Source organism: Carassius gibelio, chromosome A9 (genome assembly GCF_023724105.1).
Source record: "Carassius gibelio isolate Cgi1373 ecotype wild population from Czech Republic chromosome A9, carGib1.2-hapl.c, whole genome shotgun sequence".
NCBI lineage: Eukaryota > Metazoa > Chordata > Actinopteri > Cypriniformes > Cyprinidae > Carassius > Carassius gibelio.
Window position 1 is genome coordinate 7,875,946 of NC_068379.1, and position 113,570 is coordinate 7,989,515.

Consider the following 113,570-nt stretch of genomic DNA (forward strand, 5'->3'; position numbering starts at 1 on the left):
GTTTTGGGCCTGGCATCTGCCTTAACCAGGTACCTGACGAGGGCTTGGGCCTCCTTGCTCTGGTCCTCATAAACATCCTTCATAGACCGGCCCTGGAAGTCACCAAGTTCCACCATCAAGCAGCCCTGGTCTCCAGTTGCCCGGGCTTCTGCCTGCATTTCCTGATTCCTATGATACTTCTCCACTTCTTCTGCCATCTCTCTAATTTGAGAAGTGTACTGTAGGAACAGTTGTTTATTTTCTGACAGGGGGGTTGTCTGCGCTGTGTCATTGGAAATGCTGAGCACCAAATACAAAGCATACCCCAGAGAGTTTTCCAGGAGCCATCTAAATCTCTGGCCCTGGTACTTCCCAAACTGAAGTTTGCAGTGAGCAAGTACTAAAAACTGGTCACTGGGGTCTCCACCGTTTGTGCTGACAAAAGTACTGACCTCTGAAAGCACCTCCTCCTTAGGTGCCATGAGGAGTCCGCTTGATGTTGCCGATTGGCGTTGAAAAGAGGGGTATGCATACATTTTCTGAAATGAAAATAAGAAAAGACTACTACCTTTTGCAATCTGAAAGACACCTGTATGTTAAGTGTGTAACAATAATTTAACAAGCTACGCATAAACTATATTACTGTCGTAATAAACATGGCCATGACATAAACGTTAGCACTTTATTTTACAGTCTGTTCCCCATGTTCATACTATGTACTTATTAAAGTAATTAAAATAACTATGTAATAACTAAGTACCTATCCTGAACCTACCCCTAAACCTAACCCTACCCTATGTAGTAACCTTGTATTATCATATACATTTGTCCATCTACCTCCCCTGCTGCTACGAATTTCTTCTTTGTGGAGTAGAAGGATGGAGATTTGAGACCATGTATCGATTATCGGGCTCTCAACAACATAACCGTCAAATTCAGATACCCACTTCCCCTCGTCCCAGCTGCCTTGGAACATCTCCGTGGTGCCACTGTCTTCAACAAGTTGGACCTCCGCAGTGCCTATAACCTCATCCGGATACGAGAGGGCGATGAGTGGAAAACTAACTTCATAACCCCTACTGCCCACTATGAATATTGCGTGATGCTGTATGGAGAACATCAAAGGCACGTTGCGTAGGTCCTGCAACGCCTGAGGGCCTTTCAGCTCTACCTCAAGGCCGAGAAGTGCTCTTTCCATCAGCCCTTAGTGCAGTTCCTTGGGTACAACATCAGCAGCAGTGGCATCCGGATTGACGAGGGGAAGGTAAATGCCATCAGAGATTGGCCCACTCCTACCACCATCAAAGAACTACAACGATTCCTTGGCTTTGCCAATTTCTATAGACGGTTCATTCAAAACTTCAGTACCATCACCAGCCCTCTCACCAGTCTCCTCCGTAACAAACCCAAATCTCTCTCCTGGACTCCTGCCGCCACTGAGGCCTTCCACAACCTCAAAGAGGCCTTTAAGACCGCCCCACTCCTGGTCCATCCTGACCCCGACCGACCCTTCATCGTGGAAGTCGACCCCTCAACTACCAGAGTGGGAGCGGTCCAATCTCAGCAGCATGGGAATCCCAGTCGCTTCCACCCATGCGCCTTCTTTTCCCGGAAGCTCAACCCAGCAGAGGTCAACTATGACATCGGCAACCGGGAGCTGTTGGCCATCAAGTTGGCCTTGGAAGAATGGATGCATTGGCTGGAGGGAGCCAAACACCCCTTTCTGGTTCTCACGGATCACAAAAACCTGGAGTATCTTCGAGTTGCCAAGAGGTTAAACCCACGACGAGCCTGCTGGGCATTATTCTTCAACTGCTTCCACTTTACCATCTCATATCACCCAGGGGTAAAAAATGTAAAGGCTGACGCCCTGTCCCAGTGTCACGACCCCGAAGAGAATCTCGAAGAACCCGAAATCATTCTCCCTGAAAAGGTCATCGTCTCCCCTATTACCTGGTCTGCCGAGATCCTTCCTCCTACCGATCCTGCCACTAACACCCCGCCGGGTTGCCCACCGGGACATCAATATATTCCCAGGACACGGCGCACTCCACTCATTCACTCCCCTCACACATCTCTTGGCACTGGTCACCCGGGGGTCAATGAAACCCTCTCGTTGCTTAAACCCTCTCATAGGCTTTCCACTCACTCCTAGGTGTGGCCATTAGCCGGTCCTCCGGATACCATCCCCAGTCGAACGGGCAGACGGAGAGGAAGGTCCAGGAGATTGGACGCTTCATCCGTACCTTCTGTCACGGCCACCAGAACTCCTGGAACCAGTTCTTTGGGTGGGCCGATTACGCACAAAACTCCCCTACCACCCTACCACCGGACTTACTCCATTCCAGTGCTTCCTCGGCTACCAACCTCCTCTATTTCCCTGGTCAGGTGAACCCTCGGATGTCCCCGCCATCGACTACTGGTTCCGGGAGAGCGAGGGGGTCTGGGACGCGGCACACCACCAACTCCAGCGGGCCTTACGCAGACGCAGAACGACAGCCGACTTCCCCAATCTGAGGCCCCAACTTACCAACAAGGTCAGAAGGTCTGGCTGTCCACCGGAACATCTGCCTGCGCCTGCCCTGCCGCAAGCCAAGTCCCAGGTTCATTGGCCCATTCACCATCCTTCAGCAGATCAATCCTATCATGTATAAACTCCAATTACCCCCTGAGTACCGGATTCTCCCCAATTTCCATGTGTCTCTCCTAAAACCTCACCATCCCTCTGTCTCTCCATCCAATGGACAAATATATAATTGCATTAAAATGGCTCCTACAAAGTACATTGTACTTATTTTTTTATGTAAGTACATAGTAGTTAAGGCCACCTAATATAAAGTGGGACCAATTTATTAATAGGTGCTCAATATCAAAAGCAGCAAGCTTCCCTTGAGCAGCTTTAAGAACTACACTGCATTTCATCCTCAGGTTCTGAAGCACATCTGGGTCTTCATATGGTCACAGGCATTGGCTAATCGGGAGCACTGGGAAAATTCCCGGTGGGCCGGTATGTTTTTTTTGGCTGCGAGGGCCATAGTTGTCATGGCACTGGGTTGAAATAATAATAATAATAATAATAATAATTATTATTATTATTATTATTATTAATATTATTTTACCGCAGCCCAACTCTTTTTATTTATTATTTTACCTCCGTCCCACTATTTTTTATTTAATATTTTATCGCAGAGTGCAGCTTCCAAGAGAATGATGACGTGATTATCTGTTGACTCCCTGGCCCCGCCCCCAACACATCACCTTGCAAGTTGCTAAAAAGAAAAAAGTGAGATAAAAAATGGATAACAGAAAGCACAAATGTGGTGCTGAAAAGTCCAGAATAAATAAGAAGAAAGCTTTGGAAACTGACGCGGCCAAATGTTCTAAGCTGAGCACATTCTTCCTCAAAAAAACCAATAGAAACGACGAGGCCGGTAAGTAAGCTAACATTAGGTAGTCAGGAGCAGTTCAAGATGCTAGCGACATTGCAAAACAACGTTGTTTGCAAACCACCGCTCATGTATCAAACTTTTTCTTGTAGCTCTTCAGCGGCAGCTGCCTCTAGTTCAGTTTCCTGCCAACAGTGAAGAGCAAGGCCCAGTAACGTTACCAAGTCTCAGTCATGAGCCCAACACACCAGAATGGGCAGGTAGGATTGTCATTCAGAAGAACTAAAGTGGGCCGGTCTAAGGCATGAAACTCTGCTGAAAAGGAGTCCTGTATGGCCCTGTGTGGTCACATGTGGTTTATCACTTCAGGATGATCAGCTGTCCTCCCTGTAGCACTCACTGTCTTAGGTATCTTAAGTTACAGATGATGGGTTTCCTAAAGCCAAAAGCAGAAACATTTTAATGCACAATATTCATAAATAACACTATTATAGTTTAATACATCAGTAAATGTTGGAATTAACATTAGATAAGCATAATGAGTGATGAAAAATGTTTACCGTTAGCTTTTGTAAACTAACTTACTGCGGTTAACCGTTTCACTATTCAAGTTTTTCTATAACGTGTTGCTCGCTGCATTTATCTGCTGACAGGATAGCTAGACAACTAATGTGAACTCATATTTAATTACAGCCCACATAACGCTTGGCAATAAAACTGAAATAAAAACCTGGCCTTTTTCACTAAACAAGAATCAAACACCTACGTGAATGTTTAAACATTGATGAAAGCACAAGACGGTTTCATCAGGTGCACGCACGCACCTGGCCCTAAGTTAAAGGGTAACTAAACCCCAGGTCAGAGCCTGACTTCACCCACTGGCAATATTTGAAAAATGCTGAAAAGTGGGCAGAGCACAGCGGAGATAGAGGGGAAGAACTGAGGGCGGGGCTGAGGGAGTGGGGCATGGACCTCAGATCCGCAGTGGCGGATTGATTGACAGCTTCGAGCCTGCAAGGCTTAGGTCTCTGCAGAGCAAAAGTGGGCATTTTTGGCCTTGTGGGTGTTTTCTAACTGCTGGGTGTTTCTAAATCATGCAATCAAAATGATCCCCCTTACCTAACTCCATCCCTAAACCTACCATCACTATGACGTTATCCAATCAGGTATCATGGTCTAAAAACACCTTGATCTGGTAACTCAATGCTAGCGAAGCAGCCGCACAAGAGAGAATGGGGCCAGTCTCTGAGTAAGGCACTTACTCAGCTCGCGGTCTTCCAGGCCAAGTGCATGCAACCACTGGCGCCTAATTTTCAAGTCTGCTGGAAAACTATGCAGTTCAGCAGTGCTGTTGCAACCAGCAACACTACACCTAGGTACCATCCTGACCACTGTAAATAAATCTACGCTAACTTGAAGCTATCCTAACTGATGCAATACTATGCTACTATCTTTCTAACAATACTAGCGTTACACTCACAACTATGCTAATTAACTACATAGGCTATGCTAGATAATCTAAATAACTATATAAATGCTATGCTATCGTTTTCAATACTGTGACGAGTCAGCTGCCTCCTCCCTGATTGTCACCGGCACCCCGCCCTAAATTGCCACCCTTCACCAGGCTCCCGACTAGAGTGGGTGTGTGAGAGGAGGGGCATTGGACGAGTCAGGGCTGGCGGTGTGTGATGGGGCACACCTGAAGGAAATGGAGCCTCATCACCGCCGCTGTTTAAAAGCCCAATGTGCCTCTCCTCGGGAGACGGGTCTCTTCCCCGTGCATGCACGCTGGTGTCCTCATGGGTCCAGGAAGGGTGGGTTGAGGGATTCCCACACCACTGGAGACGTGAGCTGCCGGACCCGCGATCCGGATGGGAACCGCACCCATTTGCACGGCCGATGGGCCAGGATGCCGGGCCATCCATCCCCTACCAGCACCGCGGCCAACGAGAGAGATGCGGCCGCTAGAGGAAGCCGCCGCCCCTCGCACCCCGGACCGAAGAGGGGAGCGCGTGCGGCCACCGGACTCCGCCCCTTACCTGGACCCTTCCTCCATGAACACTGCCCGACCCACACGAACCCTGCAGCACAACGAGGACACCAGATTCCCTGTTATTTTGGACACTCCTCCCCTTAGACCACCTTTTATCCCCTGCTTTATTTGATTTCTGTTAATAAAAGCCTCTTCGAGGCCTGACGCCATGGTAAAATTGGTAAAAACTGTTCCTCACAACAGAATTAATTTGTTTGGACAAACATAATTCTGAGTGTATGATAATGCCCAGGTTTCTAGCCTGTGCGGAAATGGAGGGGAAGTAATTGCCCAGCTCCTTAATAATATCCTTTCTTATTTTTGGGAGCCAAAAACATTAATTTCTGTTTTGTTCTCATTGAGTTGGAGAAAGTTATTTGATAACCGATTTTTAATATCAGAGATACATTAAAGCAATGGTTAAATGGAATGACCAGCTTTTAGCGGGAGGTACAATTGTGTATCATCAGCATATAAATGAAAAGAAACATTGTGCTGCCTAATAATATCCCCCAAAGGGCGCATATATAAGTTAAAAAGAAGCGGTCCCAGGATAGAGCCCTGAGTTACTCCACTAATAATTGGGGCAGATGATGAGGAAATCTTGCCTAGCTTTGAGATATGAGCTTAACCATCGTAAGGCTGTGCCCCTATATAAATACAAATAAATAAATACAAAGTATCAAATGAAAAAACAACAACATTTCCTTGTTGGTTCCGAAGTTGATTTTATATTTGCACATTCGGACTTCTGCATTCAATAACTTTATTAATCTGCATTTAAAAAAGCCACTTTCGGTCAATTGTCATTACCGACTACTAGACTATTATGAGCACAAATCAGAACACATTTTTCTGTCAAACTCGACGTTTTAAAGATGATGATAAACACCCTTACCTCTATGGAGTGTCGTGGCATCATTATTTATCTGAGGGAAAAATTACGTTTCTATTTTTAAAAAAAATTTAGACCATTTGTTTAGACCATATAGAAAATACTACAGCCCATTTCTTGCTGTTTTATTCACCTCTGTTTTTCTGATTTTAAGTATGATAAAGACTGTTGAATGAAAGGAATGACAAAACTATCTTTTACGTTTTCCTGTTTTTGACATCTTTGTTTAACATTAAACCCACAATTCATGTGCATTGATTGATGTTTACAGTCCTACAGAAATGTAATTTTGCATAGTACTAAATCCATCAGATTATTGACAAGTACTCAGAAGTCATGACAGCAAACACGATGTTGATTTTGGGTGAACATTCCTAAAACTAGTGGCAAAACTTTCTTCAAGATGGTTTATAATGAATTTGTGATTCACATAATTATTAAATTTGTACCATCACTGATTTTATGGCTTTCCACAATTACTTCCACAATCCACTTCAACAGCTTTTGAAAGAAGGGACCTAGAGCTAAGTTGCAAAATATTTACTTGACATACATCAAGTCTTTAATGTACAAGTATTTAGTGTAGATTTTCAAAAAGTACAGTTTAAATCACTGTATTCAATTTCTCTACTGACACACCTTCAGTTCAACAACTTTTTAAAAGAGGCTCAAAACAAAACAAGTTGCTAAATAATTATCTGACCCTCTTCATCATATCAGGAGTCCTGAAAGTACAAGTATTTGATCTAAAATATATATTTGTAGCATCTCTGTTTTATGTTTTTCTTCATAGAGACACCTTCCAGTTCAATAACTTTTTAAAAGAGGCTCACACTGTTATAAAACAAGTTTCTAAATAATTATCTGATCCTCTATAACATATCAGAAGTCTTGAAAGTAAAAGTATTTGCTCTAAAAGATCATTTACATAATATCTGTATTATACAGGTGCAACTCAATTAATTAGAATTTCATGGAAAAGTTCGATTATTTTAATAATTCAACTCAAATTGTGAAACTTGTGTATTAAATAAATCCAATGCACACAGACTGTAGTTTAAGTCTTTGTTTTTTTTTCATTGTGATGATTTTGACTCACATTTAACAAAAAATCCACCAATTCACTATCTCAACAAATTCGAACACTTCATAAAACCAATAAAAAAAATGTTTAGTGAATTGTAGGCCTTCTGGAAAGCATGTTCATTTACTGTACATGTACTCAATACTTGGTAGGGGCTCCTTTTGCTTTAATTACTGCTTCAATTCAGCGTGGCATGGAGGTGATCTGTTTGTGGCACTGCTAAGGGGGTATGGAAGCCCAGGTTTCTTTGACAGTGGCATTCAGTGTTACAGTACCGACTGGTCGGAGACAGGAGATCACAGGTAAGGTTGTTTATTGACACAAGAAGATGGAATTGCGAACACAGGTGAGACAAACTGAAGTGGCAATTGTGAATGATAAGTGGAAGAGCAATGATCCTTTGTGTTTTGGCAGAGTGAAGGTCCAAGTGGCCGTAGAAGAGTTGAGATACTGGAGGATGACGACACACCCACATGATGAACACAGGAGGTAATTTGGGATCGCTGGAGACAGGTAACTATAACACAGGAAGTCCTTGAAATAAGCATGAAAGTCCTTGTTGTGAACGAGACCGGACAGTGACTATGTGTGTGTGTGAGTGTCTTTTATGTGCCAGTTGATTAGGGTGCTGATGAGGTGAGGGTGTGTGTTCAGTATTCAGGTGAGGGAGTGCACTGTGATTGGATAGTCTTGGAGTCTGGCGTGTCTGTGACAGTACCCCCACTCCTCCACGGCCCACTCCTGAAGGCCGAGGACTACGACTTTGTGTTGGTCGTCTTTTTCCACGAGGGGCAGGTCTGTTGGGATGAGCAGCGTGGAAGGTGTCCAGCAGGTTCTGGTTGAGTATGTCGTTGCGTGGGACCCATGAGCGTTCCTCGGGACCATAACCTTCCCAGTCCACAAGGTACTCGAGCTGACCACCCCACCCGGGAATCCCCGGGAATCCAGGATTTCATGAACCTCATAGGCAGCACCGTTATCCAGGATGAGTGGAAGGAGGGTTTCGGCTGTGGCTACGACAGGCTCCGTGGAGAGAGGAACAGAAGGGTGGTGAGGTTTCAGGAGTGACACATGGAATGTAGGGTGAATGCGATTCTCAGGATGGAGTTGAAGCTTGTAAGATTGTACTTTTATTTAATTTAATTTATACATTTATTTAATACAAGGTGCTTGTATAGGTTGCTAAATAATTATCTGACCCTCTATAACATATCAGATGTCTTGAAAGTACAAATATTTGCTCTAAAAGATACATTTACAACATGTCTGTATTTTATGGGTGTAAGGACGCGGAGGCAGCGTTAGAATCCATGTGCAGTTTATTAACATCCACAGCAGACATATCCAAACAGGCAGAGAATCGTAATCGTAGAAGGCAGAGAATCATACACAGATAGGCAGTCCAATCCAAACAACAAGACAGTGGGCAAATCCAAAGACAGAGACGGGTAAACCAGGCAAATATCATACACAAGAAGGCAAGCTATGGCAATGGGAAAAACGCTCGGTATGGCAGACAGGCTGGCATTACTTCGCAACGTGACAGTGGTGGTGGCCATGCTTAAATATAGCACAAACAGGAAGTACAGGTGAAGCAGAGGGAGCGGATCACAGTCAGTACTCAGGAGAGGGCTCCCTCTGCTGGCGTGGCATTACAGAATCTCCCCCCCCAATTGATAATTGGTCAATGGGTGGTCATGCCTTCTGGACAGGGCATCAGCCTTACTATTCTTACTGCCAGGGCGGTAAGTCACTGCGAATTGGAACCTGGTATAAAACAAGTACCAGCGAGCCTGGCGAGGATTTAATCTTTTGGCAATCTTGATGTATTCGAGGTTCTTATGATCAGTGATTACCTGGAAGGGGTGAGCGGAACCCTCCAACCAGTGCCTCCATTCTTCAATGGCTGCCTTCATAGCCAGTAGCTCCTTGTTTCCGACATCATAGTTTCGTTCAGCATCCATGGGTTTTCTGGAAAAGTAACCACAAGGGAAGAGCTTGCCTGGTTGTCCGTGGCGTTGAGAGAGCACTGCACCGATCCCACAATCGGAGGCATCAACTTCCAGAATAAATGGTAATTCGGGGTCAGGGTGCTTCAGGATAGGCGCCGTGGAAAAGCTGTTCTTGAGGTTAGCGAATGCCTGTGTAGCTTGATCATTCCATTTTAACTTGGATGGCTTCCCCTTCAATAATGATGTCATAGGTGCGGCTGTAATACTGTAGTTCCTTATGAAACGTCGGTAGAAGTTTGCGAATCCTAGAAAGCGTTGCAGTTCCTTCACGGTGGTGGGTTGTGGCCATTCAGTGACTGCCTTGATCTTAGACTGATCCACCTTCACACCCTGATGGTTGACGTTATAGCCTAAGAAGGAGGTTCTTGGCACATGGAATTCACATTTCTCTGCCTTGACATAGAGCTGATTCTCTAATAATCTGGTAAGTACTGTTCTGACAAGAACTTTGTGTTCTTCTTCAGACTTGGAGTAGATTAGGATATCGTCAATGTAGACAATCACAAATTTATTCAAGAGGTCCCTGAAAATTTCATTCATGAAAGACTGGAATACCACTGGTGCATTTGCTAGTCCATACGGCATAACCTGATATTCATAGTGCCCCCCAGTGGTCAGAAATGCAGTCTTCCATTCATCACCCTCCCGGATCCTGATAAGGTTATAGGCACTTCTTAGATCTAATTTAGTGTAGATCTTGGCTTCTCTGAGTTGCTCTAGTGCTGCAGGAACTAATGGCAGTGGATAGCGAAACTTGACGGTAACATTGTTCAAACCTCTATAATCAATGCAGGGGCGTAGTCCTCCATCCTTTTTCTCCACGAAGAAGAATCCAGCTGCAGCTGGGGAAGTGGATGGACGGATGAACCCAGAGCTGAGAGCTTCCTCAATATATGCGTCTATGGCTTGATTTTCCGGAAGTGACAGTGGATAGACCTTACTTTTGGGTGGCATGGCGTTGGGTAACAATTCTATGGCGCAGTCCCAATGACGATGAGGTGGTAGTTGAGTGGCCCTGGTTTTGCTGAAGACCTCTTGAAGATCCTGATAATGGGGTGGTATGGTGACATGTTTACTCTCTGGACTTTCAACACTGGTAGTGAGACAAGGGTTTAGAGAGGACATTATTTAGACATGTAGAATAGCAGAATTGTGACCAACGTTTGATCTCGCCACTCTGCCAGGAGATGGCTGGGTCATGAACAGATATCCAGGGGTAACCAAGTATGATTTCGTGGCATGGTGAATCGATGACGTAGAATGTAATAGTCTCCTGGTGAAATAGGCCTATCTGCATCTTCACAGGGTGTGTTTGTTGGGTGATACCGCTTCCAATGGGTTTATTGTTCACTGCTTTTACTTCAATAGGTGGGTCACATGGTAGGACGGGGATGTGGTATGTATTAACAAGGTCCCGATGAATGAGGTTTAGTGCCGAGCCAGAGTCAATCAGCACCGAGAACTCAAACGAGTTGTTTCCAGGAGTTATCTTAACCATGGTAGTGAGATTTTTAATATTGTGCTTGGAAACACTCACCCACCCGACCGTTCTCTGTGTAGTCCCTCCGGGCTTTGAGTGGACACATGCGTTGTGGTGAGTTGCACTACCGCAGCAGAAACATAATTTCTGGGTGAATCGTCTGGATCTCTCTTCAGATGACAGCCTGGTAACTCATAGTTGCATGGGCTCAGATTTGACAGGATCATTAACAGGACATGATTCAAACATCTGTGTAGTTAGCGAGATAGGCATGACATTCGTAGACTTGGATTGAGGGCGGTGAGTGCGGATGAGGTTATCAATCCTGAAAGCCAACGTGACGTACTCAGAAAAGGAATAGTCCTCACCTTTGCAAGCGAGCTCTGCCTGTAGCTCCAGACTTAAGCTGCGACGAAACATGGCCTTAAGTGCAACGTCATTCCATCCACTCTGAGCAGCGATTGTTCTGAACTCAATAGCGTGGTCGGCGGCCGATTTGTGGCCTTGAGTGAGTTGTATCAGCCTAGTGGAAACATCCTTGCCCCCCGCTGGGTATTCAAACACATCCCTAAGTTGTTTTATGAAATAGAGAAAAGATGTTTGTAACATATGGTCGGTTTCCCAAACTGCTGCGGCCCACTCGATCGCTTTGCCCGTTAGCAATGACATGAGGAATGCACACTTCTTCTCATCTGAGTCAAAGCTATCCTCTTGATACATGAAAAAGATTTCAACTTGCCGAATAAAACCCTTGCATTGTTCTGCAGAACCATTGAATTTATCAGGAAGAGCAAAAAGTACCTTTGCGGGCTTGGGTGGTGGTAGCGATCGTAGATACTGTGTGAGATAGTCGTTAGCCACTTGAGCTTTAGCCAGTTGGTCACGGTACTCCATGAGAACGTTGCTCTGATAAGCCAACGCGGCCTGTAAATCTGTTACCTCTGCTGGATTCTTCGGTGGCGAAGTATTATGTAAGGACGCGGAGGCGGCATTAGAATCCATGTGCAGTTTATTAACATCCACAGCAGACATATCCAAACAGTAGGCAGAGAATCGTAATCGTAGAAGGCAGAGAATCATACACAGATAGGCAGTCCAATCCAAACAACAAGACAGTGGGCAAATCCAAACACAGAGACGGGTAAACCAGGCAAATATCAAACACAAGAAGGCAAGCTATGGCAATGGGAAAAACGCTCATTAAGGCAGACAGGCTGGCATTACTTCGCAACGTGACAGTGGTGGTGGCCATGCTTAAATATAGCACAAACAGGAAGTACAGGTGAAGCAGAGCGAGCGGATCACAGTCAGTACTCGGGAGAGGGCTCCCTCTGCTGGCGTGGCGTTACAATGGGTTTCTTTATAGAGACACCTTCCAGTTCCAGACTTCCAAAGAAGGCTCACAACTTTACAAAACAACTTGGTAAATGAGTGTACATCTACTGTAATTTAATAACAATTCAGACAAGTGGAAAATCATGTGTAATCACCTGAACATATTTAATGGCATAATGGCAAGTTTTATTTGCCTCAAAATGAACATGATGTGTTGATGTGTTGGTTTTAACAATGACATTGATTTATTTCAATAGGTTTTGAAAGCATCGGTCAACTTCTCTGAAGCAAGTTGGAACATCTTTGCTGGACCCTACAGAACATACTACAGAGCCCAGAACATAAGGCCCATCAGTGAGGCGGGGAGTCCTTGTGGGCACCTTTCACTGTTCAAGCTATCCAGCAGCACGCACTCAGCTGCCTTTTCAGCTTTCCTTTCTGGGGGGTTCAAACACTGGTCTCGCCCTTCTGGATTCGGGGGCTGGGGGGAATTTCCTCAGTTCTGCATCTGCATACAGATGGAACATTCCGATTATTCCCTTGGCTAAACTCATTACGGCATGGTCATATGCGGGCAGTCCCTTACCACCATCACTCATGTAACACCCAGTGTGAGCCTTTAAATTTCTGGTAAGCAGATAGAACTGTTTATTATTGACTCCCCGAAGGCCCCACTTTTACTGGGACATCCGTGGTTGCATAAGCACAACCCACACATTGAGGGGTCAGTAATTCTGTTTTAGCCTGTAGTCAGTCTTGTCACGTGTTATGTTTGGGTGCTGCTTTTCCTCCGGTCTCTGTGTCTTGTATTTCACAAGTGGATTCCTCTGACCTGACTGGTGTCCCGGCGGAGTACTATGATCTTCGAGAGTAGGTTCTTCAGTAAGACCCGGGCCACCTCGCTACCTAAGCATCGTCCTTACGACTGTGCCACTGACCTTCTCCCGTGCACTCCTCTGCCTAAGGGTCCTTTATATTCCCTTTCGCATCCTGAAAGAGAGGCCATAGACAAGTATATACGTGACTCACTTCAGGCTGGACTCATTCGCCATTCCTCCTCTCCTGCAGGTGCAGGGTTTTTATTTGTTCAGAAGGAAGACTGCTCCCTATGCCCTTGTATTGATTACCAAGGTTTGAATGACATTACGATAAAGAATATGGACCCCCTACCTTTAATTTCTTCTGCTGTTGAATTGTTGCAGAGAGCTCAGGTCTTCACCAAGTTAAGACCTCTGTAACGTCTACCATCTGGTGTGCATTTGGGAGGGGGATGAGTGGAAGACACCATTTAACATCCCTTCGGGACACTACGAGTATTTGGTACTTCCGTTTGGTCTTACCAATGCTCTGGCCATTTTCCAGGGACTCGTCAATAGCATGTTGGGTGACATGATTAATCAATTTGCCTTTGTATATTTGGATGATATCCTGATTTTTCTCCCCCTTTCTCCAATTACACACCTAGCACATCAGGCGGGTCCTCCAGCGTTTGTTAGAGAACCACTTGTTTGTCAAGGTGGAGATGTGTGAATTCCATGCTGAGTCTATTACATTCCTTGGCCACTTCATCTGTACCAGGGTGATTAGACCAGATCCTGCTAAAATAGAAGCAGACGCCCAGTGGCCAGTCCATGATTCTCGTAAGGCTCTGCAGCGTTTCCTGGGTTTTATCAACTTCTACCAGCAATAAATCAAGAATTTTGGGCAGATCGCTGCACCTCTCACGGCTTTAACCTCCACCAAGGTGTTCTTTAGACAGGCTCAGGTAGCCTTTGACATTTTAAAGTCCCATTTTGTCTCTGCACCTGTTCTGTTGGGTCCAGATCCTGAGGCTCAGTTCATTGTTGAGGTTGATGCTTCGGATGTTGGGGCTGGCACAGTTCTATCTCAGCATTCCCTCCGTGACGGGAAGGTGCACCCGTGTGCATTCTTCTCTCATCATCTCAGTCCTGCAGAATGTAACTATGACGTTGGCAACAGAGAACTGTTGGCGGTGAGATTGGCCTTGAGTGAGTAGCGTCACTGGTTGGAGGGGTACAAGTAGTGGGAGGGAGCCAGTGGTTGCCGAGAGCAGGCCGCATCACCGGCGCTCGATTCAGGTTACCGGTGCTGCCTGCGCTGTACTCTGAGGTCCTTCAGTGGGGTCACATGTCAAGGTTGGTCTGTCACCCAGGGTTTCAGAGAACGTTGTTTGCCATTCGTCAGCACTTCTGGTGGCCTGCTATGGCTGCGGATGTTAGACAGTTCATGTTGGCCTGCCCCACATGTGCCCAATGTAAGCCTGTGAATCGTAAGGCTAATCGTAGTTCCGTGTAGCTGTTTTTATTTTTTTCTCTAGAATCCTTGTCTTACTATCACTCTCTGTTTTTTAAAGTGATAAAATATAACTTAATTCACACCATATTTCTGATATTTTTGATCAATCTTATCAGATTAATTTTGATCGTTCACTTTTATTTTATATCCGTGTATCATGTTTATCCGTATTATATCATGTTTATGAATCCGTGCACTACATTTTTTTTCGATTCCGGCAACAGAGCCCCTGCAGCAGGGCAACTGGGTGACAGTGAGGAAGCGTAGTCGTGGGTCAAAACACCGCTCTCCTGTTACAATCAAAACATTAAACAGGTTCTCCCGACTCAGTGATGCACCCACTGAGAAACCTGATGAAAGTGCTCTAGTTATTGGTGATTCTATTGTACGGAACATGAATATAGAAACACCAGCCACCATAGTCAAATGTTTACCGGGAGCCAGAGCGCCTGACATCTTGGCAAATTTAAAAGTGCTCGTTAATGTTAAATGTAAATACAGTAAAATTGTTATTCATGCCGGCGCTAATGATGTTCGACTTTGCCAGTCTGAGATCACTAAAAAGAACTTGCAAGCATGATGTCAGACACTGTAATATGCTCTGGTCCCCTCCATGCTTACCGTGGTGACGAGATGCATAGCAGATTGACTTCACTCAATGGCTGGATATCTAAGTGGTGCCCACAGAATAACATACATTTCATAGACAATTGGACGAGCTTTTGGGGCAGACCTGACCTGTTGAAAAGAGATGGTCTTCATCCCTCCTGGGGTGGCGCCATTCTTCTCTCTAGAAATATGGCAAATAGTCTTAGTGTTTATATTTGACTAACTGGGGCCCAGGTCAGGAAGCAGACAGACTGGCTAAACCGATCATTTGCTAGCTGTCTCACGTCGCAGAGGTCAGCTAATCCTCAGCACATAGAGACTCTTTCACCTAGATATCACACTATAGAGGCTGTGTCTGTTCCCCGAACTAGAAAATACAAAAAACGTCCAAACCAAGTTAAGATTAACAATTTAATTGAGGTTCAACAAATAAAAAACAGATGCAATATGGATAAACAAATGATAAAGCTTGGCTTATTGAATATCAGATCCCTTTCTACGAAAACACTTTTTGTAAATAATATGATCACTGATTATAATCTAGATGTGCTCTGTTTGACAGAAACCTGGCTAAAACCTGATGATTACATTATCTTAAATGAGTCCACCCACCAAGATTACTGTTTAGACATCAGCCGCGTCTAAAAGGCAAAGGGGGAGGTGTTGCTTCAATTTATAACGTTTTCAGGATTTCTCAGAGGGCAGGCTTCAAGTATAACTCGTTTGAAGTAATGGTGCTTCATTTAACATTATCCAGAGAAACAAATGGTAATGATAAATCCCCTGTTATGCTTGTACTGGCTACTGTATACAGGCCACTAGGGCGCCATACAGACTTTATTAAAGAGTTTGGTGATTTTACATCCGAGTTAGTTCTGGCTGTAGATAAAGTTTTAATAGTTGGTGATTTTAATATCCATGTTGATAATGAAAAAGATGCATTGGAATCAGCATTTATAGACATTATGAACTCTATTGGGGTTAGACAACACGTTTCAGGACCTACTCATTGTCGAAATCATACTCTAGATTTAATACTGTCACATGGAATAGATGTTGATAGTGTTGAAATTCTTCAGCCAAGTGATAATATCTCAGATCATTATTTAGTTTTGTGCAAACTTCATATGGCCAAAATTGTAAATTCTACTTCTTGTTACAAGTATGGAAGAACCATCACTTCTACCACAAAATACTGCTTTTTAAGTTATCTTCCTGATGTATCCGAATTCCTTAGCATATCCAAAACCTCAGAACAACTTGATGATGTAACAGAAACTACATACTCTCTTTTCTAGCATTTTAAATACAGTTGCTCCTTTACACTTAAGGAAGGTTAAAGAAAGCGGTATGACACCATGGTATAATGAGCATACTCGCACCCTAAAGAGAGCAGCCCAAAAAATGGAGCGCATCTGGAGGAAAACAAAACTAGAGGTATTTCGTATTGCTTGGCGGGAAAGTAACCTATCCTACAGAAAAGCATTAAAGATCCGATTACTTTTCTTCTCTTTTAGAAGAAAAAAAACATAACCCCAGGTATTTGTTCAATACAGTGGCTAAATTAACGAAAAATAAAGCCTCAACAAGTGTTGACATTTCCCAACATCACAGCAGTAATGACTTTATGAACTACTTTACTTGTAAAATCGATACTACTAGAGATAAAATTGCAACCATTCAGCCGTCAGCTACAGTATTGCATCAGACAGTGCGCTATAGACCCCCTGAGGAACAGTTCCACTCATTCTCTTCTAAAAAAAACTGAAGTCATTGCATTTTGGAAACAAAGATGAAGTGTTCAAGGTGAATGCACACCTTGACTCTAGAGGTCAAACAACTAAAAATCAAGTAAGGAATCTTGTTGTGATTCTGGAGACAGACCTTAGTTTCAGTAGTCAAAGCAGTAACTAAATCAGCATACTATCATTTAAAAAACATTGCAAGAATTAGATGTTTTGTTTCCAGTCAAGACTTGGAGAAACTTGTTCATGCCTTTATCACCAGCAGGGTGGACTATTGTAATGGGCTCCTCACTGGCCTTCCCAAAAACACCATTAGACAGCTGCAGCTCATCCAGAACGCTGCTGGCAGGATTCTGACTAGAACCAGAAAATCTAAGCATATCACACCAATCCTCAGGTCCTTACACTGGCTTCCAATTACATTTAGGATTTATTTTAAAGTACTTTTGCTCGTTTATAAGTCACTAAATGACCTAGGACCAAAATATATTGCAGATATGTTCACTGAATATAAACCTAACAGAGGACTCTGATCACTAGGATCAAGTCAGTTAGAAATACCAAGGGTTCACACAAAACAAGGGGAGTCCGCCTTTAGTTACTATGCTGCCCGCAGTTGGAATCAGCTTCCAGAAGAGATCAGATGTGCCAAAACACTAGTAACATTTAAATCTAGACTCAAAACGCATCTTTTTGGCTGTGCATTTATTGAATGAGCACTGTTCAATGTCCGAACTGATTGCACTATATTTTCACTGTTTTATTTTATTATTATTTTTTTATATGTAAAATCATTTTCTAACTGTTTTTTTAAAAAAAAATATCATTCTAAAAGTTTTAAAATTGCTTGTTTTGTTTTTTTTGTTATTATTTTTCTTCATGATTATTTTGCTTTCTTTTATGTAAAGCACTTTGAATTACCATTGTGTACGAAATGTGCTATAAAAAAACTTGCCTTACCTTGCCTTACTATAGGAGAGGAAGAATTGTATAAACTTGTTAAATCATCTAAACCAATAACATGTATGTTAGACCCTATACCATCTAAGCTCCTAAAAGAGGTGCTTCCAGAAGTCATAGATCCTCTTCTTACTATTATTAATTCCTCATTGTCATTAGAGAGAGAGGGAGAGAGGGAGAGTTTGTTTCTCTCAGTTGCTGGTGCTGTCAGCTAAACGCCTCTCACAGCTTGTCAAAGGTGTTGACCAGAACCTGCACGAGGCTTTTTTCTCTCTAACAACTGCACAACACACACACACACACACAGCTCCATAGGTGCCCACTCCTCTGACAGGATGTGCTGCTGGCACAAATTGTAATTCATAAAGGTTAAGGGGGTCAATGCCTTTTATCAGCCGCCCGTGTGTGTGAGAGTATGTGCTGTCTGATGAGGGCCGCATGCAAATACACCCTCTCAAGATGTTCAGCTCACTGAAGGGGGAAGGGATGTGTAGTAAAGAAGAAAACAGACAGTTGAGCATGAGAATGAGCTGCAGGAGTGCTGAGAGGACCATAAAGAACTGGAATAAAGACTAGAGAAAGTGATCAAAAGGGTAAACAGAGGATAAACCTGATCGTACTGACTTTGAGAGAGAGTGACTAACTGCAAGTCTGACCATTAAACATCCATAGATTGCTCCCTGGAGAATAATCTGTTTTAAAGGTGTCCTCATAAAAGCACTTTTCTGCTCATTTTGGCTGTATTCCTTGTTTAATATGTTTATTTGAAAAAACATATATTTAAAAATATTAAATACATTAAATAATGAAAATAAAATGTAGAAGGCACACACATGAAACCAAATCACTGTGTATAAAAAAATAGTATAATATATATATATATATATATATATATATATATATATATATATATATATATATATATATATATATATATATATATATATATAAAGATTATTTCGGCCATTGTCCTATTTTTTTTAAATGCTCATGTTTATGAATGTATTTATGTGCATGTTACAATTTTGGATGTTACATTTTTTTTCAAATGTAGTAATTATATATACATATACATATACATATATATATATATATATATATATATATATATATATATATATATATATATATATATAAGCATTTATTTTGCATTTGGTTTTTTTAGGTAACACTTTTGTGTCCTTGTTACATGTTACATGTACTTACTATTATAATAACAATGAATGATGGACAATAATTACATGTAAGTAACCCTAAGTCAAACCCTAACCATATAAGCACATGTAGCTAATTAATATAACTATGCTTATATGCATAATTACACTGTAACAAGGACACCTTAAAATAAAATGTAACTAGTTTTTATCTTGTCTAATAAAAAATATCTTAACCCTTGGCAGTTTGATGAACTACTGAGTCAACAATCTTAGAAAACAAAAGGTGTGAAGCTGTCACAGGATACAAAAGCTGAAAGGTACATCTCCTTTAAGTACCTTAAAAATACATACCTTTTGAAAGGGCATTGCCCCTTGCATATTTTTTTCTTTGAGAGAGAGAGTGAAAAAGATAGATTAAACCACGTTTAATGGTTCAGGGGAGATATAAGGTCAGATTGAGAGCATTGCTTGTGGCACACATCAGTGTACTCTGGTGTTTACTGCTTGTTCTGGTAAATGTCTGTTATCCTGGTATTCTACAGATACAGATTCACTGTGGAGCAGCGGGGTTCAGGACACATGGGAGGCTCTCTGACCCCCTCTGCTGGACAGGGAACCTTTTCTGGACAATCATCCCATTCTACACAACAACAATACATAATATAGTGCCATTTTAATGCTCTGTCATTTGCTAGTATGTTTCGAACATGAGATATTAAATAGTTTGTCAAGCTATTTTACTAACAGAATTAACATCCTAATTTAGATTTCTTTTTTTCTTTTTTTGCGCTTTAACCCTAGAACAGAAGTTTCAAACTTTCATAATAATAATAATTATATATATATATATATATATATATATATATATATATATATATATATATATATATATATATATATATTAATTATAAATTATTATTACTGTCAACATTTACTACATTATAAAAAAGTTATATCTGAATATTGTTTCATTGATTTAACATGAACTAACAATAAATAGTTACCATAGCAACACAAAATACTAATATTGGTGTGACCTGTCAGCTGTCAAAATCTGATTATCTTTTAAAGGCTGATTTTTTTTTTTTCTTTTTCTTTTTTTTTTTCATAATTATGGCTTATTATAATGTGGTATATGTCTTAGTTATCATTTTGAGTATATATTTTTTTCTTTTATATCATAATTATTAATATAATTAATAATAGGTCTATATAACAATTAGGATTTACAGAAGCATGTTTTTTTTGTCTTATGGCAAAAATGGACTTTCATAAAAGGGAGCAGTTGTTTTATCAGGCAGTCAAGTTCTGTATAGTTTTTGTAATGCAATCCAGATTTACATGCAGCACAAACATTTTTTGATGATCTTCAAAAACAACACTTATTTTTTTATTTGTTTTTATTTATTTTTTATTTTGCGTGCCAACTTGTAATTTAATATGTTTTATGTCGTGTATTTAAATTCCAGCAATAATTAATAAATAAATTTAAGCTAGATACGTTTTAAAAGTAAATAAACAAATAAAAAAATATTTCATCTTTAAATCTGAAAAGCTCTAAGGCAGCTGTCCATTTTTATACAAAAACAATTATAGTTCATACATTAATATAATACTGGCGTGTTTAAATAGTATTGGGGATGTCTGTGGCTTTTTTGAATTCATTCTGTCTCTGAGGTCTTTCCAATAAAGCACTAAAGCAGCGGCCTTGCTTCGACGTCACGCATTTATCCGGGTCCTTGCGCAGCGTGGGTTGTGCGCAGGCGCAGAACAGCCGGCGCTTCGACCTCTGTCTTCGGTGAGTAGAGTATCCTTCTCATTAAACAAATCATCTACAATCATCCTCGCTGTGCATTGACTCAGAGCCGCGGGGTTCATCGGGATAACATTAGGAGACTCATCCGCTGCCTACCACAGCCGTATTTCTAAAAGTTTTCTCTGACCTAATATTTTGTATTTGCAGAAACCTAAAGTCCCTCGGCTCTGAAGATGCTCAGCTGTGCGAAGTTCTCCTCCACGCGCGCCCTGGTGAGTGAAGCGCGCTTCAGAGGACACAGTAACTCACTCATTCATTCATTCATTCATTCGTAGACGCGTTTGAACGGGTTAACGTCATGTGTCACACACTTGACCTTTGACCTTGTGCTTCGCTTTGGAAGTTGTGAGTTGGCAGGACGGCTAGCAGGCTTAGATCAAGCGCTGTGCTGGTTAATAACGCTCATATTCTCCGCAGCATGTGTAACCATCCTACTCTTTCTTTATCGGAAGGGCATAAAACCACTTCCTGTCCTGCTGTGTGTCAGCCGCCTCACATAGATTGGCTTTAGTTTTCGAGTTAGTCTTAATCAAGGATCTGAACCTGCCACATTTACGTTATCAGCTTAGTTTAACAGGCAGTGTGTTGGTGTTGACATCTGTGTAGTATGCACTTGTTGGTTAACACTATCATGTTGATGAGCTCTAAAGCAGCTGAAGACTTTTATAAAAATGTTGTCTTAAATCAGCGTTGCATGCATTAGTCCTGTGGCAGACCTTGAGCCGTAACTTAAGCACATACTGCTTTTTCCAGAACTCATGTTTTTCATAAGACTGTTATCTACTGTTCCACACAGGAACTAGTGTTCATGTGGCTCTGTGCCTGAATGCACTGTAATTTGCTTTGGATAAAGGCGTCTGATAAATGTAAATGTATTTTCTACACTGTGTGTTTTAGGTGCGTGCGGCCTCCAGGTCCCTGTACAGGCCAGTTTCTTCCGCTGTGCTTTCCAGACCAGAGGTCAAACCAGAGGTGACCGCCAAACCCGCTGTATCTATCTCTCTCTCTCTCTCTCTCTGTTGAAACTCTTAAAGGATTAGTTCACTTCCATAATAAAAATGTCTTGATCATTTACTCGCCCTCATTTCATCAAGACGTTCATGTCTTTCTCGCTTCAGTCAAAAACAATGTGGGAAAATATTTCAGGATTTTTCTCCATATAATGGACTTTAATGAGATCAACAGGTTGAAGATCTGAATCTTCAGTTTCAGTGCAGCTTTAAAGGTCAATCCTTGTAGATGATGTTAACGTACAAATTATTGTACGTGTTACAAAAGATAAACCGTAACATGATTTACTTGATTCTTTGAAATAGTTTGTCTGATCCACGGCATGCATGTTAGGGGTAGTTCACTTAATGAAGACATTATTTGTCCACACTCATGTTATTCTAAGCCTGCAGACACTTTTGTTGAGACAAAATCAAACCTGTTCATCATATAAAGCGTTTGTATCTCTTCATAAGACTTCAATGAAATTGCACTATTAATATAAGTTAACTTTACAATGCCTTTATGACCCTTTTGAATTATCTGGATTTTCACTGGAGGGACAGATACTTCTCAGGTTTCATGAAAAATATTAGTTTCAAAGGTTAACCAGTCTTAAAGGTTTGTTATGACATGATGTCAGAACTCTCATTCCTGTCTCTTTAAGGTGTTTAAAGTAATTGCAGTACTTCTCTACTCCTGGTGAACTGTATTTAGTTCCTCTGATCAGAAGTGTCTGAGCTCTGGCTGTTGCTGTTGTGGGACAGCAGGTGTGGTGTAGAGGTTGAGTTAGTCCTCTCTTCCTGCTGTAGGTCAGTGCTGCTGTCCTGCCTCAGGTGACCCTCAGGAGTCTCCAGACCAGCGCTGTGAGCCGTGACATTGACACTGCTGCCAAGTTCATCGGAGCGGGAGCTGCCACTGTGGGAGTAGCTGGATCCGGTGCTGGGATCGGAACCGTGTTCGGGAGCCTTATCATTGGATATGCCAGGTAAAGCACAGCAACATTTCATATTATGATGTGTTATCTATTTATTTCACATCGTTATATATACACATCACATGATTTGTGACATTATACACTACCATGAAACATTTGGGTGTTTTTTTTTTTAAGAGAAGTCTCTTATGTTCACTCCATTTGATCAAAAATACAGTAAAAACTGTAATATATAGTGAAGAAATTTCATTTAAAATATTATTTAAAATGTATTCCTGTATTTTCAGCATCATTACTCCAGTCTTCATTGTCACATGATCCTTCAGAAATCATTCTGATATGTTGATGTACTGCTTAAGAAACCATAGATATTTAAAATTGTTGTGCTGGAAACTGATTTTTGTTTTTTCAGGATTCTGTTATGAATAGAAAGTTCAAAAGAACAGTAATTATTTGAAATAGAAATTTTCTGCAGCAGTGTGAAAGTATTTGCTGTTACGTTTGGTCAATTAAATGCATCTTAGTTGAATAAAAGTGTGTATTTTATATATACACACACACAAATATATTATTATTATTTTTTATTTATATATATATATATATATATATATATATATATATGAAAAATGTATATGTCAATTTACCTTTTTCCTTAAAAAAACTTACTAACCCAGACTCTTTGAACTGTATTGTATATCAGTTGCTACCTATTTCACCACTAGCTAGTTGGTTTATGAAAGCATTTATGCACTTCAAAGCAATTGTTTTTAATATTGTCAAGATGTTTGCAAACATCTGTTAATGTAAGCAAGATTTAGTAAGATGGTTGTGTGTTATTTTGCAGGAACCCATCTCTAAAGCAGCAGCTCTTCTCTTACGCCATCCTGGGCTTCGCTCTGTCTGAAGCCATGGGGCTCTTCTGTTTGATGGTTGCTTTCTTGATCTTGTTCGCCATGTGAAAATCTGCTGGTTATGGACACACATTTAGTACAGCTGTGACTACTAAACAGTGCTGTTGCTACCTAAATGTCTGCTGTTGGTCTCTGTGAGAGGAAAATATATGAATGTTAAATCCACTCTTTTAAAACGAATCATGCAACAATTAAAAATGGTTTAACTCTTTATATTAAGCTGAAGCTCACCATGGAGATCAAGAAGCTGACAGCACTGTCTGTTCATCAGATTAGAGATGTTATGAGGGTCTGTAGACTGTAAGGGTCCTTTCAGATGTCTTCAGGGGTTAAATCTTCTGGCCAATAGTATGACTGGACATTTTTATCAGTTGGTTTAAAGCCAATTAAAACCCCTATTGCTTTTGTAAATTGCATTAAATAAATTTAGATCACAGTTTAACATATTTTTGTGTTGTCTGTTTATTTTCTTCCACACAATATCACTTGCACTGTTTTCATGGTTTACTAACACGTAACAAAAGACGCTAAATATGTTTGCAGCCTTATGAAGAGAACTACAGTGAAACATATTTTGCTTATGCATAAGGATCATGAATTACATTAAAAAGCCAATTGTTAAATCGGATATAAACTAGGTTTCAATTTTCTGCAAAGCAGAACTCATCACTCGCGAGATGTCAGTGTGCTTTCACTCTAGGGGTCAGTAGAGAATTATTTTATCGCGAGATTAGAGTTTAAATGGCTTTGGCTCTGGGTCAAGTGGAGTGTCTGATTCTCGCGAGATTGTCAGCTATTAAGGATTAAGCAGTTCCCAACTCTCGCGAGAGGTGGTATAAGTGGGCTTTGGCTCTTCAGGGTTCAGCCTGCGGGTGAGTAAGCGCATCAGTGCACTGTCATTATAAGCAAACACGACTTTAGAAACGAGCTTTCGGGTGGCTAGCAGAATAGTCTGAATATGTAACCCAGTGAAATGCAGTTTTTTGTCACATTCAGAGCTCGTCGGTGTTTCTTTGTTGTTAATATGGCGACGCATGCTAACAGATAGCCGAGGTCCCATTGAAATGAATGGGAGATGAGGCTAAGCTTTGATTAGCCTCTGTGACCGATGTAAACAATGTGTTTATTGTTGATACAGTCTATGTACTGCTGGAAATACATTAAAGAAATGCAGGTCTGTGGTTAAAGACACAAACGCTTCGAGTTGAGCTCTGTGAGAATATAGAAAATATAAGTGTTATTTGAAGTATGTTAAGCAGGAGGTGACAATAGGTTGTGTTGTTATTATCAGTCAACATCAGCCTGATCATTACAGCACATTTCATTACTGTGTGTGAGTTATTGAGTGGTATAATAAACGCATAGAGGCCAATATCTAGGATTTAAGTTTATATTATACAGATAGTGATGCATAATCCCTGTTATTAATCTTATAAAATCCTTATCTATGTCCTGTCATACCTACTTTGATAACTACAGACACAGCACAAAACATTCAGCTTTTAGTAGTGCAGAATAATACTCATTATTGCACATGGTTACAGATATTAAATCATGCTGATTGATATACAGTGGCATGCGAAATTTTTGGGAACCCATTGCAGAATCTGTGAAAATGTGAATCATTTTCTAAAAATAAGAGAGATATTACTAAATGCATTTAATTTTTTTATTTAGTACTGTACTGAGTAAGATATTTTACATAAAAGATTGTTTGCATATAGTCCACAACACAAAGAAATTGCTGAAATTATTAAAATAACCCCCTCGAAAGTTTCTGTTTGAACAAGATGCATTAAGAGTTGGGGGGTGAAAACTTTTGGTATTTGAAGATCAAGGTAAAAAAATAAATATTTGTGTTCCGGGAAACAAACAAGTATATCTTCTGTTGCTTACGAAGGGCAGAACTAAATGGGAAAAATATATATATATATATTTCAACAAAATAAGAAAAATGTCGACATCTTGTTCAAAAGTTTTCACCCCCCAATTCTTAATGCATCTTGTTTCCTTCTGGAGCATCAGTGAACGTTTGAACCTTTTTTTTAATAGTTGTGTTTGAGTGTCTCAGTTGTCCTCAGTGTAAAAAGATGTATCTCAAAATCATACAGTCACTGCTGGAAAACGTTCAAAGATGCTATAAAACTGAAGAATCTGCAGGACATGGAGGATTTTTCTGAAGAACAGTTCTCAGTTTAACTTTTCAGAACAAACAAGGGACTCATGCACAACCATCACAAAACAGAAAGACAGTCGAGGATCATCGGGTGACCACACACAGTATTAAGAACCAAGGGTTCCCAACATTTTGAATGGGGTTATTTTAAAAATTTCAGCAATATTTTTGTCAACATCTTTTATATACAATATATTACTCAGGACAGTACTAAATAAAAAACAACATGCATTTAGTATGATCTCTCTTATTTTGTTAAAATGAACATTTTTACAGATTCTGCAAGGGGTTCCCAAACTTTTGCATCCCTCTGTATCACACTTGTGTTGTTAGCTGTGGTCTCAAGTCATTAAGTCGATGATTAATGACAGATTGCATGTTTGACTTGTGTCATGTTATCAGGTGGCAGACTGAAGCTGTGAATATGAGTGATGATAAACCGTTCCTCTGCACTGCTCCTGGCTGCGGACAGGCATGTGATCACTGCTACACACTTGAACAGATATTACCTGCTTGCTTTTTGTCCATTTACAGTTTTATATTGCTATTTATGGTTCATGCATCTACATAATGACTGTCTTGTCTGCAACAGCGATTCACAAATGAAGACCACCTGGCAGTGCATAAGCACAAGCATGAGATGACCCTGAGATTTGGTCCAGCACGCAATGAGAGTGTCATCATCGCCGGTGAGTCTGAAAAGTCAGCAGTTCGTAATAAAATCAAATGAACATGAATTATTATTGTTCATGGCTTTATGGGCTACTGTTGCAGACCAGACCCCGACACCGACCCGCTTCCTGAAAAACTGCGAGGAGGTCGGGTTGTTTAACGAGCTCACCAGCCCGTTTGAGCATGACTTTAAAAAGGCCACGGAGGATGACATTAAAAAGGTAAACATGTCAGTTTGTCCTGCAGTTTATAGTTCAGCTGTGTGATCATTTTGCACGTAAAGGTTTGGGGTCGGTACGATTTTTTTAATGTTTTGAGAGACGTCTCTTCTGTGAATCAAGGCTGCTTTAATTTAGATGAAAAATTTCAGTAAGAACAGTAATACTGTGAAATATTATTGCACTTTTATACATCAATATACTGGTATTTGAAAATGTAATTTATTCCTGTGATCAAAGCTGTATTTTCAGCATCATTACTCCAGTCTTCAGTGTCACATGATCTTCAGAAATCATCCTGATATACTGATTTACTGCTTAATTATTAGTTCTTGTTATTATTATTTTAAAAAATAGTTGTGCTGCTTAATATTTTGTGTTATTATGGTCACTTTTGAGCAAGTCCTTGGGGTCTTTTTCAAAATTTCTGCTTTAGTTCAGTGTTTTTTGCCGTTTCTGTTTTTTATTATTTGTGAAATGTACTAGCAATTTAGGAAATTATGTTGCAAAACAAAAACCTGAAACTAACATAACATTTAAAAAATCAGTTTAAACCTTGATAGATAAAATCCCATTTCAGCCTTGCTGGTTTTGTGATATAAATGCGTAATCAAACACTGATGTGTGTGTGGTGATTGCAGTTGCCTCTGGACTTGTCTCCTCTTGCGACTCCTGTTGTTCGAAACAAAATAGAGGAGCACACAGCCATTGAGTCCCAGCGAGACAGCCCCCTTCCCCACCCTGAGTCGACCACCACTGACGACAAGGTGAGACACAGGGCTCTGCCATACAGAAACACTTGCACTTAGCAAAGGCATTTAGGAAGGCATTTAGTAGGGATTTTTCATGCAAAGTAACTCAAATAATTTTAGGGAAAGTTCCCCCTGGAGGATCCTAGGCTCATATTGTGCTGTAATTCTTGTTTGCTGGTTCTACCCTCCCTGGACTGAACTTATAACCTTTGTGTTAGCAGTCCAGATTCATGAGGCTGTCTTCTCCCCTCATTCAACACATGAAAGGTGTTTGCTGCTTGATTTGGCTGCTGAGTTTCAGATGAAAATACATTTCTTCATAGATATACAAAAATAAAAAAATAAATCAGTGGTCAACATTGTGTTTTGTAGCTATTTGAAGAAATCTCTCTGTCAGCCAGATTGTGAGCGAAAGATGAGACTTCTCTCATAAGTCAGAAAATATGCCGATTCTGACTTTAAAATTGAAGCTGTAACCGCTTTAATAGATAAACATTCACTTTGAGCACTCTATGATCAATAGAAGTATGATTTTTTTTTTTACTCATCGTTTCTAATGTGAACTCTTAAAATGCTGAAAATTTAATATTTCTTAATTACAGTAGTTACTGTACTGTTCAAATTAGGGATGTCAACGATTAATCGATGATCGATTAATTGTCGATAAGAGATGCAATCGATTAAGGCTATCGATGGTCGGTTAACCGATTCAATGTTGGGCTGTGTGCGGCTCATGCGCACTCAACACGTGCGAGCGGCTGTGAGTGACGGTGACGATATATAAAAGCATCATCATTCATTCACAATGTACAAATTAAGCTTTTAATGTGATTTAACCCCTTTAAGTGCGAACATCGCCGACGGCCCCAGTTTATTATTGTTTCACTTTCACAGCACATTAAACATCACTGTCTTACTTCATCTGGACAAACTGTGCATCAATTGAAAGTTTAAAGACTCTAGTTTCGATATTTGACCAATATTTTGATAAAACATTGTTGCAGTGACAGATATTTAGTGATTTATGTCAGAAGTGCAAAATAATAAATCCGTATTATGCCACATTTTGAATAGAAATTAATCACTCACTCATATTCAGTCACGTCAAGAGCGGTTTATTTGTGTTCACATAGACTCACTGAACAGCGTCAATAAGGATTTTTAGACCAAAGATGCATATCTGCGGAGATATATGGATATATTTACTGATGTTTACTTCATATTTCTTCAGACAGAATCGTCATTTCTATTCATTTTCCTTGGATTTACGCGATCAGATGATAAACAGCCTCTCCCAGCGATCTGTGTGTGTGTTTGCTGTGCCGGCAACTCGTGCGGTGTGTGACTCAGACTCTGATTGGGCCTTGCAAGTGTCAATCTTACAGTGTCATAAATGGACACCGCCACATCGTGTCACATGCTTCCTGCACACTTCCTGGTAGTTATCTGGCCAAAACAACACTGAAACACCTCTGTACACACGAAATATCCAAATAATAAACCCGCGATTACGATAGTAAAGCTTGGTATGAGAATTTCTTGAGATCTGGGGCGTTTTTATAAAAAAAAATCGAAAATGTACATGGGAAATGCTAACTTGTGCAGCGATGAAAAAGGCTACATATAATATATTTTTACAACAGTAAACTACCAAATTCCATCCCTGATCGCTAAAGGAAGTTATTATAAACACTCGATCGGCGTTTAAAGTGAGTTTTGAGTAAAAGTGTATTAATAATTTCATAAATTGTCTGCTGTAGCTAGATGCTAACGTTAGCTACAATGCTACTAATAGCAGGTGCTTTTCTTCTTCATAATGCATTTTTGTCTCAATAATTCACGTAAGGTCGTAAGAAAATGTTTTGTTGTATTTTTATAGTAAGACTTTTGATAAATAAGGGCTAAATGCAAAGAGAGACTGAAGTGAGATTGCTGCTTTGTTGCTTTGTAAAGCCTGAAAAACCACAATCAAGGCTAATAAAGGTGGAATAAAAACAAAAGAATAATGATAAAAGAATAATGCGGATAATGTGTCATACTTGGCGGAGGTGTGAAAGACTCGTTTGGTGAGAACAATACAATCATGAAACGGGCAGTTTTCACAGCCAAACACACATATAAAACACACATCAGTGTTTACATGTGAGATCTTACAGAGATGACAAGGGCCATAAATCAATCTGATTAGCCTTCTCTAAAAACACACATGACATGGCCTTAGAAAATATTTCATAAAATTCACAGTTTTACAGATTCGATTATGACATTTTTTATGAAGTTTTGGAAGACTTGTGGCCTTAGCTACACTGTGTTTTCAAACTCATTTCCTACATCAACAATTTTTTAAATACATTTAAAACATATGTTTTTAATATTTTTATTTTTGTTTTTATGTTTGAGCTTATATATCTCTATTATCATAACAGTCTGAGTGATTCTGATTCCTGAACAGTAAACTTTAAAGTGTCAGCTTTGTGAACAAAGGTTGATTATGTATCTAGTCAGAAAGAATCATGAGCAGAAACCTTTTTATTTTGGGTATGTCATTTCTGTCTCCATGCCAAAAAAGGGGGGTTACTAGTAAGGGGTTAAACTTTAAAGTACATTAAAATAGAAACAACATAAAAGTTCTTCAACATTAAATGCAATAGAAATGTAGTTACTAATCATTTCATCAGATAACTGTTTTATATCGTGCGCTTTGCAGGGCTGGGGGACACAGTGACAGGACAGGTAGTCTATTCATTCCTACAACTTGTTAATTCATTCCTACGAATTATTAATGTGGCAATTGTCCATGTTTCATTAATTTTGTTCCCTAAATAACCCATGATTTAAGTGAAATAAGGGAACAAATTAATAAATCGAACGAATTCTTAATTCATGAAATCTTTAATTTCCCTTCCCATGTTTACCACAGTAAGAGATGCGAAAACAGTTATTAAAAGCGAAAGATAATAAAATAAACCTGGGAAATTAGAGGGTTAGACTATGAAGATTTAGGAAAAGAAACAATGCCTAAATATACTGAATTTGTGCAAATTCGTGACCAACCGGCAAACGAGAACAAATTCGCGTAAATGAAGACTATGGGGTCCAAAAGCATGGTCGCGATCTAACATTTTCCAGTTAACCTATTATTCCTCTAATAAACAAAGCTTTTATACCACACTTGTCATAATCAGATCTTATAATTTCTAAATAAATAATTGCTGGATTCAAAACGGCGATTAATAGGCGCTGTGACTGACACATTCCTGGAGCATTCACTGCTGTCACTAAACGGTGACGCCGAGCATCGTTCACAAGTTTCTGCATGGACCTGACTAGGGCACAGGTTCTAAGCCCTGGGACAAAATGGGATGCTTTAAGGAAAATTTATAGCCTACTAAGTAATAGGCCCAACATAAAAATAACAATTTGTTTTCATGTTTTTTTTTTTTTTTTTTTTTTTTTTAATAGGCTATGCGAAATATATCCGACTTAAATAATTAAGATTAACGGATTTAAAACCGGTCCACTCTGCTGTTATGCCAAGGACGTTTTTGCTCATATGAAGAGGATCATCTTTTCCGTCTATATGCGAATGCGTGTTAAGTACAAGCCTAGTTTACATTAGCTATAAATAATAGTTTAACATTCAAATACATTGCGAATATGGAAACATTTCGATTTGTGCCGAATGAGACATGAGCAATAACCTCCAAATAAATCTAGCCAAAGCCGCGCTCGCTCATCCTCGTCTGCACGCATGCACTGTCACGATCTAATGCGCTGTATGCTGGATTTTTAAAAATCTGCATTTTCTAGGACAGAATCCAGCAGGATCAAATTAATGTGAGCAACAGTGTGTTTTTGTGCAGCAGCGCCGATGTAGTTCACTTAATGTGCAGCGCAGTCACACGCGCTCCACATTTCGGCTAATTTTATACAATAATGTCAGTTGAAAACATTGCAATTGTGCTTTAAAATACAACAACGAGCACCACAAAACCATTTAAAGAGGCGCGTTCAGCGTTCTCCGTGCGGGATTGGAAACTGTCAACAAAGTAAAATGACCTCAAAAGTATGGCGCGCTCTCTTCATTTTATCAAATGATCATAATCGCATCTATTCATTTTATAATCCTGCTACTAGCATTTTATTCAGACTAAAACCTCTTTAATTCAAGTGAGAAAGCGTTTTGTGTGTGTGTGTGTGTGTGTGTGTGTGGCTTTTGCACATCCTGTCATACCGCTGACTGCGTGCCTGCAATAGACGCATTTTGCAGTATTATGGTTAACGATTAATCGATTAATTGATCGTTAATTTAAACGACGATCGATCATGGAAATAATCGAAATTTGACATCCCTAGTTCAAATGTTTGGGGTCAGTAAGTTTTTTTATTTTATTTGATAGATAAACTAAGTTTTGATCAATAAATTGATAAAGTTGTACTGTAATAAAAATAAGCATTCATCTATTCATCAAAGAATCACAGTTTCTATAAAAATATTAAGCAGCACAACTGTTTTCAACATCGATAATAATCAGAAATGTCTCTTAAGCAACAAATCATCATATTAGAATGATTTCCGAAGATCATGTGACACTGAAGACTGGAGGAATGATGCTGAATTTCAGCTGTGCATCACAGAAATAAATATAATATTAAAATAAATTAAAATATAAAAGTTATTATAAATTGTAATAATATTTCACTACATTACTGTTTTTTTAATAAATGCAAATAAATATTAAATAAATGCAGCCTTGGAAAGCACTTATCACTGAACACATTTGAGAAGACAGTGTCATCTGTCAACTGTAAGGCACTATAGTTTTCAGTCTCTTAACTCATTAATTAATTGGTGAACATTGTGTGTGCTCTCTGTGGCTACTAACACAGTCAGAAACAGTGTGAGATCAGTAATGGACAGTGTAGTTTTGTGTGAGCGCTTGATGCAGCTTGGCTCTCGTGTGGTGTTTTCAGGAGGTTTGTTTGCAGCCGACCTCTCTTCCTCCATCCACTATAGTCCGTCCTGCCTCCCTCCAAGTCCCCAGTGTACTACTGGCCAGCAATGAGGCTGGTGTTGTTATTCAGCAAGCTCTCCCATCTCCAACATCTAGCTCTGTTATAACCCAGGTCCCATCCTCTAGTAGACCGATAGTGTAAGTAACTTCTAAACGTTACTTATTCTGCTTCTCTCTTAGTTTGCCATTATTTTCTCCTTTTACGCCTCATTCAGTGTTTCGTTTGCGTCACTCATTTACTTTATGAATTTATGATTTAGTTTCAGTTGCTTGTGATTCATGTGCCTTTACTTTTACATCATACAATTGACAAGTGCTCGGCCATCAGACAGGTTTTGTTTGAGCTTTTTGTTGAACATTCTTGGTGTTGTTTTATGTTCATTTTATATCACTCAAAGTCAACATGAACCCAAAACGATTGACACCATTTTCTTTTTTTTAATACTAATTTTTTGCACGATTCATCACAAAGGAAAACTTGAATGTGATTGACTCTTATTCAGCGCTGATCTACTATATTTAATTATTTCCTGATGGATAAATTTATATTTTCCCTCATAAAAAAAGGCACATTATGAATGTAAAATTCTGTGCAATTGCTGTTTCATGTTGACTTTAAAGCATGATGCTGTATAGCTTGTTTTTGTAGCTTATTAATATTACAAGGCTTTGCATATACATTCTATACTATAATCATGTCTATTCCTATGTTTGGTATGAATTTTGTGTCTGTTTCCCCATCTCTCTGTCTGTCTTCAGTCCGGTGTCCGGCACGTTTCCGGTTCTGCTGCAGCTGCCTAACGGTCAGACGATGCCAGTCGCCATCCCAGCCACCATCGCCAGCTCCAGCGTACACATACCCACTGCCATCCCTGTGAGTGTCCCACACACACTCTTCTCTCTCTTCAGTGTGTAGAGAAAGCTCCTGGACAGTGATTTTACATTTTTAAATGCAGTAAGCGATTTCTGGAAAACACTGTTGATACCTGAAATCGCCAAAACAACCCCCCCCCCCCCAGCCAAAAAGATTACACCCCCTATATGTTTAAGGGTTTACAGCGATCACTAAAAGAGGAACCAAAGTAAAAAAAAAATTAAAAAAAAATTAAATGAAGAAGTAAAGCAACCTCTTTAAAGCCTCTCCAGCGCTGTAAGGCTTCTCCAATATTAACCCAGCTGTTGCCTGATCTTAAGGTATATTCCCCTGACCTTTTCCTCTTTTGTATTTTCTCTGCCATCTCTCTCTTTCTGTTATGGAAGCCGTTTCTGCTACTAAATAAATAAAACATGGTCATTTCTGTCTTTAGAACTTGCTATTCTGACTTTAGAACTCGCAATTCTGTCTTTAGAACTCGCAATTTTGTCTTTAGAACTCGCAATTTTATCTTAAGAACTCACAATTCTGTCTTTAGAACTCGCAATTCTGACATTAGAACTCGCAATTCTAGAACTCACAATTCTGACTTTAGAACTCTCAATTCTGTCTTTAGAACTCTCAATTCTGTCTTTAGAACTCTCAATTCTGTCTTTAGAACTCGCAGTTCTGTCTTAAATTCGCAATTCTGTCTTTAGAAATCGCAATTCTGACATTAGAAATCGCAATTCGGACATTAGAACTCGCAATTCTGTCTTAAACTCGCAATTCTGTCTTAAGAACTCGCAATTCTGTCTTTAGAACTCGCAATTCTGTCTTTAGAACTCAGAATTATGACTTTAGAACTCACAATTGTCTTTAGAACTCACAATTGTCTTTAGAACTCACAATTCTGACTTTAGAACTCACAATTCTGTCTTTAGAACTCGCAGTTCTGACATTAGAACTCACAATTCTGACTTTAGAACTCCAAATTCTGTCTTTAGAACTCGCAGTTCTGACATTAGAACTCCCAATTCTGTCTTTAAAACTCGCAGTTCTGACATTAGAACTAGCAATTCTGTCTTAAACTCGCAATTCTGTCTTAAACTCGCAATTCTGACATTAGAACTCGCAATTCTGTCTTTAGAACTCGCAATTCTGTCTTTAGAACTCGCAATTCTGTCTTTAGAACTCGCAATTCTGTCTTTAGAAATCACAATTCTGACTTTAGAACTCGCCATTGTCTTTAGAACTCACAATTCTGACTTAAGAACTCACAGTTCTGTCTTTAGAACTAATCATTTTGTCTTTAGAACTCGCAATTCTATCTTAAGAACTCACAATTCTGTCTTTAGAACTCGCAGTTCTGACATTAGAACTCGCAGTTCTGACATTAGAACTCGCAATTCTGTCTTTAAAACTCGCAATTCTGTCTTAAGAACTCGCAGTTCTGATATTAGAACTCGCAATTCTGTCTTAAACTCGCAATTCTGTCTTAAACTCCCAGTTCTGTCTTAAACTCCCAGTTCTGTCTTTAGAACTCCCAGTTCTGTCTTTAGAACTCGCAATTCTGACATTAGAACTCGCAATTCTGTCTTTAAAACTCGCAATTCTGTCTTAAGAACTCGCAATTCTGTCTTTAGAACTCGCAGTTCTGTCTTTAGAACTCGCAATTCTGACATTAGAACTCGCAATTCTGTCTTTAAAACTCGCAATTCTGTCTTTAGAACTCACAGTTCTGACATTAGAACTCACAGTTCTGACATTAGAACTCGCAGTTCTGAAATTAGAACTCGCAATTCTGTCTTTAGAATTCGCAATTATGTCTTTAGAACTCGCAATTCTGACTTGAGAACTCACAATTCTATCTTAAGAACTCACAATTCTGTCTTTAGAACTCGCAGTTCTGACATTAGAACTCGCAATTCTGTCTTTAGAATTTGCAGTTCTGACATTAGAACTCGCAGTTCTGACATTAGAACTCGCAATTCTGTCTTTAGAACTCGCAATTCTGCCTTTAGAACTCGCAATTCTGTCTTTTTTGAACTCGCAGTTCTGACATTAGAACTCGCAATTCTGTCTTTAGAAAACTCGCAATTGTGAATTTAGAACTCGCAATTGTGAATTTAGAACTCGCAATTGTGACTTTAGAACTCACAATTCTGATATTAGAACTCGCAATTCTGACTTTAGAACTCGCAATTCTGTCTTTAGAACTCACAATTCTGACTTTAGAACTCACAGTTGCGTCAAAAAAGTCAGAATTGTAATTCTGAGAAAAAAAGTCTGAAATGTAATTCTGAGAAAAGTCTGAATTGTGAGATAAAAAGTCGCAGTTACCTTGTTTTATTTTTTATTCAGTAGCGGAAACAGGCTTCCATATTCTATAGTCGTTTCTGTAGTGCCATTTCTCTTTACATAGTCTACATAGTTCTCATTACTATGTCTGTCTTGTGCACAGAGTTCTCTCTCCTCCCCATCATGAGTGTATTTGCCTCTTACTGCTGATTGGCTACAAGTATGTTTTGGTGCTCGGTCTGATCCCCTTTTTAATAGTGTTTTTCAAAAATTTGCTTGCTGCACCTTTGAATCTGTTATGACCAACAATGTGTTTATTTTACCATAACATGGTAAATATGATTATGAATATGATTGTTTTTTACAAAAATATTGATGTGCTATGTAGACAGCCTAACATTCACAACTCAAACTCTTTCCCCTGTCAACACAGACAGTTTGTGAAAACTCAGCGACAGATTTGGTTATTCCGAAATTTACCAGAAATTGGAGGCATAGCCTTGTGAGCTGCCCTTCAACACATGCCGCATAACGCTTTGGTATAGAGTTTGAGTCCCAACTTAAGGTTGTTTCCTGTTGCACTCTCTCCTCTCCCACAGTTTCTAGGTCTCTCCATATCTGTACTTTAAAAAAAAGTTCAGAACAGAATTTGACATGGGTTTGACATGACATAAAGTGTGTCAAGAGAAGGTGTGCTGTTAAGATCAGATCGCCTTGATATTTCAGAAAGATCTGAAGAGCTGCAGGTGCTACACAGCCAGAAACACCATAAAGCTTGGCACATTGTATCGTTGAGACCTAAGTTTCAGTAAATGCTCTTTTTGGACTGGACTGTGAAATTACAGTGTTTTCATAGTACCTTGAACTCTGTAATATCTTTGACTTTTGCCGTGGGATGATGTCTTTAAGTCTACGGGTCAGAGAGAGGGTGGAAAACCTTGATAGCAGAAGAATTTTCACCGAAAATAACTAGAATGCATTCTGGGATTGCCTTCTGTAATGCTGCCTTAGAATTTCTAAACGGAGATATATTTGAAAGCAGCCTGATATTGGAAAAAGTCCCTGGAATGCACCTGTGATGCCTTAAAATGCTGTCTTTAGGCAGCTCACTAGGTTTTTGTTTCACATCCAGAATGCCTGTAGAGGACATAAGGTCTTTTCTTTCTTTTTTTTGGACTGAATAGACATTTTAAGGTCATCTCCTTTGTGTTCTATTGCTGCAGAATTATGATATAGTAGATGGGTTTGTCCTGACCGCTATTTGTCAGACTTGTGCTTACAGACTTGTGAGGACAGATGTGATCCACAGCCGTTTATACAGTACCTGCTAATAGCATCCATTTGGATGGTCCACACACACACACACACACACACACACACACACACACACATCCAAAGTACAGTTAACACAGAAGCTTGATTAAAATAACAGAAAATGTTCAGCTTCAGAGGTTTTCCTTTCTTTAAAAACCCTCCTCTTCAAATCAAGTGGTCACAGGAGACACATTCGAGACGCATGTTACTACATGTGTAAAAAGCAATCTGTCCCCTAACCAGATGTAAACAAGCTCCACAAATCCATCACGGAGAAACACAATGTGCTGGGAAGTGATCAGAGCACTCTTAAACATGGCTCCAGTGGAGTACGTGTGTTTAAGTGTGTGTTGGTGGATGAAGGACACTGCGCTGCTTTCATGATGTCGGCCTGTGAGGGATGCAGTAATGTATGCAGAGACACATTATCACTCACACACACTTGTGTCTCAGGCAATTCAGACCTTGTGTGTTTGTGTGTGTGCTTGAATATCCTTGTGGAAGACTGAACAGAATATGATTATGTCCTGGAGGCTTTCAGATGGAGGAAAGGAGAGGGATGCGGAAAAAACAAACAAAAAAAGAAATCTATTTCCTAATACCTAGTGCAGTGTTTTCTATAAGACTGTGATTTTTATATATACCATGCTTTTTGGACCCCATGGAAATCTTAGAAGTACAGTACCATATTTAGTGTGTGCAAGGCTGATCATTTATTGATCTTTTTCATGTGTGTGTGTGTGTGTGTGTTTTCAGCTGGTCAGACCAGTCACCGTCGTGCCTAGTGTCCCTGGAATCCCCGGCCCCTCCTCTCCACAGCCTGTCCAATCAGAAGCCAAGATGGTAATTTCTGCACCTCTCATTTACATATGCATCCACATGCAGCTCATTTGCAGTCGTGTTTCAGTGTAAGCAGATTTCCCTTCAGCCCAGAGGGACCTGACAACACTGACACAACATCCAGCTTTGTGTAGCTGCTGTGCAAGAGCACAAGAGGGCATCTGGCTGGAGCGTGTTTATGTGTTCTACACAACCAGACCAGCACACACCGTTGAAATAGTGGCTGAGATGAACTTTGAAGTCTAGAGACCAGCTATTTGCACGTTTAAAGAGAAATTCGGTCATGCAGTACTGGCCAAAAGCTTGGAGAAATATTTATTCGTGTTTTTTTTTTTTGGTTTTGTTTTTTTGAAGTATTTTATGCTAGTCCAAGTCTTCATTATTAATATGCTTTATTAAATATTCGTACAATTTACTGTTTTGTAATTCTATAGATGTTAAACTGTAATTTATTCCTATGTTGTAAAGCTGTATTTTCAGCATCATTCCTCCAGTCTTCAGTGTCACATGCAAAAATCATAATAATATGCTGCTCAAGAAACACTTCTTCTTTGTTTCTGCTTAGATTTTTTTGTGAAAAGCTCTCGAAAGTTTGCGGTAAGTAAAATAATACTAATAATAATTATAAAAATTTGTTTAGCAAAGCCGCATTAAATTGATCAAATGTGACAGTAAAGAAATTTTTAGCATTACAGAAGATTTGCATTTCAAATAAGTGCTGTTATTTTGAACTTTCTATTCATAAGAGAATCATAAAACAATTGTATCTTCTTGGTTTCCACAAAAATATTCAGCAGCACACCATTGATTAAGATAAAAACCATTATTAATAATTGAGCATATCAGTGTGTAAGAATGTTTATTAGAAGAGATTTATTTCAAAACCATTAAAATAGTATTTATTCAAAACTTTTGACCAGTAGTGTCTGTAAACATTCAGAATTTAACTTTTTTTACCTTTATGCCAACTACATTCCTCGAGCTCAACATTTTAACCTTGTGACTGAAGTTAGTGTAGGACAAATTATCAAATGTTTTTTCCACCCTTTTTCCTTTAATATGGGAAATATATATTTATTAGTAATAAGTCTGAACTTTAGACCAAGTTTAATATGAGCCCCTGAAAATTACCTGATTTTACTAATTCATTTACTAAGAAATTAGACTTATTTTTTTCTCAAGTTTCAAGCCCTGTTTTGTACCCCTTTTTGTCTAAATGCATATAAATATATGTACATTCCCTTCTTCTTATGCACATGACCAAATCTTCATATCATGCACCACATCAGCATACGCAGACAAAACATATTCATACACATACACCCTTATAGCATATGCACCCACCCTCCAAATAACCTCCATCTACAGGAAGCACATGCACAAAACCTCAACTCATCAGAAAACATCTAATGAGCCCTCGTCAAGCAAACCCCTCTCTCTCTCTCTCTCTCTCTCTCTCTCTCGCTCCCCTTCCACAGAGACACGGCACTTTACAAGGACTGATGATGCTGCAAAGACCACAATAATGATAATTAACTTGCTGAATTTAGAAGATTATGCTGTTAATTAGTTGCAAAATAAAGATAAGTAATAAAGGAGCAGATGGTTGAATAAAGCCCTGGAGATGGAGGGCTACTGCTCTGATGGGGCTCCAATGGCAGATATGAAATATGAATCTGACTGGCCCCGCTCACATCGTTCACAGTCCCTCTGTTTCTCTCCCTCTCTCTCTCTCTCTTTCTCTTTCAGGCTTTCGCTCAGCCTTTGCGTGACTTGTTCCACGTGAATAATTTCTTTCTAGACATGTAGAAACGTGGAGTTCGGGAAGGGTGTTTCTTTATAAACTAATTTGCTAGATAGATTGGTCTGCCGAGGATGGTTGTTAAAATAATGTTCTTTTCTTGTTTTTTCATGAAAATTAATGTGTCCTCCGCCCCTGTGGCCATGGTTACACACCTCACCTGCTGTGGGGCGTTTGTTAACGCTCACACTCGACTGCTTTCAGGCCACATCATGGTTTCCTGCTAAGGGTCTAAAAATAGAAAAAAAGTCAGCTTAGAAAAAAATTATCTGTGGAGATATAAATAAAACTTCTCGGTGTCTGTCAGTCTGAAGACTGGATTTATGTTTGTGTTTCACATTAACTGAAATAAAATAGAACGTACAAAATTTATTTTAGCTAGTTGAAATAATAATTAAAAAATAACCAAAAAACAACTAAAAATGATCAAAACAAAATACTAAAACTTGAACTAAAATTAAAATGAAAATATAAATATATATTTAAAAATAAAATAAAAAAATTAATAAAAACTATAATCGTATCTCATAAAATAACACTGCATAAAATGTATTAGAGGGTTAGACATTCATTTATCGATTTATTTACATTTTTGTTCAAATATTTACCGAAGTCGCTGTGTTTTTTTAAACTGGTTTTTTAAATATATTTTAGTAAAAAATAATTGTAAAAAAATAAATGTTTTATTTGTATTTTATTTTAAAAATAGTGTAAATATTTTTGCATAATATAAAATATAAAAGCTTCCACCCAAGCAACATTTATTCTTAACAAACATATATATATATATATATATATATATATATATATATATATATATATATATATATATATATATGTATGTATATATGTATGTATGTATGTATGTATGATTTTATAAAAATATAAAATTTTATATAATTTTAATATAATAATAAAAAAAAACTTTTACAGTTCTTTAAACGTTAGAGTACTAGAGACTATTCAGAGCAAGTGTTTAAATATCGATATAAATAATTGAACGTCAAAGAAATGCTGAAAGAATATTGAGAGATTTGTAAACTTGGTCAAACTCTGCTGTTATTATCGGGGGGTTGCTCATCATGAGGAGAAAAGCTCTTGGCGCTGGGATCTCTGTGCTACAGTATACCAGGGAAAGGCAGATTTCCCTGACAAGAGAAAATCACAGGTGTCTCCAGGGAATAGGGAATTAGCTACGACAGCTCTTACTCCTGTGGAAAAGCTCTGAGGGAAGCATCTGTTTAAAGCTGTGATGAATATGTTGTTTTAATCCTTGCCTCTGGTTTTCCGCAGAAGTTAATTATTCTAATCTTCAGTTCTAGCCTCTCTCTAATGTAGTTTAGCCTCCTGATCCCAGAGAGAGAGAGATAGCACCATGTTTTTCCACATTTCACTGCAGTTATGCTGGAACTATAGACAAAAATCCTGAAGAGAGGGAGATTTTATGGTTAAACGCTATGTAAATAGGCAGATTTTTGACTGTCGGCATAAAGTCTGTTGCATATTGCAACATTGCAGCTTATTGTGGCCAGAACCGCCCACTTAATAAGGAAGGGCCCTCTGACTGACATTTAACATGGCCAACCACAGTTCAGTGTTTTGAATGTGACATTCACGGTGGGTGAATGTGAAATAGGACTCAAATAAGCAGATAAAACAGTCGTATTCTTAAGGTGACAGTGTTGTGACCTGTCTCTCACCTGCAGAAGCTGAAGGCGGCCCTCAGTCAGCAGCTCCCTCAGGTAACCAACGGTGATGCAAGTGACATCCAGAGCAGCTCGGCCAGTGAGACTCCGCCCCCGGCCCCACCTCCAGCTGAGGAGCCCCGCCCACAGTCACTACAGCAGCCGGCTACATCCACGACAGAAACGCCTGTATGTACTGAGTGTGAACAGTGTTCTCCTGTAATAAATGTCTCTTGCAAATAATCCCAGAAGTAGTTAGGTATTATATAACTAACACCGAAAAAAAGGTTAACAAGTTATGTTAATTTTTATGTACATTTACATACTTTTAACATTTTAAATCTAACAGAAGTTAATGTATTTTGAGTCGGTATAAATTAACAATGAAGAATAGTTGGAAAGAGTTTTTGGTGCTTTTTAAATGTTTTTTCTTCCTTTGATCAAAAATGTAATATTGTCATTGGTTTTGAAACAACGAAAGACTGTTTAGGAGCTCACAAGGTTTGTCATAATGAAAAAAAAAAGGCAGACACAAGTACAAATTCAAATAGATATTAAACAAGAAGAAAGGAAATCCAGAAGGTAATATTAACAATGCTGTGATATACAAGTGCAATATCGTACTATAAGATATATTAAATGGTTTGTTTCAGACAGAGTACTTTGTGCAAATATACAATGTAGTTCTGAAAACAAGTGTGTGTGTGTGTGTTTATGTATGTGTATACATACATACATGCATTCAGACAGCAAATATAGCAGTAATTTGTATAAACATGTATAAAGACATTTATGTATGTAAAATTATTTAGTGCAAATATGCAGTGTGAGGTATTGCACTTGTAGTTCCTGAGAGACAGGTTTGATGCGCACTAGTCATTTGGGAGAGACAGGAGGAGGGTTTATGCATTCGACTGCCTGAGGGAAGAAGCTGTCTTTCAATCTGTTAGTCTTTGTTTTGATTGTTCTGTATCTCTTCCCAGAGGGCAGAGGGGAGAACAGGTGATGTCCAGGGTGAGTGGTGTCCATTATAATACAGCAGGCTTTCTTTCTAAGACGACCAGTGTGATTCTGTCAGATGCTGAACCTCCTCCTTGTAGGCAGACTCATTATTGTCCATAATCAGTCCTAGTATGGTCGAAACTTGACGATGGTGTTGGTAGAATGCATGGGGGAACAGTTGTGTGTGAAGTGCGAGTAGAGGAGCGGGCTGAGGACACACCCCTGTGGTGTGCCAGTGTTCAGGATGAGAGTGGATGAGGCGTGACCTGATACTCTGGGGTGTGTAATATAATTTAGTAAAAACAGTACATTTTGAAATACAGTGGGGAACATATTTATTTGATTCCCTGCTGATTTTATTTTGGACACTTACAAAGAAATGCAGGGTCTGTAATTTTTATGGTAGGTTTATTTTAACGTATAAAGACAGAATTACGTCGATCTACATAAGAACTACCTACGTCTTGTATTAATTTTTCTACAAATCCTATCAAACGTGCACAAACTGACAGTCACCACCTTAAGCTACTACTAAATATTGTAGAAACATAATTTTCTGGGAAGTTGCTTTGTAACGATTATTATTGTAAAATCGCTATACAAATAAACTTGAATTGAATTGAAAAAGAATACCAACAACAAAAAAAAACTTATTTAAAGGTTAGAAATTAATTTGCATTTCAGTGAATGAAATTAGTTTTTGATCCCCAAGCAAAACATGACTTAGTACTTGGTGCAGAAACCCTTGTTAACCCAAATACAGAGGTAAGACGTTTCTTGTAGTTGGTCACCAGGTTTGTACACATCTCAGGAGGGGTTTTGATCCACTCCTCTTTACAGATCCTCTCTAAATCCTTAAGGTTTCTTGGCTGGCGTTTGGCAACTCAAAGTTTCGGCTCCCTCCACAGATTTTCTATAGGATTGAGGTTTGGACACTGGTTAGGCCCCTTCAATGACCTTAATGTGCTTCTTCTTGAGACACTCCTTTGTTGTCTTGGTGGTATGTTTTCAGGAAGACCCATCCATGACCCATCTTTAGTGTCTGGCTGAGCAGAGGAGGTTCTTGTCCAAGATTTGACAGTACATGGCCCCTTAATGCGGTCCTGTACCCTTAGCAAACAGCCCCTAAGCATAATGTTTCCAGCTCCCTGCTTGACTTTAGGGACGTGTTCTTGGGGTCATAATCAGCATTTCTCTCCCTCCAAACACGGCGAGTCGAGTTAATGTCAAAGAGCTTTTTTTTTTGGTTTCATCTGACCACAGCACTTTCTCCCAAGCCTTCTCTGAATCATTTAGATGTTCTTTAAACAGGTCTGTACATGTGTCTTCTTGAGCATGGGGACCTTGCGGGCGCTGCAGGATTTCAGTCTATTGTGGTGTGTGTGTTACCAATGGTTTGCTTGGTGACTGTGGTCCTAACTGCCTTAAGATCATAAACAAGCTCCTCCGGTGTAGTTCTGGGTGGGTCTCTCATCTTTCTCATGGTCATTCTAACCACACGAGACGAGATCTTGCACAAAGCTCCAGACCGAGGCCAAATGATGCTTGTTTTTTATTTCTTCCATTTCTGAATAATCGCACCAACAGTTGTCTCCTCCTCACCAAGCGTCTTGCTGATGGTCTTGTAGCTCATTCCAGCCTTGTGCAGATCCACAGTTTTGTTCATGAAATCCTTTGACAGCTTTTAGGTCTTGTTCATGGTGGTGAGAGATGGTGAAATGAAAGATAACAGATTGTGTGGACAGATCTCTTATACACCTAACCAGCTGACATCAGGAGTAACTTCTTAAAGTGACAGCAGTAATCTGTGATCCACATGTAGAACTGAACCAATCTGTAGGAGACAGAATTCTTGCTGGTTGGTAGAGGATCAAATACTTATCTCACTCACTGGAATGCAAATCAGTTTCTAACCTTTATATAATATGTTTTTTTTTTTTTTTTTTTTGTTTTTTTATTCATATTCAATCTCTATATGTTAAAATAAGCCTACCATAAAAATGACAGACACTTACTTTCTTTGTAAGTGGGCAAACTTACAAAATTAGCAGAGAATCAAATACATATTTTCCCCACTGTATTATTACAGATGTAATATGAAATTGAATGATCCTTCAGAAACCATTCTAAAATGCTGATTTGCATGAATTAAATTTGAAAACAATTGTGCTACTTAATATTTTTGTAAAAACCATGATACTAAGTTTTTAATGAATAGAAAATGCATTTGAAATAAAAATCTATAATTTCATTGTCTTTTAAATGGAAGCGTGCATTTATAAATAATCATTAAGTTAGACTAATGAATGCTTTCAAAAGCAATAGTTTTTCTTTGGAAGATCATGATAGGTAATGCAGGTTAACAAATTCTACCTTATTGTGAAGTTTTACCAACAATTGCTTTGTCAGACATTTAAAAAATGTAAAAAATTATTAAGATTTTTAAAACATCTAATCAGACGCAACACACATTTTGTGGTCATGGAAATATTTATGGCTGATAAGTTTTCTGTCTTCGTTGGCCATTGTTGGGTGCAGCCCTTGATGTAATACTAGTCAAAGGTCTTAATTGATTTGTGTTTGGTTGTGTGTATGTGCAGGTGTCTCCTGCCCCTCCAGCCCAGCACACCTCCAGCACCGGTGGGCGGCGGCGGAGAACCACCAGCGAGGACCCAGACGAGAAGAGACGGAAGTTTCTGGAGAGAAACCGAGCCGCTGCGTCTCGCTGCAGGCAAAAGAGAAAAGTCTGGGTGCAGAATCTGGAGAAAAAAGCAGAAGACTTGAGCAGCATGAACGGACAGCTACAGGTGAACGGACAGCTCCACACACACACACACACATCAAACTGTCTTTGAGTGTGTTTGAGAGCCAGACAAAGATGGTGATGAAGTCATTAATGTAAATTAAGAAGTGTGTTTGCGTGACAGCCGCGGCGTGATTGTTGGAGTCTCCTGCATCGATATGGCCCTGTCAATAAAGACGTTTCCTCCAGATGTCATCGGCACACGAGCGTGTCGTCAGCTCTGTCTGAGCGTTTGTGAGCTGCCCTGGAACTCTCCCAGGGAAAGCCGTCTCTTTCTCAACCCACGTTTTGTAGCAGGCAATTAGGATCTGCCGCTGACAAGTTCGAAACAGTTCACCTAACCGTTGTCTCTGCTGATAACGGAGAGTGCGGCTCGGCGCCGGCACGTTCCAGACAATTTAATGAGATGTGCCACTGTTTATTTGCACGCTGTCTTTTTTATTTGTCCGTTTAAACAAAGCGCAATGGTTTCGGGAAGGGGTGGGGGAAGTGCGATTAATGTGTGGGTTATTTGAAGGAATAAACTAACATGAAACAGATGGAGAACTGAAGAAGGGTGTTGGGTGTATAAACGCAATGTTTTGCGAGCGTGACAGTATGTTTCTTCAGAGAGAAGGTGTTTAATGCGAGGGCATTTATCAGCGCTGATGGGCTGGTGTAATTGTCCCTCTCTCCCCCGTTGGCCCGGCTGATCAGAGCGTAGAGCTCTAATGATGCTCAATTACGTTAACATCATCCTTAACTGGCTTTTTAACGAGGTGTCAGGGTTTGCCGACCAGCGCACTCGAGCCAAACATCCCCCCTGTGCTGTCTTTATGGATGCAGCCGGTCTGTGAAAACATTAAACACTTTAATGGCCTGAACAGGCCTGATCTTACTGCTTCACCATCTCACTGAAAACAGCTCCTGGGACCGCTGAGATTCGTCTGATTTTAGACATTTTGTTGGATGTTTTTATTGGAAGGCACAAAGGGTGGACCATACCTGAAGCCATTTGTCAGTTTACATGCTCATAATAACATTAATGCATTCATAGTAAAATCCATGGTGGCAAAATTATATTTAACTTTCAGAGCATGTTGAATTGTTCTTCCTTTCTTTGTTTTTTTCTGATATCTACACATAGATAAATATTTCGGCCTATTAAAAGTTAATTAATGGCTTATTGAAGAATTGTTCTTCTGGGATGGAATAGAAGACATCTGTACCAAAGTGTACATTTTAAAAAGTCCTATCTATGTATACTACCATTCAAAATATTTTATGTTTATAAAATAATGTCTTACTCTTTGATCAGAAACACAGCTGAAACAGTAAAACTGTGAAATAGTATTACAATTTAAAATAACTATTTTGTATTTTAATTTGTAATAACATTTATTTCTGTGATGAAATAAAAAATGGAAAACCATGTTGCATTTTTTTGCAGTTATATTTTTATTGATACATTTAAAGTTAAAAATAACAGCTTTCATTAGTAATATGACATATGAAATATTTAATACATCCTCCCTGAATAAAATGATGTTTCTACTGAACGGCGGTGTAAATTTTGATATTTGTTCAGTCAGGGTTGTGGTCACTCTGTCAAGGTTAATTTTGTGATAACTTTTTGACTGCATGTTCCTGCTTATAACACTACTTCTCACCAGATGAATAAATCAGCATAAAACACTGATTTGAAATGACTTATTATATGAGAAGAAACATGTACAGAGAGTCGTGCGACTAGCACAGCTATGTAGGAAATCATTTTCCTGGATCAAAAGTCTAATGTGTCATTATAAAAACAATTCTGACCTCAGTTGAACAGACGAATTCCAGAAAGCTACGCTGATTATTATTTATTACAGTAAATATTGATCTATCAGCCATTTGCAAGAGTGTTCTGTAGATATCGGCATGGCATACCAGCCCTCCGCAAACATGCACGTCTTATTTTTGGATATTAAATATCAGTGCCCCTAAATCATACAAGTTATTTTCCAGAACCTAATAATAGTAAGCTGAGCTCTGAACATCATAAATTAATGGCTGAATATTGGAGTCTCGGCTGCATTTTGATGTGATGTGGACTAACGAAAGAAGAGAAGGAGGGAGGCACGCTGACTTTGTGGTCGTAATGGAAGATGGCAGTTTGTGGTGAACGCTGCCGTAGTGTTTTAACAGCTGTGTTTAAATCTGCAGACCGTACCAGCGCTGCCAAGATAAAACAGATGGATTGAAATAAACTGGCTCACGTTTAGACTGCTACATTAAATGCCACGGCCATGTTTCTGAGGAACACAGAACGCTTTTAAACCTGCGGCGTTGTGCTCTTTTTCCGCACTCGTTCAGCTCTCTGTAAATCTGTTGAAGTCACCTTTACTGACTGTTAAACAGCCTGTCTTTAGTGCATGCACAACTGCACAGCCCCATGGGAGTCCTAACGGCAGACGAGAGTAAATCTCAGCAGAATGGGCGACAGTGTTTCGCTGACGGAGGGGAGCGCTCTCTCTGTGTTTCTCTCTCCTGGGACTCTACCATTAAGCAGCTATACTTGTGTCCCGAAAAAGCTTAAATGAAGAAGAGCTAATGATTCTTTTCTGTTGATTCCTCATCGTCTTCTTCCTCTCTGTCCAGAATGAGGTGACTCTTCTGCGTAGCGAGGTGGCCCAGCTGAAGCAGCTCTTAGTGGCTCATAAAGACTGTCCCGTGACGCTCCTGCAGAAGAAATCAGGATACCCCCGTGAGTGACCTCAGTATACACACACACATCTGTCTGCTCCGTCACCAGACTCCAGTGCTCTCGATTTTAGATTTAGCGCTCATGAATCACAACAGCCATTAAATGTGTTTCTGATTGTATTGATATTTTTTTTTAAACGTCATGATTCTGTGTGTCAATATTTTCGAGTGACATATTTGACTGTACATCAAACTCTTATGGCTCATATAATGTGATATAGTAAAAATACAGAGCACCTACTGGAGAAGAAAAAGCACGATTTTTATTCAGAGGCAAAAATGTGCAGTTTGGTTCAGATGTTATTGTTTATATGACCAAGAAGTAAGATGAAATTCTAATAGCTTGTAATATAAATAATTGAGATCTTTGTAATAGTACAGCAGAGTATTTGCATAAGATGCACATAAATATCAGTTGTCACTCTATTTCTCCTAATAATACAGCATTTTATCAAGTTATTTAATGATCAAAGGTCTGTAGTTAAGTGTTCATCTTGAAATATTATTAACTATAAAAATGTTTAACAAGTTTACTTTCTAAAAATCAGTAAAGAGCAGTAAATGTAAATACACGTGTAGTGCAACTGTGCAAACTGATTTGTTCTTAATTTGTTGGTGCTTTTTCTATTTGCATGAGTTTTCTTAAGGTGCAGTGCGATGAGCTCTCTAGGCCACCATACTATTCCCAAACATACCTGATTGAGCTCATTAGTGGAGACCCCCAAGACCGGACATAGATGGCTAGGATAAAGGAGACATACACAATGTGTACTGTTGTTGTGTCTCCAAGAACAGGGTTGAGAAACACTGTCCCAGCTGGATACTTACTGGCCCAAGTCAAAAGAGCCTGAGATTTCATTCACAAGGCCAGAATCTCAATTGGCAATGAGTTTCTAAATTTTACTGTGTGTTCAAAACCAGATCTTATCTCGGTGAACGCTTTTCCTCTTCAAAATGGGCACACTTCTGTGGAGTGACTGCTCTGCCTAATGGGTTGTTAATGGGTGCTCTCTTTCCCAAATTTGTTGTGTTTGTTTATGCCAATAACAGATGAGTGTTATTCCTAATGATTTGGGTTTTTGATGAAATGGGAACTAGCCCTCCGTGTGACATAACACAGATTCATCTCGTCTTATTATAACCACAGAACGCTGAAGACTCATTTATTTGCACAACAGCGATGTTTGCTAACAAAATGATCCCCGCTGTATGTGGCGCTGTCCTCTTTAAGATGAGTGATAAAGATGCTTCAGAAACCTTCGACCATTACGCTTTAATGACACCTTGTGAGACGTGCAGATCTGCGGCTCGTCTGCCATATGCAGCTACTTCATATCAATTAGCTGTTGTCACAGGGACAGAGAAGCGGTTGTGGGAGCGAATGCATGTGCGTATCTGCCAGAAGCATTTCCATGACACTGAACCTTAACAGCTGCCCACGCTCTCTGCTGGTGTGTAAGCACTTTTTGAGCATAACTTTCAACGTTTGGGAATCACACCGTTTCTGATACGTAGCTGGCTCTGTCTGTGCTGCGTTTGGTTCATTTTGTAACCCAAGGCTGACTTGTATTGACAATGATTGCTTCCAAAATGAGTGCATTATAGCTGACAGCCTGACAGAAGTGCTGTTTGGCGACTGGGATGCGCCGCTGCAGCCGTGCAGTTCATTATGCATCGGCATTGTTAAGCAGCTTGACTGACAGGTCCCATGCATATTATGAGCGGGATGCTCGTCGGCTGAGATTGGGTTGTCAGGGAGCGGTTCATTTGGTGGGTCTTGTCGAGGTAGAGGAGGGTACGGAGATGATCGAAACCATTCCTCAATCCTGTTTATGCTGCCAATGTCACCCAGCACCGTGAGGGGTCATATATTAGTCACCTGTGCAAATGAGACTCGCAGGAGAGCGTCGTTCCGTCTTTGCCGGATTTGTAAACAACGGTAGTTTGTGCCACATTCATCGCAGGACGGAGAAGCTGCAGATGGTCATCACCTGTCAAAGAGCGGTCTTAATGCGGTGAAAAAGTGCAGACGTCTGTGCGGGTTTCATTCGGTCACCTGAGCGCTCCCGTCTTGTATGCTTCGTTACAGACTGTTAGGCCTGAAATATATGAGAATCGCATTTTTACCTGGTTGGGACAGGTGTAAAATATGGCCGACGTGGGTCTGCTTGGCAAAGCAGTTTCATTTGTGATTGCATAGTTAAGTAAAGTATGTTTTCTGGGCTTAATCTCTCTCGCCCTGGTAGCAGGTGGGTGGAAATTACCCAGGCTGCCCTGCAAACAGAGCAGGCCGTGCCTCCGTTTGGCATTGCACAAGCCCCATCTGCTCGCAGCGGAGATGATCCAAGAGAAGGTGTGCGGAGAGCGGTCTCCAGAGCATGCGATCCTGTGTATGATAATATATCACCCCCTTTCATGCTTAATATCATTAGGAGTAATTACAGATGCCTGAGCCGAAGAGAGGAGAAAACCTAGAACTGTTTTCTGAGCTCGACCTTACATGCATGGAGCAGCGAGGGTATTTGTAACCCAGTGTGTTGCAAGTGACCAGATCGGAGCCTGGTCAACTCAAAGACACCGGATCAGAAGCGCGCACACAATCAGATACCCTCGCATTAATTACCAAGTGCCATTTCAGCGGTATTTGCTTCATTAGCTATATTAATTATCATGGTAGTCTGCATTTCTGTGCAAGAGCAAGCCTTTTTTCATTCCCTTCCTCATCAGGAGCCAATTAATTCAATGCAACTGCAGAACAGCTGGTGGCATTTGGACCGCGCATCTCTGCCGCTCTCCTGTGTGTGTATCATTAAAATCAGGTGCAGTAATTATCTGTCGCTGCAGTAGCTGGCAGGAAAGAGAGGGAATCGTAGGGAGGGGTGCGAGAGTCTGGCCGCACGCTACAGCCTCTAATATACCCCGATGATGTTGGTTTAAAATGACATTGCAACTTTAATTAAAGGTTACAAAGCAAGCACAGGGATTAATAAAAGACAACGCATTGGACTGGGAAAGTCTTTAATCGCAATAATGCCAGCAACTCATCCACTGCGAGATAAATTAGATGTTTGCAGGGTCCGAATGAAGCTCGCTCCCTCGCGCCGTCGTCGCTCGTTAGCTCGGACCGTTAGCGCCTGACGGTAGATGTCAACACTGCAGCTCGAGAGTCATCAGTCACGTGCTGATTACGGCTCAGGTGAGGCTGAAACAAAGATGCCGCCATACTTTCAGAGGGCTTGTGAAGATCTTACGTTAAAGAGCTACAGATCCTAGACGACAAATTTCCTCATCACTAATTCACAATAAAAATATAATTGCGATAACTTAAACACTTAGTTTTAAAATGCTTGTTTCGTTTACTGTGTTGAGACATGCTGTAGAAGCATTTGGTCTCGTACTCTATTGGTTGCTTAGCCCTTTGTTGTCAGTGTGGGGAAAGTTAATTTTATAAGTAATGCATTACAATATTGCGTTACTCCCTAAAAACGTAACTAATTATGTTACTTAGTTACTTTTCATGGAAAGTAATGTGTTACGTTACTTTCACATAACTTTTTATAAACGAGCAAGGCTTGATTGTTTTGAGTATATGACATTCTTTTTATAGCAAATGTAAAAACCCTTTCACACCAAAAAGTTTAATGAATAAACCTCAGGCTGAAGGAAAAGTAAATTCACGTCTGTACAGTAGAACACACGAGAACAAGGTTCATCAATGTTCAGGAATAAAAAAAAAAACACTGAAGCACAATTGTTAGTTTATCTAAATTATTTTTTGCTTATTAGTATAGTTGAACTGAATCATAAAAGATCAGACCCAAAGATATTATAACGCATTTGTGTTTTAACATATTTAATTATTGCAGGTTTGCGTCATATTGATGAATTAATCCACATTCACATTTAGTCTAGAACTACATCATGTTCACACAAGCACACAACGCCTCTGTACTCCGATTTCTTCCAATATGAGGACAGGAAACCTGTCATTAATAAATGGGAAGACAAAGTAACTGGTTTTACTTTTTTTTTTGAAAAAGTAACTCAGATATTTTCTTGTAAATATAAAGTAATGCATTACTTTACTAGTGATCTGATTATGTAACTCCCCTTACTTGTAATATGTTACCCCCAACACTGTTTGTTGTGATAAACAGTAAAGTGTTTAAGCGCTAGCTTAAAAAAGACAGTGTAAAGAAATACTCTTTGAGAGAAGCAGTCAATCAGCAGAAGTTAAAGGATTTGGGTTTTAGGTCAGGATTGACAGGTTTTCACAAGAAAACCTACACAATCACTACTCAAAACGAGCTCAACCGTGTTTCGAGGGGGTCCCCAGTTAAAATCACGTTACGGAGCACAGCTCTGATTGGTTGATTTCTTACCGGGAGCGATGGAGTTTCTGCAAATGGCAATAGGACCACTGGGAGGAGCCAGAGGAGCTTGATTTTTTTCACAGATTATCTGTCTCATATTCTACTGTCAGGACATAATGACAGGTTTAATAAATATGTAAAAAAATATTTTTTTTTACAAAAGTTCCCTACAGCACCTTTAAAAGCAATTATTAAATGATGAATATCATGTTATTGGAGTCGCTTCAGCAATGTTAAAGTAGCCCAATTCGGTTTGGCAACACTGTTAACCATGTTAAGATGTGCTGAAAGTTGCGTTTTATATTTAAAATATAATTCTTTTTTTTTTCTTTTTTTCTTTTTATTGTATTATTTATCAAATAAGTACAGCCTCAGAGTTTTCTTTATGACTTCTGGTTTATTCATCACACTGGAAGATCAATTCCAGCACCCATTGCACTGCTCTGATCGAGTACTGAACATTTGGACATTATATACTCGGTCATCTGGGTATTTCACGAACACAGAACATTTATTTACGCTGCACTGTATACATACAGTCTACATATGTTTTTACTGTGTAATTTATTTTATGTGTTGTTTTTTTTCCAGTGATTTAACCAACAGTACTTAAGCCATCTATTAAAACAAAAGACTGCGATGTGTGTTTCAGAGCTGGAGAAGGAGGACAGCGGTGGGGAGATGTCTGTTCCCAGCAGCCCACAGAACGAGGCCATCCAGCACAGCTCCATCAGCACATCCAACGGCGTCAGCTCCTCCACAGCAGCCCTCGGCTCCGGCCCCGCTCCGGGTCCCGCTGCAGACCCCAGCACAGAAGAGGAAGACGACTCGCACATGGGCGGGGCTTCTTCCTCTCACACCCAGTCTTCAGGAAGCTGATCCGGCCTCTGATTGGTCACATTGATTCCTGACAGACATGTTGAAATGAGAGGGATGCGAGATGTTCCCAGGAACACTCCGGTCTCGTCTCCCCTCTGTTTCCATTTGAGCTGTTTTCAATCCAGCGCGTTGAGAACAGCAGTCGGGGAAGGCACTCGGGAGGTTATGCGGGAAAGTGTACTGATTGTTTTATGGTTTTTGTATTTGTGGTGTATTTATTGAGTTGAGGAAGGATCCAGACGATGTGTCCGGATGAGAGGATACGGACTTATCAGAGGCTTGAAGATGAAGGAATTGGCCACTTTATAATTTATTTGCCTTTTATATTTTGCACATTAAGGGAGTGAAAGGTTTTTGTGTGTTTGTGCGATCATTGTTTGACACAAGCCGCTCCAGCTGATTTTAGGAGTAGCGTTAAAACAAATCTGATCTGAAATCGTGAGGTGGTGTTGTGTGAATGTTTCATGTGGTTCCTGGCATGTTTAAGGAAGGTTTCTTTTCTGACATGAATGATTGTTGATTGGGAAGTGATTGTATTCACCATGCTATTTATTTGTTGCAGGTTATTGAAATCACAATAACACATCTCTCTTACAAGTTATTTACAGTGAAGTTTTAGGTGAAGTAGACTTGCCCTGGACTTATTCTGAATGCTTATTTTATAAGTGTTTTTTCCCACTTACTTGCAAAGTGGCTGACTTTGTATTTGTGCTCTTAGAAACAATGAGAAAAGTTCCTTAGTTAATTCGCTTCGGTTGTCTTTCTGATTACAGTGTAATTAAGGAAGCATTGTAAATGCCATTCTGATGAAATCATTGTATGTGATCTCTACTGGTACTATGTTTGTCTTAGGATCATTACGAAAAAAAAAAAAAAAAAACTTTTAAATAAGGCTTTTTCTAGCCAACCTGTGAAACCGTCTTCAGCAATTCTGTCTTTAGCATAAAACTCCACAAAACTGAAAAGAAACTGGAGCTGCTCTTTCAAAGCAAACAATAAAGCAACAATAAACTGGAGCTTTAAAAGCAAACGATGACGGATATAAAACTTAAGTTCTACTATGAAGTTACACTTAGGGATGATTACTGAGTAAGAAAAATAGATGAAGTCTTTCGTTATCATCCTCTTCTCTCTTTAAGATCTATTGGCTTACTACTGTGTAGTTCTACAAGACTTTGCTGCATTTCGTTCTGCTCTTAAATCGACTTGATTTTGGTTTCAAAGGTGAATTTGTCTGACTCTGTGCTTTACCTGCATGACTGAATTCTCTAAGAGAAGTGTTTCCACCAAACATCTCAGCACTCTTAGACCTTCAGCCTGGAAATGGCAGCTTTACAACCAGGGTTTTGTTCTTATTTAACCTGGTCCACTTTGGACAAAGGGTGTGATAATTATTGTGTTGGCGGTCAACTTGTAGCTTGTGAAAGTTATGTATAAATTAAATTAAAGTTGTAATAAATCTTTTAATTGCTATTTAAAGCGTCTGTAGGGTTTGTCATTGAGTGAACCCGGTTTTCCTCCATTGTCTTGTATTTGTCTTATTTGAATGATATTTTGCTTTGTAAACTCTGCCATCTTCTGGAGAATTCAACTCTACATTTTGTCACAGCCTTGCATAAACATTTGGAAATACTGTTTTAGCTGTTTATTCGCTGGTACTTTTTTGTGAAAAACTGTGTTATCTATTGGGGAAATGAATATCATCCCTGTGATCATCACGATACCTAATCTGAAGGGAAGCCTGGTTTCCTCATTCTTCAAAATACTCTAAATAAGAAGAAAACAATCATAAGATGCACACAACAGGTGTTAAAACAGAAAGTTGCCCTACTCCTCAATCAAACTTACCTTAACAACAATGCTGACAAGATATTAACAATAAATTTGCTTAAACAAATTTACTTAGCATACTTACAGTGTAAGCACCAGCCAATATACAGTGATTTATTAGCAATTAGCATGTACTGAAGTTGGCTTGGTAAACCGCTTTACTAGAAACTAATGCATTAATGACTAAAAATACATATTTCATGTCTTAACTTTGTTTTAAAAGTAAGTTAGCTTTTATTAGATTCGTTGCTCTATCATGTGGCAGTGTAATTTTCTAATAATTTATTCTAAGTGTGTTCGCCTGTATGTTTCCAGACGTTTTTATGAAATGCGATTTAAAAATACAAAAACGTTAATTAGTGTTACAAGATTTAATATAATAGAATTGGTGTAGTTTATATAAAGTGGTTAAGAAGCAAGGTGATTTGTGAACTGAATCGTTTAAAGGAACCGATTCAGATGAACGATTCGTCGAGTCAGTCGTACTCAGGAGGAGTGCTGCTGCTCCCCCTGCTGTTTGATCGCTGTATAGTTTTATAAACAGCCCCTCTGACTGTGTTCTCTTATTGCTCATTCATCATCTTGTTTTTTCTGGGTTTTTTTTTTTTTTTTTTTTTTTTTTTTTTTTTTTAACCAGCTGTGAACTTTAGCCTGACGAGATTGAGATGGACTAAACAGAGTGTGAATGTACTGACCTTTCGGTGTTTCTGGATGAGAGCATCTTCAGTTTGATGAGACTCCCAGCTTTCCAGTCATGGCTACACGGGTCAAAGTGAGGGCCAGATGCATAAACATCACCAAGGGGAGTTCAGAATGAGACTTGAGAGCTAGTTTGACTAACCAGCAGTTAACTAAGTGTTTATCGATTCAGATTCAAATTAGATCAATCTATGTTTTTATGTGACTGACTTTAAAAAAATATGAAAAATATAAGGTGTCTTAACTTTTAAGACTAATCTAAGCATGCAAATGGTTTTAGCCGAGCAGTACCTTTATATTTAGCACATTATTATCTCTAATTTAGGGGAATCAAGTATTATTAACACACTAGCTGAAACTGCATTGTGTGTTGTAATGGCAGTTATGAGATATATTTCCTCAGTTGTGATTTCAAATTATTGACATCTCTTAGTAATTAGACTGTTTTTTTTTTATTGACAAGCAAATTAAATATATCATCATGGTCTTTAACATACTTCATGAACAAGCAATTTCCAAAAGAAGAAACCTATCTTTAGGCCAAAATAACCATTGCTTCATCTTATGGCACGCCATGCACGTCTTTTTATTCTCGTCGTATTCAAAAAAAGGATATTTACTTTCCTTCAACAGCAGGAAATGAGAGCTGAACAATAAATAGTGTAGTGTGAGGGGCTGATGTCCTGTGAGTGTAAGCGCTGCTATTGTGTGAGCTTCCTGTCAGTGTACACACTTCATCTTCTGTCAGTTCAGGCCATCGGGGAACATACTGGAGAATTAAACAATGCAAGGTACAAGCTTAAGCAGAGCTTCAATGGTGCTTATTTATGTCTAGAAAGCATCGTTTTCTAAAAAAGCATCAAATTCTTACAAAATTACCAACTTGCACTGTATGTAAATAGTTACATTTCTCACAAGGCTGAGTTTGGAGAATATAAAACACAAAATAAGTTATATTTAACACACGTGCAGACTGAAATGAATCTGATAAGATTTAGATATATAGATATTTACACACACACACCCACACACGTATGTGACCCTGGACCAGTCTTACATGTCAATTTTTCAAAATTGAGAAGTATACATCCTCTGAAAGCTATTTAATATCAATATTTGAAAAATCTGGAATCTGAGGATGCAAAAAAATCTAAATACTGAGAAAATCATCTTTAAAGTTGTCCAAATGAATTCTTAGCAATGCATATTACTAATCAAAAATTAAGTTTTGATATATTAACAGTAGGACATTTACTAAATATCTTCATGGAACATCATCTTTACTTAATAATATCCTACTGATTTTTGGCATACAAGAAACATTGATAATTTCGACCCATACAATGTTTTTTTGGTTGTTGCTAAAATTGTACCCCAGCGACATAAGACTGGTTTCGTGCTCCAGGGTCACACACAAACACTCATATACATACATATATATACACACATACATATTTGGTCACCGCAGGCTGCATGTAATTTAATGTGAGTTACACAAAAGTTACCTTTTCAATCATTTTAGTGGATCAGAAACATACAGTAGAACCAGTGAAGACCCATTCAAGAAATAAATGACTGGAGTGATGATAATTCATAAAGAGACTTCACTGAATGATCGTACTGAATCTGTCAAATTTTCATTACTTTTAGTGATGGAATATTTTAAACACTAATAATGTAGACTACACATATATTACAATGATTTTACTGATTTCACAGTTTTCCACAAGGATACGTTGTAATATAACGTTTACTTCAGTTGTTTTGGAGTCAATCTATATCAGATAATGAACACACACACACAGATGAACTGCACAGTTTGGGCTCAGATAATGTACATTTGATTCTCTGTAGGCCAATAAATGAGAGGGGATTTCTGGCTACTATATAATCAAAATGGGTTTTATAAATGAATCAAAATCAGAATCAAATCCATGTTTGTGAATTGGATTTGAACCCGAAGTCTGCATGGATACCACATTACATCACCCAAGATCTTCCTTGAAAATACATTTCAACAGTATTTAAAGCTGTTAGTGAATATATGGCCTAGTGTGTATTCTCTCTCTACAGAACTATTAAAGACCCCACAAGGTTTTCATTAGTAATTACACTTAGGAGGAGCTTCTTCAATCATCAGGCTCCTAAACTCAAACTCAGTCTCTTAACCTGTACATGACTTCACTTAATTATCAGTAAGATACTGAATAAACTGACACTGACACTGCACTACATTTTTATTTATTTACTATTGCTACTATTAGTATTACTATTGCTGCTGTGTAAATACCCTGTACATCCTGTTTCACATTCTCCCCTTGTACATTCCTGCTCATCTTAATATGTATTAAGTCTACAGTATACTGTCCTGCACATTTAATTTTTTAAGCTTTTATTTTATTCTTTTTTATCTTACTTTTCCCATATATTTTTTATTTATTTATTTTTTATATATAGTTTTCTTGTGTTTGTATTCTTTAATAATTCTTTAGTAATACAACTGTGACGAATAACAATCTTGAATCTAGAATCTTGAAACGTTGCGGTGACAATAATGTGATCTGAGTTGATAATGCAAAGGAAGATCGGCAATGAAAAACTTATTTAAACAATTCATTTATGAATTCTTAAAAGCAACAAAAAAAAAAAACTCTGTTCAACATGTAATACTGTAACGCATTTGAACAGAGTAAAAAGCTTGCATTTATACACGCACGTCACGTGAACGTGAATTCTATACACCTGAAGTCTTAGACGTGTCTCAGCATCATCTCGTCACACTGAGGAGGTTTCCAAGGTAACGCGCCGCGAGGAGGCTGCAGTCCCTGAGGAAGAGCGCGCGCGCGGTGTGTGTGTGTGTGTGTGTGTGAGTGTGATCGGGTCATGTGGTCTCACAAGATGGCGACTTCAGTACTGGGATGTGAAGAGTGAATCCGAGCTTCAGAGCTGCAGCAAACACACACACACACACACACACACACACACCCGGGCACGCGCGCGCGCGCTCGGAACAGAGACCGGTCCGGTTCTCCCGCGGTCTGCGCTGCGCTCATTGCTCAGCTGTTGCTCTCGGACTCGGTGGATGAAAGTTTAGCTCGGCAACATCGCTTATGCGGGATTCCCACAGTGGACAGTTCATAAACCTTCTCCTCCAGAATACAAGGTTGTTCGTCATAATTCCGGACTGGTTCTCGGATGTTAGTCCAGACCTGCATCACTGTCTGCGATGGCCCTCCATGTGTTCGGTGAGTCCAGATCTGAGTTCTGTTTGTGGGAGACGCGCATCAGATCTCAGACAGAGAGATGCTGATCAGGGTTTTTATGACAAACTCACTTCCAGTGCGGGTTCACACTGAGATCATGTGCTCAAAATAACTTAGACTTCATCCACAGCTTTGTCGTGGTACTGATACTACAAAAGGCAAACGGGTTTTATCAACATTTTGATCGTTCTTCTATCAAAATAGTACCTTTTGATGCTTCTGTATTTAATATGCATGTTGTTTATGAGCTCATATTAATTAGGCGAATATGCATATAAGAATAATGTCACACTGGAATAAAAATGCTGAAAGACTTCTGATGAAGCGCATCTACACTTTCAGTTATAATCTTGAAACCTGACTAAGGAGCTCGTGGATGTGTCTTGTCATCTAAACGCATATATACATATATATATATATCATCACATGACTGTGCCTGAGCTCAGTAAGCCTCAAACACTTGTTGAAGTTATGAAGAAGACATATGTTTGCTCTTATCTCTGGATGAGGAAGCAGCCATTTTCTATGAATATGTTGTGCTGAATCATACTCAGATTATCAGAAGTATAATGTGTCTGACTGTAGAAGATATCTCTGAATGTTTGGTGTGAAACTCTTGTCTATCACTGTGTTACACAGCCAGACTCGCACTGTTGTGTTCTTCAGATGAATATATCCAAACGCTTTTCAAGTGCCTATTGTGATGAACATAATTGGGTTTTTTATTTTCTGTTTTGTAAGTTTGTGTGAAAGGAAGAGGAAGCTGTCTTTCCTCCGAGAGAGTGAGAGTGAGTTCTCTCTCTCTCTCTCTCTCTCTCTCTCTCTCTCTGCCCCCCCCCCCTCTCTCTCTCTCCCTGTCATCCTCTCTCTCTCTCTCTCTCTCTCTCTTTGTCTGTCTATCCATCTCTCTGTCCGACTGTCTGTCTCTGTCTCTCTGTCTGTCTGTCTATCTTTATTACTGTCTGTCTGTCTGTCTGTCTGTCTGTCTATCTATCTATCTATCTATCTATCTATCATTCTGTCTGTCTATATCGATAGATAGGTAGATGGATAGATATGCAAAAAAAAAAGCATAGTAAACCGTTCAATAGAACACTCATTTCAGTGGTGTTACTGAGTGAATTTGTTGGGGAAAAATGTTCAATTAAAAGCAAAATGAGTGTTCATTATGTTACATTCAAAAGTTTGGAGTAATTCTTTAATTATTATTATTATTTTATTATTATTATTATTATTATTATTATTATTATTATTATTATTTTATTCACCAAGGCTGCATTTACTTGATCAAAAAAATTGAAATATTACTGTAATTTAAAATAATAAACATTTTGTTTTTATCATTATTTGAATAATGTAGTTTATTCCTCTGATCAAAGCTGAATTTTCAGCATAGGTGTCTTCAGTGTCACCTGATTCTTCAGAAATCATAATAATATGCTAATTTGATGCTGTAAATTCAGTTTTGATCACAATAATTCATTTTTAAAATATATATAAAAATAGAAAACAGTTATTTAAAATTGCACACAAAAATAATCATATTGTTACTGTTTTTACTGTATATCTTTATAATAAAATGCTTGATTAATATTGTATTTAGTTAATCTGTGACTTGGATTGTAAAGCAAAAGGAATGGAACAGCAATGATCATAACCGTAATAAAAGAAATGTATAAAATATAAGAAATCTTCAGTAAAAATAATGAAGAAAACCCTGCAGATCCTAATGTTTCCCAGCAGGTGGCAGTCTCACATAGACAATACATGGACATGTGTTTGTGAGGCTCATGTGGAGTATACTGCTGATGTTTACTCGGGCTTGAAATAATTAATATATCAAGTTAAGGTCAAGTTGCTGAAATATTAATATTATTGCAGGCATCGTTAGGGAATTCAGTTTTCTTCTTTTTGTAGTACATGCACAGACTTTTTCAAAAATACATGTTTAATTTTCATCCATTTGACTTGCATTGTATTTATTTATTTATTTCGTCTCTTCGTCTCTTCTTCCTCTCAGATAATGATGAGTACAGACCGCCTGTATGGAAATCCTACTGTAAGTTTACTTTTTAATACACCAACATAAGTGTTATATAAAAGTATTTATTGTAAGAGCTAGTTTGCAGGAACATTTCACAGTTGAACGTTATTCTTCTAGAGCAGTGAATGATTGTATCTGAACAGTACAACAAATTAAGTTATTTCACTTTTTTTAAGGAATCATATATAATACAGAAATATGCATTTAGATATCGCATGATAATTCAGATGTATTGCTTCTGAAACGCGTGTGGTGTTATGTTGTAATAGTGTACGAGCTCCAGCAGGAGGCGCCACATCCTCGCAGAGTCACCTGCGTATCTGAGGTGAGTCAACGGGGCTGAACACTGTTGTGCTTTTGAGATTTGTGACGTACAAATGTCTTCAAAAAGACACAAACATGACTTTTCCAAAAAGACAAAAACTTGAAAAACAAAAACGTGAATTGGAACAAACCCATGACTCCTACTAAAACTTTTATCAACAGCTTCCTCATGTAAATGAAACGTAGCTCGAGGGGCACTCCATTGAAAGTGCATAGGTGGCGCTAGATGAACATTCATTAGGAAGTCTGACAGTCAATATCAGCTGCTGTTTGCTAGATTATTTGACGATAATATCAGGGATTTGTAATATGCTAGGGATCATATGCAAATCATAATTAAAGATATATTTCCCTCAGAAAAAAAAAAAAAGCTGTTAATCTAGTCACCCTCAGTACATGACTTTTTCTTCTTCAGCAGAACAGTAAAGTTAACAGTAATTTTTAAATGGAGCTATTGTCCTTTGCGATTCATAAAATGTCAGTGACTTAACGTTTTTGACAATTAAAAAAAAAAGCATATCAAGGAACAAAAAATGAATGCTTGTGGTTCCTGGCAATATTTTTAGGTCTTATGAAGCGAAATTATTGCTCTGTGGAAGAAACTGAACATTATTTGCAGCATTATTACCATGGTTTGAGCTAAAGCTCTTCTTGATTTATTTTATACATTAATTTAATAAATTATTTTTTTTTCCTTAATATATATATATATATATATATATATATATATATATATATATATATATATATATATATATATATATATATATATAGGCAGCACAACAAATAATGTGATGGTTTTATTTATTTATTTATTTCATTTATTTATTTATTTCTAAAGACATTTTTTGTGACTATTTTCCTGACCAACACATTTATCCCAGCAAAAATGTATTTAAATTTTTTTTAAACAAAAAGAAAGAAATAAACAATAAGAGCCTTAAATAGGCCTATTTTATGACTTATTTATTTGACAATGTGACATTAAATGATTTTATTTTATTTTTTAAACACATTATAGGCAACACAACAAATACTGTGGTGGTTTATTTATGTTTAAAGAAAATGAAACCTATTATAGGACTTTTTTGTGACATTGTGGCAGTATTTTCCTGGCAAACACATGTATCCAATTATTATTATATTTAAATCAGCATAAATTATAAGTAGCACAACAAAAACCATGATGATACAATTCAATGACTGGTTGATTGGTTTGGTTTGTTGCTTGCAGGGATGAAAACAGCATGTGTTTTATTTTGCTTTTTGGTGGTGAAAGAAAAAGAATATGTACTTAATTGTCATGAAAAAAAAACTTTAAAAAGTATAAAATAGGCTTAATTTTCTTTAAGGAAATGCAGTTCCTTATATGTTCCTTCCAGTTTTGTGCTGAAATAGCAGCTGGATGATGATAAGGAACATGTTCGTTTAAAAGACACAGACGCTGGCGTCTGTGGAGGGAGCTTTAATAAGATGTTGATCTGCTGACGGTGGGACGGGGGTCTCCTGCTGTTAGCACGATTCAGCAGGTATTTTAGTCCCAGACATGGACCCCATTCCCCCCTCGCCCCGCCCCGCCCCAGCCGTATTAATTAACGGTGGATTAACATTAACCAGATGCACTCTGCTCCTCATGTTTATCTCAAGGGCTTCTTGAGGATTGGTTCTGGAGCGTTTCTTGCTCTGGGCTGCTTCTGTAAAGAGCAGGTGAAGGGTTTAACCCTGTCTAATCCCCTTCAAAAGACCCCGCAAATGTTTTCAGCATTCAGAGCATGCAAATCATTGACCAGAGTCCTCGAACACACACACACACACACACTCACTGTGTGTGTGTGTGTGTGGTGTCTTTCTGCTGATCTGTTTTGTAGTGCACTGCAGAGATTTCTGTTCATTATGACTAAAGCCAGGAGCAATGCTACACCCACACACACAGACACACACACACACACACACACCTGAAATGATAGGAGTTACATCTGATATTTATCAAGAATGTGTTCATGTGTGAAGGAAAACCCAGCGTTCATTCCCCGAATGTTAAGAGTCTTATGTAACTCTCTTTCAGGGGAGGATCACAGTATGTTTATCCTTAGATATTCTGTATCCTTAGAAAATTATTCTGGATTATTTTGGGTAAGAAATGCACACTACACTTAGTGTTAGTTCACTCCAAAATAAAATTTACACACCCTCATGTCGATCCAGTGGCCTTAAAATGGCCTTAAATATATATATTTATATATTTAATGTTAATCTTTTTATTCAGGAAGGATGCATTAAGTTGATTAAAATTTAAGAGTACATACCAGAAATGTATATTTAAAATAAATGCTGTTCTTCCGAACATCCTATTCATCAAAGAATCTTGAGGGGGAAAAAAGAAAGTGTTTTCAACTCTGATTTTAAGAAATATTCAATTCAGTATATCAGAATGATTTCTGAAGGATCATGTGACATTAAAGACTGGATTAATGATGCTGAAAATACAGCTTTGATCACAGCATATTAGATATATATAACAATAGCAGGATCTTTACTGTAACTTCACATGGACATATATTTCCTTTTGAAAAATGAAGTCTATTTATAATAACAAGAACTGATGAATTGTGCGCATAATGGGCAGGAACATTAATTCTAGTAAATGGGGCCAATTTTGATGTCCTGTTTTTCCTGATTTCCAGAATAGGAGAGAACCAATGTAATGAAATTAACTTTATAAATGAGGTGAGAAATTGGGTGAAAACGTGTGAAACAATTGGCTCATTTATCTGATGTCACCTGCTCACTGCTGATATTAGCATTTAAGGATGCTGATAGAGAAAACCAAGACTGAAATCAGACGCTCTCATTCTTCATACAGCAAATAGTGCACACTCAGCACACACACACACATACACACACACACACACACGGGCCCTTTGACTGTTAAACTCTGGCTTTCAGTGATTGATTAGCTCTCTAGTGTTGCTGATTCCCATCATTAGCTAGTTTTATTACCCTGTCGCTCATTTCACCTACAACTCACACACACGGCATTAACACTCAACACTTTCTGCCTTTTCCATCAGGTAACAATGTTATTCCATCCCACATCCCATTTCCCCAGAAACAGTCATCTATTCACTGACTGACACTTCTCATTGTCTGGGTGTTGTGTTTCATTACAGTGTAAAGCTGCATCGGTTGGTTTATTCCTCCTGGGTGTGTATATTTGTAGCTGTATAAATCTGGATTTGTGTAGCACCTTTCGTTTTTCTCATTGTTAAAGTTCTCCGATGTGTTTTAGTCTGAATCCCTGTGGTAAACCTGCAAACACACAGCACTGATCCTCTGCCCTGTGTCTGTGTGTGTGTGTGTGTGTTTCCTGTATGAACGTGGGGGAAGGGAAGCGAGGATGAGGACGCTTTGTGAATTCAGTGCTGCTGGATCTCTGTGAGCTCAAGGTTAATCATTCAAGAGAGTGTTGTGGAGTGTGTTATGCTCATTTATTTGAGTGTTGGCTTTATGCTGCTGATTGGCGTATCAAGGGTTAAATGTGACCAAAGGACACTTAAAGAAAATGTATTCAGGTGGGGGTTTTAGTTAGTTGTTTTTTTATAATGTCAATATTTTGGTTGTATGCTGTTTTTTTTGTTTGTTTGTTTTTTGGTGCCGAAAAGCTTAAATGAAAAATAAAATCCGTAAAAAAAAATCTACACATTTTACAGGTAAAAAATAAATAAAATGTAATGTTAATATACCAAATTACTAAAATCAGTTTCTATAGCATACTGATAACCATAAAAACACATATGGTTAAGAGAAAGGAAAATTATGAATCAGAGTTCATCACAGCTTTTCCATAAAGTGAGGAGGTAAAAACTAATATATAAAGTGCACACAGTGCAATTCACACAAACACAAAACACAAAACACATCATATTAACACACACACGAGACTAAAATAATGCAATAAATAATTCTGGGAATGTCAGTTTGCTTTTTTCACACTGAAAATGTAAAGAAGGCTTGTTCCTTTTCACTTCCAAAAACTGTGCATTTAACAGTATTTTACTGTAAAATAACATGAAATGTCCCAATAGGTCTGTAACAGTTTTCCACCGTTTATAATAAGGGAAGATACTGACCAATGAACAGGTTTTTACAATATTATTTTTACAGTCGTATACCGTTAAAATCACGGTTTAGAGTAAAGTGTCCTGATGTATTTCACAGTAATTAGCAAAAATGCATATGCTGAATGTGATTGAAAAAAGAATGCATATTGATTAAAAAAAAATATATAATCTGTATAATCTATAATATATTTCTTTAGTTCTAAATGAATCTAAATCAAATCCAGATTAGCAGCATTTATTACAGGGCTCTCTGGGATACTTGTTATTGGTTGGCCAGCTGGCATTCTGTCAAATAGTTTTTGTTTTGTTGCATATTAAAATGTTCATGTCTGTTTGTCAGCGAGGGATTTGTAGATGCAGTAATTCATTTAGATTCGACAGATGAACTCTCACCCTGAGAACTGGGTCAGAAGGTCTCCAGTAGCATGTTGTTGGTGGGATTTTCATTATTTGATTTAATAATTATTGTTATCCAGTGTATTATTAAAAAGATATTCATTATTAACGCACAGGCCATCTGAGAATGCATAGTCTATTTCTATTATGACATCCCATTAAATACAAATAAAGGTCTATATATAATTCATAGAATAAGTTTTGACTGGAGTAACTGATTTGACTGTGCTTTATTCAATAATTTAATTAAACTGTCAAAAGTGCATAAATTTGCATAGAATATTGGATTACTCTTTTACATCATTGGCACCTTTTCCATAGACATAAATTATTAAAAATGATATCAGATGTATTTTACATATTCTGCCAAAGCAGCTGGGATGAGATTACCCATGAGGGCTTTTGTCCCAGGAAGGGGTCATCACACCCCATAGTGGAGCGAGATGGCCTTTATGATGATTTTCACAGTACTTGTCCCAAGATTAGCCTATATATGTTCACTTCTATTAAAGAGATACTCCACCCCAAAATGAAAATTGTGTCATTAATCACTTTACCCTCATGTTGTTCCAAACCTGTAAAAGCTTTGTTCGTCTTCAGAACACAATTTAAGATATTTTGGATGAAAACCGTGAGGCTTGTGACTGTCCCATAGACTGCCAGGTAAATGACATGGTCAAGGTCCAGAAAAGTATGAAAATATGTTTTTAAGCAAAGAAAACTAAAATATATTGTGAAATGAAGAGACACAGAGGAGACTGTTGACAAAGGATTTGTTGAATAAAGTAATTATTTTTGTTTTCTTCGCTTAAAAACAGTATTCTCGTCGCTTCATAACATTACGGTTGAAACACTGATGGCAGATGGACTATTCTGACGATGTCTTTCATACTTTCCTGGACCTTGACCGTGTAAATTACTTGGCAGTCAATGGGACAGTCACAAGCCTCACGGTTTTCATCCAAAATATCTTAAATTGTGTTCTGAAGACGAACTAAGCTTTTGCAGGTTTTGAACGAAATGGGGGTAAGTGATAAATGACACAATTTTCATTTGGTGGTGGAGTATCCCTTTTAATTATATAAATTATTATTGATGTATATCATCCTGTACATCCGTTAACTATGTTCCAGTTTAACAGTAAATGCACACTGCTCAAGATTGCCGTCTTCTCTATATTCCTCTTTTGCAGTTTGTCACCAATAACCCATTAGTTTTGATAGTTTTATGTCCCTCATGAAACTCATCATCATTTTGTGATAAAATAATTAAACTCTAGTCAACATTATATTTATGTGTTTATTAAAGTGTGATGACGACACATTACTTCACATCAGTTTAGTTTCTTAAATCAGTCTCTAATAGCACTGTATATGTTCCCCAGTGATATGTGTGCTCCTGAACTTTTTTTGTAATGATCTCTCTATGGAGTTTCAGGTGGAGAATCGGCCGAAGTACTATGGACGAGAGTGAGTTTCATTACACTCCTTACAGACCCAGTTCAGATTCTGCTGGTGTGGACTGACATGAATCCCCAGTGTTTAAATAAGCTAATTCAGGATTCAGACCTAATTCGGTCTTATTAATATTCCTTCTCTGATTGGTTTCTTGTGAAGGTATCATGGGATGATCTCCAGAGAGGAAACCGACCAACTGCTCAGTGTGGCTGAAGGAAGTTATCTGATCCGAGAAAGCCAGAGACAGCCGGGCACGTACACGCTAGCTCTACGGTACATGAACCTACGCCTTTGACCTTTGACCTGTTAATGTCCAGACTCCCCTTCTTCTTCAAGATGTTATGACTCTGACTTAAAGAAACTGAATATCAACATGCAAAAACATTTAAGCAAGCATGTTAACATTAACAGTAACATTATGGTAAAAATGTGTTAAAATATGACAAAACACGTTTTCTGTTTGTTAAACTATGTGTTAAAATGCTAGTACATCTTAACATTGGGTTAAAACATGCTAGAAAAATTTTAGCAATGTGTTAAAACATTATATAAACATCCTAGCTACATGCTGAATTATGCTGGCAGTGTTAAAACATGCTAGAAACATGTTAGCATTGTGTTAAAACATGCTATAAACATGTTAACATTGTGCTAAAACATGCACAAAACATGTTAACATTGTGCTAAAAAATGCTAGAAATATGTTAACATTGTGTTAAAACATGCTAGAAACATATTAACATTGTGCTAAAACATGCTGGAAACATGTTAACAGTGTGTTAAAACATGCTAGAAACATCTTAACATTGTGCTAAACATGCTAGAAACATCTTAACATTATGCTAAAACATGCTCAAAACATGTTAACATTGTGCTAAAACATACTAGAAACATCTTAACATTATGCTAAAACATGCTAAAAAACATCTGAACATTATGCTAAAACATTCTCAAAACATCTTAACATTATGCTAAAACATGCTCGAAACATGTTAACATTGTGCTAAAACATGCTAGAAACATCTTAAAATCATGCTAAAACATGCTCGAAACATCTTAACATTATGCTAAAACATGCTCAAAACATGTTAACATTATGCTAAAACATGCTCGAAACATCTTAACATTATGCTAAAACATGCTCGAAACATCTTAACATTGTGCTAAAAAATGCTAGAAACATCTTAACATTATGCTAAAACATGCTCGAAACATGTTAACATTGTGCTAAAACATGCTAGAAACATCTTAACATTATGCTAAAACATGCTCGAAACATCTGAACATTATGCTAAAACATGCTCGAAACATGCTAACATTGTGCTAAAACGTGCTAGAAACATCTTAACATTATGCTAAAACGTGCTAGAAACAAACATGTTAACATTATGCTAAAACATGCTCGAAACATTTGAACATTATGCTAAAACATGCTCGAAACATGTTAACATTGTGATAAAACATGCTAGAAACATCTTAAAATTATGCTAAAACACGCGCGAAACATCTTAACATTATGCTAAAACATGCTCGAAACATCTTAACATTATGCTAAAACATGCTCGAAACATCTTAACATTGTGCTAAAATGCTCGAAACATCTTAACATTATGCTAAAACATGTTCGAAACATGTTAACATTGTGCTAAAACGTGCTAGAAACATTCTAGCATCTTAGTAAACTTTTTCTTTTGACTTCTCTGACTTCTCCATATAAAACATTCAAACTTTAAGTTAAAAATATATATTTAAAACTTTTAGATAAGGCTTTGTCAAGACAACATCAAAACTGATCTTCAAACTGGACTCTTATGTTTAACTTTGCATTTTTAAATGTTGTGGTTAAATATCTCTGTAAAGAAGTTCTGTGCAGTAATTGAGATTATTAGTGGTTTGCTGATGTTGTCAGATTTATTTCTGAGGAACACCTACAAACCATCTGTGCAAAACTAAGTTTGCAGCTCTGTTTAACCTCAGCATTTGTGCCCTGTAACCTCCCGAGATCAAAACCTTGTGTTAGTAACCCATCCGTCTGTGACCTAGATCTTCACTCTTTCTTCAGTATGCCTGCCGTATCTTGACCTAGTCTTGAACCCATGTGTGTTTGGCTTCTCTTAGCTCTGGCTGATGTGTGATCAGTGTAGATGTATCATCAGTCCTGACATGTATTAGAAGAGATGTTTTGGATGTGGAGCAGACCAGTAGACATTTCTGAAGGGCATATAATTTTAGAATTATGCTGTGTTTCTCTCAGAAATCCTTTCAGCATTATTTTGAGTCCGGAATGAAGTCTGTTCTTGAAGAGACTGATGTCTCCTAATCGTATTCGAACTATGTGTGTTTACTTTGGTTTTTGCTGTTCATAGTCATCAATAGTTTTTTAAAAAGGCCATTATTTTACATTTTTATAAAACATAGGTCGAGGTTTCTTACATTAAATCAAGGTTAAAACCATTATTTATTTCTTTCTTTTACTTTTTAGTGTTTACTTTGTTCAGGTTTAGGATTTTTTCACATTCCAGCCTCTCATTGACCCTTAGAATATAACAAGCTGATTTTGCTTCTATTTCAATAATACTCTATATAAACATCCTGTGTTATGATTGTTAAACGCTGCACAACGGTGTCTTTTAGCAGGCCAAATATTGGTAATGTGTAAATGTGAGTGATACACACAATTGATAGGAAGGACATGTATAATGTTACAAAATATTTATATTTCTAATAAACACTGTTCTTTTGATAAACATATTAAGCAGCATTTTTCAAACAAATCAAATAAATGCAACCTTGATGAGCATAACAGACTCCTTTCAGAAACATTAAAACAATGACGTTTTTAATTGGTAGTGTATGTTAATGTTATTGAAATCTGTATCGTAAAATCTGTTAGAGGACTTGTGTTGAGGTTTGTGTGTGTGAGTGTGTGCCCGAGACACAAAAAGTCTCACGATAATCCCTTTAATCTGCTCGCTTGAGCAGACGGTGGCCATACACTGCTACAAACTGCACGTGCTGACTTTCTAGTCCTAATTCTGTGTGTGTGTGTGTGTATTTCTTAGCTACTCTTGTGTGCTCATCCTCAGGCATTTAATTCCTCAGAGAAAGCATCTGTTGTGTCCTGTGCGCAAAAGCTTTAACATCTAAGAGCTCTATTGCCATCAGACTTTAATGACATTAGCCTTTGTGCATGTGTGTGTTTGTGTGTGTGTGTGTGTGTGTGCTGATATGAACTCCTTGTTGTGTGTATTTGTAAGTGTTAGCAGATCCATCTGCATCTGATTTTGGGTGTGTGTCTCTGTGGGATCATAATCAAACTCCAACAGGAAGCACATGAATTATAAAACCTCAGCAGCTCAGCTGTCCTGTGATTTCCAGTGGCACATAACAACATTACCATCTCTGATCAGGTTATAAAATATTGTCTCAGAGATTCAGGGATCAAGCTGCTGTTTTCTAATACTGTTTGATACACATATTTAAACCGAAATTAAAATACAAATATTCATTTTCTAAAACAATGTTAATTGAATTTATCAAGTAACCACATTCATTCACTTTATTCACTGTGTGCATACTCACTCTTTGTCTTATGCTTGCTAAAAGTATGCTAAAACTGCTTTATAAATGTTTATTTGTCTCCACTCTGTTAACATTCACAATTGTGAATTATATTGTAAATCTTTGACTATAAATTACAGATTTTCATCTCAAATGGTGAATATTGGCATAAGTTTTTACTTACTTTTTTGTGTGTTTGTGTGATCCATCCTTTTAGGGTGATTGATTTGAGAAAAACACAAAAAACACAAATTAGAAATATTTTTTAATTGTACTATTATTAAAAAGGAGGAGTTATTACAGTAATAATTTTATTTTATATTGTACAATAACATTTCAACACAAATATTTACCTGAATATTTATCAGATTTTCTTAATTTCAAGATTTTAATTTGGTGGTTTGGCGGCATATATATAATTAACAGCCTATTGCAATTAACTTATTTTGTTTGGATGTATAAAAAATGTATTTAAAATTTTGAAAATGAAGAAATGCAGATGTAAATATTTCATTTTTATTACAACAGTGCTATTGCAGTATATGTATTATTTCTTTTTATATATATATATATATATATATATATATATATATATATATATATATATATATATAAAATCCTTGAATTACCATCATTGAAGAAACATGTAGGTTTGCATGGGACAAACTAAACAGCCAAACCCCTCCCTATTTTGGTTCACCCTAATGATTAACTATAAACTTTCAAATATTGGCATCTATTAACAAAGGTCATGTTATTATAAACAGATGTTTCTAAAACAGTCCAATTGGGTGGAAGAATAATTAATATTGAAGGGTGGGTATTAAATGTCATAGTTTGTGGTGCAAAAGCCAAATAAATGCAAAATAGGTCAAAAGGTTAAAAATCCGATGAGAACCATGTAGATTAGATGTTAAATGTGTGTAGGGTGAACTGGGCTACGAACTGTGTGAGTGTGTGGGGGAAGAGTATCAGGTCTTCGTATTGATCAACATATGAGCTCTTCACTCTCCAGTCTCATCATTACTACAAACCAAAGTACGGGAAGTTGATGTATCCAGAGACTTTCAGTATGTGTGTGTGTCTCACAGCTGTGTGTTACAACACTCGAGTCTAGCACACACTCATTTTCTCTGTCTCTTTCTCAGCTTTGGGAATCAGACACGAAACTTCCGTCTGTTTTACGATGGGAAGCATTTTGTGGGGGAGAAGCGCTTCGAGTCCATCCACGACCTGGTAACGGACGGTCTGATAACACTGTACATCGAGACCAAAGCCGCCGAATACATATCTAAGATGACCATCAACCCCATCTACGAGCACGTGGGCTATACCACCCTGAACCGCGAGCCGGCGCTGAAGAAAGCCCTGCCCGTCTGTAGAGACCTGCCCGATGGGAAAGACTCGCCCGGAGAAGAGACCGGCCTGGAGGAGAGGGTGAGATACTGGAATGCAGTTACCCAGCATGCCTCTGTGTGTTTGTCTGCTCTTCATCAGACTACAATCTGTAATGAGTCAACTGTGATAAGATTTCATGAGTTTTGGCCTCAGGTGACCTCAGCCTTAGCCATGTGTGTGACGGGGTGAAGAGTTCAGCTACAGAAGTTATGAATATGATTTCTACTGTGGAATATGATCCCTCATCAACGTCATGGTCTTGTGCACCACACTGGCTCCAGATTTAATTCCTAGTTTACTTTTGGTTTTCAGAACGTAGGCAGGATATGAACATAAACAAAATGGTATTTTTTTTAAATGTCAGGATGTTTTTTCATCCGTTTTCTAGTGGTTTCTGGTTGTGCTCTCTCCTCTTGACTTCATTTGTTTTTTTAACTCTATGGCCCTAAAAACTCTGCTATGCTAAGTGACAGCAGCAGTATTTCTAATTGTTCAGCTATACTCAAGCTGTCCATTTAAAATAAAAGTTAACTACAGTCCAGGTGGATAATAATTAGTCATTCATTTAAGTGGACAATGTTATACTTTATATTTAATATATAGTTAAGGCCTGTTTAAAATTATGTGTTCTCTACCGTTAAATAACAAGGATGCATTAAATTGATCACAAGTGACACTAAAGACTTATATTGTTACAAAAGTATTATTTTTTTATACTGCTTCTATTTCATATAAATGCGGTTCTTTTGAACTTTCTGTACATCAAAAAATCCGGAAAAAAAAATTCCACAAAATGTTTTCAACATTGATCACAATGAGAAATGTTTCAATCATAATATTAGAATGATTTTATAAGGATCATGTGACTCTGAAAATTTAGCTTTGCATCACAGAAATAATTTACATTTTAAAATGTATTTAAATAGAAAACAGTCGTTTTAAATTGTAATAATATATCACAATATTGCAATCATATTTGAGCAATATCACATGAGTAGCACTGCGAGATGGCTCTATATCGGCAAGGCTGAGATTCAGGCCGAGTGCTGTAGGTAATCACAGCATGCTGATATACAGCCACATCGCATGGCTTTGAGTGTAATATTGTGTTTATACAACAGTTCAATGGCAGAAGTGCGTGAACAAAAAAAAAGACAACAATGGAGTGTATTACTTTCTACCACAGTTTCAAATCTCAGTTTAACAGCTGAGCTTAAGCCTCCGTTACTAATTCCGAAATATATTTTTAAAATTATCGTTGAGAGATTAATTAAAATATTATTTTATTACTGTATTTAAAGCTCACTGTATTATCTTGTGTATTATGAGAGAGAGACTGACTGAGCGAGTGTGATTACCTGCATCTGATACATCATTCATTCTTCAGCTCAATCTCATATATAAAACATTAGTTTTAATGTTCAATGAGGAAAGCGATATCTTTGTCATACTGTCCTTTCATCTGTTAAGGGTGAATTCTGATGACAGCACAGCTCAATGCATTTGTTAAGTGCATCTTACAAGCTGTTGTTGAAAGTGAAAATAACTTACTTGTTTATAACCCTGTTTCAGTCTTTTTCAATATAAAAGTCTTTACTGTTGATAAACAGTCTCTTGTTTTTCTCTCATCTAATGCCGGAACAATAAAACTAAGAATGATTTATTGAATAATAATATTTAATTAACAACAGCAATAATAGCACTCTGATATACAGCATTAAAGTTATAGAAAATATAACATGATGAGATTTTGTCCTCAGCCAAAACTTTCAAAACTGTGGAAAAAATAATAGACTAATGAGAGCAAAGACTGCCCATAAAAAAATCTCATGTTTGATCACTATAGAGACATCTGGCCGAGGAAAATCACAAATAGACGTTATCTTTATTAACAAACTGCATATTTGAATTCTAAACAACTACATTCTCGCCTAAAATAACTCTTAAAACTACATTCTGTTTTACAAAAACAGTATTATTTATAAAATTGTAGTGGATTTGAGCATCCACCATGACACTTGCTGTGAGAAATGGGCAGAGTTCTGTTATCACTAGAATATCACACTCCTCTCAGCTAATCAGATTCAAGAAACAGTAAGGATTGTTGTATAAATAAATATACGGTTTTATTATTATTATGATTACCATTTCCTTGTTCTTAGAAATTAGCCATCTAAATAATTTGGAAAAAAACAAAAACAAAAAACACTAAGTGAAGTGACATTTGGCTAAATTTGGTGATCCATACTCGGAATTTGAGCTCTGCTTTTAACCCATCCAAAGTGCACACACACAGCAGTGAACACACACACACCATGAACTGCCAATTGAATTGCTGCAGCTCCCGGGGAGCAGTGTAAGGTTTCGGTGCCTTGCTCAAGGGTCTCCTCTCAGTCATGGTATTGAGGGTGGAGAGAGTGCTGGTTTTTCACTTCTTCCACCGACAATCCCTGACTTGAGACTCGAACCTGCAACATTCGGGTTACAAGTCCAACTCTCTTACCATTAGGTCACTTTCCTTTTTTGGGAAAAGAAAACCTTTGTGATTCTACACATAATGCTGATGACATGTAGAGGATGTTTATCCGTGTTTTTTTTACTTTGATGTGAGTGATGGAAGAGCTGCTGTCATGACAGAACATCCCACATACTGCTGTGAGCTTTCAGATAAAGACATGATTCATTGTCACTTCAGTTTTCAGCAGGACACTAAACCCTCAAAGATTTCAGATTTCCCACTGTGACAAGTGTAAGGAGAGGATAACTACACACTCTGGCCAGGATGAATGGGTGATTATGGTGGTCCGACTGATCATGTTCGACTTAAAAGCCCATTGAAAGCTTTTTGTGCTCAAGTAGGCAATGCAGGGTCACATCCGGCACACAATATTTCCTGATCCCATTTTTAATCAACTGCCCTTTTTTGTCATTTCTTTACTGTCCATGTGGCAAAATGGCCAAATGTTAACGTTTACATAATGTTAATATAAAACTGAACTTTAACGTGATGTGACCAAAAGATGAATTTGGAATACCGGTTTGAAAACAGTCATTCATTATCAGCAGCTTTAAATGGATAGTTCACCCAACAATGCTCATATCATTCCAAACATGGACGACTGACTTCTGCAAAACACATGTAGATGTTTTGAAGAATGTTGGTAATCAAATAGTTTATGTTCCATTTGACTTCCATTGTATTTTTTGCCCATATAGTGAGTACCGAAATTGCTTAATTACCCACAATCTTCGAATAACTTATTTTCTGTTTAATAGAATAAAGAACCTCATACCAGGGTGAGTAAATGATTACATATGTGTATATATACAGTATATATAATATATATACATATATATATATTGGGTGAGGTGTTCCTTTAAGCAGGTGTGTGGGTGATTTGTCCTGCTGTACAGCTGTGATTGCTCTCAAGTTAATGAAGAGCAGCTGACAGATGCACAGACTGAATTTATCTCCGCATTAATTCATGCATGTAATCAGACAATCAGGAATGATTTAAACGTGCTGTAATTACTCACAGCAGCTCACCACTGGTCTGCTCTGCCAGAGTCCGAGTCCTCCCTGATGCGCCGTCTGTTCACAGACAATGGCTGGGGAAGGCAAGAGCATAAATATTGTAATGTACAATATCCGTGTATTAATCTGATATGTGATGCACTGATATCAGGTCTGTGTTGAACAGATATGCTGCTGTGTTTCATATATCTCCCTGCACAGTGTGTTTATGGGGCTGTCTGTTCAGTGTGACTGTTTCCAGACCAACACGTCTTCAGCAGAACTGCTGTGTGTTATGGTAACAGACAGTCATATCCTGTTGTTGTCACATCAGGTCAGTATGATCAACAGTATGAGAAGAGATAATGGAAAGAACTGTCAGTCTTTCTGTGTCCAGTGCTGGCTTTTGACCCTTGACCTTTAATATCAGTCCCCAAATATAAAGTGTTATTACTTGATGGATTTTAGTTGTGTTTTGGTTGCTGGAGGACATTTAGAGCGCGTTGCAAGAGCACTCATGTAAGATGTGGTTATTCTGTTGCACTTTCTTAAGCAATGTTTCTATTCATTGCCATCCTTTCAAGCCTGGTCTGCTGTCATTTCTAGAGAATTAGCCTGAATTGCATGCTGTTTGAACATCCATAGTCTAAAAGTTCTTGTGTTTGTTTGGTTTGTGTCTTTAAAACCTATTTTCTGTGCTCTTTCTGGCCCTTTGGACCAAAATAAGAGTATATTTTGATTGCACTTTATTTTAAGTTGTCCTTGTTACGGTGTTATATATTAAAGGTCTGAGTATAATTTATTAAGAACATGAAGTTCCTTACAGGTTGGTATTTGGGTTTGTTTAGTATTAATTGCATGTAATTATGCACCAGTTACTGTTGATTTACATTCCTCACAACTTTTGGGCGGGATCCTAACCACACAATAATGGATGGAAGTTGGCATTGTTATGGTCACACATTTGTTCAGTCAGGGCAGACAAAGCCATTGCAGTTCCTTCTGATTGGCTGAAAATGTTTGAATTTAACCAATCAACTGCTTTGTTTTTGTTTGGTGGTGTAACGGTCACATTGAAGAGAGAGAGACCGCTTGTCTAAATTACAATCAGATTCTGATCATTAGACTGAGACAGAGCATTCAGTCTGGACAGGAATCTGTGTGGAGTGAGCGAGAGTAGGTTGTTTCTTGGCATTATCGAGCAGTCTTCCCCTATTCACAAGTGAACCACAGGTGTGGAGAATCACATTAACTATAGCACCCCAGAAACCACCTCACATTTACTATCAACATGATCCACTAACGTTTGACCACTGTAAATGCATCACAATTTGTCTTCGTTTTAAACAGTGTTTAATTGCTTTAACAGTTAAAGGGACAGTTCTGCCAAAACTGAAAATGTGAAAAATATCCACATCTCAGATGGTCCAGGGGTCAGTATGAGTTTGTTTCTTCATTAAAAATAATTTGCCATCAGAATGAGTCCAAACAGCTGATGAAAACATCACAATGATCCGCCATTGATCTACAGTCCATCAGTTAATGTCTGGTGAAGAGAAAAGCTGTGTTTGTAAGAAACAAGTCCATCAAGATGTGTTTAAACCGTCACTTCTGTCTGTAATCCATAATCATTCTTTCTTCAGTGAATGGCCTGAGTGTGAGTACATTTTCAGCTAATTTAAATGTTTTGGGTCAAATATTCCTTTAAAGCAGGGGTTTTCAAACTTTTTTGTAAGCCGAACCCGTTTGGCATAAATTATTGAAATATCACTTGAGATTTTAAGTAAATATTGCAATGATTGAATGACACGTTTGTATGTTTACTTCACAAACTTTTGTATTAATCCATTTTCAAGTTTGGATGATCATTATTTTACGTATTTTACATAATTCAAATTTCATATTATGAATATAGTGACTAGGGTTTGGGAAACCCTGCTTTATAAAGCATCATTTTGCAAATAGTTTTGTTAAAGTGTGACTTGAAGATCATTTTGGGTCACTGTAAATAATACTAGCTTTTTTGCAGTACATTGCCCTGTACACAATACATTTTATAAAGTCCTGGGATCTACTACTGTAACTAGCAGTATGATGTAAAATATTGCATAAAAATTATATTCTGTGTGCAAAATAAGCTCTTTGAGTGTGGATATCTCTTCATGATGATTATTTTTGGCATTGCATCCGCATTGAGAGCCGCAGGGCTCATTAAATCAAGCAAAAGAAGTCTGACATTTGTGGAGCACACTGGACAGATGCAGCTCCAGTGTGTGTGTGTGTGTGTGTGTGTGTGTGTGTGTGTGTCAGTCAGTGGAAAGTCCCGCTGTGATCAGAAATCAACCGTGTATATCACAGCCATAGTCTGTGGTGAAATGTTGTGCTGGTGTTGTCACATACACAAATTCCCCTGAATGTGAATGTAAATATCCATTTCTCTGTTACACTTGTAGCTGTATTACTCATTTTGATGAATATTTCTTCCTCTTCACCCTCGTTGCGGACAGCAGTAAATATTAGTGCAGACATTTTTCCATTGTGCGTTTCTGAATTGTGACTCAGGAGCGAGGCTCTATATTAAGCTGGTGTGTTTAGATATGCTCTCTAACACAGATAAACACTGCTTCAGTGATGAAGGAGCTGTGTATGTCTTGATGGGGGCGAGCAGGGTGAACGATTCAGCCAGTAAAGGTGTTCAGGACTGCTATAGTTTCCAGAAGTCACCTCTGATGTTCAGCAGTCTGGAAAGGCACTGTTCATCCGTGCAGGAAACATGCACACGCCACACTTGACGTGATCTGTATAGCGCAAACCTCAGAGCATTTTACAGAAATAGCATGCTCTCATGTATGTGGGCTGACGTGATAAAGACTGAAGCATCTGCTGGAGTGATTCATCTGTTTGAGGTTATTAACATCCACTAATTGGGCCAAAGTCTCGGCAAAGATTCAAATCTGTAGATGACCTTATCAATGGACAGTGTGTCATGCAGGAAAATGACTTTATTTCTCACAGTTTAGAGATCTTGTTCTTATGTTTTAAGTAAATTTATGCAAACACTTTAGAGTAGGGACCGGTTTTCACTATTAATTAATTTCTTATTATCATGCACATTGGCTATTTATTAGTACATATAAAGTATTTATTTTACATGACCATATTCTACATCTCTAATCATACTCAATACCTAAATTTAACAACTACCTCACTAACTATTAATAAGCAGTAAATTAATAGTTTATCGAGACAAAGGTCGTAGTTAATGGCTTTTTAATAGTGAGAATTGAAATAAATAGTGGCCAACTAAAAGTTTGTTTACATTTTTTCCCTCAAATTTGTCAGTATGCGTATTATAATTGTACAATGGCATTTTAGTGCCACGTAAAAAAAAAAAAAAAAAAAAAAATGGAGTCATGGCGATCTGAGATAAAATTCCTAATATTTTGAGAATAAAGTTAAAAATACCATAACAAAGGCATATGAATAGAAGAATAATTGTCATGCAATACAATACAAAAATTTCCCCCTCAGAATATTATATAAAAACATTTACTACTTTAATGTTGTTTTTCTATGACTTGTTTTCATATTGCTGCAACTTTGTTCTGGTAATTTTTACCTTAATCTTAAAATAATACTAAAACTTTATTATCTTAATCTTATTCATTATGGCGCTAAGGCGCTCCTATTATTTAGACTTCCTCCAATTGCAATTTTATAACACATTTGAACTTTGTCCCACAATTGAGTTAATTTCTCACAATTTTTACTTTTTTTCTGACTTTTTAAAACGTTTAATCCATTGTGAGATATAAGGAAATAAAGTCAGATTTATACAAACTCAGTTTTATTAATTTTTTTTTTTTTATGTTTTACCATGTCTTCAAAACTTGAATGGATTTTGGGTCAGTTTTTAGTGAATAATAGCTTCAGAAACTATGAGTGACAAGCAGTGTTACAAAATATGACTTTCTGAAGTAAAAAATGCAGAACAAGCACTAAGCTTTAGTTCTTTTGCTTTGTAAACCATTATGCCCTAAAAACCAAGCAGTGTTACAAAATAAGACTTTCTGAAGTAAGAAATGCAGGGTTGAACTGATTTCATTCATTCAGGTTTCACAGTTTAGTGATTATCTGATCTGACTGTTTAAACTAAAGCTTCACACCTCTTTAGCACATCTTTAAACTCACCAGTGCGTCCATGCGCTGGCTTTTGTTTTTACACTGAGTCTCATCACAGATGTCAACTGTTTTGAAGTCAGCTGATTGGGAAGAACATTTTTAGACCACTATGACTCTTTTAGACGTTTTGAAGTGTTAAAGATCATCAGTTGGACTAAATATGGTCTCAATTAAAAGGCTGACATCTCAGAACTACGTCAGATGTATCACAGATGTATCAGAGCAAGCCTTGTGATACAGGTATGGGTTAAAAACCCTCTCCTGGTGCATGCGACACAGTGTCTAGTGTAAGTGTGTGTCTGTCCTTGCTCTCCTGTCATGCGGGGGAGAGTTGTGTAACGCAGTGGATCAGCAGTACACTGTGTGACAGTCAGAGGAAGTGAAGGAGAACGTTAGGAGAGAGAGAGAGAGAGAGAGAAGCAGGGCGTGTGTCTCATAGTTCTGCGGTGAACTCAAGGACAGTGTGCACTTCAGTGCTGTACAGCTCAGAGCATCAACATCAACACTGCATGCAGAGACACAGTCATCACGACAACACTGGAACTGAGGAAAACATGCTTTTGGTTCAGTTTCGATGTTGAAATTGATATCAAATCATTAATTTTGTTTTGGATATGAGCTGAGCTGAACCCATCTGTCACAGGACGCCCATCTGTCTTATCATGGTATAAGAGACACATTTTAAGACATAACTCAGTTATCACACAGTCTGTAGTTATTATTTTGCCTTTGTGGCTCAGAATTTAAGTATAATAAAATCAGTCTAAAGATTTGTGTGCTTGGCTCCGCAAAGCTCTCTGCCACAACCCTGTGGATGTTCGCCAGGTGCTGCTATGTGGTTGCTAATGTGTTTTGAAAATTTAAATTTTTAGGGTGTTTTTAGGGTGGTTTCGGCTCACTGCTCCAAGGAAAAACTCCCAAGACATTAAAGATATTTTGATCTCTCCTTAAATGTGCACAACCATTCACGTGTCTGGGGTTATAAGATGTTTGTTTATTAAGTAAGTTCACCAACACTGAGTTTATTTGATAAAAAATACAGTAAAACAGTAAAATATATATATATATATATATATATATATATATATATATATATATATATATATATATATATATATATATATATATATATATATGTACATATGTATATATATGTATATATGTGTATATATATATATACGTAATTTATTGCTGTGATAAAAGCTGTATTTTCAGCATCATTACTCCTGTCTTCAGTGTCACATGATCTTTCAGAAATCATTCTAATATGCAGATTTGCTGCTCAAGAAACATTTATTATTATCAATGTAGAAAGACATTTTCAGTTGAAATAGAACTAAAGAAAAACTGTTGCATCGAAAGTCTGCTTACTTAGAAATGTGATATCACTTTTCCTCGATAAGCTGCATGATTACATTTTTCAGATCTGAAAATCAGTTAGCTTCAGTACAAGCTGAGCTTAATCAACAGCTTTTGTGGCAGTGAGACATTTACACTGCAACTGAATGGGGTATAGTACATATTACAAAATATAGTTTATTACAAAATGTAAATAATATGCATGTTAGCATGAATTAAGTGTGAAAAAATCACTTGCCATGACAACAGTACACCGTAAACTCTAAACATCTGTAAAACAATGATTTAAACAGCTGTACATCTCATATAATACATGTTTTAATTGAAGAATTAATGCAAGTAAATTGTCTCTTCACTTCAATTTGGGAGTGCCTCATACCTACATTTTTAAAGCAAACCAGGTAAAAGTCTTTTTGTATTTATCAATGCCACAAACGCTGCTGACAGACCTTAACCTGTAATGAAACTGGAATACATGAGCTCTGATGCTCTAGTAGCATTGGATCTGTGTTTGTACCAGCTTCATCGGTCTCATTGTTCTGTGTGTTATGAGGATGATGATGATGATGACGATGGTAGAAGCCGTGCCTCCCAGTTCCGGTCTGTGATCATTCATCATTTATGGCGCTGTTTGACCGCCTGCGCTGTGATTATGCATCACTCCGTCCTTATGTAACGTTATATAACTTAACCACCCACATCACTGCAGCTCCAACACAAGAAACTTTCTCGAACTCAAGTGTGTGTTTCAGAGAACTGATGCAGTGAAGACCTTTAGATGATTGCGAGCCTGCTGAAATACAGAAACTCGGGATATTGATGTCTTTGACATTTGCGTGTTGCTTAGAAAGAGCAGAGAGTGAGCTGTTGGGAGGAAGATGGAGGATAGGAAGGAGGGATGAACAGGAAATGAGGTCAGGTGGCTGACGGTTATCATGAAAACTCAACGGCGCATTTAACATTTTACATAAGCAGAACATTTTTGCGTGGTTCGGGTTTGATAAAATGAGGCTTTTGTTTCTGAGAGGTGGGTGATCATACATGGCGGTGCAAATTCTGCTTGCTGTTTTGAGATGAAAGAGTTCATTGTACTATGAATCATACGATACATATCAGAGCTCAAAACCTGCACTTGAGTCAGAAACGAGCATTAATTGAAACGACTTGTTCTGAATATACTTGACTATTTCTGATGTAAATATCAGTCAGGATCTCCTAAGGGGGTGTATTGCTATTGCTTGGTTTGGTTCAGTGCTGTGTTCAGGGAAAAAAAGGACTACAGTCAAATAAAAATAAAGAAAATAATAACAAATAATCAAACTACAAGCAACAGCACAAATAGAGCAAAGATACCAAAAAAAATGAACAGTGTTTTTCAAGGTGTTTAATTGTAACTTTCAGGCACAGACTTTTCAAAGTAAACAACTATAAAATAACAATGCATATTTCACTGTATAAATTAAAGACTTGTTACAAAAGCTATTCAGTCAAGAGAAGTGAGTGATTTCCTTGTCTTTAGTTGTTTAACATTAAAGGGGTAAAATGATGTTGCTAAAAATAACATTATTTTGTGTATTTGGTTTAATACAATGTGTTTATGTGGTTTAAGGTTAAAAAAACACATTATTTTCTACATACTATACATTATTGTTTTTCCTCTATGCCTCTCCTTCTGAAATCCGTTGATTTTCACAAAGCTCATCGGTCTGAAAAAGCGATATGTGCTCTGATTGGCCAGCTATCCAGTGCGTTGTGATTGGCCGAATTCAGTTCGATTTGCTGAACTGGTTCAATCGCTTCACTAAGAAGATCCAGTTAAATAGAAAGATTTGTTCATGATCTGGACATCAGACAATACTAAACCAATAAAACCCATTACAAACTAGGCATTTGTTGCATCCAGTGGGGACATAATTACTGGTTACAATGACTTATATGGTCTTTTTGGTTGGCATTATGCAAATCTTCTAACACAGTGACGTAGATATGTGGGGAATATCTCTTTGGGTTTGAGACTTTAGTCTTTGCAACTTTACAGATATTCTTCATGCACCAAGAGCTTGTAACACTCCAAAGGGACCTAGAAATAGAAATCACATCATATGACCCCTTTACAAACACAGACAGAAGGAAAAGATTGCTGTTGTTTTGTTAGTTTGTTAGTTCAGACACAAGTCTTGAAAGAGAAATTAATAAGCATGTATTCTTTGTTTGAATATCAGATTAGTTTAAACACAGATGTTTGTGCTCTTCATGTCTCTGCTGAGACCGCGCTCTTTCAACACCTGGGTGAGGAAGGCGTAAATGACTGGTATACTAGTGTGCATACGGCAGTACTTGTTTGTCCACATTTCTTTTGATCATTGCTGTTGTAATGTGGGAAGCAAATAGGTCTGTTTTATGCATTTTTTTCAACAAACCATATTTTATATGGGGTCAACCATATGGGGTCAACCTCAAGTGGTATCGTGGTTTTTCGGTTCTGTTTGAATATGGTTTCACTGCTTGTATCTCCAAATAATATGACTTAGTATGATGATTTATAATGCTTAACTTTATGATAAAAACTATGTAGGTTTTTTTTGGGGGGGGGGTTGGCAAACATATAAAGTAATGCAATACAATGATGATTGAGATATTGAAAGAAGCCTGATACTCATATTTTTACTAAAAAAAAAGTAGGCTTGAAGGAGTTAAATGTGTGTCATTTCTGTGCCTATAAATGGCATCAAGCAGAAATGCAAAAAATAAAATGTTTTCGAACAGGTTTCCTGAATTTTCCCACCATCTGCCATTGTCATGCTGTCTAGTCTCTGTTTCCCTGGGTGTCCAATAGTGGGCTCACTTCCCCTTAGGCACTTCACCGTAGGCACTAGAATTCCACTAGTCTTGTCCTGTCATCACAGTAATTGCACTCCTGCTAATTGCACCATGTGCATTCACTTTATTGTCATTAGCCTCCCTATAAATACCAGTCTTTTCATGTTGTTTGTATGGAGTCCTTACCTTTCATGTTTCAGCCTTCTCATCCTCCGAGATTCTCCTTTGTCTTCTCGTCCTCCAAGTTCCCATTCCGTTCCCTTTCCTGTTCCCTCTTTTATTTATTTGTTTGTTTATTTTGGACTGCTTGTTTGGTTTTTACCTTGGCTTGTTCGACCACAATTTGGGTTATCCTAATAAAGAACATCTGCAATTGGATCTACTATCTCTTGTGTCTCACTAAACACGATCGTCACAGAAGGACTCCATCTACAAGATCCAGCAGTATGTTTTTTGATGCTTGCTGCCCAGCCACTGAGCTGGATAAAGGATATGGTTTTGAGGGTACCCGCCTGGTCGTGTTTCGAGGGAAGAGGAGGCGCAAGTCTGCCGAGCCAGCACCACTGCACAAGATGGCCCCCAGCCCAGCGACACTGCACAAGATGGCTGTCAGCCCAGCGCCACGAGGCAAGATGGACGCCAGCACAGCGCCACAGCTAAAAGTGGTCACCAGCCCAGCGCCACGATGCAAGATGGCCGCCAGCCCAGCGCCAATGCCCAAGATGGCCGCTGAAACATTTTTGGATTATTTCTCCATGCTATCCAAAATCCTAGAGATTCCCAGGAGTGTTCACGTCACGTCTGCTGATCCAGAGACTGTTCACGTCACGTCTGCTGAGCCAGCGCCACAGTACAAGATGGTCACCAACCCAGTGCCACTGCACAAGGTGACCGCCAGCCTGGAGCCACTGCAGAGGATGGCAGCTACAGTGGGATTTCCTGAGTTGAGTCAGGTTCCCGTTGACCCTCAAGAGTTGATTCCGGTTGACCCTCCAGATTCGAGTCATAATCTTGTTGACCCTCCAGAGTTGAGTCAGGTTCCATTCGACCTTCCAGAGTCAGGGTCAGTCACCGTTGACCTTCCAGAGTCAGGGCTAGTTCCTGTTAACCTTCCAGAGTCGAGTCAGGTTCTCGTTGACCCTCCTGAGTCGAGTCATGTTCCAGTTGACCCTCCAGAGTCAAGTCAGATTCCTGTTGACCTTCCAGAGTCGAGTCAGGTGTCCGTTGACTTTCCAGAGTTGAGTCAGGTTCCGGTTGACCCTCCAGAGTTGAGTCAGGTGCTCGTGGACCCTCTAGAGTTGATTCAGGTGCTCATGGACCCTCCGGAGTCAAGGTTAGTCACCGTTGACCTTCGAGAGTCAGGGTCAGTCACCGTTGACCTTCCAGAGTCAGGGCTAGTTCCTGTTGACATTCCAGAGTCGAGTCAGGTTCTCGTTGACCCTCCTGAGTCGAGTCATGTTCCAGTTGACCCTCCAGAGTCTAGTCAGATTCCTGTTGACCTTCCAGAGTCAAGTCAGGTGCCCGTTGACTTTCCAGAGTTGAGTCAGGTGCTCATGGACCCTCCAGAATCAGGGTTAGTCACCGTTGAACTTCCAGAGTCAGGGTTAGTCACCATTGACCTTCCAGAGTCAGGGTCAGTCACCGCTGACCTTCTAGAGTCAGGACTAGTCACCATTGACCTTCCAGAGTCAGGGCTTGTCACCGTGGACCTTCCAGAGTCAAGGCTAGTTACCGTTGACCTTCCAGAGTCAAGTCAAGTCACTGGTGATCTTCAAGGACAGAGTCAAGTCACTGGTGATCTTCAAGGACAGATTCAAGTCACCGGTGATCTTCAAGGACCGAGTCAAGTCACCGGGGTTCTTCATGGGATAATTCAAGTCACCAGTGATCTTCATGAACAAAGGCAAGTCACCATTGATCTTCATGAACAAGGGCAAGTCACCATTGATTTTCATGAACAAATACAAGTCACCAATGGTCTTCATGAACAAATGCAAGTCACCAATTATCTTCATGAGCAGAGTCAAGTCAGCATTGATCTTCTGGAATCCAGTAGAAACACCATGGGAGTACCAGAGTCTCGTCATTTCTCTGTGGAACTACCACAGCCTCTCCACATCTCTGATGAACTACCAGAGCCTCCCCACGTTTCTGCTGAACTATCAGAGCCTCTCCACATCTCTGATGAACTACCAGAGCCTCTCCACGTATCTGCTGAACTACCAGAGCCGTTCCATGTCTCTGCTGAACTACTAGAGCCTCCCCTCCGTTCGGCTGATCTACCAGAGTCTCTCCTCACCTCTGCGGAACTTCCAGAGCCTCTTCGGGTCTCAGTCGAACTCTCGGAGCACCCGACTGATCCTGTTGTGGCCACGGAGGCTACCCTTAACTTGTTCATGTTCTCTGTTTCAGACTTGCCCAACCAAACTTGGCCTCCTGTCCATTCGACCACACGGATGTGGTGGTCTTCTGTTCCACCCTGGGGGGCGTCTGTTTTGACCGCACGGATGTGGTGGTCTTCTGCTCCGCCCTGGGGGCCGTCTGGTTCGACCGCACGGATGTGGTGGTCTTCTGCTCTGCCCTGGGGAGCGTCTGGTTCGGCCGCACGGATGTGGTGGTCTTCTGCTCCGCCCTAGGGGACGTCTGCTTTGACCGCACAGATGTGGTGGTCTTCTGCTCCGCCCTGGTGGGTGTCACGCTATGTCCTTCCTGGACTTGTGTTTTTGTTGGGGGGGGGGGTTCATTCTTCTGCCTGTTTTCCACCTTAGGACCTGGCCCTCCGTCCCTCCCCCTAAATCTCCGCCGGTCCACCTCCCTCCTGGGTTTCTTGTCTATGTCTTTCTTTCTGTTTCCCTCTAAGGACCTGGCCCTCCGTCCCTCCCCCTGATCCTCCACTGGGCCACCTCCCTCCTGGACTCCTTGTTTTGTGTTGTACCTCTCTTGTCTCTGTTTCCCCATTTTACCTGGTCGTCTTGTCTTTGTTTCCCCATTTTACCTGGTCGTTTTGTCTCTGTTTCCCCATTTTACCTGGTCGTCTTGTCTCTGTTTCCCCATTTTACCTGGCCCTCCGTCCCTCCCCCTGGTCCTCTGCCACTCCACCTCCCTCCTGGTCTCTTTGTGTTTTTGGTCTTCCCTTGGGTTCGGGTGGAGCATCTGGCAGCTGCTCCGCGGAGGAGGGGGTAATGTGACGCTGTCTAGTCTCTGTTTCCTGGGTGTCCACTAGTGGGCTCACTTCCACTTCCACTAGTCTTGTCCTGTCATCACAGTAATTGCACTCCTGCTAATTGCACCAGGTGCGTTCACTTTATTGTCATTAGCCTCCCTATAAATACCAGTCTTTTCCTGTTGTTTGTATGGAGTCCTTACCTTTTGTGTTTCAGCCTTCTTGTCCTCCGAGATTCTCCTTTGTCTTCTCGTCCTCCGAGATTCTCCTTTGTCTTCTCATCCTCTGAGTTCCCGTTCCGTTCCCTTTCCTGTTCCCTATTTTGTTTATTTGTTTGTTTATTTTGGACTGCTTGTTTGGTTTTGACCCTGGCTTGTTCGACCACGATTTGGATTATCCTAATAAAGAACATCTGCAATTGGATCTACTCTCTCCTGTGTCTCACTAAACATGATCGTCACAGCCATTGGTTGATCAAACTGACTCACGGTGTTATAACAACACTGGATACAGATTTATGCGAAGCTAAATAAACTGAAAAGTATTTTAATACCAAAAAAATACTGATGTCACATTTAACTGTGATCATACCTAAATATGATAAAGCAGCCAATAAGGTGGAAAAATTGTGTTATCCTGTGCATGTGTGCACTTTTTCTCTCTCTCTTGGCTAATCTGGCTCAGAGACTGTCAAACTCCTGTGAACCCATTGGGTGTTGAGTGTCAAACTGAATGAGTGATTGCACAAACAGATGGACTCGTTCGTGTCGTTTTGGGAGAAGAAAGGAAATGGCCTTGAATTAGCCATTCTTCGCCTCCGCCCCTTTATGACCAGCGTTTAGCTCCAGACACATTTGAGAAAGCAGAAAGATCAATCTTGTCAATTAGAGATGGGCCTGAAAGCCCACTTCCTGCCAGACGGACTGGTCAGACGCAGCATGCTGTAGCGTTCTGGAAGCACAGTCCTCAAGCGCCATCACACAGGGCGAGTGTGTACATGTGGAGAGAGCTGTGATGCCGTGTGAAGTCACCTGGCACAGGTAACAGAGTGTGAGGCTTCCTTCAGGTTTGTCAGCTGGAGTCTCTGACGCTGAGCGTTTCATCTCGACTCCAGTGGTTTCACATTCTCTGTCTCTGCTTGGCTTATTGATCTGGAAGCCAGCAGGTGGGAGGTCTCTCATCCAGCCCTCCATTTGGGCACTTTGCTCACTGGCGCTGGAGAGGATCGAGTCCTGTGGTATTGATCAAAGGGAAACGCAGTTTGTGTGTGTGTGTGTGTGTGTGTGTGTATTGGCATGTCTGGATCCAACATACTGCTGTCAGAAGAGGATGAACAATCCAGCTGAGATAAGAGAGAAAGACAGAGGAAGAGTGCGTTTGATTATAATTAACATTCAGGGCAAACTACACATTAAATTACACATTTGAAGTGCTTCACACATGCAGCATGACACATTAAATAAAAAATAGTCAAACTTCCAGGTTCAGTGCAAAACTGAGAAAGATTGACTTAAACATTACTAAGCTAATAAATCTTGTAAGATATATATATTAAGCTTAAAGCAGATTTAAAATTAGAAAATGGCATAATTTACATTTACATTTAATAATTTAGCAGATGCTTTTATCCAAAGCGACTTACAAATGAGAACAATAGAAGCAGTCAGGTCAACAAGAGAGCAACTAGTACAGAATGCATAGGTTAGGGGGGTTATGAAAAGACAAGAAAAGAAGGAAAAGTGCTAGTATAAGTTGGTTTAGTGCTGGCAAAAAAAGATGACTCTTTAGATGTTTCTTGAAAATCAGTAAAGACTCAGCTGTATGAATTGAGATTGGGAGGACATTCCACCAGCTGGGCACAGTCCAGGAAAAGGTCTATGAGAGTGATTTTGAACTTCTTTGGGATGGCACCACAAGGCGTCATTCACTTGCAGAACACAAACTTCAGGAGGGCACATTAGATTTAACCAGTGAGTTTAGGTAAGTTGGTGCCATGCCAGTGGTCGTCTTGTAGGCAAGCATCAGTACCTTGAATTTGATGCGAGTGGCTACTGGTAGCCAGTGTAACCTGATTAGGAGAGGAGTAACGTGAGCTTTTTTTGGCTCATTGTACATATAACATTGTACATAGTACATGTAGGAAGGCCCGCCAGGAGAGCATTACAATTGTCCAGTCTGGAGAGAACAAGAGCTTGGACAATAAGTTGGGTGGCTTGCTCTGACAGGAAGGGTCTAATCTTCCTAATGTTGTATAAGGCAAACCTGTAGCTACCGTCGGGTCATCTGGTTGGAATGAGAAGTATAGTTGGGTGTCATCAGCATAGCAGTGATAAGAAAAGCCATTCTGAATGACAGATCCTAATGACAGCATGTAGATGGAGAAGAGAAGTGGTCCAAGTACTGAGCCTTGAGGAACCCCAGTAGCAAGTTGTTGTGACTTAGAAACATCACCCCTCCAAGACACACTGAAGGATCTATCTGAGAGGTAGGACTTAACCCACAGGAGTGCAGTTCCAGAGATGCCCATCTTTCTGAGGTTGGACAGGAGAATCTGGCGATTAACGGCGTCAAAAGCAGCAGACAGGTACAGTAAGATGAGTACTGAGGATTTTGAAGCTGCTCTTGCTAGTCGCAGGGAGGTTGTTCTGTACAATGAACATAGAAACTTAACACAGCTCGCTCAAGTGTCTTCGTTCAATGAATGGAAGTAGGGATACCAGTCTGTAGTTTTCAAGAAGCGCTGGATTTAGAGATGGTTTCTTAAGCAGTGGGCTTACCCGAGCCTGCTTAAGTGCTGAGGGAAATGTTCCAGAGTGAAGAGAAGAGTTGATAATGTGAGTAAAGCGAAGATACGACTGAAGAAGAGATCGCTTGAAGGAAGTGAGTGGGGTTAGCAGTAATGAGGAAGTGGTCTGAGGTGTGCATTGGAGCAACTGAAGAGTTGTCCACAGAGCAACAGCGTGTGGAGATGAGGTCCAGTTGGTTGCCCGATTTGTGAGTTGCTATAGTAGACACTTGAGATCAAATGAGGCGAGCAGAGTTTTGAAGTCAGCAGCCTGGGGTTTATCTAGGTGGATGTTGAAGTCACCAAGCAGTACCAGAGGAGTACCATCTTCAGGAAAGTTTGACGGCAGCACATCCAACTCCTCCAGGAAGTTTCCTAATTGACCTGGGGGACTTTAAATGACCACAAAGTGGATTTTAACAGGGTGGGTTACAGTAATGGAATGTGATTCAAATGAACCATTACCTGTGGGTGATGGCTGAAGATCAAATGTCCATTCTTTTGATATAAGGAGACCAGTATCTAACCCCTCCCAGTGGTACGAGGAGTGTGATGATTCTATTACAACACATGCATCTTAAACGTGCGTCTTAAGCCCAATTTGCATGGAATTAGTATTATTTTGGGACCTTGTATGATTTAGAAATTACACCAACACATCTGAATTTGTGTGGTGCATTAACACGGGACAAGGTAAGCCTGTGATTTTACTCAAAATTACTGACTTATCTCCCGGATACCTGGATGTCAAGGCTTTAAGAGTCCCGTTCTGTGGTCCTAATATAGTCTCGTGTGCTGTGTCATTGACATTTCACCAGGTTAAAATAATATCTCAAGCTTTATGCTTGATTTATTTGTAATACATTAACCTCAAAACCTCTTCAGCTTTAGCTTTAGTGTAGCGATATGACAGCACCCAAAAAATTCTATCAAACACTACAACGCAGCTCCTAAAAAAGCGCACAGGAAACAAAAACTGCGAACAATTATATATAACCTGCCAAATACTGGCCAAATCACAGAGATGGGATTCGCACGTGACTAATATCATCACAGGACCTTGATGCTGAAAATACAGCTTCACATCACAGCAATAAATTACATTTATTATTTTAAATTGTAATATTAAATCACATTATTACAGTTTTTACTGTAATTTTGATCAAATAAATACAATAATGAGAGTTTTTTCAAAAACATTTTAAAAAATCATACTGACCCAAACTGTTGAACAGTACTTTATTTACTTTGTATTCACCCCAAAGCATTTGTGAACAAAGTGTGCCTCACCTGTGTCCTCACTGACAGCTGGACAGAAGTGAAGGTGGAGTTATGACTGGCAAAGTTGTTGACCGATGCCTTTTGAAATATCACGCAGATATCAGCCAATTAATCATCCTGGCCAATATTTCAGCTCGTTAGTGTATAATGTGCAATATAATAGCAGCACACAAACAGAGACGGTGTTTAGACACAATCTCTGTCTGATCTGTTTGGGAATGATCCAGAGCCATTTGGCTGATGCTGTCTTTGTGATTTATGAAGGCACATTGGAGTATCTGGTGTGTGTGTGTGTGTGTGTGTGTGTGTGTGTGTTGAGATGGAGAGGAGAGAGTCGTGAGTGTGTGAATAAAGCAGGAAGTTGATTGCATTACACAGTGTCCAATACGGAAATTTACTTCCTTTTTTCCCGTTTTATTAATGTTTTATGACAAACCTATTTCAGTGAACAGTAAATAAATACATGGGATTGAAATTTTGATTTTAAGTTGAATAGTTGAATGTTTTGTTTTATTATTATTATTATGTATGAAGGAAAATCTTGTATATATCTTGTATCATGTATAATGCATATCTTTTGTAACTGTGGCATGACAAAAGAGATATGAAACTACATCTATGAAATAATTATTGGTTTCTGTGGGTTTCGGGCATGTTTGCATCATTAAACAGAAATATTTGACCACAGAATTACTCACTTGACCATTTACAGTCTGGTCAAAATATAACCAAAATCACAGTATGGCTTATCACATCACACAGGCTCTGGTTTAATTGTAATTTTACAGTTGTTGTTGTAATAATTAATATTATTATATTTGCTTTAAATATTTGAGTATACCAATAGTAATATTTCTTTTTTTTTTTTTTTTTTTTTTAGTCATGTTTATATATTCTTTTCATAATAATGGCTGTTATTGTTGTTGGTGGTGTTTGATGTTTAAATTATTGACAATGAATTAAATATAAAATATTGTATTTAACTGAATAAATATTATTATTCTAATTTTGCATTGTAAAATAAAACTATTATTGTTATTATTATAATTATTAAATACTCTTTTTCTATGTTCCAGTGAAATATTACAATTGTAATAATCCTTTTTTGCCTTTATTTTGTAGTTTTTAATGAAAAAATAATAATTTAATAATTATTATTATTGTTTAACAGTTGAAAATGAGGTCATGTGTCCATAATTATTAGAATTTTAATATTTAAGTTGTAAATTATATTATTTTTACTTAAATATTATTATTATTTTCATTTACAGGCAAATATTACAATAGTGATATTTCTTGTTTTGTTTCTTAATTACTTATAATTGTTATATTTTTCTTAAATACTCTTTTCTATTTAGTTATTATTGTGGTTGTTTAATGTTTAAATTATGTTTAGAAATTAATGAAGACATCCATAAATATTACAATAAATATTGGAAATTGTGATTATTATTATTTTTACATATTTTTTTCAAATCGTGCAGTCCTCATACATCGTGTGGGTTGTGTTTATGGAGGATTCATTTGGTGGCTTTGTGCTTTTATTAGAGGAGTATGAGCTCAGAGCTGATCCATGACTCATTCACCTCTCATTACCGTCCCACGCCTCATCTCCCCCTACACACTCCTCTCTCTCTCTCTCTCTCTCTCTCTCTCTCTCTCCCTCTCTCTCTCTCTCTCTCTCTCTCTCCCTCCCTCTCTCGCTCAGCCTCTCTCTCTCTCTCTCTCTCTCTCTCTCTCTCTCCCTCCCTCTCTCTCTCTCTCGCTCTGCCCACTCATGCGGTGGATTGGTGGATCGGTTGCTGTAGGGGCAGGGTGAGCTCTCTCACAGACTCTGCTGTGATTGGCTGATTGGAGCTGTGTAATTCGGGGTCGTCCCCGTCGCCCCCCTCACTCTCTCTTTGAGGCAGGGCTCCAGAGAGGATATCTGCTGCTCGCAGGCAGGACGGGATTAACTCAACAACTCATCTCATCTGCATGTAGATGCCCAGTGAGAGCCAGGCGCAGGGTCTTCACACTCTCAGGGTGTCATACACTCGCTGGAGAAACTTTGTTTGGACTAATCGGACGTTCACATTGGTGCTCTGTTTTGACATCTTCAGGTCTCTGGCAGAAGATGTAGAAGAGTCTGTTAGGAGATCTCAGAGTGGTGTAAAGTTTCTTTAGTCGGTGTGTTTGGTGTGGTGATGCCGTCCCGCGAGTCCTGTGTTCTCCGTAAGGAGGAGAAGTCTCTGGTGCACAAGGCCAAGGCAGAGGGCAAGGAGCAGGGGATGGTGGCCGCTGCTCTGGGGATGAAGATGAGTCCTCAGAAACCTCCGGCCACTCTCTGGCAACCTCTCAAACTCTTTGCTTATTCACAGCTCACGTCGCTGGTCCGTCGAGCCACGCTGAAGGAGAGCGAACGGGTGTCCAAGTACGAGAAAATCCACAACTTCAAGGTAAGGATCTGCTCACGGCCTGCTTTAATGGGATTATTTTACTAGAAATCATTGTTTGCATAAAGACATTGTTAAAGTCTTAACAAGAGGAATATGTCAAGTTTTTGCCAATTTTCTGTCAAAATGTTCTAAAAAAGTTTATTATCCGATTGGATTTTTTTTGTTTGTTCTTGTTTTATGCATAAAGCTCAGTTTGATTTGTCCTTAAAACAAGAACAAAAAGTATTTGCTAATGGGATTAGAAAGGATAACAATCTTGGTAATATTTATTGGTAATATTATTGTTTGTGGTCTGCTATTTGCATTTTCAAAAATTATCCAATTTCTTTCTTAATTTTGATTCATTGAAATGTTTTATCAAATGTATGTTTTTGTGATAATAATAGTCTTGAAAAAAAGAAGTACTGCACTGTTTTGGCAAATGTAAAAAAATGTGAAGAATTTTTATTAATTTTATATTTTATAGTTTATTTTTTGGTAACTTTGTTTTTTGTTAAATGCTTAAATCTTGGTTAATTAAGTTTGATTTGGGCTTAAACGAGCAAAAAATATATTTTCCACTGGGATGAGAAAAATAAACTTTAGTATTTTTGGTATATTAGCAATAAATAAAATCGGTAATAAAATTATTTATGATCATATCACCTCTTTATTTGTATTTGTAATTTTTTGCATAATGGTCTCATCTCTATCTCAGTTTTACTATGATTCATTAAAATGTCGACTGTGTTGTGTTGTTGTGCCTCACTTTCAGAGCGACTATGTCATAGCACGTTATGCAAATTCTCCCCTAATGTGATTTAAACATGTCCCGAGGGGTGTGTTGTTGCCGTGGCAGCGAGACGTTGGAGGAGTTAAGATGCTGTAAGCCACGAGTATGTTTAGGACGTGCTTATTTCAGCCAGAGGTTCAGAAGAACAGATTAAAAACATCTTGTGTTTGCATGAGAGAGGAAGGGAGCGTGAGGGAGGTTGTTTGGGGTGACAGATGGAGAGATTAGGAGCTGATAGAGGATTGGGAAACATAATGGCGTTTCCTCATTTGGCTTCAGTCTTCAGCAGGTACACGTAGTGTCCCGTCTCAGCTTCAGTCAAACCCTCTCAGACTGCTGACTCCACAAACAGCTCTCTCTGCTGCTCGCTTTCTCTCATGCTTGCGGTTTTCCCTTGTTGTCGCATGAAAATAGATGCTCAGATACTAGAAAGTGACTGGTTTCATCAGCAGTACAGTGAAAATTACTTCAGATTCAAGATATTATTGTATCGAGCGAACAGTGTTTACACTGAGCATTCATATACTAGACATGGTATAATGTACAGTCATTTAGCATTTTCTTCATTTTTTTTTGTTGTAAAAATATATTATTTTTATGAATGATTTTATATATATATATATATATATATATATATATATATATATATATATATATATATATATGGGGTTTGTATATAATGTGTATATAATATATAATAATATAATGTAATTGTATTGTATCTTACATTTATTAATGTTAAAAATACTAATTATTTACTGCATAAATAAATGCAAGTTAAATATTGAGTTGATCGGTTAAAAACGTCGTGCTTTTCTTTGTCCTCTTCTCCATAAACCGCTAAAAGCTGTAAATAATGAATCATTTAAATTCCTCCGAGCTCTTTTCTATGTAAATAGGGCACTTGTGATGTCGATGTCGGTGTGATGTACAGTGATTTCATCATCTACTGTAAGACGGCTCTTCTGTTAGGATAGTAAACCCTGCCAGGTCCTACAGCGGTCCCGTCCCGCAGGAGCTCACACACGCGTCTGATTGGCTGAGCTGTTACCTGGTGGAGAGGAGAGAACCTCTGATTAATGCCCCTCTCTCTCTCTCTCTGGCTGGTGATTAATTGAGATTGGATTAAACAGCACTGCTCGTGTCTCTAATCACACATTCGTCTCTATTAGCAGGAGTAAAGCGGCTCAGAGGAGCAGAGGTTGATTTGTGTCACTGTGTTTGTGTGTTGTCCTGCAGGTGCACACCTTCAGAGGGCCACACTGGTGCGAGTACTGCGCCAACTTCATGTGGGGACTCATCGCTCAGGGAGTCAAATGTGCAGGTACATCAATGCAAAACTACCATAGAACACATGCTTTCCACCAACTACATAGTTATTAACTAGTTATTACTTAGATACGACTAACATGTTTATTTTATTATATCTTTATTATTGTATCTTTGCATACATTCACTCGGTTTGTATAGCAGTCTTAAACAAAAGTTCCTAAAGAGGTTTTTACAGTGGTGGCCACAGAAAAAGAAGATCCTTTCAGTGAAACTTTCTTTGTGTGAAAAACATTTGAATAATCTTAAGAACCCTTTCTGCTGTAAAGAAGCTGTTGTGGAATGGGAAGGTTCTATGGATGTTAAAGGTTCTTCAGGGAACCACAGATGCCCAAAAAAAGAACCTTTATTATTAAGACCGTAGGAAACCATTCAATTAGGAAAACCGTTTCTGAAATCAATTATGAAAAAAATATTAAAAGTTGGGGGTTCTCCGTGATTAAAATGGTGTACAGTGATATGCCCTTGTGTGTATAGATGCAGTGTAATTAGTATGTAGTATGTGCAGTGTCATTAAAGCTGTTAACCCCCTCTGAAGTGTTCACTAGCTGTGATGCTCATGCAGAGCTGATTGTGTGTTTATTCACACACACACACACACACGCGCGCGCGATCAGAGCTCATGTAGGTCAGTGTGTGGCTCTGGCTGATGTGTATGTGAATGCTCATTCGCTTGTGGAGGCAAAAGACTGGCTTACATCTGCAAGAAACAGACTGAATGCCGAAAGAAGAGAGCACTATGATGATAACAGACTGATGAAGACTTATGTTTTATTCTTCATTTAGAGATACGTTCTTTTAAAAGAGTGTGCCTCCACTTTCAGCCATTTATAGTGAGATTGAACCATTTTGTTTGATTTATGCATGCATTTTGTTCATGAATAGTGGTTTAATTTATCATGATTTAGTCTCTGTTTTCATTATCATGCTAGAGGTAAAATATCCATCATTTAGACATTTTAAAATACATATTAGAAGTTCTAACCTCTGTTAAATTCACTTTGTTTTTCTTTGAGGAATGATATTGTGGTTGGTTGTTTTGTTTGAATGATTTATTTATAGGATAATGTGAGTGACACACATCTTTTCATGAACGGGCTTCATGAATAATGCATGGAACTATTTTGAATGCAGCTTGTGTTTAAAATCCCTTATTCTGAGACCCTCTTATGCTACTTGTATCCACCTCTTTTTCTCACCTCTACTCATATCATTATCTCTCTCTCTCATTATGTGATGCCAGCAGAATCTAGGGCAGTGAAATCTCATTTGATGTAGAGATTTGCATTCAGCGTTGTGATCTGACATGCTTTCTTCTTTCTCTTGCTTTCGGTCTGAGAGTGAGACTCTGCGCTATTGTTTTGGCTGTGTGCCAGTGTGCCAGCCCCAGTGCTGGGCATGTTGTGCCACATTGCCTCATGAGAGGATAAAGATCCCCCTCCTCCCCCTCAGCCCAGTCCATCATGGCAGAGACTGAAAACAAAGCTGGCATGTCTTAATAATGAGAAGAGGGGCTGAGAGCTCGCAACCAGCTCCACTTCACACACACACACACACACACACATTAACATTCAGGGCTGGTAGCAGCACTGGGTCACACAGTGAGTGTCAGAGGATTTCAGGAGAGCTCAAAGCATTCTCACATGGAAGAAGACGTCCGAATTTCACCAAAGATGTTTGCTTCTATAATACTTTTGGGTAACACGAAGCTTGTATTTGTAATGTGTTATATGGATGTTGACTCTGGGCCAGTGATGTAGTCTATGTGATATACCCACTAGGAAAGGTCAAAGATTTGCGTATACTCACGTATACATAACATCCTTTTGTGACTGACTAACCTTTCACACGTAAAATTCACCGTTTCTGTGTTACGAAGTACTGTCTTTTTGACGACTGTTGTTATTGTGCAACTTTTGTGGTGCATTGAGTGTGTGAGCTTGAAATGAACTCGTGAGATATTAAAATGATTACTCTTTCAGTGTTTTCGTACGCCTGCCCCTGAAGCTGCTGCTGCTTCTGGTGACACTGCAAACAGATGACAGGAACGATAGCATTATAAAAAAGACAGAAAATGAGCCAGATAAGGCTGATATTATCCTACACCGTACAGAGAAGGAGGCTGATGCTATCGTAGTGTTACCTGCTATGTCACAGTTGCATGTACGTTATCATTAACGTAACTGTAACAGCAGGGGATTGTTGGCAAGTAAGAGTGATTTCAATAAAAAAAAAGTTACTTGTCTTACATTGTCTGACTGTAAAAGTATTGCCTGATGTTTTTCTATTTTGAAAACTAAAATAGTAAAAAAAAAAGCCTCTGCACATCTCCATTCAAACACAGTGTGAATCTGCGTTTTTTAATGAATCATTTCAACGAGTCAATTCAATTATGCATTTATAAAGATATGCTTTGTTCCTGAATGAATCAGCCATTGGAACGAATCAATTGAGTAAATGATTCAGTGATGAAATCAGTAACTTGCCACCACCTAATAGCAGTTTTAGTTTCATTTCTGAAGTATCATTTCAGTTATTTAAACCATTGAATACTTCTATACTCACAATTTTATATTTTCGCATTATTCTCAACATGGATTTATAAAGTTAATTGCACTCATGCAACCTCTGAGCCTCATTAAATGTCTGTAAATACCTACAAGCCACTGATGTGTTCTTCTGTGCCACCTCTGTAGTGCAAATGAATTTTGTTACTGATTTTATTTGATCGGTAACTTATCATTCGTATTCCATTGTTTGAATTAGAAATTCAGCAAAAAGCTTATAAAAATACACTTTTGAATTTGACATAAAGAAAACTTACTTTGAATAAAGTTATAAAAAAATGCCCCTGTAAATAACATTAATGTGTCCGATTAGGGATGCATGATAAATATCGGATATTAATGCGCATCTCGTCAGTAAAGCCGGTTTTACAATCAGCGGTAAATCTCTGCACGTGCGTGATTTCAGCATTTACTACACAGAGCCGTTGTTCACTGACCGAACATGATCTTGGTTTTGCGCAGCTTGTCACCGCACGTGTAGAGATTTACCGCTGATTGCAAAACCGCTTTACTGACGAGATGCACATTAATATCGTACCGATATTTATCGTGCATCTCTAAGTGTAACATTACTTTTTAAATGGGAAGTCTAACTTTTGTTATTCTTCAGAAGGCACTCCTGAATTATTATTTTTTTTGCTCTGGACCACTGAGTTGTTGGAAACGAATGTGCAGAGGATGTATTGCAAACCCAGGTGTGCATTAATTTTCAACAATTCATTGCACCAGAGTCATTTACAGCCTCAGACACTGTGAAAGCGTATAATGCATTTAACAGAATGGCTATTTTAGCTCTACTAAAGGTTTAAACTACACAGAAACATGCGCTCATTCTCAAACAGAGATGTGTTTGTTGTATGCATGTGTGACCTGATGTGTATCTGTCCACATGTGGGCCAGGGGTCACCTCTACACCAGTTTGCCGAACAAGGGCTCGGCAGACCCGAGCGAACAGACTGAATGCATTAGAGATGTGCCCTCTATTAGAGCCTGTCTCCTCCGCTTATCATAAACCTCGCTCTTCTTCTTCAAAAATAATTACCGTTCTGCATGGCTGAAGTCTCAGGACGACAGAGACGCTCAAGGGGCTTTTTTTAAATCACACACTGCAGAATCTTTACAATAAGTGTCAGCCAATAATTCAGTATTCGCATTAGATTAGACTTATTTCTAATTCCAGCAGTCAAAAGGAAAGAAAAATGTCTGTTGCCTCTCATTGTTTTCGAGGTTAAAAAAGGAAATCAGCCGCCAGCTGCATGATTATAATATGGGGTCAAAGATGTAACATTATTTTTACTTCATCTTCATCTTCATCTAACTTCATCTTAAGCTCTTAAATGACAATGGCATTTAAAAAATGACATAAAACATAATGTCATATTTAACATAAAACACAATATTCATGATTTACAAATGGCATGTTTATGAATAATGCTTTTGCAGCACCATGACAAAACATTTTTGTAAATCATGTTTAAAAAAAAAGAATTGTTTAGTTTTTTTTATATTAAGATGTGTAGAGTAAGATTCAAGGAAGGTGTAACTTGCCGTTTATATATAGTCAAGAGAGTGTGAATAATTGAATATTATATTTCTAAGAACGTAGCAAATCATTTTAAGATCGATTTTTGCTTTCCATCATCTTTAATTGTTATTGATCTGTAGTAGACAATCTTAGACTGATGAAGGGATTCAGAATGAAAGTCTTATGGGTTTAAATCTTTCAGGCAGTCAGAGAGCAGCGCGTCTGGCCCATTTACTGCAGGAAATGAGGTCTGCTGAAGCCCCCAGGACTGACAATCACTGCCCACTCCAGCAGTACATTTGAGTTCAGATCTGAAGAGCAGCTCCCTCCCTCCCTCTCTCTCTCCCTCCCTCTCTCTCTCCCTCTCTCTCTCTCTCTCTCTCTCTCTCTCTCTCTCTCTCTATCTCTCTCTATCTCTCTCCTCCAGGTCACTTAGTTTTTAGCGTGGCTCTCTGAACATCCCACACATCTGCCCTGAGCTCGCTTGCAGTCTTTTATTCATCTGCTTATTGTCTGTATTTTTCTGCATTCTTGGTCGTCCCCTTTTTTTCTGTCTCTTGTACTTGCTTTGAAGCAGCTGGCCCATTTAGGAGGAAGCATTATATATTAATTAGCTGATTTGCTTAAATTTGCATCTGCTGTGAGGGCTTGTTTGTGTGTGTGTGTGGCCTGGTTGCATGGGAGCAGTTGGGGGTTGGTTTGTTTTTATGCTGGTTAAAATAACTAATTTAAAGCCAATTTTTTATTTATTTATTTATTTATATATATATATAATTGTGTGTGTGTGTGTGTGTGTGTGTTATTAAAGCTATTAGTGATTTCCTGGTAGAAAGTGAAACACTATCAAGATATTGCTCTATTCAACATAACAACAGCCAATAGCACGAGTCTGTTTGTCCCACAAATGGAAGACAGAAAATGTTTGAAAAACAGATTTTTATTTTTATATTTTTCAGGTTCATTCATTAAACGAGAGCGAGTTTTCATATAAATTGATGTAGATTTCTCATTCTTGCGTAAAATGTTTGTACAGTTGTTCTTGCTTAAATTGTCACATTTAAAGTAAATTGTAACAACATGTTCTTTGATGGATTCAGGTTTTTAGTTTTGATTTCACTTATTTTTACAGGAAAACAACTACATTATTACGTTGTATTAAGTTTTTTTTATTTATTTATTTCAAGAGAAAATATATATTTGGTGAAGTGTTTTTTATTCAAATTAATAGTTACACCAAAAAAAGAAATACAATTCTGTCATAATTTTCTCACTTTCAGGTCATTTCAAACCTGTATAACTTCTGCTTACCGTAAAATGTTATTTTGAAGAATGTTAGTAACTAAGCAGTTTTGGTTTCTATTGTTTTCAACTGTACAGACAAAAACCCAATGTAAGTCAATGGTCACCAAAACTGTTTGGTTTCCCAAATTATTCGAAATATTTGCTTTCATGTTCCACACAAGGAAAGTCATACAAGTTTGAAACAACGTGAAGTAAATGATGACACACTTTTTATTTTTGGCTTACAGTAACCATCCTGTAAACTATTGTTTATTTCGTTTTTTTTATTTATTTTTTTATTCAAACTCCAGATTCTCAGAGATTATTTTTTTAGGGTTATGAAGCTATTAGCTGCCTGAAATTGCTCACGCATATTTTATAAGGCACCATTCGTATTCCTGGCATGTTCTGTCATCGCCAAGGTGACACCACCAGCCAATCAGAGGCGCCGACATCACTGATCAGAGGTCAGGAGAGGTCACTGATTAAGCAGAATGAAAGCACTAAAGCACATCTGCCTCAGGATCGATGATATCTGTGCTGTACACAACATACTTCTTCTGTGATTTCAGCGTATGACTGAACATAGTGGATTCACTGATTGATTCAGCCATTGTTTTGACAGGAATGATGACATTATGACTGGAATGGGTTTGTTTTTTCAGCTGCAGTGTAATTGATTTAAATCTTGAGTGTTTTGTGTGTGTGTGTGTGTTTCTCAGACTGTGGGTTGAATGTCCATAAGCAGTGCTCGAAGATGGTGCCCAACGACTGCAAGCCGGACCTGAAGCACGTGAAGAAGGTGTACAGCTGTGACCTCACCACGCTGGTCAAGGCTCATAACACCACACGGCCCATGGTGGTGGACATGTGCATACGAGAGATCGAAGCCCGAGGTGACTAAACCACTGACCATCATCTACTCTAAACACTGACAGCCGTTCTTATGGCCAGTGGCTTATATTATTTTATGATTATTTTATGTTGAGTTTATTCATTCAGTTTTTGTTCTGTTGTGTTGTTTTTTGTTGTTGTGTTTTTGATTAATTTGTTTATTTGTATTTTTTTTATTCTCGACATGGTCAGTGGTATATAGTGGTACAGTGGTATATAACTTTCTAATAAAAAAAAAAAGATTGCTTATACTGATAGCCAATATTATGATGGATTTTTTGTTGTAGTTGTTCAGCCCATTATCATTTTTATTTTTTTTTATAAATGTTTTTGTTTGTTTCTTTCTTTTGTTCCGCCCATTATTATTTATTTTTATTATTATTATTTTATTTTATTTTTTATTTTTTTTTCACAAGATCAGATTTTCCAATAAACAAATAATAATCAGAAACTGCTTGCTTGTCTTGTCTCTCAGGTTTGAAGTCAGAGGGCCTCTATCGAATCTCTGGATTCAGCGACTTTATTGAAGATGTGAAGTTATCGTTTGACAGAGGTGAGTGGCGTTTTGTCTTATTGTGTGCCGTACTGATCCGCCAAAACCCCCACATCCCTACACACACACACACACACCTACACGCGTATCTGTGTGTGTAATCCTGATAAATCCCGTACACATGCTCGCTGCTGCTTTTTCAGGTCAGTCTTTGACTTGCGTATAGAGCTGTGGGTTTATGTAATGTGAAGTGCCACATTTGTAGGAGGATTTTGGCCCATCTGTTAGTATTCATATGCATTACTGTTTCATAATGCCTCTCAGATGACATGAGGACAGTATCAGAGAAAGTAAGAGGGGATATGAACAAGCTAGAGAGAAAGAAATCATGTGATCTCTACAGGTTTCTCCTGGACGCTGTGACGGCTGTGCAGTCAGTTCAGTACAAGGAGAGATCTGATAAAGACTGCAAAATATCCAGGACCACTCTAAGAAATGTGGATTAAAAAAAAATCCCCCAAGAATTTTAGATTATTTGATTGGATGTTTTATGTATTTATTTATTTATTTAACACATCAGGGTTTTTAATTTTTACTATTCAAAATTTTTACTTTTATAGTTTTTTTGTTTCTTTTTTTTTGTTAATTGAAATAAAGCTCAGATTAAATTAAACATAAATATTACATGAGAAACTTTAAAATATTAATTTTAAAATCTTAAAACTAAAACTTTTTTTAAAATAATAATAAATGTAACAAAATTACTAAAACGTAATCTTAGAATAAAATTAAAATAAATAAAATGTAAAAAAAATAAAATAAATAATAATAATAATAATAAAGGCAGTTATAAATATTAATAAATACTGTAATAGTAAGCACTACCGGATGTCTCTTATGCTCACCAAGGCTGCATTTTATATATATTGAAATGGTATTACAATTAGTTTTCTATTGTAATGATAATAATAATAAAATGTAATTTTTTCCTTTTATGAAAAGATTCATTCCAGTTGTTTCCACAAAAATATTAAGCAGCACCAACTGTTTTTAACAATAAGAAATGTCTCAATCATTAGAATGATTTCTGAAGGGTCATGTGACACAAGATAAAAGATGCTAGAGTAAAGCATAGAGATGATGACAATTCAACTTTGCATCACAGGAATAAAGAAAAACATGTTTTCAATTTAATAATATTTCATGGTTTTCCTATATTTATTTTTGTTCAAATAAATACAGCCTTGGTGGGCATTAAATATTTCTTTCAGATAAATTTAAAAGACTTCAAATGTTTGGCCGGGGTAGTGCTTAAATAATACTGAAATAACACTGAAACCTGGAATACAGAAGCAGTTATATGGCATAGAAACACTGCAGCATCACATCACAGAAGTATTCTCACAAGCTCAGAAAAAGATCAAGTTAGCTAAATGTCTCCATGTTCAGTCCCTGGAGCAAACAAGAGTGCTGTCAGAGCAGATAAGTGCAGTTTCAGCAGCACAGGACTGACTCTCCCTGGAGTGTGTCTTTGATCTGAGTGTGTGTGTGTGTGTGTGTGTTCAGATGGAGAGAGAGCAGACATCTCCGTAAACGTCTATGAAGACATCAACGTCATCACAGGTGCTCTTAAACTCTACTTCAGGGACCTACCGATCCCCGTCATCACGTATGACGCATATCCACGCTTCATCGACGCTGCGAGTGAGTCTCACGCTCCACGTTTCATTAACAGTGTCTGACACTCAATTCTCACCTCTGTTTATTGACTGAAAAAAGCTGGATGCATCATAAGCACGAGATATTTGCAATGCTGTGCATTAATGTTTATTCTTCCAAAATAATCACACCAGGGTTTTAGACTTCAGAACTGTCCCAAATGTTGGTACGGGATAGAGAAAGCTGCAGAACTTAAATATAATAAACAGAAAATAGAGCAGCTCATATAATATTCAATTTGATGTTCAGAAGCCTTGCTGCCTGCTGTGTTTTACAGATCTGTTTGACAGTCATACTGCAGATGTGTGGAGACAGAGGAGAGTTTTTGACCTGCTTGTTTGTTTGTTTGTTTGTTTGTTTGTGTCAGAGCTGACAGAGCCAGACGAGCGTTTGGAAGCTCTACACGAAGCTGTGAAGCAGCTGCCTCCTGCGCACTGCGAGACACTGCGATATCTCATGGCACATTTAAAGAGGTGAGAAACCTTCAATAACATCCAGTGAAAATCTGTCATCATTCAGTCATCTGAGATCCTTTTTCCTTTGAACACAAACTTTTTCTTTTTTTTATGGTATAAAATAACAGACATTTAACAACAGCAGTGTTTGCCGGAACTTAACCCAAATATAAATCTATATACAAACTTGTGCAGGTAGTCCGAGTCCATTTAATCACTGTGCTATTTTAATTCGCTGCGTTAAATGACACACAGAAACTTGCTGTCAATTTATTAATAAAATAGCTGCTACTGAATTGCTACATTATATTTCTCATCAATGGGGAGGTAAAATCATAGTTTTTGAAGCGACTAAACTTACAGCTTCATCGTTTGTAGAGAGAGATGCACAGATGCAGGTAATTCACTCACACGACTGTCATCCCTTGCTGTCAAAATGGCCATATTTGAGAGAAAAGTCTAGTCATTTCACATTTCTGTTGAAACATGATTGGCAACATCTTCCCTCAGACACTTTCAAAATCAAACTGCGATGAAATTTACGCTCCGCGTCTGTGAACAGTAAACCCCTCCCACTTAAATCTGATTGGCCAGCTCATATATTTCGACACTGACGAGGGCTGTTAGACTTTTAAAACCTTCTTGTCATCCCTAAAAAAAACTGTATTGCATTATGGAGTGCTGCAGATCAGTGAAACAATATCCGATAATTGTGGGGGAAAGTTTGGTCATTTCTAATTATTGAGAGGGGCTTGTCCATCTAAAGCACCGTCATAATACAGTTAGTAAAAACAGAAAACATTTTGAATTCACGATGAGTTCATCACAAGCAGCTTTTCCATAAGCTGAGGAGGTAAATACTAATATATAATGTAGAAGCAATACAGTGTGATTCACACAAATACAAAACACCATCATGGTAACATGCGTCGCAATAAAATAATGCAAAAAACTACATAAAATGTAACAAAAAAATTCTCAAATGTAGGGAACTGTGGGGATGTCTGTTTGCATCAGTTTGCATTGTGATTGTTTTTTCACTTCCAAATCTGTACATATTAGTGTTTTATATTAAACCTTGCAGAATTTTCCTATTAGATCTGTTAGTTTTGTACCATATTCACAAACTTGTCCTGCTAAAATGGCAGTTGAAATGTATTTTCATTTGTGTCTGCAGGGTAACTCAGAACGAGAAGGATAACCTGATGAATGCTGAGAATCTGGGGATAGTATTCGGGCCGACTCTGATGCGGGCGCCCGATCTGGACGCCATGACGGCTCTGAACGACATCCGCTACCAGAGGCAGGTGCTGGAGTTACTCATCAAGAATGAAGACATCCTCTTCTAGCATCACGCTGACGTTAATGAACCTCTGTACTCTGTGCTCTTCTACTCAGACTCGCTCTGGACTTGAATATGAAGGACTCTTGTATGATAGGACATTTTTTGGAGCAGTACTTACTAACACTTCTTCCCTGGTGTGTTCTCTTCCTGTTTCTTGCATGTCTTCCTCCCCATTTTTGTCGGGGGTCGCTGAAGGCTGTGGCGTACTTCAGGATTATTATGGGATGGCATTGCTCCGTTGCGTCAGGCACTTTGTTTTGTTTTTGTAAAACATTGTGATTTTGATATTGTCAGTTTTGGAGACACTTTATCTGAAGAGTTGTAAATAAAGATGGTGACGTGGTGGAGGCCTGATGTATAAACTCAATGCTCAGTCTTTATTCACACTGCCCCCTCGGCTCAAATATGAGAGGTTTGTTATTCATGTATGTTCATGCCATGAATGTTTATCTTTGATAGATGTATGGCTCAGCAGGTAAAGTGTTTCAAAATCTCCGATCTGTTTTCATTTTTGATTTGTTTTTTATTTCCTTCTGTTCAGTTGATCTGACTCTGTTCTGCCTTCACATGCCGAAACAGTTACTTCTGCTGTAGACAGGAAGAATATTTACAGTCCATGTACATTTCAGGATCGTTGACCTTAGACTCGCCTTTAGAAAACACTCTTGCACTCACATGACTGCTTGATGTTTTTTGGTTCTGTGTTTTTGTATTTGATTTAAGCATGAATAGGTTAATTTATTAAAATGTACTTTCAGTACAGTGTTCTGGGTCAGTTTATTCAAAAGAAATGTGTTGAAATTTAATTTTTGTTTTATGTTAAATAGTTTTTAAAATTTATTCCATAATATATAGAGTGTAACAGTACGGAAGTAAAAATCCCATTTATTTTTTCTATAGAGCTTAAGTAGCTCCGCCCCTTTTCAACACCACACTCGTATTTCCGCACCGTTAAGGTTTATGACTCAACTCATATTACAAACTTCCCAGTCTACTTATGTTTGTTATGACATCTGCTTCAAACATTACAATGCACATGATAACTTTTGTCAACTATACAATAAGTAAATCCAATTCACTAGCTTATTACCCTTTAAGTGGTCATATGATGTTGCTTTAAAACATTATTTTGTTTATTTGGTGCAATGCAATGTGTAAGGTAAAAAAAAATTTTTTCCCACATATTGTACATTATTGTTGCTCCCCTAAGCCCCGCCTTTCTGAAACATGTCAATTTTTACAAAGCTCATTGTTCTGAAAAGCGAGGTGTGCTCTTATTGGCCAGCTATCCAGTGCATTGTGATTGGCTGAATGCCTCAAGTGTGTGACAGAAATGTTACGCCCCTTAACATATTGTGATGCCCTATGTCTTAACATATTGTGTGATACCCAGTGCAAAAAAACTATAAAACACATTACAAATGAGGCATTTGTTGCATCCAGTGGCACATAATTACTGATTATAATGACTCGTACTGTGTTTTTATGTGTTGGGTTGCATATCGTGCCACATAAACATAAAACCATGTCTGCATTTGTGATCGGAGAAATGACAAACAACAAGCACTACTCTACACTGCTCAGAACTCACATTTGAATCATCATTGGCACATTCTTTAAATATGAAAACATACGTAGTCAGCCCACATTTAGTTTTTTGTTTTTTAAAAATTTAACCGTTTCCTATTCCTATTGAAAACTACGTTACCCATGATTCTGCTAAGAAATTTCAACCCATCAGAGAATCGAAAAAAGCGAATTGCATCAAATGAACACTTTAGCGCCACATTATTTAGCAATAAACATAAAATATGTTGTTTCTACATGCACAATCAGCGTCTTTAAATAAATATTTAGCTATCTTTTTGGCAGTGCTTCATGGGATTGTAGTTATTTCCCTCATTAAAGCTTTTCAGTACACAGACTTTTTATTTATTACATTTTTTTTTGCTTCAAATTTGTAATGTTGCGATTCACCTCATAGCTACCGGTAGTTGGTTTGGTTCATGCTAATAACTTTATAAAAAAGACTTAAATTAGTTCTGGGTCCAAGGTCATTTTCACATTTTGGTAACAGGACTTGCAATCCTCATATATAAGAAACAGAAAATTAAGCATCTCGTCATATATTTTGATTGTTACTTTTACTGACCCTTTGTTGAAAACAAATAAAACATGGCTTTTTTAAAGACTTTCAACCACTATTGTGTGCCCTATTCATGGACGGTGCTACATGTTTTTAAATTAATTGTAAGTAATTGTATGTTTTTTTGTGTGTGTGTGTGTGTGTGTGTGTGTTAGTTTTAGCGCATGAGCCTGCTGAAGCAGGGCTTGTGTGTGTAATATCTGAAGTGACGACTGATGAAAGAGCCCTGATCCCTGCAGGTCTGTCTCAATCATGCTGATTTGTTTAGAGATGACCACAGACATCACATTCACGCCCATGTTTTAATTGCTAGATGTACATGCAAATCGCTTCAGAGGAGATTTGCATGGCTTTCCCCTGCAGTAACAAAAATGCGGTCAGGCTTTACATCACATCACATCAGAGCAGGTTGTGCATCATGTTTGTGTTTCTGAGGCTCACAGAGCTCAGGGCTTTAGATGACTGTGTGTGTTTCTTCCTCATTCATGACCCTTCTGTCAGCTGCAGAGCCTTCATTTTCCATGAAATACCCTTAAATTATCTCCCATTATTCTCGCTGGGAGCCATGAAGGGCCTTCAGAGCTGCACTCATAAAAATACATGAGGCTTGACGAGCTTTAATGGCTACCCATGGTTTTAGATTTTGAGACCTTTTGTTGTTTTTCTGAATATTATCCCTCATTTTTGTGATGTTAAACTAAGGGTTTTAAAAATATATGTACGTATATATATATATATATAACCTTAAAATGTTTTAAGGCAATATGATTTTTAAAATGCTTTTATTGAGCAAGGACATATTAAATTTATCAAAAATAAATGCAAATACTTTAACATTATTACAACAAATATATATTTAAAATAAATCCCGAACTTTCGATTCAACAAAGTATCCTTTTTATCATTGATATTATTGATAAAATTCAGCTTTCCATTACACAAATAAAATAGATTTTAGAAATATATTTATGAAGTAAATGCATCCTAGGTGAACATTAATCATTACAAATTATTCAAAAACATTACAAAATCCTACCAACCCCAAAAACAAGACAGAATCAGATGACAAAATTAATTTAATAACACTTCTGTATTGATCAGAGATAAAGTGAAAACCGGAGGTATTTATTAAGCTGAGAGTGATCAGACTTCTGTTTTGAAATATGCTTGTCAGACACAAGACTGTGCACTTATAAAACATGTCAACAAAATAGAAAAAAAAAAGTAAAAAAATTGCAGACATTTAGGCCAAAATGAGTGAAGATATTGATGATGTTATTTAAAAAAAGAACCATGATACACAATACAAATAAACCATGTACAGTATGTGTATTACGCAGTAGCATTTAAGAAGCTGAATGAACAAATACAAAAATAAAACACTATACTTCACTGTATTAATAATACATTGATTCTTATTAAAGCAACTGTATTAACGTTCCTCAGTCAAAGGCAGTGAGTGATTTATTTATTTATTTTAATTAAATTTAAAGAAATAGTTCTAGAAGATTCTGTCTTCATTTACTCACTCCCGAATAAGTTTAAATTGAGTTATTATTTTTTATTTGAGATAATTTGATGCATGGTATTTAATTAGTAGTAAGCATTGAAAATACAAATGTGTCATAATAGGTACACATTTCTGAGAATTACCCATTGCATGCATTGTAATGCACAGACTGTTATGTAACATTTTGCACCCAAGCCTTTATATCCTGGTGTACACAGTTAAATACTTTGGTTTTAACAACTAACATGTACACATAATGTGCTTGGTGTTGGCAGGTGGGCTGTTAATGCATGTCTTTGCTGACAGAAGAAACAAACCAAACTTATAATAATATCAAATACTCCCAGAGACGAGAGAGAGGTCTAATCCAGACTGAGACATGAGAGGGTGCGGGTGTGAGTTCAGGCTCTCCCAGTATGGCTAACAGATGTTCAGCATGGTCTCCATGTTCAGAGTCAGCTTTTACAAGCCTGGTAATCAAATGTAAGAAGCACATTAAGAAAAGGGCAGGCTGTGTGCCCCTGCTGGGACGCAGGGCTCTGTCGGTGCGCTTCAGAAAGCTCTGCGTTTGACTCCTCTGAATGGGCTTCTCCTCTCGGTCAAGGTCGAATGGATTTAATATTTGCAGGGGACACGTGTGGGGGTGTTGAAGGGCGGGTGGAGTGCTGATCTCTCTTAATTCAGAGGTTGCCAAATGTGACAGTCCGGGTCTAAGTAAGATGAATGAAGCATGGTGTTGAGTGTGTCCTGTGAAGGGGAGGAACGGGGAACACTCACCCCATCAGCAGCTCAGCAGGATGGGGGAGGATTTCAGACGGCTCAGGGGTTGGGGTGGTTCTTTCCTTGTGGAGATTTGGGGCTTGGCAGGTAAAAAGCAATTGATTTAAGTCGGTGCTGATAGTACGCGGTGCATTTATTGGGATCATCTGCTAGGGATACTGTGGTTTTGGGAGGCGTATGAGCGAGGGCAGCTGGTGGGGGCAGGTTGTGTTGAATCTGTTGGAGGCGGGCGGCGGTGAAATGGATGTCAGAGTCTGCTATCTGGAAAACGAAAATCTAAATCAATCCAGTCAATCACCATTGTGAGGTAATGGAATGGGGCTCACAATTTTCAGCCCTGTGTGTGTGTGTGTGTGTGTGTGTGTGTATGTGAACATATTTACATGCCAAACACATCCCATTCAAATAAATATATATTCACACGCAAAGGACCTTTTCAATGTCAAAGACAAAACCCTTTCAAAAAGTGCTGTAGTGGTGTAAATGTCATACCATGTTCATATACCATTATATTTTTTTATGGAAAGACCAGTATACAGTACATTTTTATTCTGATCCATGTTGGTTTGGATAAAAGCATCTGCTAAATGTAGAAATTTAAATGGTTTAAGAAGATTATATTAGGTCTAGGTGGATGAGCTGGTGAGAACAGCATACCAGCTTTCAAAATATAAAATGTTTATATAATATATAAAAATGTATTAACACCATAACTGCTTTTGAACAAGTAACATCACAACTATGGTTTGTCAGATGCATCATGGGTAAGAGTGTTGTTGTTCGGGAATATCAGCGGGGATATGTTTTGGAGTCAATACAGTACAATTATGAGTACAAATATATTACTTCCAAACAATGCTAATGCAGACTGAACCATTGCATATCTCTGTAAAACACAGTAGTGATGAAATGACTCACTTGAACAAATCGGTTGAGTAAATCATTCAAAGATCACTTGTTTAATTCAGCTTTGAACAAATTGTACAAGTGAATAATTTAGTTTAATTTGTTTCATTCCTAAACAGAGCGAATTGGTTGAGTTGATAATTCACTCACATAGATAGTGACGTGTTTCATTCCTAAATGGATCAACAGTTTTGAATGAATCGGTTGAGTGAATGATTAAATGACTCGTGCACAAAGACTGTCGTGATGTAACCTGCAGAAAGTCACTGAAAAACAAAAACAAATGCACAAACTGAGAATCTGTATGTAATCCACAAATACAAGCAGTGTCATACAGTGAAATGCACTCTTGGATCACCGCTCAGTCATTCAACGTTGAGGACTGATGATCTGAATCTGTGGTGGGCTTTAAGCACAGGGAACAATCAGGTAGCAAGAAATAAGTATCTGGCAGGGATTCAGCATTCCACACAATAGAGTTGTATAATATAAACTAGTGTATAATATAAGAATATTTAATGTTCTACAACAGACTGAAGTTGAGCATTAATGCAAATGCATTATAGAGGTATTACTACTGTGTTTGACCGGTTCATCGGCACGACTGCTGCCTGCTGGCATGTGCGCTTACAGCGGTTGACATCAAGAAGAGGCGCAGAGAATGAAAGAAGAAACGTGAGACGTCTTTTTGCCGACTGATAGTATTCAATTACTGCAGCATCTGTGAATCCGTTTAAATTGCTGGTGTTTTGTTTGGGTAAAATACACAGCATGGTAATTATGTGCAAAAAAAACCTGTCCAAACCTGTGCTAAAAACATATTAGCATGCTTGCAACACACTAACAATGTGTTAAATCCTGCTAGCAACATGTTAGCAATGTTCTAAATCATGTTTATAATATGTTAAATCGTAGTAGCAATATGTTAACAATGTTAAATCATGCTAGCAACATGCTACCAACTTGTTAAATAATGCTAGCAAATCCTGCTTGCAATGTGCTAAATCATGTTAGCCATGTGTTAACATGCTGTTTCATGCTAGCCACATGTTAACCATGGTAACAACAAGCCTTATCATGTTAACAACATGCTACCATTTGCTAACAACACAGTAAACATGTTAAAGGGGGGGTGAAATGCTGTTTCATGCATACTGAGTTTTTTACACTGTTAAAGAGTTGGATTCCCATGCTAAACATGGACAAAGTTTCAAAAATTAAGTTGTACGTTTGAAGGAGTATTTTTGTTCCCAAAATACTCCTTCCGGTTTGTCACAAGTTTCGGAAAGTTTTTTTCGAGTATGGCTCTGTGTGACGTTAGATGGAGCGGGATTTCCTTATATGGGTCCTAAGGGCACTTCTACCGGAAGAGCGCGCGCTCCCGTATAGCAGAGCACTGAGAGCAGAGGCATTCACTGATCAGAGCGATTCACTGATCAGAGCGAGAGCGTCGCGAAAAGTCACAAAAGAAGTGTGTTTTTGGTTGCCAGGGCAAGACAACCCTGCACAGATTACCCAAAAAAAAAAAAAAAACAGCATTAAGGGACCAGTGGATGGAGTTTATTTTTTACAGAGCATCAACGGAGTTGTGCAAGTGTTTGTGTTTGTTCCCTGCATTTCGAAGATGCTTGTTTTACAAACAAGGCCCAGTTTGACGACGGATTTGCGTATGGTTTATTTCTTAAGGATGATGCAATCCCAACGAAAAAGGGTCACGATCGTGTGTTGGAACTGCAGGCGGTGAGTAAAACTGTTGTTTCAACAATTCAATACAACCTTTACGTTTCTCAAAGTTGTTTCAAACTTTCAGAACAATCAAAAGCCTGGTCATAGCTGGTCGGCAGACTGGTTTTAGAGGGGTTTGGACCACTTCTTTGGAGACCAGCTAAAACCACCTACTTTCATATTATACCAGCTAATACCAGCCATTGTTTATTTTTATTTTTTCAGCAGGGAAGGCTTTTTCAAGCCAGCTTCAAAGTACATTTGCAAACTGTACTCATTTAGTTATTAACATGCTTTCTTTATTATCATGAAACGTTTGAGAGGCTGATGCTGTCAGTGTGTGAACTTCAAACATTTTTCTAAGTCTGATCATTTCCACACACATGAAAACAAATCTCTTTTAGCCGATATCTGAGCATCTGATATCTGA

The 113,570-nt window shown here is 38.4% G+C and overlaps 3 protein-coding genes across 5 annotated transcripts; all 3 read left to right on the top strand.

Moving 5' to 3' along the window:
* Window positions 1-20,694: 20,694 nt before the first annotated feature.
* LOC128019594 (ATP synthase F(0) complex subunit C3, mitochondrial) lies at window positions 20,695-24,093 on the top strand. Its single transcript, XM_052605666.1, has 5 exons — window positions 20,695-20,791; window positions 20,957-21,021; window positions 21,707-21,781; window positions 22,612-22,787; window positions 23,581-24,093. Exons 2-5 carry the CDS (start codon window positions 20,983-20,985, stop codon window positions 23,693-23,695), a joined length of 405 nt encoding a protein of 134 aa, XP_052461626.1. The 5' UTR covers window positions 20,695-20,791; window positions 20,957-20,982; the 3' UTR covers window positions 23,696-24,093.
* A 342-nt stretch (window positions 24,094-24,435) lies between these two features.
* Window positions 24,436-54,537, top strand: LOC128019591 (cyclic AMP-dependent transcription factor ATF-2). Its single transcript, XM_052605659.1, has 12 exons — window positions 24,436-24,519; window positions 26,226-26,295; window positions 26,416-26,512; window positions 26,598-26,716; window positions 27,355-27,480; window positions 32,440-32,618; window positions 33,240-33,354; window positions 37,705-37,791; window positions 41,296-41,463; window positions 44,877-45,083; window positions 47,702-47,807; window positions 52,832-54,537. Exons 2-12 carry the CDS (start codon window positions 26,248-26,250, stop codon window positions 53,056-53,058), a joined length of 1,479 nt encoding a protein of 492 aa, XP_052461619.1. The 5' UTR covers window positions 24,436-24,519; window positions 26,226-26,247; the 3' UTR covers window positions 53,059-54,537.
* A 3,933-nt stretch (window positions 54,538-58,470) lies between these two features.
* LOC128019589 (N-chimaerin-like) lies at window positions 58,471-106,838 on the top strand. Of its 3 annotated transcripts, XM_052605656.1 has the most exons (13): window positions 58,472-58,832; window positions 60,871-60,909; window positions 61,164-61,219; window positions 67,173-67,204; window positions 67,352-67,465; window positions 71,902-72,190; window positions 93,616-93,693; window positions 95,705-95,789; window positions 101,890-102,063; window positions 102,537-102,614; window positions 104,121-104,258; window positions 104,641-104,746; window positions 105,906-106,838. In XM_052605656.1, exons 1-13 carry the CDS (start codon window positions 58,814-58,816, stop codon window positions 106,075-106,077), a joined length of 1,380 nt encoding a protein of 459 aa, XP_052461616.1. In that variant the 5' UTR covers window positions 58,472-58,813; the 3' UTR covers window positions 106,078-106,838. The 3 variants fall into 3 exon arrangements, 2 of the variants coding, with proteins under 2 accessions (XP_052461617.1, XP_052461616.1); XM_052605657.1 differs by lacking the exons at window positions 67,173-67,204; window positions 67,352-67,465 and having other exon boundaries at window positions 58,471-58,832; XR_008185210.1 differs by lacking the exons at window positions 58,472-58,832; window positions 60,871-60,909; window positions 61,164-61,219; ... (7 more) ...; window positions 104,641-104,746; window positions 105,906-106,838 and adding an exon at window positions 83,823-86,712 and having other exon boundaries at window positions 93,616-93,695.
* Window positions 106,839-113,570: the final 6,732 nt, after the last annotated feature.

Bases quoted from the DNA above. Each gene is read 5' to 3' on its own strand.
- LOC128019594 (XM_052605666.1), top strand. From the start codon at position 20,983: ATGCTCAGCTGTGCGAAGTTCTCCTCCACGCGCGCCCTG. The intron at 21,022-21,706 runs GTGAGTGAAGCG...TGTGTGTTTTAG, and splicing joins TCTCCTCCACGCGCGCCCTG to GTGCGTGCGGCCTCCAGGTC. The intron at 21,782-22,611 runs GTGACCGCCAAA...TTCCTGCTGTAG, and splicing joins GACCAGAGGTCAAACCAGAG to GTCAGTGCTGCTGTCCTGCC.
- LOC128019591 (XM_052605659.1), top strand. From the start codon at position 26,248: ATGAGTGATGATAAACCGTTCCTCTGCACTGCTCCTGGCTGCGGACAG. The intron at 26,296-26,415 runs GCATGTGATCAC...TGTCTGCAACAG, and splicing joins CTGCTCCTGGCTGCGGACAG to CGATTCACAAATGAAGACCA. The intron at 45,084-47,701 runs GTGAACGGACAG...CTCTCTGTCCAG, and splicing joins GCATGAACGGACAGCTACAG to AATGAGGTGACTCTTCTGCG.
- LOC128019589 (XM_052605656.1), top strand. The intron at 102,064-102,536 runs GTGACTAAACCA...CTTGTCTCTCAG, and splicing joins ACGAGAGATCGAAGCCCGAG to GTTTGAAGTCAGAGGGCCTC. The intron at 102,615-104,120 runs GTGAGTGGCGTT...GTGTGTGTTCAG, and splicing joins GAAGTTATCGTTTGACAGAG to ATGGAGAGAGAGCAGACATC.